Consider the following 144,179-nt stretch of genomic DNA (forward strand, 5'->3'; position numbering starts at 1 on the left):
GCTGCGGGCCGCTCGGCGGGGCGGCCGCCGCCTGAGGAGGCAAAAGGCGGCGCCCCCTCCCCTCAGCCGCCCCGGCCCTCCCGTCAGGCCCGGTCCGGCGCCCCGAGCGGGCCGGGTGACGCCGCGGCCTCGGCTGCCGGGGCCGCGCACCTGCCGGGGCCCGCCTCGCTCTACCGCCGGGCCCCCCCCTCCTCCCCCTCCCCGCCGTGGCGGAGGCAGCCGAGAGGGCACGGCTCGCCCCCCCCTCCCCGCCCCGCCCGCCCCGCGCTGCCTGCCCGTCGCTGCGCGGAGCCGGCGGCCGCCCGCCCCCGCCGCCGCCCGCGCACGTGTGCCGGAGAAGGCGTTCGGTGCCGCTCGCCGCCCGGGCGGCGCTTCTCCCCCCCCCCCCCCCCCCCGCCGCTCCCCGCCGCCTCCCCCATCCTCCGCAGCGGGAGCGGAGAGCAGCCTCCGCCCGACGCGCCCGGCAGCGCCGGGGCCGCTCGCCGACGTGCCTCCCGCGCGGGCGGCCGCCCAGCCAGGACGTCGCCGCCGCCGATGGCCGCCCCGCTGCCCGGTGTGCGGCGCGGCGCAGGGCCGGCGGCGGAGCCCGCGGGCGGCGGCCCCCGCGGCGCGGCGGGCTCCCCCTGCCCGCTTCCCCGGTCCCCCGGCGGGGACGCGCCGCCCTCGCCCCCCGACAGGTAAGGCCGGAGCCCGGGCGGGCGCCGCCAGCCCTGCGCGCTCCCTCCCCCGAGGGCCCGCCTGCTGCCGTCTAGGGGCTGGCAGGCGTCCTGCGGGCGGGAGCGCGGGGCCGGCGGGGCCGGAGGGTGCCCGCGCCCCGCGGCGTGGTGGCGGCGGTGGGCTGGGGAGGGGGCGAGGCGGAGGAGGGGGGGGGCGGCCTTGCCCGGGGCCGTCCCGTTTCTCCCCTGGAACTCAAAAGTTGTTGCCCGGCCCTGCAGACACTTCCCTCCGCTGCGGATGCGTCTCCCCCCACCCCTCCGCGCCGGCTTTTTTTTTTTTTTTTTTTTTTTTTTTTTCCTTGAGATTTCGCAGTTTGAGGTGAAAAGAGACGACGTTGCCGAGCCGGCCCCTTCAAACTGAACCGAGCCACTACTTTCTCCGTGTAGTGTCCTACAGCGTTCGTGAGAGAAACTGTTCCACCGTTAGCGATGCCGCTGTAATTGCCGTCAGTGATGTGCACCCTGTTCGTTACCTCTCGGGCTGTTCTTAAAGGCATTGGTCTCTATTCTCAGTAAAGGAAGCTCTGAGCTAGGTTTTTCGTGAAGCGTCTAATCCGTTTTGGTAGACCGAAGCTTACAAAATCTTAAAATGCTGCAGACAGGATTTTTCACTCCCTAATGCTAAATAGCGCTTCAGGTGAATGTTCGGTGAGGATTTCCAGAAAGTAAAGCATCTCCATTGTGCATCGTTACCTTACTCTGATGGTTTTCTCCGCTTTGTACCAATTAGTATGCGAAATCTGGAGTGATAATAATGAAGGTAATAAAGTTAAATATTACGCTTGGAGCCATCAACTCACACATGTAGAAGAATCCAATTATACGTTCGCAGACTCAAATATTTGAGGTGCTTTGGGTGCTGCTCTCCAGATCAAGTAGACAAAGTGCTGCTCGATATTTTGTGTGGGAAAACCATGCACTGTAATGTACGCAGCAGTCTAAACAACCACGTTATTAATGTGATACTTTAGACCGGTGCATAACTGAGCTCTTCAGCAAGCACAGTAGCGATTATCTTCACTACTCTTGCAAATGCCGCTTGGTGGTACTTCCGAGACAATCAAATTTAAGTAGCTAGCAACTACCGAGACATTTGTTTCGTGATCGAGCTGTGGAGGTTCAAATACAAGAGTAACTGAAAACAGAAATGAGCGTATTGCTTTGCGCTGTTTTGTCTTGTCAGTCACTTTGACTCCTGATTCAGTTGGAAAAAAGTTTCCATTTGTTTAAAATACAGTTGTGACGTACTCGGGAAGTATTGCGGAGAAGTTACATGCATCCACTGTTGTAATATGTGTACGTAGGGAATGGCATGAACACAGGGACAACAAAATATTTACTGATGTCCTTAGGAGCCAATATAAATATATCTGTGCTCTTACTCTGTAAAGACTTACGTATATTCAAACAACTTTATATTCAGAGCAGAATACTTGGATTGCTTTCAAGTAGTGTTAAGCACTGTATGTTAATAGATTCAGCCTACTGATTAAAAAAAAAAAAACCTGCACAAAAAAGCTAATTGCTGCAACCAGGAAGTATTGTGGTGTTAGTGCCTTAGTATTTCATGGATTGTGTTTGGATATTGCAATTCTAACAGTTGTTCTTACAATTATCGCTTGATATTATGTATTTTGTTGAAATAGGATAAAAAAGAAAGATGACAATGTTTTGGAGATCCCATCAATTCCAAATCCTTTTCCTGAGCTGTGTTGCTCTCCGTTTGCATCAGTTTTGTCAGCCAGTCTGTTGCCCAAGGCAACTTCAAGAAAAAAGCAGGTAAGATTTATAAATTATTATTTGACAAATTCTAAATTGCTTTCATAAAAGCTTGAGGAAAGGCTCAGTTACCTGTTAAGTTATTTTTCTAAGAAAGGTGTTCCATATTTCTGTAATTTGGTGAAATTTTCTCTGTGGGTCATTGATAATTGCAGAAAATGAGGTTTTGGAATCTGTGACTTAAGACGTGACGGTACTTTCACAGAGTCTACATGTGACTGTGCAGATTTTTTGGGTAAAGCGGAACCAGGGGCAGGCAGGCAGTACTTTATGTCCTTAAATGAGAAGTTAATTTCTTTCTTCCTTTCCTCCCCACCTCCAGTTACTGTCATCAGTGCTACAGCATGGAGGGTTTTAACAGTCACTGAGCAGCTTCTTTTGTCTGAAGGTCTACTTTTACTAGGATAATTGAATAAAACTGAAATTGATGGGGAAGGAGCAAATGTTGTGTACGTGGCTGTATTTTATATGCATGTGTGTTTATCTGTGTATGGCTGATGTTACTATATTTCCATAAATACCTTAGGCTGTAAACCAAGGGAATTCTGAGTGGGCAGACACACCTGGCAGTGCTCTGTCTTAGTACTGCTCACACACAGTGTATTTGTTATCCTGAGCAGGGGTAGAGGTTGAAGAGGAAGAGTTTCCAGTTAACGGAGATTACTGGTATCGAAGATCTGTTTCACTCCTTGAAAGTTTACCTGTCTCATTTCTGTTTTCTTAAGACTGGAAAGAGTGCTGATAAGGAACACCTGTGGGGTTAAGGGTCTTCTTCACATTCTCTTTTTTGGTGGTCTGCATGTCTTAACAGTTTTAGGGGTAATATTGGAGGTGTAAGAACTTACACTGCTGCTGCTTATTCAGTTTTTAGATTTACGTGAAGAAATTGTGTAGAAGTTGAAATTTCTTGTAGTTGTATTAACTTTTCTGAAGCTGACCAGCTATTGCTGACTCTGTGGCCGTGGCCAGAGAACTTTACTAGCAAAGTCTTGGCCAGCATCTTAAGGAGGAACCTTCTCCTCCCTTCTCCAGTGAAAAACACGTATGTGTCTGGGAAGCCGCACTGGTTCTATCTTGCCATATTTTGCATGTTCTCTAAAAATAACTATGGTGTCTTTCTGGACTACTTTTATTGCTTTTAGTTCTTTCCCACAACAGCAATACTAATCTGAAGCATTTCTGGTCAGTGTGTGTCTAAACATTGCTAATGCAGTGGGGTAAAATTGTACTAGTATCATGCTTGGGCAAGGTGGAAGCATTGACTATCTCTGCAGAGGCAGGAAAAACACTGAATTGGTAACATCTTTCAGAACATAAGGACTAGAAGTCACATTTAAAAAAATTAGTTTAAATTACTCATGTTGCTAGCTTAAATTGCACTCATTGTGGTAATCTTTGTGCTTGCAACTGCAAAGTAGATTTCCCAAGCATGATTTAACACACAAAGGTCAACTATCTGCTTTTGTGGCCTGTCATGTTTAAAATTACTGACTGGCTTGATCAGTTAAGCCAGCTAAATGCTAGCTTCAGTATCTCGGAAGCTGAAATTCATAGCTTCGCTGATTTCACTTCTGTTTCTTTGTAAAGGCTCTTGTCATACCTTTTGTGACAATTTCTGGTCACAGTCCTTTCATTTCTCCTGGTTTTCCATTTAAAAATGTAGTGCACTCTCTGGTAAAAACAGGATCAAGAACAACTGGTTTACTGGCAGAAGTGAGCTAAAAGAATAGTGTCTATGGAGGGCCTGATCCATTCTCAAGTTACCAGAAAAATTGCGAGTGGTCTCCCTGTTATTTTCTGGAGGCATTTTAACAAGATCATGGTTTCTGTCAAAAAGCCTTTCACCTAGGCATGTGTTTATGGCCATTGCAGGAGAGATGGTACTGGGCTCAGTAGACCTTTTGTCAGACTCGGCATGACTGTTCTTATGTTCTTCCTCTAAAGTTATTAAAGGTTAAGGCCAAATGGCAACTGTTGAGTTAAACTTTCATCTTTGAAATTCAGGTTGAAGTCTTCTAAGATGTTTACAAAATTACTTAGGTTTAAAAAGCAGGGAAAGGGAATGCTAAGCAGGTGTGCAAAGAGGAGAAGTGAACTGGCTGTGATTTTGACCTCCCACAGTTTGCTGTGCTTGGAAATGTGTTTCCATCCCATGTTGTTATTTTGCCAATTTGTAACAGCTCTGTCTGCAAATACCTAATCCATATACAAAAATTTCATTTAATATAGCCCCCAAGGTCATGAATATTACTGTTACAGTTTGATAGTTTCCCAACTCTTAAGAGAAACCAGCTACACTTAAGTACTTTTTTTTTTTTTAACAGTGTTGACAGCTGCCAGAATTTTTTCTGTAGCCTCTCTGATGATCTATATATGTTTTCAGTGATTCTTCTTTTAGCTTGCTTTCTTTCTGATTTAGTTTCTTTTTCTGCTGTGTTTTTAATTTCAGGCATCATAAAGAAAAATTACAGAGTGAATTTCTACTTATGTCTAGTAGGTAACTATTATCAAAATAGGTTTTCCTAAAAGAAAAAGTTATGCCTTTTCTGTCTCATTTTTCTCTCCAGAAAAGATTTTCTACTTCCAGGGAAAAAAGAAGTTGTCATAAATATCTACTCTCTTATTCATAACACCTGTGACATCTGAAATCTTTCCTCTTCTGAATAGATTATTAACGTTATTTTGAATTTTTTGTTTTTCTAAGCTGAAGTTCTTACTGTCTTCTGATGATCTTTTATCATAATCCTCTCAAAACATTGAACATGCTGCTTGAACAGCATGTCTGTTTGTGGGGTTGACTTACTGGAAATAAATTTATAAAAGCAAATTGGTAAAAGCCATGTAGCAGAATAGTGAGTTGCCTCTGTGCTTGGGAAGTAGGACATCTGTGTGTCTGAACGTTATTCGGTCTGCCTCATCAATACAGCTGTCCATCTCCTTTCCCCCCCTGCGGTTTGGAAGAGTTTTGTGTTACAACCTCACAGACTCATAATCATGACACGTTCACAGTAATTAGAACAAACTTTCTTTAAGAGGCAACCTTGACTATTTTTTTCTCTTTTAATTTAAAAAAAGGAAGGGAGGGGGAATGATGGAGATCCAAATAAGGAGTAGAAGTATAGAGTCAGTATAGTGACAAATTTTATTATCTTAGAGGGTGGACTAGGAGCTGGGAGAATGGAAAGAACAGGCCTGCATTGAGTTGCTGAGAACATGCAGACTTGTGCCTCAAACGACCTGTTCTCAGTGGAGCATTTCTTGGAGGTGACCCCTTGAAGCTGATGTTATGGTATCACACCTGTATTTGGGAAGGTGGAACTTTGAGTTGTTTCACAAGTGGAGGTGGGTTTATGTATTTAATGTCCCCATCCTCAAGGGAATAATATGGAGATGAAATCAACAGCTGAACAAACGGATGACAAGACCATTTTGGACTGCGTAATCCATTCTGTAAGAAATCATCAAGTTTGTTATCTTGGAAGAAACGTAGGAGGGACTTGGGCGCTTTTGGTGTGAATAATGTTATATTTATATATGTTCAGATAAACTGAATTTTGTGGTTCAGGGTGGAAGACTTTTATCTGAAAAGGCAAAAAAACCCCAGCTTTCCTCTCATGTCCAAACACAGTATGGTCAACTAGGTGCATGGTGGGAAATGTTGCCTTCCTCTGAGGCATTTGCTGTTATTAGGTGGTGGTTGTGAACTTGTGTGGAAAATCTTATTGTGTCTTGGATTCTGTGCTCTCTAAGAAGTGAGAAGATACTGAAAATCTAAACCACTTTGTACTTTGTCTCTAATTATGATCAAAATGGATATTACTAGGGAAAAATGTTAACTGTAAGGAAACATGTTCTGTTCTTTAATATACTTTTGGTTTTCTTTGGCCAAATGAACTAAGAAGAGGTTACTATAGTTTTATGAAAGCTTAGATTTTTAAGTTTTTCTGAAAACAAATCCGGAATCATTTGCAATGGATTGACAGTTCTTGCCCTGCTCAAGGATAAGGCAAAAAGTGTTTCATCACAAAAGTAGTTCAAGGTAATTAGTGCCTTGTTTCTTTAAATTAAATTAGAAGTGCAAAAATAAAACTCAAGTAAATCTCAAGGTGAAAAACACTCAAATCTTTGGAATTTTATCTCGCCTCTTTTGTCTTTCTTGATGTTCTAAACAAGTAGATATTTTTATCATTTAGAATCCAAATATACTCCCACAGTGTTCTTTCCAGGAAATCAGTTGTGTGGAGATCTCAAATACACATTTGATTGTAGTGGAATGGCACTTCTGTTTTTGCATTAACAAAGATTTTCATGTAAAGCTCTTTGGCAAAGAAGAACTGAGAGGAACTTTATGACAAAGAGCAGATGTTTCTTTAAATATGTGCTATTCTAAGTTTATGAATAATACTGAATATTGACTGTTGTAATTGGAGTACCATTTATTTTTTTTACAGCTATAGTTCAGGGTCCTCTAGTGTACCCATTTGAAACCTCATTCTTCAAAATTTTGCATATAATTCTATTAGAGGACATAAATGGCTAAGTATCTGGTACTTAAAGTTCTTCATGACATATCTTTTGGCTGAAATACCTGTTTTCTCTTGACTTTTAAACAATGCAAAAATGAAAGGATTTTTTATTGAAATGTAATAATTCATGAATTTCCAAGCAATTTTCAAGGGTTGAAATATCCTTTCCAACCAAAAGATGCATTAGTTAAATTTAGTCTGTAATTCCAGTCTATCTGTTTCTTGCCAGATTTCTTTCCAGGTCAGAGAGCATTGCACATAACTTACTTTATCAGTTCTCAGTCTTTTTTCCTTCCAGGTCCTAAACATCTATCTGTTTTTCCCATGTCTTCCCCTTAAATTACAGAAAAAAGACTTAGAGTTTGAAAGGTAGAAGGGAAAAAGTCTTTCCAACCAGTTTACAGATTAACAGAAAAAACACCCTGTGCAGAACCAACTTACAGAGCTCAAGGTTTTTACCTGAAGTCTCTAAGACTTGATTCAGTTGGACTTGTTTTTGTGGTGTCTCGTCTGGTGGTCTTCTGCTCATCTGGTTTCTGTGCTCTGGTCTTCATTTAAATGGCTGTACCCTCCCACCAAAGAAAGATTTATAGCTATTAACATAAATGAAAATTACTTAGAGCCCTATTAAAACTTTCTATTTTAGTGCAAGTACCTTTGTGCTTTGACCAGTCACCTTAACGCTGTGTCAGAAAGTCACAGGCCTACAAAGGTAAAAAAATCAGGAGGTGGAGTTGAACAGTTTCTCATTTGAGCAATAAGGAATATCAGCTGGTTTATACTGAGGTGGCCTAGCACAAGCTGTCTGATACATCGAGCTGGGGAAAACTTCAAAATAATCACCTCTTTGTGTCTTTTCTTTTTGTATTTTACTTTATCTTCTTTACATTGGTTCATTCATTAGTGTCTTTCTTGTAGAGACAATTGCTTTCTGTCAAACTTCACATCAGCCCTCAATGTTATTACATATTAACCTTGTACTTTGTTACTGTCCAAAACCAACCCAAACAAAGACTCTAAACATCCTGACTTCACAAAAATAGCATGTCTGAATGTGTTTTTTTTTCCTTTCTAATGAGCAAGAAAACAAGGTCACTCTAACTTTTCTGGTGACTAAGATATTGACTCTGCAAGCTTGTTGTTTAATTCACTTACATCAGTAAAGTGTTTGTTAGGCTTAAATTGTTACTATTTGTAGTAAAATAAAGAAATCGTCAGTACTGGCATTTTAGACATTTTGCCAGTGTTTGTCAAATTGGAATGATTTTAATCATCCTTTTGGTGTTGATTGTTTTGGACTTCATCAGCCTGGAAGTCAAAGCTGAAGTTTGCTGTCTTTTCTGTTAGGACTGTTTTCTCAGTTCAAGAAACTGCCTCTTCTGTCCCATTTGAGAAGTTGTATTTGGAACAAGAAACCTCTGGTACATTGCAGTAGATCTAATTCTTCACGTAGAAAACCTTCTCTGTGAATTTGGAAACATAGATTCTCCAAAAAGTGATTCTTTAATACTAATCTCTTGAATTCTGAGTTGACTACCCGGTATTTCGGTCCTGTGACACCTCTGTAATACTATGTAACTATGAGGTGGCTAGAGCAGACTGATAAAAACAGTCTCAATTTCTTTGAAAATACACGTGACTTGACAGTTAAAGCCAGCTGAAACTGCAGTGAACTTCTGCTTTAATGTTGCTGAGTCACTTTTGATAACTCAGTTTTACCGAGTTTGGCTTCAAAAGATTAAACTCTGATGAATGGAGCTTGAATCCTCATAATTTTCAGAAAAGAATGAGATATGATAGATACTAACACTGTTCTTACTCATAATTGTTCCCAGGCATAGGTGCATTTGTTTAGGGTTAGACTGGAGAACTGAGAAGTACAGGTCATTTTGTCACCTGCCATAGACAGATCCATGATTAAATAAATATTTTATTGACAGATCTTTTTCCAGGTGGCTTCTCATTGGTGGCATTGTCAGTAAGTGATACTGTGGTAAGTGGGGGATGCATCAGTATTGTAACAACAGAATGCTATTCACATCTTCCCTTTACAGACCACTGGCTGATCAAAATAGATAAACATTCCCATCTGACTTCCAAGGACACACAGTCTAGGTTAATTAGAATAGTGTTTAGTAACATTCATAATTTGATAATTTATTCTAGATTAACATTATGATTCATAGTGAAGAAATTATGTGGATTGCCATTTAAAGGCATTATTAAAGTAGAAGACCTGAATTCTGTTGCTTTTTTGAAGCAGTACTCCTCCCAAAACACACTCCTCTTGTGTTTTCTCTGCATTTTGTTTTTCCTCAACTTTCTCTTCTGGTCTTATAAACCTCTGCGGGCCTGTTCTAGTCTACTTTTGTGATCTCATTGACCAGTATTGTAAACACCAGCTTTATTTCATGTTCTGTTATTTTTATAACATAAACAATTTAATAGTTGTGAAGCAACGTAATAGTCGCGTAGTATTGAATGAGATGAGAGTAGTTAATGATGAATAGTTAAATTACCTGAATTGCTATGGGTTTGGTAAAGCTGGCAATTTAGAAGTTTTCTATTGTGGGTTGAAACTTTGACCCCCTTTGAATTAAAAGCTGTGCAACAGATGGAGAAAGTACCAAGCAGTTTACCATATGTTTTATAGTGCTTTAACATAAGATGATCGGGAATTTTATTATTTTATCATAGTAAAACTTTGTTATCCTAGTGTTAGGGCATTAACTGAAGAATGGAGCTCAAACTCAGATCGATTTCTGTTAGGAGTTTTCGTGCAATTTTTAGTATATCCTTGGACTGTTGCATTCTGATGTTCTGAGAGTTATTATCTATTCAAAGAAGAGCTTGAGAACTATAGAAACAAGCAGAGGAATATCCCTGTCCTACTTCTGTGCATAAGCTTTGCCACAGTAAGAATAATTAAGCTTTTGCATAAACAAAACATACCTCCATATGAACATCAATATCAAACCTGGTTAGTTTTCACCAGGTGGAATTAACTCGATCATACATATAGAGTAGTCTTAAATATTTATGATTGGTAAAACAATTTTATATTTGTTATACATGTGTATCCTCTTGTAAATTATTTAAAATAGATAGCTGAGGACTGACTTGTTCTTTCACATGGTAATTGCAGAGCCATTAATACAATATTTTTTTATTATTTTCCCAATTTTTGCTTCATGATCTTTTTAACTCTTTGCAGTGGTAATCTTTATGCTGTGCCAATGTATTTAAGAGATCTAGCTAGTGGAAATTGGACCAATTGGATGTGGGACTACTAATGACAGAAAAAGGACTCCTCATTTTTAAATTGCCTCCTTACATCTCTTCCATGCTTTACTTGCTTTTGCTTTCAGGACCAAGTTTCCATTGTGTAAGAAAAAGTATAGAAACTGGCAATAAACCTGAGATCTCTCAGCCTTCTCACCACCCTATTTCATACAATGTAGTAGTGGACAACTGATTTCCAAGTCTTGACATCTGTAGATTACTTAGATGAGTGTCTTTAGGATGAGAGTGGTCTGTTTGGTACTTGTATAGCAGGAACTATGATGGCCAGGCAGTGGAAGGGCATCAGAATCCTGTTACTGGCAATTGATGTAGATCTCTCTGCGTGTGTGTGTATGTGTGTGTGTGTGCATTGTTTGTCTTCAACATGTTTAGAGCTGTTACTTCTGAGGGAATTCACACTTTTATGACTGCCTTTAATTTGGAAATGAAGAGAAAGGCATACCTTCAAGACAGCGTACTTAAGCATGTCTGTCATGTTAAGAGTCCTGATGGGAGTCACCTCACAAGGGAATATTAAAAAAAAACCAAAAAGCTAATCAGGCCAAAGAAAATTTTTCAAGAAGGGCAGCTGTGGGAGGAGGAATTAAGAGGAAGAAGAAACTAGACCTCTCTGTTCTAGTAACAGCGTGAACTTTCTTTTCTCCTGTTTCAGCCACAGAACATTCATTTGCAGCTAATCAGCTCATATTTTAGCCCTATAGTATATATGATATTGAATACTTAAGTCTCAAGAGAGAAATGTATATCAGTTATCTTAGGGGTGTGCCTGTGCATGTAATTAGGGTACTGATGAATTGTTCCTGCCTATTTCTGGTATGTATGCATATGCTGCATACCAGTACATCTCTCTCTTTGCTTCTTAACTTGATATTATATCCACAGGAAAACAAGATACAGTAGATTGCCTTGTGATCAGAATTAGATTTTTCAGAGACTGCATTCTTAGGCTATAAATAACCTTTTTATATTAGTTATGTTATGATAACTCCTGTTACTGATTACATTAAGACTTGGAGTTTATGAACAGCTGCAGGCACTTGATAATGGCACAGAAATGGTATCAACTGTTGAGAAATAGGCTGGAAGTTTGCAAGAATTTATTCTCATAATCACTAGAATTTACTGCTATGTAGTGAGAGGGAAGCCCATGCAATATGAGGGTTTTCTTATAACTTAATTGACAGAACTTTGTTATCAGTGTGCTTTTCAATCAGGCTTGAACCTATTGATTGTGAAAATAGGCAGCTGAAAAGCTTTGCAAAGAGCATGCATTAACAAGGCTTTAAGATCCCACAAGAGCAAGGTCATTTAGACTGCTTGTGATGCTGAAGAAGAAGGTTTAAATCCTTCCCTCAATTTGAAGTGATGTGGATAGCAAGTCATTGCTCCAAATTGAGCAAAGCTGGCTCTTCCTAGTGTTTTTATAATCAGTAGTTCTGAAAAAAAAGAGATATTTCACAGCTAAAAGTTTTAATTGGCAGTATTCTGATAGGCTCTAGTCCATGATTAGTCACTTGTGTAATAGTAAATTACTTTGAGTTTATTGTATTCAGGTAACTTCAGAACACGGAGCTTTCAAAGGAAGTTTGCGTGTTGTCTCCTCTGGGCAACTCACTGGGCAATGAGATCCATTTTTACCCAAGTGTCCACATAACTACTCATTAATATGATCTTAGGATAATATCCTTCTCATTCATGGAAATAAGGAACAACCATGAAAAGGATATGCTGTGGGTTTTGTGCTTTTTTTGTTGTTGTTGTGGGGTTTGTTGGGTTTTTTTTTTTTCCCTTAATGTAAGATCAGAAGTCAGTTGAAAGGATTTTGGAAAAGGGTTCCTCTTAAGTTACTTCTGAGAAAGTTTTGTACTTTGTCCTTTGTACTTCTGCACATGAGACAATGACCTTATTAAATAACACTGAAGTTCAAGCATTAATACATTTTTGAAGTAAGTTAAGTATCCAGTAGGAGGTTTGTAACTGTTCTTTTTTAGCAGGCATTGGGCAAACAGATAGAAGAGTCATAGGTATGAAAGATAATGTCAGTCTTGTAATGTTAACACTTCGGCAGTAGCTGGCAAAAGCTTATGTAAGGAATAGACTTTGTGGAAAATTGGAATATGTAACTGCTGTGTCAACCAAGCCCTATAGAAGACATAAGATATTCTAAAGTAAGAGGTCTTTGGAACAGCTGAATGATGAACTCATCATGGTCGAGTGTTATTTTTCTTGTGGGATGGAGACTTCCCAAATCCTGAATAAGTTTATAAAACAGAAACTACTCAGCTTTTCAGGCCCAAAGGAGGGGCATTTGTAGGATAACTGCAAAGAAGCAGTGTTAGTGGAGAGGAAAGGACTGGGTAGGTCTAGGCTTTTACTATAGAGGTATTGTGGAGAAGTGATGAAAAAATAGTCCCAGTCTTTGTATTTGGGGCTTATACATTGATATATACCTTCTATGAATCTCCCTTAATCTCTTCCTAAACTATTCCAGCAGCATTACAGTTTTGAAGTAGGGATTGTACTTACCTAAGTACAAAAATCATGACCTGGGAAATTATTCGTATAGACTCCTCTAAATAAGATTGAAGAGAATATTTACTGTTGTGACTCTGAGATAAAACACATTACTGATTCAGTCCAAGTAGTCTTAATGTACAGTGAGGAAAATACATGGTTTGTGGAGCTCTCATACTTGCTTGAATGACTGCTATTGGTTGATTTCTATGTAACAGAAATACTAACATGAGAAAGGCTTCTTTTTCTCAAATGAAACTAGCTCTGTCAAAAGGCAAACATATAGAGACGGTAAAACTGAAGCCAGTGATTCAGCTGTGGCACCAAGAAGCTGCCTTATGTGTCTTTGTCCTCTTACTTTATTCCTGCAACCCGTGTTTCTCTTTGCTTCGGTTCTCTGTGTATTATTAAACACTTTTTCCTGTGGAAAACTGACGTGATAAAAAATTGTTTTCTAATACAACCAGCCTGTAATCTTGACTGTCAGAAAGTACAGTTGCTGAGAATTTTTATTGAAGAATCTTGTTATAAGTATGTTTAAGGGTCAGTTTGACCCAGTTATATTGTAGCTGTGACCAGGGGAAAGAAGGAAGCTGACACATGGGTTAGTAGTTGAAGGATAGCATTAAAAAGGAGGAGTTCAGAGTTCATGTGGTACATGTTTCTTGGCCAGCAAAAGGACAGTGATCTGCTGAGAACTATGAAATGACATATTTGGAGATGGCTTTTCAGTGCAAGGTTTGGGATCTAGGGTTATCTTGCTTTGTCCTTAAACTGCTCCAGCATGGTGTGTTGTTTGTAATACCTGGTTCATCCATGGAAAGGCTAGAGGAGGAAGAGCTAAAGTTGAATTGTGCTAGTTCTTTTTGTGGTGTATTAGTCTCTTAAAATAGAAGCATTTAATATGTGGGTAACTGTATGAAGAGAGATCACGATGGCTCAAACTTCATTGTGAAGTTCCTAGGTACGTTATAATATATATGTTGCTTTACAGGTAATATAGTCTGTTCTAGTGCAACTGTTTCTGCATCGGAATCAGTCATTATCACCCTCTAAGAGGGTGTACTGTATGTTCTGTTTGAGGAATAAGACCTTGTTACATTTATTTGTGTAAAGGACTATAAGAGTAGAAAGACAACAACTCACTCAATCACTTCTAAACCTTTCTTTTGTGGGGTGGTTTTAAAGAAAATAGTTATTTGCTAAACGCATGCAAAGGTACCAATGCAAAAAATACCCTGTGTGTGTTTCCACACACACATGTTGACAGTATTAACTGACTCTTCTTCTAGTAAAGAGACAAAGTGACTGTCTGTGCCAAGCAGACAGGAGCACACTCTCAAGGAAGTGCAGATAGTACCACAAATAACTCACCTGACTTTGTTGGCCTTGTGTGATCACTTTCTGCCTTAGCTTAAAGAAAAAACGAGTACCAAAAATAGCATCAAAGGTTTTTATAAACCTTAATGAATTTATGCTCTGTAGAATTTTTCTTCATCTACAGAAGCAAAAACTGAGTCTAATTTGCTCTTGTTCCCTATAAATGCCCACATTCCTGTGTTATGTCTGGCAGAGCCAGGAATAGATCAGCTGTTGTGAGTCCATATCCAGTGCCTTAAGTACATCACTGACCTTACTCTACTAGCATGATATCTCTATTCCATATGTTCTTATAAAACTCTTACTTGGAGCTACTAACTCTTAGTAAGAGCTTTTCGATTCTTGCCCACTCAATTTAGTCATGCTTTCTTTAGTGGCAAGAAGTAGAAGTGGTTTATATTTTGAATTATCTAAAAAGTGTCTGCACAGTGTTTTCAGAACTGTATCTGGTAGCTTAGTGACAAAAATAGGAGTGAAAAGCTGCATGAACATAGTCATTTTACAGAGCTCTCAGGCAAGTCAGCTGGATCTGATTTCCTTCCTGTCCACCAGCACGAGCAAAATTCTTTGCAAACCTGCCGTGGACAAGTCAAATCTTTTACTTGTATAAAACAAAAGTGGTTATATATGTTTCCCTGAAGGCATAATTGGCTTTCAGAGCCTTTTGGTACCTCACATTTATCAACAGAACTCTTGACTTTCACATCGTGAAGTGGTTCTGCAAGGCTTGTACTTAGAAGTTGAGATGTCCTTTGTTTTATTTTGTTTTGTTTTACTTTATTTTAATTTTATTGGTGTTTGTGAAGTTTAAGAGGTGAAAGTATTCCTCAATGTCATTTTTAGTACTCTTCGGTGCAACTGATGTGTACTTTCATTAGTATAAGTAAATTACTGTAGTATTTTTGTTTAAAATCAAGTCATATCTGAATATTAGAATTTTATTACAAAGTCTAACACAACACTTAAGTTTTTGCTTACTTCCTAAATAGGTCTGGTCTGTATATCTGACTGGAGAAGATAAAATACAGATAATCGCACTGAGGAAAATAATCCTCTGCTTCACCTTGCAGCCAAATAGGTCAATATTATTCATAGAATAAAAAGCTGCATGTGCTTTTCAAGAGCCAAGGACCTTCAGTACTCAGGGGTAAGGAAAAATGGCTTGGGTTATTTTTGTTTCTTTCCCAATAAAGCCACTAATGCGATGCACCAAGATTTATAGTTACTGTTTGCCAAACATTTTTCTGTAAGATCCAAGGAAAAAATACAGTAGAGTTTTTTGTTCTGGTGCTGCAAACATATGCATGTCTAATATTCCTGTGAGTAAAATGCTTACAGGATCAGGCTCTGGTACCACAAGTTGTTTTCTGAATCTTACAGCAAAATTTTGAAGCTACATTATAGAGTTTTGAGAACATGCTCCCATAGGAAATAAAAACTGTGTGCCTGAAAGGTAAAAACCTAATTGCAAACACTTGACATTTATCATAGCTATCTCTAGTAGAAAAGGATGTTCATTCCAAATGTTACAGAATTAACACTTTAAACTTGATCTCTAGAATAGTTTTTTATTCTTCTGATTTCTCAAAACAGTAATAAGGATTTTGGAGTGGAGCTTAAGAGAGGAAAAATAAAAGTAAATAAATACAGTACCTTAAACCTAGAAGATGAGTTTCTATGGACCTGTTGCTGCTATAGACTCGATGTAAAATGAGTGAAAGTTAAACCGGAAACTTTATTATTAATAGAGCTGAGGAAATGCATGATATCTGCTGTATCTTAACTGGGTTTATGGCTTTATTAAAAGCTCTTGTTTTAAAGCTAACTGAACAAGGATCAAATGTCTGTCTCCAAACAAATTCTCTTTGTGACTTGGCATCAGTTTCTTACCAGGTTTTTTCCATCTTGTATGTCTCAACCAAGGACCACAGGTTTTGAAAGTTTAGGAAAATATTTGTCTTCACTTCCTATTCCATGCCAGTATTTTATGACTATTTGAAAGCTGCAGGTAAAATGCCAGTGCATTGTAGGTTTTAGTTCCTGGGGGGGAGCCGTATTCTTTTTGTATTTATGGTGTTTGTTCTTGTTCATCAACAGAATTTACCTAAGCCCTACTGATTTTAGGATTTCGAGAAAGTGATTTAGCATGAAAATAGATGCTTTGAATCCATGGATTCTGAAGTATTTTTACTGGTGCCATTGGCCTGTTACATAGCTTTTGCCGCTTAAAAAACTGTCAAAACAGAAAATTCCATGAAATCATATTGTTTATCTTTAACTTGCCAGTATATGGTTTCACATGTCTTGGAGACAAGATTTTTTTTCTAGAGTTTTGGGATTACTGCTCATCTGCTCATCATTACTGCTTACTGCTCATCATGAGAGTTTGCTCATCTCCAGTTACTGAGGGAAAAGCACTATCAATATGATCTAGTGAATTTTAGCATGGATTATTGTAATATTTGCCAAGTCAGTTCTGAATGCTTCTAGGACATGTACATTAGATGTATGCTAAATAATATACTTGCAGTAACTTCCTATGAAACTACAGTAGTCTGCATAGCTGATACATTATTGTTTGAGAGTTATGATTGCCTAATACAAATAATTTTTGCAGAATGTCTGCAGTCTTCACCTATGGTGAGCAATGTTTCTGATGCAAACTGCTTGTTCAGGAGTTACGAATGAAATATCCCATACCACAGTTCTAGCATCTGTTCTAATAATTTGGTTTACAACAGGATTATTGCTTAGTCATGCTGCATAAAAACAGAAAACTGTTTTTCTGCTATTAAGCATGTTATGAGACCTTTAAAAAAAGATTATAGCTTGCCTTACCATATAAGCAATGCAAAATTTTACTCTTTTTGATGAAGGAAAGAAAAAACCCTGACTTCCTTAGTAGAACCACATTAATGAAACCAGACTTGTTATGCAGATATTTGATACATAAAGTAAATATGTGAGTGGGGTGATCAACAACTTGAGTTCATAAAACAGTCTTAAATTTCACTTGTAACATTTTATGTGACACATTTTCAGGACTTTGTTGCGTTGCAGAGGTAGAAATTGCATTATTTTAAGTAAGAGGGGAGTTTTGCTGCCACTTTGAATAAAGGTAGTTAAGAATCACAGAATTAAACTCTGTAGATTCAGTGCATCTATTCTTATGCTCAGTTACTTTCCTGAAACCCTAAGATCAGAAGCACTGAAGAATATTTTGTTTGCTGGAAAAAGCCAGGGAGAAAATGCAACACTGTAACCACTGGGTGTAAAGTGCTAGAATACAGTCTTTACCCCTTTGCTTTTTGGTTTTGTTTTGACAGTGAAGACAAGGTTCTGAGTGATAGAAATGCATGCTGTTCTGGTTATTTTTATAGGCAGAGGTATCAGTATGGGCCTTTCCAAGGACAGAAGATGAGTTTTCAAGCTCTTCAGTTGGTTGCTTTCTAGTTACTCCTACCCCAGTGTCTTCTGTAATTGGCTTTGAGTAGGGCTGGATTCACATAAACAGAGTGACATTTACTATGTCCTTAGTCTTTTCTTTGCACTGCCTCTCCAATATTTGGGTTATGAAAAGTTAGGCTTCAAGGAATATTGCTAACTACTTTGTTCTGCTTCATGTTATCACCTGGATGAAGGTTGGCGAGTTCTCTGAAAAGCAGACATGAGTTTGTCTTCAAGAAGAGTAACATTGCCTGCAGTTATGCCAATAACTCTGCAGAAGTGTGTATGGCATTTAAATCGGTCTTGTGATCCTGACTTTAGCATGGGTTGCTAATACATTTGCTTAGTGTAAATAAACAATGTTTAAAATAAACAGGGTTATATTTAATTTTTCACTTGATTTTTTTGATTTCTGTGGTGTAATAAGAATTTTTCTTTTCTGATAAATGTAGGGGTTTTTATTTCATCATATGAAGTATATGTTTGCATAATATGTATATATATGTGTATGTAATTGAATATTTGTTACTGTGCCCTTTTCTCTGTTACTATAATTCTGTACCTTGTGCAAGAAATTGATTTTGCTTACAGATTAATGTAGTTTTTAAATATAGTGTCATAAATGCGTTTCAAAATATTAAAATATGCCGCTTTAGAAGGCTATGGTGCTGTTCCTAATGGAGGATTGTTGGAGTCCACTTCCACAGGCTTTGGATCAACCTTAAACACAACATACTTTTTCCTCACCCTCTCTGGCTAACACCTTAATAGTGGATGGTCCATTATGTATTTTGGGAATCAGGGTAACACTATGTGGTGTTTCTCTGTAGCCACTGTAGCTTGCCTTTTTTTTATTATCTCCCTAAAAAGTGGAAGCAATGCAAAATCATTACGCCTACGTACACTAGGATCGCCTAGTGTAACTCTGTGCATTGGTGGTATCTATGAAGTTAAAAATACACACAGAACTGAAGTATGGAAATATGACTCTCTGCTAAGTCAGATATATTAACTTCTAAGAACTTAGTTCAAACAAACTGTAAGTAATTCAGTAGTTCGATTTATTTTGTAAATGTGTAGATATTTTTCAAAAATTCATTGCTGTATAATGTGCCTGAATCATTGTTAATAGACTCTTCTGTTACTCAGAGGCTTTTAATATACCAGCAGTGTGAAAAATGAAATGCCACTGAAATATTGCTGCAGTATTAAATGGTTCTCATGAGCAATTTACACAGGACACAGCATATACTTCTTATGGCATAAGTCCAGTGGGTCTAAAGTAGTATATGAACACATAGCTCTTACTGATTTGGGATGTATGGTATTCTTTTAGATTACTTCATTGTTTGAGTTGGAGAGAAAACCTGTGAACATACAATTTTAGTGTGATTGATTGGTACAGATTAGATTATACTACTGTCTTAACAACATGATCATATGCTACTTTTCTGGTATAGTAACTTCCTTTTCAGATTTAGATGCGTGCAAGATGTGCTCTTACAAAGTTGTATCCGAACAATTTGGTATATCTCTGTTTACACTCCTCAAAAATAATCTTTTAAAACCTGTGGTTTAACTTTAACTTCCCAGCTCTCAGCCTCTCAATCCTGTGGTTCCCTCCCCTTCCTCTCTTCCTCCCTTCAAGACCCCACCCAGTCTCAAATCTTCAGTTGTCATAGTTATTTTATTTTGGGCTGTTCTTTGGTGATTTGTATGTTAGGAGATGAGGGTGTTCTTGCAGCATGTACTTGTGTTGGACTCCTCTGGTATGCACACAGCAGTACTTGGTGCTGTGTGGGAGGGGAGAGATGTGTAACTTAGCTCAATCTAGCATTCAGAAGGCTAGGAAACTCAGTTTTAACTGTACTGTATATTTTAATGGATTGCTTTTCTTTTTTGGTGTTGAGAGGTGAGCATCGTTCTCTGAGGAAACTTAAGGTTTTTTCTCTTTTGACAGTGCATGGTGAGTAAGACTTTTCTGTGCATTCTCTCCTATTTTAAAAAAACAAATATTTTCACGCTACTATCAAATTAGCTGTCAACATTAACTGGCTTTACTTCTCTTTATCTGTGCACTTTGTAAGCTCAAAATAAAAATAATGGAAGTAGGAGGAGGAAGCAGCACAGGATGTTGCCTTAGGTACGTAGGTATTAGGTTACACACAGTTGCAAAAATTCTCAAAGGCATGTGTCCTCACTGAGGGCTCACTGTATGCCAAATTTAATAGTCCTGTTTATGCTTGTGATGTTTGTATATGTGCATGTAGAATTCCTCCTGAAAGAATCTCTTCTCTCTATTCAGAAGGTGCTTCTGTTATTTCTGTAGCAATACCCTAATTTCTGGAACTGGAGTACTGCAGGGAGGGAAGGCAGGAAGGCAGGCAAGAAAGAGCCTTGCTTGTAAGGGGTAATATGCATGTATAAATTTGTTTTTGTTTCTCGTGGACATTAGAACCTTAGACATCACCTTTGACTTAAGTGCAACTTTTATTTTTCGTAATACAAGAAGGACCTGGAAATGTAAAAATGTTACGTTAGCACTGCATAGTCAAGAGAAACTTAAAGATTAGCTCATGAAATATTATTTTAGGCTGTTGATCATCCCCAATCATTATTTCTTAAATTCATGGAATGGGTAATTATGTAAGTAGTCTAGTTTAGTTATGGTACTGCAAAAATTGCAAGTCTCTTTTCCTGTCTCTCTTTTCCTGTCTTTCACAAAAGGTAAAATTTTGCATTATCAATGTACTAATCTGGCTGTTCTGCCAATTTCTTAATTCGTGGGGTTTTCTCATTTTCATTCCAAATATCTAATATGCTTTGTCCAAAGTTAGTTCATACTTCTTTCTGTTTTAAAATCTGATGTGAAGTACTTATCACAGGTGCCATGCTTTATTCTTAAGTAATATATTTTTAACTAAAACTCAGGGCCTCGTTTAGATTCCAAGGGGTCTTTTAGCACAGGCAGAAAAATGACTTGCTTAATAAGCATGGGGAATTATGCATATTGAGTACTACTACAACCAGATTTATAGTGTGTATATAGACTAGACGTATAATTAATCCAACACAGTTAGACTAAATGTCTTCTTTATCTTTTGTATGAATAACTTAGTACTTCTCTAAAAATGTTTTTAAGAAATTAGATTTAAAAGGTCATAATGCATTCAAAACATTGTTTTACAGTCAAAGACTGATCAAACACCCGCAAGTCTACTAGACTTGTGATGTGATAAGCAGAAGAGTACTTACGCAGCTGATGTTGGATGCAAGATGTATAAACAGTGAAGGTTGTAGGTTTTTTCCACAGCAGCTGCGAACTTCATAGCGTGCTAGGTCACACAATGTTAAAAAGCCTTGGGTACATAGGCAGTATGTATTGCAGCGGAACAATTTCTAGTGATTCTTGAAGAAATTGCAGTGTCTTTTAAATGGAAGAAATATTGATTAGAAAATGAGGATGTGATTTAGATTGCTCAAATCTAGGACTGGTATAACCATGCAAATTTCAAGATTCTTTTGCATCTTTATTCCATCTATTTTTCTGGCCTGAAATCACACGCTGTTTTAATCAACACTTGCCCCTCCCCCAAGGAAAAATGGTCACTTAAGCCAAAGCGTACTGAGAATTAGTAATGTCTGTCTGCAAGGCTAAGAGCATGAAAGTAATTTTTCGGTTTTGCATTTGAAAGGCCAATGTGCTAATCCAGGAATTTTACATAAGGCACTTTAAGTGACATGATAATGGTGTCATTAAATGGATACCTTTTATAAAATAACTGGAGGCAGACAAAGCATTCATGTATGAAACATCTCTTCATAAGGACAGTTTGAAAAAGTCATTTAAAGATGCATAAACAACACCTATGCCCTTTTCGTCTTTTGTACAGTAATAAAAATAAAAGAAATACAATAATAAATAATATAATAAAATAATAAAATAAAAGAAAGGGTAACATCCTCCAAAGATTTGAAGACAGATGAGAGGTTTAAGTGGGAGATGGACCTGAGTGTGCTTTAAAGACTTTAGGAGCAGTGGTTGGAAAACCTGTGGTGGTTAAGTATTTGAATCACTGTAAGATCTTACTCTTAATGGAATATTTTGTTTCATGACTTATTGGGGGGTCTGACAGAAGATAATGGGGATAACCACAGGTAAACCAGTAAGATGGGCCTGACTGGAAATTCAGTATAGAATTAGATTTTAGAGATAAATTACCAGAATAAAGCATCAGGATGTGCTGCTACTGGATCTGCAGAGTTTGATACAAACAGTAAAGGTTGTGAGCCAGAACAAGAGTGGAGGAAGTCTGAGGAGAAGGAATATATATGGGAATGGGCAGAGACCCAAACTGGATTCAGGAGACTGGTATTGTGTTTTCTGAAAAAAGTTTATGTTTAAAATTGCTAGAAAGCCAAGCTAGTATGTAGGCTTAAGGAAATGTCTTGCCACCTTTGTGTATCTAACATGTGCCAAGATAGCTACATTTTGTTTGGGAAGATCTGGAATTCCTGCTTACTCTTGATACTGCATAAAAACTTTGCAAAACTAGTTTTACAAGTATCTACCTCAGATACTTGTTTGAAGGAGCATACAACTTTCCTGTTAGCTATGAAAGAATTCGTGAACTGCCTAGAATTCAATCACCGGTCGTATTGTACTTGCAGATACTAAGTTACCTACTCAGGGTGGAGGCTGACTTGATGCTAGAGATTTAGGTTGTGGATGATAGGGAAGAAGGAGGGCGGTAGACTAGCATTTTCTGTCATTGTGGAAGAGGTCTGGTTAGGTCCAGGGACTGTTGAGAAGAGAACTACTGACAGGCCCTCCTCAGGGGAAGGTATTGCAGGACTTTTGCACTCCCTGATGATGTTGGCCAAATAAATCTAGATCTGATACTATACTTGAGAATGGTTCTAGGACCAATTTTTGCTTTGAATGTGTACTCTTTATACTCAAGCAGGCACCCAAAAGCGGGTTCTGGTATATATATCAGTCATATACTGATTGGCCAATCATGTTTCCTGCTTTGAATAACATGAAACCAGTAAAGCTTCCTACCATTTCTATTGTGTATAAAAATGATCCCACATGTATACATGAAATAAAAATGGGTCTGACTTCAGCAGTCCCTATGGTTCAGCTACTGGGGTGGGGAGGGAGGTTTTATCTATCCTGTGACATTCCAGTCTCTACAAGGAAACAAATTTTACAGAGTATTTTGTACACAAATTTATCAACAATCTTGAAATTTAAAATGTACAGCACTGTGCTGCATAGTTACCATGAAAGGTAGATAGGGATGTATGTGTGCGTGTGTGTGTATGAGAGGGTGAGTAATAAGTGCACACAGCTTTTTAAAAAGTGTTTTAAAATCTCAGAGGTTTAATACACTTGGTCATTACTTGTCCTTTGTATAGTTTGACAAGGTTTAGTGGCACAATTAACGTTGCACTCTGTGTCCTCTCTGTCTTCAGTTCTTGAACAAATCTTTGATATGTTTTTCAGTTTTTTCTTGCCTTCTTTGAACATCTAACGTTCTTCATACAGTAACCAAGGAAATTGGCAGTGTTTAGTGCCCTACTCTGCTCATAACCCTTTTCTGTTGGCAGAAATCCTTTGGGAAAAAAACCAGCTTTTTCATCAATTGAAGAAAGTGCTTGGCCATTTTCTTGCTCTAGTACTTTAGTCTCCTCTTGAATAAATTAGGCTTCAAGAAGTCAGAACTTGACCTTCAGACTGTGTTATCTAGCCTTGAAGTGTATCAAGAGCTGTTGCTGAATAGTTATTTCTGCTGGTAGTAAACCCTGTACTGATTATGCTGCATTGCTGTATATGAAGGGAGAAACTCAACAAACTGCACACCAGGTGTTAGTGTCAGTCCTATGCGAAAAATCGGATTTCCCTTACTTGTATGTCTTCTGTGTGTTACTTTCAACATGCTACAATACATAAGCAAGTACTTGAAAAATTGGAAGATTTTATTTACTTTTAATAAATTGAAGATATGCCAGTGAATACAAGGAAATTGCATCACCTTGCACCAAGGAATTATTCATATTTAAGCTCACTTTCTTCCTCATTTTCATGCTGTTGCTATGGGTACTGGCCATGCCCCGTGCTGCCCCACTCATCATTTTTCTGCCTTTGGGTCAGGAACAGAGGCAGGACAGACCCAACAAAACACCAGCTGCCTTAAGGACCTAAAAAAGAAGTTATGACTGTATGATCATGTATTGGGTTTGCATGGCAAGGTTTTGCTAACAGGCGGGCTACAGGGGTGGCTTCTGTGAGATGCTTCTAGAAGCTTCCCCCGTGTCCAATAGAGCCAATGCTGGCTCCAAGATGGACCTGCCACTGGCCACGGCCACGCCAGTCAGTGATGGGAGTAGTGCCTCTGGGATAACAGATTTAAGAAGGGGAAAAAGTTGCTGTGCAACTGCAGCCAGAGAGAGGAGTGAGAACATGTAAGAGAAACAACCCTGCAGACCCCCAGGTCAGTGAAGAAGGAGGGGCAGGAGGTGCTCCAGGCGCCAGAGCAAAGATTCCCCTGCAGCCCGTGGGGAAGATCATGGTGAGGCAGGCTGTCCCCCTGCAGCCCATGGAGGTCCACGGTGGAGCAGATATCCACCTGCAGCCTGTGGAGGACCCCACGCCGGAGCAGGTGGATGCACCTGAAGGAGGCTGTGACCCCATGGAGGGTCTGTGCTGGAGCAGGCTCCTGGCAGGACCTGTGACCACATGGAGAAAGAAGCCCACGCTGGAGCAGGTTTTCTGGCAGGACTTGTGACCCTGGGGGGGACCCACGCTGGAGCAGTCTGTGCCTGAAGGACTGCAGCCCATGGAAGGGACCCATGCTGGAACAGTTCATGAAGAAATGTAGCCTGTGGGAAGGACTCACGTTGGAAAAGTTCATGGAGAACTGTCTCCCATGGGAGGGACCCCACGCTCTAGCAGGGGAAGAGCATGAGGAGTTCTCCTCCTCAGGAGGAAGGAGACAACATGTGATGAACTGACTGCAACCCCCATTCCCGTCCCCCCTGTGCTACTGTGAGGGGAGGAGGTAGAGAACTCAGGAGAAAAGTTAAGCTGGGAAGAAGGGTGGGGTGGGGGGAAGGTGTTTTAAGATTTGGTTTTATTTCTCATTATCCTACTCTCATTTTGATTGGTAATAAAATTAAACTAATTTCCCCAAGTTGAGTCTGTTTTGCCTGTGATGGTAATTGCTGAGTGATCTCCCTGTCCTTATGAGTCTTTTGTTATATTTTCTCTCCTCTGTCCAGCTGAGGTGGGAAGTGATAGAGTGGCTTTGGTGGGCACCTGGTGTCCAGCCAGGGTCAACCCACCACAGGTCAAAGCTTCCGAATGACTGTAATTCTGTGGTAACACTGGAAATTTTACCCTGCTTCCAGTCCATTTTAGGAAGTAACTACCAAGTGTAAGAGACTAAAGTTTCTGTTTTGAAGTTGTTCAGTTGCTTTCAACCCTTTATTTATGTTTACATTATTTCAAGGCAACCTGGTTTTCATAGTTTAAAGTAGTTATACGAGAACAGATTTATTCTGGCACAGTACAGTACGTAATGGGTTGCCTCGGGAACAGTACAAAGCAAGGCAGGTCAAACTTCCCAAGTCACACTTTCCAAGAATACATATCCAGCTTCTTGAGCCAGAGTTGATAGGCTCTCATCGTATTTCTCATATTTCATCATATTTCTCATGACATATTTCATCTCCTCTCTCTGGCAGATTCTAATGGCTGTCTGGACAGCCAACCTATATCTCTACCAATACACGTGCTTGGGCATCAAAAACGTTAACTTGGAGAGACATCTTTGGTTACCTTTCTTTCTCATGCCTTGCACATGCCTGCAGTTACAACTTCCTAATATTTGTGTCTTTGCTGATACCTTTTCTGCTTGGAACCACTAAAATTCTTATGAAGGACTGAGACCTGGGAGGAGGTGTTCAGTTGACACCCTTAATGCTTTTCCTTTATTTCTTACTAGAATCCTCTTTTTTTCACTGTTCCTTGGCATACTCTGATTTCTTCACAGTCTTTTTCATCACTCTTGTTGCATATTGTATCATTTCCATCTCAGACCTCTGCCCTAACATAAAATTGTGCTTTTTTTCTTAGACCACTTAGACTGCTTTTCTGAACCAGTTAATTCCCTTCTCCACGAGGTTAGCAATTGAATGGTATCTAGACTGAATAGCAATTGGAGGTCTCTGTCTTGTATTAGCGTGACAGCCAGACTTAACTAGTGCATCAAATTACCCACCAGCTACGTATGCAAGCCCTCAGTGTTGTCATTTTTCTTTTGGTCCTATTGATTGTAACTTGGTGGTGTCTGTCACGATCCTTTTGGGTATCCTGCTTGACGAGACTTTTAGGATGATCATAACACAAATAAAATACATACATTTATGATGATATCAACATGGCTTGTGTGGGGGGAAGAGCAGCAACAGCCAGACAACCCAAAGGACCTCTGAATGTAGGGTATTGCAGCATCTGTAGAGATGAGAAGTATGCTACTGACTTCTCAGTTTTCCTGTATGACTGAAGGCTGTTCAGTTTACATACCTCATTTTCATTTTAGAACAAATGATTAGAGGTAAATATTGTCAAAATACACTGAATTTCTGAAATGGTTAGTCTCTCCTTATTACTACATCATCCACTTAACTTTATCTTTCAGCTCCACTTTGCTCTCTTGTTTTAGTGAGCGTCTCCTGCATTAGATGACTACTACATTTTTGCCGACAATTACAGGGCCTGATTTCCACGTCCAGGTGTTCCTGGTATTTTTTTCTGTTCCTGTAGTGGTTTGGATTTGTTGGCAATGCTGACAAATCTGTAATAATGCCACAGTGTATAGCTGAAGGTTTTACATGGTTTGAGTAGGCTTACTAGCTTTATTGCAGGATTTACTCTTTATTTGGGTTTTATGCTTTGGCCGAAGGGAACAATGCTATGTGAATAAAATGAAAGACAAGTTGAAAAGTGCTGAGGGATAAAATGTTGTGTCAGAATAACTACTCTGCAGCGGTTAAACCTTGCTGTTATATACCACCAGAGATACCCAGAGACAGTGCAGGGCTTGAAGGATGTTGTCGTCTGACCCAGCAAGGCAGGTTTTTTGGTCTTATACCAAGTGGCAAAGTGCTTCTGCATTCTAAAACAACTATTTATTATAGTGGGTTAACCTACATAGCCTTTGTCATATTTGCTCTGGACATTCCTTGTACCACTCCAGAAATTCTGAGAAAATTTCCAAACTGTATCTTCTTTAGTTAAAAATCTAAACTTTGCTTAATCTTACAGAGTCTACATTTTTTTTCTCCTCTAGCAACCTCCACGGGAATACATAGGTGATAAAGGTGATGACAAAGGCGTTCTTTGCTTTGAAGCTGTGTTGTACTTCAAGTCAGAACTTCTGTATAAAATTGTAAAAGTGAAAGGACGTTTTAAGAATTTTTTATTTTTTTTAATTTAAAGAATCTATATTAGGACTGCTGCAAAGGAAATGGGAAACTAATTGGTCTCTTAATGGTGTTGTTCAGAGACTTGGTCTTTCTCAGCTTCAGCAAGAGATCTGCTCTACTGAGAAACCAGCAACATAGTGTGAAAAACCTGGTAGAAACAATAGGTACTTCTTTTTATAGCTGGTATCTCTTCAGAAACATAGAGTGCAGCCAGAAAGTAGCAGTAACAGATCTGCTTTCTCGTGTACTGAAACACAGCATTCTGTTTATTCCTGACAAATGAAGGATATGTTGGACAAACTGCACTATTAAATACAGAAAGCCTTGTTTAAAAAATGTTAGCGCTTTGACATAAATAGGGACAAGTTATCGAAACATGAGGCTGATAACATTCTGCCCTTAACTTTTCTGTACACAGAAAACAGATGTGTATTTTAGTGGCTTTATATTTAAATTTCTTTCTCCCCTGATTTTCATACGTGACATCTCTGGAAAGTAGAGCAGTATGTAGATAATTTCTACCATATTTCTAGTTCAGGGGATGAAGAATATTGATGCACTGGGAACTTTTTTCATTTTCTGTTAATTTTCTATTTCACAAACTTTTTGTTTTTAATTAAGTACTGAAGTTCCTCTTTCAAGTCAGATTCTTTGAATCCTCTAGTATGATTTTCTATCTCCTCCCTCTTTTTAAGTCCAGTTAGTCTAACTGGATATTTTTCCATCAGTATATGGTAAGCGCATTTTAAATGTTGCTGTTGTATATAGTAAAATGTAAAACTGTTTATTACCATTAAATCTGTAAAAGCTATGTAAAGTTAAGACTTAGCAGGCAGTGTGGAAGCAAAGGACTGAAGATACTGAATACCATGACGTTTACTAATAGGGCTGATAAGCTGTTCACCTCCACTAAATTAACTTTTCATGAAGAAAAGTTCACATGAAAGTATGCTCTTATTAACCTTAATGCAATAATCAAGTCCAGTCTGAATATTGGCCTCCTTAAATTGAACAATAAGTCTTTTGAACCTTTATCATAAAGGATGTGGTTTGAGGGCAAAATATGAAACTCTTAGCCACTACCAATGCGAGTCTTGTACCTTGCTAGTTATTTTAGCAATTTGCTGTGGATTTCATGAGAAACATTAAGGTAGCTCCGAGTGAAGATAATGGGTCATAAAGCATGTACATTTGGCCTAAATAATTTAAGCTTTGTATTGTGAGCTGTATTGTTTGGACATACCGAACTATATGGAAGAGCATGGTGACTCTGACACTAAGAGGTGGTGATGCATGGCTAGAAGGGAGAATAGCTTGTGCGCAGATGTGCTTGTTTGGAAGTTGGATTCTGTTATGTTCTCCTCTGAGTTTTACAATTACTTTCCGTTGGTTAAAGAATTTTACCCAAGTTTCACTGGATTGTCATCATCATTTATTTATTTATTTTTAATGGATAGGAAGATGTAAAACTCTCGTCTTCCTAATTGAGATCTACATGTCTATGTACTACATTTAGGTTAACTGGGGAGCCACATGTACTGTGCACTGAGGTTGAGGAGTGACCTACATTTGATTAGCTGTCTGTAAGTAGGTCGTACATAGAAGACAGGAATAGGGAACCTTTTACCTTTCCGAGGGCCAAGAGGTTTTTCAGATAGCTTTGTGTCAGATGTTAATGTGCACACTTAACATTACTCAATAACGTAATGAAAAATAACTGAGACTTATTTTTATCATGGCTTGTAAGACATGGGTTCTCCACTCTGATTTCAAAGTTAGTATGAGTAAGAGTCTGAAATTACTTGACTGTAGCCAGCTGTTCCAAAAATGAACCGTGCATTCCAAGTTTATCTTTATTTTGCAGTCTTTCACTCTATAACTGTTTAATCTTCATAATAGTTCTTCTTTTGATGGCCTTGGGAAAAGTTATTGATACCAATCAATGTGAACAAGTATGATGATTACTCTAAACTATTCTAGTAACTGTTATGAAGAAGATGGGGAGAAGCATTCATAAATTTAAGAGTAGATTTTCTTCTAGGTCTATCTGCCTGGCAACATTGGCTCACAAATTCACAATACAACACCCCAAAATTAATCTGCTACAATAGCCCTTGGGCTTTTCCTCTTTCTCAGGACTCAACAGAAGTTTATACCCTATGTACATCAGATGAAGTAACAGATGAAGCCTAAGGCTCCATTCCTGTTCGTGTTAGGATAGACTGAGGTTTGCCATTTAAGTTTCTTTAAATTTTAGACTCTAAACCTTCTGTTAACTATTTGATTTTTGCCTTTTTATTTCCAATGTCCCCTCTATTTAAACTGACAATTTTATTTCACCTGTAAAGAGTAAATCTGGGAACGTGTTCTTCCATATCTGCTCTGCAGTGTGTTTATCTTTTACAAATGATCCTTTGACTGCTTAATCATTTGACAGACCTGCTAATTTTCTTTAATTTCTCCTATTCCATGGAATTGTATTATTTGAAATTTTTGCTAATGATGTTTAAATTTCCTCACAGCTTTTGAGTTATTCATACACATCTTACCAGTTGTACTTGAAATGCCTCTTTAGCTGATTTTGTTTGGAATCTCCATAGTCTGACAAAAATCTCTGGTAAGGCAGAATGACTTGAGACTCTCTATTTAAATAAATTGTCCCATCCACCCACGCCTGTCCTTATAATATGTGCATTCCTTCTAAGGACTTTATTGTGGTTTTTACTTCTATAGATGCCTTTGCATTTCTTACTCCTGATTTGGTGCTTTGTAGTGGTAATGGCTGTTGATGTTGATAAATCTTTCACTTTCTATGTTTAATCTATGTGTTATTTATTACTGTAATTATAGTAACTTTTTGAGCAAAGTATCATATAATTATAGTTGTCAAACAGTTAACAGTAGTCCCACTTTCTGCTCTAAAAGTAGTTGTACTGTGAGCTAATTGTCCAAAGCATGGAAGTTGCTTTCTCTAGACCTTGCCTTTTGTTCAGTTTTATACAGAGAAATGAAATCTTCTATAACTATTTTATTACTATTTATAACTAGCTTCTGTTGACCAATATTGAAAAAATGAATGTGTCAAATTCAGGATTAAATAATGATATTTATATTTTAACTTCCCTGTTGTCTTTCAAACCTTGTTTCTCTTCAGTTTTACTGACGTTGTCTTTGAGATGATTGCATGTCAGCATTGTCCTCATTCTGCCATTTTTTCTAATATCATAATGTGATTGTCATAACCTTAGTTCGAAAGAACTTTGCTGATATATTTTTGCACATAGCTGCTTATAATTTGGAGATCTGCATAATTTAACCTCCCTTTTTATAATACAATGTTTTTACACATCTAAAGCAGTAGTCATATGAGGAAGTCCAAGTGTTTTACAAATCTTATATGAGTTCAATCTGTTACCCTGCTGTACAGAAACGGATTTCAGTTCCCCTGCCCCATTTTACAAAAAGGAAACCAAGGGACTACTACGGACTTGCCCAAAGTCAGATGACAAATACATATTTTGAAACTAAGAATTGGACCTTTTTTTCCTATAGTAATCTCAAATACTTTGTATCACTTCTTCACATTGCTATTCAATTCCTTTTTTTTTTTGTATGATTTTTTCAGTCATGGGATGGTCAATCTTGTGCTGGATTAGGTAGGGCACAGAGTCTGTACTAAGAGTCTGGGGAAGGGGAGTGACTGTATGGGCTATAGAATGTAGACAGTTGCCATAGTGCCATAGTAAACTATCAGAAGACTACTACAGAAGATAAATAGAAATTGTTTTAGTTGATAATGTGTGCATACTATTACCATGAAATAAAACATTTTTTTTTTTAATATGGTCTAACCGAATATTTAGGTCTAAAAAAATTCATTGTCTTTTGAGGCAACAAATCAATGAGTTGCTAGAGAAATTGAGCTTGTCAGTGGTCTTATATTTGAATAAAGGCTGGAAATTGACATTATTTTTGCTTTTTGAAATGTGATTTTAAAAATGGCTAGATTTTGGAAAAAATGTCAGATTTTTCTAGGTTGTGGTAGGAAAGATAGGCAATTTTCCTAGACTTTGCTCTTCCTTTCTTGGCACTTTGGTTTCATTGCAAGACAGACATAATTGATTATTAGTGGTTTTATATCTTTTAGTGCTTGTGGGACCATATTGCAGTCTATCAATAATAGGTAAGTGTATACAAAGTTCACTTTTGGTCACTTGGAAGAATAGCTCCTCCTCCTTCGGGCAGGTGCTTTGTTCTTTGATGTTTGCTGTCCTTGTAATCAGTGACTTGGCTTACCTTCAGTTTCTTTAGATTGATCTCCCAAGTCTTCAATATACGGCTTCACAAGTTGTATAAGGTGCTTAACTTTTCCTTAATAGTCTTGACAGTCCTACTGAAGAAGATGACAGTTTCATTTCATTTCATGTCACTTCTAAAGTGTCCAATCTGCCTATTTTGGCTTTTATAAATTTTCTGGTTTGTACCTTAAGAAGAAAGCAAGGTATTCTAGAAAGTTGGAGCTATAGAATAGAAAATGTTGCTGGCAACAGGATCTTAAAATTCCCTTTCCTGAAGTTGACAGGAATACAAGGAGTCTGTGGATGATGGAGATTTTAAGTCTAATGCTAGTGTCACCTAAGCTACTCTCTATATATCCTGTATAGTTTTCTGCATGGGAGCAGTGTTCCTTCTGCCTCTTGAAGGTATACTGTCTTCCAGATAAGAACTCAGGATTTACTGGGACATGTATTTTACATAAATTTGGTTTTTTGAATTACATGCTGGAACTCCGATTTGCCCTCCTTCCCTATGGACAGGCTTCCAGGTAATTGTCCCTAATCACTGGGTGACAGTTTCTGCCTGCGCAATTATACATGTTGACAAGTCTGCACAGAAATCATGCAGTACCTTGTGAGCCCTCTTCAGAAGAGAGGTTGACAGGCTTAACGACTACCATTTTGGATTTGGGTGCCTGAAATATTAACGAATCCTCTGTTGTTTTGTGTCTGTGCTTCAGTTCTCTCTGTTCATTCCTCACAGGGACAGGACAAATTTTGGAAATCTCCTGTTGTGGTGATTGAGAAAACAGTTGCTTTACAATGAGCAGTTACAGTTTATCATTGTGTGCACTTTTTTTTTTTAATGACAGGTGTAGATTTCTGAAAACCATGAGAATCCTTTTGGCCTGGAAATCTTCCCTTTGGAGGAAATACTGGAAATTGGCCTTTTAACTGTAGACTGGGATATTTAAAGGGAAAGTCTTGCATTCACACCTGATAACGAAGACAGCAGACTTTACTAACATGCTTTTCTTTTTTTTAACTAGTTGTGAGTTAACCTGCCCTTAAATATTTTTATGAATGCAGAATTTTTCTGATTCTCTCCAAAACCAAGACAGACTATTGCTAGAAGTCATAAAATAGTTCAAAATGCTAGAAATTTCCAAGTGCTTCCATTGTAGTTCAAATACACTCCAAATTCCCGTACCCTCTGCCAATATCAATAAGCAAAAAAACTTTGTCTAGCAGGGGGCAAGGTTGGAAGTTGGAGAACAAATGCTTCAGGCAAATAGCCTGTTAGTTAACACTAAAGACAGAGGTTAGCACAGTATCAGGCAGGATCTCAGGGGAAGGATGGCACCCTGGAGTGTAAGACTTTTTAAGGCCTGGTTTTGCATACAATAACTGTGCCTTTAACATAAATGTGACTGAAATTATAATGTAAGTACAAAATGTGCAATGTTTTATTCATGAGGGAAAAATAATTGTAGAAATGATAAGCTAATGTTAGGTGCTTGTATCTTTATAAATAAAAGTGGCCTTTTTTAAAGGTGCTGACCATCCACTGTCTTAATGGCTATGCAGGAGCATTAAGAGTCATGTAAATGTCAGGTCATTTTGATGTAGGCACCTAATATGGACTCCATGTGCTAAGAGGTTCTTTTTCTGTTGCACCTACCTGGCTTTTTTCACACGTTAGGACTTTGTTTGAAATTTGAAATTCCTCAGTACAGGGTATGGTCCTTCCATATGTTTGTGCTGTTTCTGCAGATTGGAACTTCCAAAACAGATGGCTTGAAGATTCTGAAGAATCAGACTTGGACACCCTTTCTTAAAAGTCTACAAAACACGTTATTTAATTATTGTAGTGATGACAATTGAGTGTGGAGGAAGACTTGGGGGAGTAGAGTCCAGCCTTCTTTTGCTCCTGTCTCCTCCCACACTGATTACCTTATGTACTCTTTTACTTTGGAACAGTTTCTGATTTTTTTGCTCCTTCTGATTATTTTTTGGTCTAAAAAACAGGTGTTAAATACTGGGTTATATTTGTCAACATTGATTTTACAGTCTAAGTTTAGATGATCAGTGGAATACAAACAATAATACATTTTATTTTGAAGCAACATTTCTTACAAAAATAATTTTTTGGAGGGATAAAGATACATTGCTGGGATCTTGGCTGATTTTTAATATATTGAAAAATGGAAAGAGGATGCGTAGGAAAGCTGTAGCTCCTTGTCTGCTCCCATAGGCGATGAAAATGATTGATACTTGTCATGCTCAGCTTGATGCTTTCCTCTTATAAGAAGATCTCGGAGCTGCTGATTTTTTACTTCCAGTGGCTTAAATGGAAGCTGGTGAGATGTTTCTTTTTGTGACCTTGGGAAGAACTAAAATCTCCTTGTAGTTATAAACTAGACAGGAAAGAAGAAGATTTGAGCACTGCTGAGGCAACTTTGTGTAACTGTCTACTAATAGGTGTAGTCAAGGGAAGTTAAATATCTTGCTTTAGAACATAGCTTGAGAGTGTATGGTAATGAAAGCTGTAGTGACAACTTGTTCTCAATTAGCAGCTATTTTCTTGCATGCTACTCCTCAGACAAATTTTCAGGGGAAAAAATGGAAGAGAGTGGGGATGATTGGCCAGCCTAATGCATGATGATAACTGCTAATAAAAATAAAGAAGTGGTCACTCAAGCGTCATCATCTCCATAAGAGGTCAGCATAACTGCATCCTTAGCATAATCCTGCTACCCTTTGTTAAAGCATCCTCTGCTTCTGGGAAGAGAAGTATTTATTGCAACATATTTCCAAGGAAAAACGGGATTTTGAATTTATGCTTTTTCATCTGATCGGCTCCCCTTGGAACAAATACATTCCCAGCAAATCCTACAAGAGACTTTGCTTCAAACACAGCAGAAAGCGCAGACTGAGCAACTTTTTCTAATTAAAAACCCCCTCAAAGGTCACTCTTAACTGATGAGATTTACACCATCACATTCAATTCATTAAACTAAAACTGTAACAGAAGTTCAGAAGGGTCTGTTAGCTGGCTGCCTGTCCGTTGTCTCCTGCTGTATTTGAATCCCTTGCAAGGAAGAGAAAAAGGGCACAGCATTTGTGTTTTGTAAGGTAGCACGTGTCATAGCTGTGAGCTGGGTGATCCCTTGTCCTAGACTTGCTCAGGATTTATTTCCCTATACTGAGAAAGCTGAGTGAGAATACTCACAGAGAATATAAACTCTGTGGTTTTTTTCTGTTGTTTTTTGTTGTTGTGTTGTTCTGTTTTGTTTTAGCTGTGCTCCTGTAGTCCAAGGCCACCTCCAAGGCTTCCCACTCTCCGAGTTGAATGGCCGCAGGCAGCTCATTATCATGACTTGTGTTGCTGTCTTCAGCATTTTAAAAAGTCTTTTTCTATTTCTTCAGCAATAAGAGTGTAGTCATCTGCACTGTGACTCTTAACCCTTTTAAAAAGAATTTCTGTAAAAATCGTCCGTCAAGGGCCTCAGCGTGGGCTGTACGTGCTCTTGCTGTAAAACAAGCACACCACCTAGCTTGATGAGTACCTGGAGAAAACTGTAGTCGCTAGTATGTGCTGGCAGGGTCCCTAGCCGGGGCACTGGCGTGGATTCTTACCCTGGCTGTATTGCAAGAATATTGAGAAATAGATCAGAGTATTTCAGTTGGAAGGGACTGACAGTGATCATCTAGTCCAATACTAGGAAAGTCACTTTAATTCTCTTCTTTCCTTTCCCCTTGTATACTCTCTCTCTCCTTTCTGGCACTTCAGCCTGTAAAATCTTTTAGATTCAGCCTGACACAGACTTACTGGAGAGGCTGATGAAGCTGTCCCTGACCTTCAGTGCTGCCCAGAGTAGGGCATGTTTTAAGGTGATGGGATGCTGTTTTGTCTACTCACCTGTACAGCCCTCCATCCCATTCACAGCGCACCCTGCTAGACATCTCTTTGAATTTCATCTTTGAATCCTTGTAAATACTGCAGAAATTTAATAATTCATGCCGGTTTATCCTGAACTGCAGAACATTGTTTCTGTGTGACTGGAGTAGGAGTTTAAGTTGTGTGTGTGGAACAAGACCCCTACTGCAAGCAGGTTGTATTGCTACCAGTCTCACTTGCTTAGCGGCGGGAATGCTGCCAAAAAGCATAGACATCATGTAAAACCAACTGTAGCCATCAGCCGCGGCTGCTTGGGCAGTATCAACCCATGAACTCAATATCAATGTGGTCTTTTTGCGTTTTGTATGAAATGTAAGTACTGAGCTGTAGCTTAGGCCTGTGGAAACTTTGGATGAAGTTTCTCCAAGGTCTGCCTGTTTTCCATGGAAGACACTGCTTTGAGATGGTTCATTCGTGAGAAGAGAGAGATTTTCACTAATTTAGAAGCGTGATTTTAACGTTTGCTATATCCTGGAGATCGGTGTTGTGACAAGGGTGGCTGAACCTCGTGTGGAACTCCTCTGAGTGTGGAACTCTTGAGCTGACATTATTTATTAGCTGAAATATTAAAGCAAATCATCACGGACTTCATGCTGATCTAATATGCAGGGCCAAAGTTTGTAACAGAACTGCTGTATTTGTAGTTCTATAGAGAAGAGCAGGTTTTTGGAGAGGAGTAGGGCCATCAGTGTGCTTTAATCTCTATGTGGTTTTCAGATGGAGTCCTTTTTCCTTGTTCTGATGTTTGGAAAGCATGGTTGAGCTGATGTGATTTTTTTTATTTTTTTTTTTTTTTTTTTCCTGTTAGTTGGAGAGAAGCAGGTGGCAGGAGATACAGTTGCAGCTCCTTGCTCACTTTCCTACCACCTTCTGTAGAAACCAGAGGAAGAGCTGCTGTAACAAGTTAGGGCAACAATACATTGCTGATAGTTCATTAGATGCTTGAAATAAACATATGTTGAAGTAAGGTAGCAATTAAGGACTGGCTGAAAATAACATGCTTGTTTGTCTTTAAAGTAAGAACTTGTGTCTTGTTTAATGAAGGGTTTACAATGGTATTTAGGTTTTGTGCATGAAGTTCAGGTTAGATGTGTATTCTGATGAATATGGATAAATTGAATAAACTGAGAGGAGGATCTTTGGGATAAATTAAAAACATCTTGGATGCCCTTTGCCTTAAGGATGTCTGTGCTTTGGGACAGACGGGGTAGGCAGGCTAGTTTAACCTGTGCCGAGTTCCTTGCTGTTGTGGTCAAGAGTGTCACTAGCAAGTGAGCTGCTTAGTGTTTCCATTGGCACAGTACACAGCAGGCACTGCACTGCGGAGGGACGTTCAGACTCTTACTGTTCAGATGGAAAGGGAATAATGTTGCTCAGTGTTACTTCACACTACTGAAAAATGTAAATGTTGGGGAGGAAATCCCATTCTTACAGATGAATTCATACATTCACTTACCAATCTCATGATATTGAGTGGCTTTTGGGTGAAAATGCTTGTTTGAAGATATAAAGAGTAAAAAAGATGCATTCTGGACTTGATCACTCACTGTGTTTCTGAGTACCTAGAAGGCTTTTATGGCATGTTTGATGTTGCATAAAATCTTCTCTACCTACTGCTCATGTTTACCTGCCTGTTTGTGTTTATAATAAAATCTCAAACATCTGTTTTATTTTAGGAACTATGTTACTATTCCAAGATACAGTACCACAGATAAGAGTTGATCTTTGTGTCAGGAGTCTCAATATTTTTCACTTTTTGTGTTTTGTCTACTTTTAAAAAATGAGAAATAGAGGAAGTCTAACAGAGTATTGAGTTTCTTGACTGCTGTGAGGAATATTAAATTATTTTCTACTCTTATACAAAAAAACCTTCTGTGTTGACTTTAATGGGATTAGTCACTGTGCAGAGCTTCTGAAGACAGAGCACTAGTGATTTGCATCAATTCCATCCAATTCACTGATTCTTCTGAATCATTTGATTCATCCAGAGAAAGAAAATGCAGGAAAAAATACCAAAATGATCATGCGTTCTTTCAAACAGTCAATATGCAATAAGGCTTCCTCAGCCTTTTCATTTGAAACTAAGTGTAAGCAGATTTAGCTTCAACTCTTCCAAGAACTTAATGGACACCCATTCTTCAGGACTCTAAAATGTGTACCAATGTTGAAAAGTAATTTTTTAAAATGAAATTTAAAAGTTGAAATGACAAGGGTAAGTCATGAGAGTTTGTATTGCCTCCTTCCCTCCCATACCCCCATGTACTTAATAGAATAAACTTGGAAAAACAACTGAGGTAAAACACAATAAAAAATGTCTACTTTGTGATAAGTTTTTTGGATGTATATCTTCTAGAACATTTTATTTACTTTCCTGGTCCTCATATGATGGTGATTCTTTTCCATGTATGATGTTTTTGATTCTGTATGTATGTATATGCCTTTTTTTTACTCATAGTTCCAGTTCTTGCTTGTCAAAATTTGAAGCAGCTCTCTAGCATCTCCTGTTTTTATTTTCTATAGAATTGTGAGCATCTCAAATCTGATTGCCATTCTCTGAACTAACTCTAACTTTATCAAATCTTTCCACAGTTCTGCAGTCATAGAGTTCTTGAGTTTCCCTGTTTATCCTCTGTGGTTTCTTCTTTAGCTTATATAAGAATGTACAGTTTCACTGGCTTTATTTACCTCTCCATTAATTTTTTTTTTTTTTTAAAGTGAATGCACCAATCTGTCCAGTGTCCCGTGGCAAGGGATGTCCATTAAGCTAGATTTAGAAGTGGGATGTGCTTTGCTCAGCTCTTTTGTTCTCAATTATGCCATTGCACTAAAGAGAAATGGCTGTCTTTAGTATTGCATCCTAAGTGTATAGGTTCTTGTTTCAGTCATGAAGCTGAGAGAGGAACATATTTGGACTAACTGAATCAAAGATTAAACTTACGGATATTTTAGCTTTTGTATTTATTGCAGGTAATTAAAGTGTATAGTGAAGATGATACTAGCAGAGCTTTGGAAGTACCAAGTGATATAACAGCCAGGGATGTATGTCAGCTGTTGATATTGAAGAACCACTATATCGATGACCACAGCTGGACTCTGTTTGAACAACTTACCCACACAGGTTTAGGTAAGGCTAATACTATACAATGGTATGGCAGTAAATAAGGTGTTTGGTTTTCATTTTCAGGTAGAAGTACAATTGTATTAGAAAAGCTTGGAAGCAAAATGATGGGAGGCCATATGTGAATTTGTTCTTCTGGGGGTTTGTTCCTTCTGTTTCTCTTTTTTTGAAAGCACGGCTATAAAGTACATTTTGTCATAGTGTATTTGCCTCACGCTGCTTGATCTGCCTCTGTAAGAGTGATTTGGAAGACACTGACCGTTAAGGTTCTTACTGCAAATTCTTCCTTGCTTTTCTTTGGCAGTTCTTCCTCTTTTACTAGTATTTCCTGCTTATTTCTAGCAAGACTTGGGTTATTTTCATTGCAAAAAAAATCTTTGTTGTTTCCAGCACACCTGAATGAAATCTCTGATGTCAAGGACAGAAAACAGTTACACAGTGCTATTCTATCTGGACAATAGGACTCAGTCTTCAGAAGCAATATCAGAGTAGGCTGTCAGTATTTTCCTTCAATACAGTCAGTTTGGATAGCACTACTTAAAAAGCAGAAGAAAACTGTTCTTCTAAACTTCCAGTTATGGACCAGTGAATTGTGTTGAAGTTGCTTTATGCTTAGTATTTTAAGTTGCTGGAAACGAAATGCTCTGAACTCCTTCCGCATCATCAGTGTTCCTCTAATGTAAAAACCCCCTTTTTCTATTACACAGTTTAAAAGGTATACTCTGTGGTTTCAGATTACAACTATGATTTTAACTTCTGGTCTCTATTCCTTTTTGTAGTGTATAGACCTAATTTTGCGGTATCAAAACACATTAAGGCAAATTAAATATAGGGAGAAAGGGGATGTTTGCAGAGATGTAAAAAATGCAGAACACAGGAAAGACTTCACTCAGCAAAAGATGAGTTTAGGAGCCCACTGCTAGAATGTAGTGCTGAATTGATACTCTAGTCAGACAATCTTACTTCCTTTTGCAGCACTATGTTTCAGTACTGTATTGTGTTTCATTTTGATAGGGAATTATATCAGAAAAATCTACTAGAAGACAAGTGCCGTAAAAATATGGTTTTAATTTCATGTCACTCAAAGTTTCCATATTATTCTTGAACTTTGCACTGTACTAGAGTTACCAAAGGCAGTACTACTTCTGCAATGCCAAGGGCAGTTCCAGCTGCTAGTGCAAAGTTTGGCTTGAGAAGGAGGATGGTTTGGGGGCCTTCCTGCATTCTAAAATACACTGAAAACTCCTTGGAGTCCTTAATTCTCAGAAGAGTCTGCACTGGTACCTGGTAATTCCAGTACTGTTGATTTAAAAAAACCCACACACCATCAACAACCCACCCCCCCCCCCCTCCCCCAACACACACCATGGGTATTTATATGTGACTGAAAGCTATTGTTAAACTACCTGTCTGTGTATGTATCTAGGGAATCTTGACTCGTGCAGTTGTGTAAAATAAACTTGACTGTGCATCTCTGACTGTATTATGTTTAACAGCCATATTTTAAAGATGAACTACAAAAGCTAAAACTGTTTTCTGCCCTTTTCTGCACCTTTATCCTATGAAGGCAGCCACAAACGTTTTTCAATTTTTTTTTCTTGCTTTGTAACATTTCAAAGATATTTATAACCTTTTGCACTGAACGTATCAGTTGTAAGATGCTTCCAGCCCAGAGTAAGGTCAGAGTTAAATCTGGGTTGAGGCTATAAATGACTGACTGCTACAGAAGAGGAGGTATAAAAATGGCTTTAGACAACACTACTATATAAATAGTAGAAGTGTTTTCTGTATTTTATAGTGTGGCTGGTGTTTAAATAGTGTAGCAACTATTGAAGAAGACACTTTTGACAATCCATGCCAGAACAATAGTGGCATTGTTTCTCTAGGTTTATTCATTTGCACAATACACTTTTTGTCAAGTAGTGTGTTTGCTTCAATCTGAAGGATTTCTTGGAAGATTTCAGTATCAAATCATTAGTGAAGTAGCTTTTCCTAAGATTCTGAAATTCTCAAAATTGCTGGCATGCAGGTCTGAAGACCTGCATTCACCGTATGGTCTTCTGATTGCTCCAGCTGCTTTGAGCATAATTTTAGAAAAGGTGAATTTTTCATTTTTAAAATAAAATTATTTCCTAGATGATAAGGATGGCAATTCAGCATTAGTAGCCAAGGAAAGGAATAACTTGAGATATAATCTATTTTTTTTTAATAATACTGAAAAATAATAATAATGGATTTATTTTTATGATACTGTTGGATCTGGTTTTGTTTGAAAGGTTTAACATACTGATCTCAACTTGATTTAAGTATATTCTTAAGCACTGGATGAGTAGCGTGGAAAAATATTTTTCAAATGATGATTTAGTTTTGGACTGTTTGCTATTTATTACTCTGTCGTATGTTTTACCCATGGAAATTTGGTCAGTCTTTTTCTGCTCCCAAGTTAAATGAATGGATATAGAAAGGAGAAGTACCGTGAGTGAGTGTGTGTGTCTGTGTAAATTCCAGTATGATGGGAATTAATAATTCATTCATCAATTAGTGAACATTTTCTTTAATATCTAACAGCTGTCTGAATACTCCTGAATTAGATATAATTGCATGAATCTTAGTGAGCTGAGCACAGCGTTCTGCTTTTAATCAAGACAGACATTAATTACATCACCGGAGTGTGACTTTATTGCTGTGTGGAGGTATCTGCATGTGAAGGTTAAAAAAAGGAAAAAAAAAAAAAAAAAGAAATCCCACCTAAAAGAAAACATGAAACCACGGTCTGTATACTCCTGTTTTCACAAATCTCTATGCCCTTTACCGTGAAGCTGTATTATTGAACATTAAGCATGGTTGCGTCCTCACTGCTTTGCATGACAAGTGCTGAACGTGCGGTGTTGACTCGGGGCGAGTGGGCAGCTGAGATGGTTCCTCCGCCTGCGCTGCTTCCCCGGGGTGCTGGCCGGTGCACCCCATCTGCCTGCCATGGGGCACCCACGCTGTGCGCAGCCCGCTGCCGCTGCCGCATCGCCCGGGATGCTCAGCCTTCCTACCCGCTCCGAAGTTTTGCAGGAGCCTGGGCTCCAAGCACAACGATTATTACAGCGCAATACATCGCAATATATTTCAGAAGTGTGTGCTTCTGGTATGTGTCCCGTTTGTCCGAAGCTATTGAATATAAAGAAATTCTTGGATGTTTTTCACCTTGTCTAAGATTATTGAAGGCAGCAGAGGTATGCCTAGATTTGGATGATGCCATGTCATCCCTGCTACTAGGTACCTTGGTGCTGGAGTCCCATACTTCCACTGCAATTCCCCTGTACAGGGCAGGCGGTGAAAACAGAACAGTTTTCCATAGCTGTTCTCCTTTTCAAGGAAAGTGCTGTCTTCATCCTGAAATTTTTCCGTTTCTAGTGAGAAATTTTTGTTTTGACAAAACAGGCAGATCGTTGTTGTGTTTCAGTCTCTCATTTTGATTTCACTGTCTGCATTCTTTTAGGTAGTCTAAAGGCTCACAAAGTTCTATCTCTGCAATAGTACTGGGCAATGGTTTTTCTGGTTTTTATGTAGTTTAATTTTTTTTCTCCTGCTGGGTGGCTAGAGAGGAAGCTATTTGAAATGTGTTCTGTCATGCACTTCAATATTAAATCTTCTTTCATGTGCTTTAGGTACTTTCCATAGTTAAGGAGACTGTTTTGGACTGTAGCAGGTGCTCCTCATGTTAGAGATAATAGTAACAAAGAGGTGGTAGAGAGGAAGGTGGACACTCTCCAGGCTAGCTGGAAGAGAAAAAATGATCTAACTAAACCAAAGTGCAGCTTTTTCATGGCAACATTTAGGGATTTGATTACAGGGCTGTGTTTTGGAGGGCACTAACTCAGTGTTTCAGTTCCTTCAAGAAAGTAAGTTGAATCAATTGTAAAATATTCTGTGATGTGACACCTTAAAAATAAAGAAATACCAGCATCCTTACCTATCCGTTGGGGTGATGCAGAATGTCTTATTTTTGTACAAGAAGTAAGTCTTGAGGAAATGGTATTTTCTTAAATGTCACAATGCCAAGCATTTAAGAGTTTTAAATGTCATCCCAGAGGAGCACTTTCTCTATATAAAACTGAAAGGAAAAAAAATGCTGGCTTTCAGTAAGAGCTACAGTTCTTTAGTATCTCTTTACCCCTGCATCTGAAGAATGTGCTTTGCAGTAGAGCAGCCTGTACAAGATTTTAAAATGCTCACTTTTCTTACAGTATTTTGGGAGTATTTTTTATTTTCTGAATTGGTTTATGTTTTTATTTGCTTCATTTGATCTGTTTACAAAATGTGAGTTCTGTGTAGCATCCTTAATCTCTGTCTTTATGGGCTCAAGAATGAGTTAAATTCAATGAAGAATGAGTTAAAAGCAGTGGAAGTTTAACTTCCCCCTACTTGATCTGTAGATCATGAGAGCGCTTTGTCTTCTGTTAGTCGTGAGCTTGATCTTTTCCTACTGAGACGAAATTTAGCTGTATGAATGTATTGTCTCTAAATTTGCTAGCTGGAAACTTCCTGAAGAAGCTTACAGATTTGCAGGCTACAATAAGGCTGTTACCCACCAGGTTGGACAGTGCAGAAGCATGAAGCAGTGGTTGGCGAAAGAGGTGGCAAGAGAAAATCAATAAAAAGATGCTCTAGTTCTTTGTTTAGCCAGGACCACTTGCAAAAATTTACCATTTACATTCATTTAATTAAGTTTTTTAAAAAATCTAAACTATTCTTTTATCTGTTACGATTTCTAAAAAATTTTCTGAACAGGCAGTTGTATGAGAGCATCAACATTCATTTAAAGTATATCATAAAATCCCTTATGGTAATGCAGTGAAGTGGAGAAAAAGTGATCAGAAAATTGTGACTTTCATGGTGTTTTATAATGTATTTTTAATTGCCTTTTCCCTTTGAAACCATGATCAGAATTGGATGTTAAAACCCCATAATTGGCAAGGAGACATAAATTTAGATCTCAAACCTATTCTTAACCTGTAACTCATTGTTAGAGTGTAATTTAAATTTGGAGGTGCCAGTGACCATTTAAATAAAATCTACAACTTTGTTCAACTTCATCTTGTTCTCATTAGTTTGAGTGTACAACAAAGTACAAGTGGCCACAAAAACTGTACACTCATTTGGAAGCATGTTCCTCCTTTTTTTGTAACATGATTTCATAAGCTGCTGAAATTTATTAAAAAAAAAAAGTATAAATAGTGGCATACAGGAATTACCCATAGTCTTTCAGGATTTATGCTTAACCTCCTGCACTATGAGTAGTCCCATTGCATTACTCAGAATATGCAACATGTCAACATACACAGCACATCTACAGGAAAGTTTTTAAATTCTGTATCTTTCCCATAAGTGCATTTCATATTGCTGTAAAATTGAAAAATTCACTCAACAGTCTGAGTGGCAGAAGCAGTCTATAGTAGTGAGAATACAGATTCTGAACGCCAGTGCTGTGGTACAAATAACTGAATTCTTTGGCTTTTCTTCCCCTCACCCCACTCCAAAGCCAAGCTACACATTAGGATTCACTTTGTAGGTTATTTTTCTGTTTTGTTTTCTTTTTTAGGTTTTTTTTCATGGCTTACTTTTACCATTCCTTTTGCATATGCTACTTCTATGGCTGCTAAAATTCTTTGTGCAAAAACATTAACGCACTGAAATGCTCTAAGTTCACTGGCAGTTTTGGAAATGCTTCGGAATATAGTAGGGGCCTGGAGAGAAGATGACAAACTAGTGCTTTTCTATATTGCAGATAACTTTCACTTTACGAATGATACATTAGAGAAAGGAGCGTTAGAAGGACATTCCTGACACCCCAGGCAGGCTGAGTGAGTGGTTGAAGTGTTCTGCTGCCACCTGCCCCATGCATCACACAGCAGGAACTGCCTGGCTTCTGCAGGGCGAACGTGGATCTGGCCATGAAATGGAGGAAGGCCCTCGGCTGCCCCTGTAGAAGAAAACAGCAACAACAAAACACATCCCCCCCGCCCACCTGTGACCTACCTCAGAAATGGGGCCCTACTGAGGTGGAACAGTAACGTGGTGTAACGTGGACCTGATTAATGGACTGTGTTCAGATTGCTTGTTTCATGTTTTGTACTCATTTAAATTAATTTAATTTAATAATATTTTTATTATCTGGCCCTTCTGTTTTCATGTTCTACTCTTAGGCTCTTTGGTGCAGGTTATGTGTTGGGTTTTTTTAATTTGTTTGGTTTTTTTTACAGGAAGAACTATAGAGGACCATGAATTAGTGATGGAAGTCCAGTCAAATTGGGTAATGGAAGAGGAAAACAAACTGTATTTTAGAAAAAATTACGCAAAGTATGAGTTTTTTAAAAATCCACTGGTAAGTCCTGACATTACATCTGTGAAGTGGTGCAGTTGCTGTTGCTGCAGAAGAGTCTTTTACGTTGCACACAGATAGGCAGAGTATAAAGCTGTTGGTGTAACATGAGTCAAAAGGAATAATTGGGAGGGAATATATGGGATATAGGAATATATTGTAGTGCATGTAACTGTTGGCCTGACCCTTTGTTGTGATTGTAAAACATCCATGTTCATACTTCTTTTTTTGGGGGGGTAAGAGAGGTGGACGTGGGTTTAACTTTATTGAAGTTTGCACACTACAACCTACGACAAAATAAATTTTTTGAAATTGAGTGAAGTTTCCATCAAGTGACAACAAAATATAAAATGAAGCAGTGTGAGGAGGGGCATCTGTAGCAAAGATGATTTTATTGTTAAAGCGAAAATTGAATGTTATGGCCCAGTGCTGCCCAATGGCAGCTTCTCGCTGCTGTAGCTAAATGACAACTGACACAAAAGGCCATGAGCAGCCATAACCTATTAGGAGTAAGTGAAAGTGAAGCCAAAGTTAGTGTATGTAAGGAGTGGAAAGAGAGGAGACACAACTCATAACTCAAGGATGTTGCCAAAGGTTAATGCTGCTGATTTGGACCTTGGCTGATGGCAAAGGCCATGGAAGCAGTCCTGGCTCAGCAGGAGAAACTCACCATCTGGTTGCTCAAATGCATGGTGTATTTCGATCACTCCTAATGCTGTGTCTTATAAAGCCAGCTTGTTTCAGATGTCAAAGGGAGAAATAGCAGATATGTATGAGGACGTGAAAGGTGAGAAGTGGGAAGGGAACTCAAATTACCTACCTGTGAAAAGGATGAAAAGGTAAATATTAAGATACCAAAAGATAGAAGAGATCTGAGGGTTTTTTTCTTGCTCCGCCTCTGTTTATCTGGGCAAATCATGTAATCCCCTGACATGGAGATACCACTGCACTAGTGAAAAATTCTAAGCTTGAGATGGTCCCCAGTTAGTAGAGAACCAGCTGTGGAACCAGCTATGGAGTGTGGCAGACATGCAGCTATGACTAGCGTCAGCAGCTGTATCTCATCAGTCCTTACTGTTCCTGTTGAGTCATTCTTCTGGGTACTGTGGTCCCAGGTGTAGCAAGAACGCTTTATCAGAAATGAGTTGATATGAATTAACCCTACCAGTAGTTCAGTTTTATTAAAAATGAAAGTCAGTGGACATTGAATGGTCAAGGGAATATTAGCTTCAAACTTGTCCAAGCCATGAGAAAATTCTATTAGTAATGCCCAAACTCTTGGCTGGTTCATATCTGCATGACTATATTGAACTGCCCAGCTGCAGGTCAGTCCCATAAATTACCCCTTGAGCTTTCCTTGGTAATGAAATTGGCACTTGAAATGTGGACTTTTTAACCACATGGTATTAATGTAGTCAGATTTTGAGAATTTGTATCATAAAAAATGGACAATTAAAAAAACCTGAGAGGACTTGTTCTCTATTAATGGAAGTTATTCCAGAATATTTTATTGGGTTTCTAGTATAATGAAAACAATAGAAAACAATATTTTTCAGCATGTTGGTGTATATCCTCTCTACTTTGTAGCATATTGAATCCCCAGGCAAGTCTTATATGACAGCAGCAATAGAAATTACTACTAGAAAAACAACACGAAGGGCCAAGTACTGCAATATGACTTGCACTGGTGTATGAAAGCCTCTTGCTTCCAGAGACCATTCATGTTTTCTCAAAATTCTAAGTTTTTCAGCAAATAATATATAGGATGTCGCAAACTTAGCAATGATATTAAGATAAGCTTAAATTATTGGATCAGAGAATCTGCAGAATTGCACTGCATTGAGAACTTTAATTTTACATCCAAAAGAGATAGGAAGTTTTATATTTATTTTTATGGAACTTTGATACAAATTGTTACTGTTACAGAGCTTTTTTCCAGATCATATGATATCTTTTCCAAGTGAGACCAATGCAGCAGTAAGCCACACTGGGATATTACAGGTATGTAATCTTTGAATGAAGATGAGCCAGTATAGCTTAGAATTTCCCACGGTCTGTGTTGTGTGAGCATAGTTCTTTGTCACTGTTGGTTCTGTTGCTAGGTTTGAATAACTCAAAACATGGTTAATAACTTTTTTTCCTTATGAGATATGAAGTGATGTGTCCTTTCCAGATAGTTATTATATGACCACACTTGGAAACTTGCACATTCTTTCAGAATCAAAGAGTGCCAAAGCAGACAAAATGCAGTAAAAATGGTTAATACCTTTATTGGGTGTTTTAGGTGAAAGACCCTGTTTCCTTAAAAAGATGGAGTGCTGCAGTACTCGGCACATACATAACAGCAGGCCTTGGTAGAATACTGAGGAACTGGTAATGTGATACAAATGGATATAAAAAAAGAGTTAAATGGTTAAATTTAATGAGTAGAAAATTTAGACTGACTAGTATGATTTGTTAGCTTGGAGGCTACTGTAGCCTTCGGAAAAAAAATATGTTAGGTCACTCAGTGTTAGTCATCTTTTAAGTGGACACAAGATTTTAATTTACAGTGGGAATAATTTCACAGAATGACCATATCAGGGATCATCATCTTACTTCTCAAAGAGGGGAAAAATGAGTAATAAAGGTGGAAACATCACTCTTGTTTGCTTGTCACTAGAAAAATTAATTAATCGAAGAACTTCCACTGGTCTTAAGACAACCCTATGTGTAAGTTTTGAGGATAAAGAATGATTGGAAAGGCAACAGAATAACACAAGATATTTAAGGAGCAACTAAAATACAGAAATTACAAACTTTTTTTTTTGCATCTATATAATAAATTCTATCTTAGCATCCACCAGTAAATGAAAAACATTAAAGAACTAACTCTCAAAGCATTCTTCTGTATTAAATAGTTTTATCCTTATAGAAGTGGGTGTTAGTCAGGAGATTAAGATTATCCCAAATATAGTAAAAAATGTTTCAAATTAAATTTGACATGTGCTAGATTCTCTAAATCATACAAACCTAAATAAAAACTTTGAAATTTCAGAAGGTGCTGCCTATCTATATGAAAATTGGTTCACTTTTGCTACCTAAATAGCAAATATATTTTGCAGTTTAACGTAAACATTTAATTTAGAAAATCTTGTTCCCTGTGTTAATAGAACTTGATATTTTTGCTTGCAAATGTAATTTGGTAGTTTGAAAAAAATAATAAGGACTTTTATAACGGAACTGTTTGCCATATACTCTTGCACAGAACTTACTTAAGCCTATATTGTGATATGTAGAACATATGCAGAGCTTGTGGGTAAGATTAAGAATAATTCTAAATATATATGTTTACAACCCATTTTGATAGCTTAACAAATTTGTTATGCGGTCTCCTTTGTTGCTGTTTTATGTTGTATTGTCTGATTAATTGTATTTCATCAAATAAAACTTACTAGGCACAAAGTAGAGAATACCTTTGTGGATTGTGCAGCCGTTATGCATGTTTCAGCAGAAGCTGTTGGGTAAATTGTTTACAGTGAGTTGCTATTTCCTTGGAAACTTTCATTAAGACAGGTTAATGGGCTTGCGTTATTATTTGTGATGTGCTTGGTCAAGTATCAAGAGAGACATTAGTTTTAACAACTCAGTGCTTACAAGTGATGAAAAAATCAGTTGTGATACTTCTATAGCTTTTTGTGGATTGAGCTGTAAGCAAGTAAAATGTTTTTCAAGTATGTTTTTCTTGACTTTCATTGAAAGTGAAAGAGTGAGTATTTTGGCTGATGACTTTAGATCAGGGCTTCTAAATAGCCTCACAACCAAAAAGTTTACCTGTCTTCTATCCATTTAGCGTGTGCTAAGTAAAACTACTAGGTCTGACAGGTACCAAATGTCTATGTATACCAAAGAGACAGGTTTAATCTCTGCTGTGGAAATCTTTAGCCTAAAATAAGAAGTGTATCATTGTGTGGATTAGAGTATGTCTGCTCTGAGACACAATGCTGTATGTACATGTCTAGTGGTAGGCAGTGTGGATCATTTGGAACTTGCTTTATTATTTTTGCCAGTTGGATGCTTTAAAACATGTCAAAAATGAACGTAGTATGAAGATTTTAATCGGAGGCCTCTCCTCATAGTAATGAAGTAATGAATTATAGTAATGAATTATTTTCAGAACTTGGGGTGGGTTGGTTGGTTGTTTTTTGAGAATTAGCAACTTTCAAAGGTGAGCAAAAAAATTAATTCACTTGGTCTAATTAGATGTGAAACTGTTGAATGCAATTTTAAATGGGGCTTGCGACTTGTTTAAAACATTGTCTGCTTATTGAAACAACTCTTATTTTAGACATATTCATGTACGTACTAGGTCCTTTTGTATTCATATTCATGACAGCATTTCCAATGAATAGACTGCACAGCATAGATAGTGTTGACATAATTGAGTCCTTCTGAGTTAGTTAGTAGGTGAAACCCTAACCTCACTGAAGTCAATACATTTTTTTAAATTACTTTGAAGGGTCAGAATTTTATCCTAGGTTTCTTTCATTTTGTTTTTGTCTGCAAATAACATTTCTCCAATTTTGTAATTCTGTTTTTTCAATCTTTGATTGTATTTATAGCAGAATTCTTTTCACTGTGCAGTATGTCAACCAGTGTTTTAAATTCAACAGTGACATCTTCAAAGTAGAAGGTTGAAATTACTTGGGTAATTACATATTTCTCTGGTTTTGCTTTAAGAATAGACCTATTCCCCCCCCCCGCCTTGTCATTGTTTAATAGATGCAATTGATACTCAGGTTCTGTAGGTAGACTTGAAGTTTAGAGTTCAATTCTTCTATTGACCAATTTAGCTGCTTCTTTCTAATAGCTTTTTTACACATAATGTGAATACAATTAAAAAAGCTATTGTAAATAGCACATGTCTAAGCCATCTTCCAGAGCAATGAAAAAAAACTTGCACCTGATGTTGAATATATTAAAGAAGGGAGCATATGTCTTTCCTAAATAAACATTAAAAAAAAAAAGTTAGATATGCAAAAATTAAGTTAAAGACAGAACAGGATTACCAAGACAAACCCTCATAATTTTGTGAAAGGTAGAATTACTGGTAGTGTCTTTTCCTTTTGCCCTTTCCCCATTGCCATCTCTCGCCCCAAGTTCTTAGTTCCCATTCTTTGCTTTCACAGATTTAAGATTCAAGCTTTCATTTCTTTAAATCTCTCTGCCACAGCAAGTCCCTCTTTCTCTGACCAATTTCTCATCTGACTCTGTTCCAGTCTTCAGGCTGAAATAGCTGCACTGAATTTCAGACTCTTATCAATCTCCTAGATGTGTTCTAGTCTGCCCGTTGCCTTTCCCTATCTTCCAGTCTAAGTTTTGCTGGCCTTTCTCCCAATCTAAACCCCTCAGATTGACTGAAGTTTATAGGAGGAGACCATACTGAGAATCAGTATCAGTTCTTCACTGGAATTACTTGGTGCCCCCAAAATTTATCAGCAGGTTCAGGGGAAAATCCTGCTCATTCCTAGTAGCATTGGGCTGGATCATGGCTGGCTGTCATCACATCTTTGAAGAAATCAGTCATCAAATTCAAACTTGATTCACAGATGGTTTATTTAACTCTCCAAAATAGCATGTAAGTGCTCAAGAAGCAGCCACCTTAGCAAATGTTGTTGTCTCCGCTACTGCAACCATTCTGTCATTGAAAATGTTGAATGTGCAGACAAATAAATTGTATAGTTGGGAGTGCAGCTCTCAATCTTTATTGCATTCAGTGACATCTAGTATTTCTGCATTTTTTGTTATTATATTCACCCAAGACAGTGCAATGTTTTTCCTCTTCTGTTGTTTTTTCACTTGTTGATTGATTTGATATTTTGGTTTGTTTCTTTCCAACAAAATACATTTATTTGCTTTGGGTTTTGTTCATATTGATTTTAAATTAATTGGGTTTACAACTAATCAAAACATAATTGAGTCCTTGATGCTGTCCTGTATTAGTATCTGAAAGACATGGTGACATTTAACACCACCCTACGTATCACGTTATATATTTCACTGGATGGGGGAGAGGGTGCAAGCTTATTTCTGCATATTGTGTGACCGGGAATCCCTGTCTGCAGCATACTATCATTTAACTCTCCTCACTTCTTCATACATTAAGGACTTTTCTTATTTTTCTTATTTTTGTCCTATTTTGATTACTTCTTATCTGCATAAACACTAAAAAACCCCCAACAAACCAAAACAACAAAAAACCAACCAATACCAACCTGCAACAAAAAAAAAACCAGGGAAGTTATCTTTTCTACTATCTTTAGTTTTAGATGTTTTTTACAGACACTCTGAAATATTTTTACTGCTCATTCCTTCTGACAGTTAATGGTGTTGTCTACAGCTTGTTCATGTTATATTTTCTCACACAGTCCTTGGCTGTCTTAGAAAGAAAAAGTTTAATCTAGGATTGCCTTTTCCCTAGCATTATTGCTACTTTATTTTAATTGATAGCATGGGTACAACAGTGACTGTTGAAGCTGAGCTTTGTATTGCTCTTCCACTTTGGTCTGCTGAGTAAGAAAAGCATTTTTCATGACAGCACTTCTGGTTTGAAGCTCTTATGGCAGAAATCCTGGGGAAGACACTTGTGCAGGCTGGGAGCCAACCACTCCTTTCATCTTCAACAGAGATACTAAAGCCTAAAAAAAATGCTTTTCTGTTTTTACCTAAATTGACTCTTTTAGACTTTCCTAAAGCTTCCATTTGATTTTGTTCATGGAGGCGTCATGGTTTAACCCCAGCAGGCAGCTAAGCACCACGCAGCCACTCACTCACTTCCCCTCCACCCAGTGGGATGGGGGAGAGAATCAGGAAAAGAAGTAAAACTCGTGGGTTGAGATAAGAACGGTTTAATAGAAGAGAAAAGAAGAAACTAACAGTAATAATGGTAGCACTAATAAAATGACAATAGTAATAATAAAAGGATTGGAATATACAAGTGATGCGCAGTGCAATTGCTCACCACCTGCCAACCGATGCCCAGTTAGTCCCCGAGCGGCGATCCATCCCCCCCACCCCCACTCCCCCCAGTTTCTATACTAGACGTGAGGTCCCATGGTATGGAATACCCTGTTGGCCAGTTTGGCTCAGCTGCCCTGGCTGTGTCCCCTCCCAACTTCTTGTGCCCCTCCAGCTTTCTCGCTGGCTGGGCATGAGAAGCTGAAAAATCCTTGACTTCAGTCTAAACGCTACTTAGCAACAGCTGAAAACATCTGTGTGTTATCAGCATTATTCTCATACTAGAGCCAAAACATAACACTATACCAGCTACTAGGAAGACAATTAATTCTCTCCCAGACAAAATCGGGACAGGACTTAAAATGCTTTTTCAATTCAGCATTTATATTCACCATCAGTGAACCTGTTAATACATGGCAAATGGGAAGATCAACAGGCTGGAACACCTACCAGGACCCATCTGCTTCAATGTGGCTGAAATAGCTTAAACTGCATTTGCCCACAGCTGTGTACCAGCAGCACACGTAGATAGATGTACGTAGTCTTATTTAGCTATTCAGGTGAAGAGTGTTGAAGCTATTTGTCCTGGTTTCAGCTGGGATAGAGTTAACTGTCTTCCTAGTAGCTGGTACGGTGCTGTGTTTTGAGTTCAGTGTGCGAAGAACATTGATAACACTGATGTTTTCTGTTGTTGCTCAGTAGTGTTTAGTCTAAAGTCAAGGATTTTTCAGCTTCTCATGCCCAGCCAGCGAGAAGGCTGGAGGGGCACAAGAAGTTGGCCCAGGACACAGCCAGGGCAGCTGACCCAAACTGGCCAACAGGCTATTCCATACCATGGGACGTCCCATCCAGTATAGGGACTGGGAAGTGGGGGTGGGGAATCGCCGCTTGGGGACTGGCTGGGTGTCAGTCGGCGGGTGGTGAGCAATTGCCCCGCGCATCATTTGTACATTCCAGTCCTTTCATTATTGCTGTTGTCATTTTATTAGTGTTATCATTATTAGTTTCTTTTCTGTTCTATTAAACCACTCTTATCTCAGCCCATGAGTTTTACTTCTTTTTTCCTGATTTTCTTCCCCATCCCACTGGATGGGTGGGAGTGAGTGAGCGGCTGCGTGGTGCTTAGTTGCTGGCTGGGGTTAAACCACGACACTATTCATAATGCATTTCTAGTTGTGGGCTAGGACACTTCCCTATCAAATGAAGCCTGCCCATGTTATTGCATTCACACCAGCTGAATTGAATTAGCTCAGGTTGGTCTACAGGTGGTACAGTCATGCATCTGACTGCAAGGTAGGAAAACAAGAAAAGGGAATGAAACTTTGTGTGTCTTGGTTGGGCTGCGTTATTTAGCGGCCAAAGAACTTGCTGTACTTCCAAAATCACATTCACTTCATCAGTTTGCTGCAGTCAGGTACTGGCCAGTCTGTCTTTTGCCTGGTAATCAATTGCTTCATGTCCTCAGAGCAGATTTTCTGGAAGTGCCAGTGGACAGGAGGAAAATGCAGCAATGAAAGCTGCAGATATCAACCAGAAAATCCTTTGTTCCCTCCTTCTGTATAAGCCTAGATAGTATTTATGATACTGCAGGCCAGCCTGGGGCAAGGTTCCTTGAAGAGCTTAGTGATAACATAGATTCCTTTGCACAATGGAAATTGAAGAATTCTAGGTTAGTATGCTTAGATGTGAGTCATATTGAGAAGTTTTATTGGAAGAAGAGTAATAAAAATGAATGCATTACATGGAATTAGAATAAAGTTAACACGGTTGCCAGCTTTTAGGGGGTATTTTTGCAGACTGAATGAAACTGTTATCCTGGTCTTAGCAGGATAACAGTTGTGTTGCACTCTGACAATGTCTGGTTGAAATGGCTAAAGAGAAGCCATTGAATGTCTTGAGTGGAGGCAGGAGCTGTTTTGGTTCAACTAAAGTTCCTTAAAGCTCTTAAGCAGCACTTCAGGTCCTGAGACCTTTGTTCCCTCCTTTTGAAAATGGTAATATCTGCCTGACCTGCATGGTTTTGTGATTCAGATTTTGTGATTTTTTTTCTGAATTACCTTTAACTCAGGTCAGTTCCCTTATCTGGATTGTAACACAGGTGGGAAGGAGAGATGGCTTTTTTTTCCTTCCATTGGTAGCATTGATTTGCAGTTTTATATAAATAGGGTCTGAGACATGGGATCAGAACTTCTTAAACTGGTTTTGTTGCTGAAGTCAACATATTGCATAACTAATGCTCTCATTTCAAACCATATGTTCCATATAAATACGTAACTTGCTTAGCATACCTTGGAGTTGTGTAACATTCTACACGCCTTAAATCAGAGGCACTCTTAATGGGATTAGATGCAATCATAACTGAATTACTGTGGTGATAGTGGATTTAGGGGCTTATTCCCCTTAGTCCTGTCTGAGTATGTTAATGAAACAGAAAGATCGTTCAAGATGAAAAGAAAAATACATGTCTGATATTCTCTTTCAGATGTTCCTAAGCTCCAGCACGTATCCTGAGATTCATGGTTATTTGCATGCAAAGGAGCAGGGAAAAAAATCGTGGAAAAAATTGTACTTTCTTTTGAGAAGATCTGGCCTTTATTTTTCCACTAAAGGTACATCTAAGGTAAGGGAAGGAAAAAAAAATTAAAAAAGAGAGAGAGAACTATGCGGTTAGAACAAGTGTGTATGTATTTATCATTTGTTGTAATAATAACCAAAATTTGAATTTCGACTTACAGTGATAAAAAGGAAGAAAAATATCCGTTTATTATGGATAAAATCTAGAGAGATACTGAGATGTAGTATTGGGAAAGTATTGTCTTAGAAACAGCAGTTTCTTTTTGCTTAATAACTTTGCCTCATTCTGGTTAATATATTTCCAATCACTTAACAGAGTACTCTTTTAAAATGAACTTTCAAATAGTAGTTAAAATTCTGAAGTATAAGTAGATACTCTGAAAAGTGGACATAATGCTTCATTATCTAAAATAAACAAAAAACTATGTATAGAAGGATTTTACAGGAAGATTTTGAAAGTTCTCACATTTTGTCACTGGACAGTTTTTTATTTTACTAGTTCAACTGCTTGATGACAGTACTTTAAATGTGATTACATTAAACAGGATACATTGGAGTTGAGACACCTTTTACATAAACCACTTGAAACAATGATTTTCTTTTTCTGAATTTTCTCTGTTAACTGCTAGAGTATTCATTGAGCTGGTTTTGTATCCTTCAGCAAATTTCTTTTGTTTGCTTCCTTGACTTAATTAACCTTAGAGGATGGAGATAATGGTTAGAAATAGTACTGGACAGTTATTATTACAGTATGTTGTTTTTCAGATTATGAAAGTATATTTTATTTTGATGTTCGAAATGCATACTGCTCTCAAAATGTGACTCCTGCTCATAATATTATTGTCATTTGAATGTAGTGGATGTTTTCCCAGAAATGATATCACTCATACTTTGGTTTTTATTCCTCTCTGGAAGAATGAACTCTTTGACTAGTTTGAGGTGGTTTTAATCTGCCTTGTAAAATTAATGTTGAGTTGCCTCTTTCTAGATTTGATGAAATCACAGTTAAAACTGCAGTATGGAAGACTGTATTTTGGAACAGGATAACTACTATACTCTGCTGAGTTTCTTATCTGGAGAGGCTGGCTAAAAATAGTCTAACTCTATTACATTGCTCTTCTTTTTAGGAGCCAAGGCATCTGCAGTTTTTCTGTGAATTCAGCAATAGTGATATGTACATGTCTTTGACAGGCAAAAAGATTTCTGGAGCACCAACAAACTATGGATTCTGCTTTAAGGTACAAGCTTATTATTCTGATACATATTAAAGCAAGCCACAGTTTTTAGGTAAGCTTAAGTTTCTTTAAGGTTTTTGAAAACAATATTCAGCTGTCTGTTATAAAATAGGAGAATTAGTGGCTTTTATTTCAACAGGTATTATCTTCAAGATATGCATTAATGCTAAAAAAATGTGCTGTGGCCTTCTAGCCTAACAAATCAGGAGGAACCAGAGACCTGAAACAGCTCTGTGCAGATGATGAACAAAGTAGGACCTGTTGGATGACAGCAATTAGGTTGCTTAAGGTAATTTTTCTGTGTGGAGTTAACTTCTTGCTTAAGTTTACTATCTGAAATTTTGATACTGTGTGGTAGAGAAGTAACATAATTCTAGGTTCCCATGTAATACCAATATTAATTTTGTACTCTGAAAGTTTATTTTTCTTCATCCCAACAAACAGAGACCAAATTACTGGAATTGTTGTAGCGTATGGGATGATGTCTTGAAACCTCGGTCCTGCAAATCCTTAATGTTAAGCATATGCTTATATGCAACCATGTTGAGTTCAGTGAGATTGTTTAGTGATGTTGAACAAAGCGACAGGAATACACAAGAAGGGAACTTCTAATATGTTTTTAAAATATGTCTGTGACAAAATAGGAATAGGTCAGTTGGTGTATTAAATGGGTAGTATTTAATGCAGAGTGTACATTTATAAAGGCAGCAGCAACAATGATGATGTGCATTTTCTTATCCTAACAGCATTTGTCCCTGGTTTTTAATGGTAAAGAGAAGCATATGTTATCTTTTACATCTGGAACAAAAATTTTCTTGGCTTAGGTTTATAATTTATAATGCTAACCATGTTATTTTCTGGTTTTAGTATGGGATGCAGCTGTATCAGAATTACATGCAACCATATCAAGGTAGAAGTGGCTGCAGCCCTTTGAATATAACATCTATGGTATGTCCCATCGTAGCTTCATGAATAAATACATTGTTTCTGCCATCATGCTATTTTTAAGTAACTTGTGTCAGTTATACTACTGACCTGATCCTGCAAATCTTTGCATGTGCGAATGCTTGCTGAAATCTTTAGATCTGTCAGGATTGACTAGAGCTAATTAATTAATTTACTTAATACAAATCGAGTCTTTCAGACCAGTTAACAGGCTTTTTCCCTTTGTCACATCTCCAGTATTTTGGGAGCTCGTTGGCTTATTATCAATGTCAAAAAGAATGGAAAGAGGATTTTGGAAACAGAGCAGCAGAACTATAAATGCATTAAAAAGCAAGCAAAGTATTTAAAGTTACAGATGCTGTAAATGTTGAATTTTAAAGCTATAACAAATCCTTTCTGGTATATAGTAATACTTCTATTTATTATTTTTTTTAATATAAAATATTAAGTACTTAAGATGAATTTCAGCTGATGTATTACTGACTGGATTTCAGAGGAACACCGTAATTCGGCAGAATGGGGTTTTGGAGGAACAACAACCTATATTAGATGCTGTGTCCATCTCCTCAGTCAGATAGTTGGGATTGGATCAGGTTATCCTTTAATATCTTATGTTATCCCAGTTCTTTCTGAGTCATTTGATTTCAGTCTTTTTCATGGACAATTCATATCACTTTTGTGGGTTTTGTTGGCTACATTGGGTAAAAATTACTTGTTGCAGGGACTTGTGATGGTGATTTTTATGGATTTTTTGAGCTTTTATTATAGTTCTTGCTGTTTAAATGCCTAAAATATGCGTTTGCTGTTACAGATATTCATAACAATAGTGTTCAGTGATATTGCTAATAAGCATGGCTTCAAAATTGTGCTTAATACACTGACAGTGTCTTTACTTTCTCTTATGTGAAGCTGTTACAATAGCTGGCTGCTGCTTTTATAATGGATCCGGGAGCCATTACTGATTCTCTGTCCTCTGACACTGTTGTGTGCCTTTTAGTTCATGTAGCTTCTGGCACAGGCAGAATCTATAACCAGTATTAAGCATGGCACTGTTTTTCTACTTGTGTATAATTCATGAATTAAACAGCAAATTGGATAAACTTGGGAATTAAGTGCACAGGCTAATGAACATACTTCATAGGGGAACCACTTCCATGTTTCACATTCCTCAATAACTCACAACCATGTCAGTTACAAAGATTTCTCTTCGCTTTCCTAGAGGCAAACATTTTCTCTTATTTTGCCATTGTTTTTTTTACTTTTGTAAAGTTCTTTACAGGTTACAGTTACTCAGGCAGAACTTAAGAGTCCAGTGTCAAGAATTGCAGTGAACTACAGAATTGCTGTCTTCCATTTCTAGTTATATTCATGCTTGTAACCAAACAGGTTCAAAACAGAGCTGCTTTAGTTTTGGGCTGGGTAGCTTTGCTAACCCTACAGAAATCAGGGCCTCTTGTGTTCCAGATGTTACTTTAACTTAGCGAATGCTAGAATGTTCTTTTAATTATTTGACATTCCAGTGCCTGCCAACATTTTGAGCCATTACAATCCCTGTTAAACTTGATTTTGTAAACCTTGGTTTCTGAGAAGTATTTTGGTGAGTTTTAAGACTGTTTTGTCACACTTCAGTGCTTTTTATTCTATTTTTACAAACTTGATCTTCACTGGGAGAAAAAAAAACAAGCAATTTTATAACAGATCCTACAGTTACTGAGTCTGTGATAAGAGTTAGAAGGGATGTATTAAAATAGAAGTTAAATTCCATAGAAATGGCTGTCTTCAGTGCTTAAATTCAGTAAACTTTGAGTGAAAGTTTATATAGAAAATACATAAATTTGACATATTTCTAACAAAATATTTAAAATCTTTGTTAATTTGGTGGTTATGTATAAGAATTTTGTATTTACCTTTTTTCTGTTACTTGGATAACTTAATAACAGTTTCCTGACTTGTTTTGACATGCAAAGTGCTAGTTATAGTTAAAAGTATAAATGGAATTTATGGTAAAGCGATGTATTTATCATTCATTGCAGTAATGCAAAAAGATGATGTGTCCTGCCAGACTGTAAAATTGAGCTTTGCAGCAGCATACTGGAATTACAAATGCTCTCTAGGGTAAAATGAGTTTGACTCTGATGGGAAACACTGCAGATACTTGAAACACCACTTAAAAACCGTAATGTTTTCTCAGAACCTCACTTTTAAATGATGGATCTTTTAAAAAACGAACAAACTAAATTTAATTTTATTTGTTGCAGAGAAGCATTTCAGAAAACTCTTTAGTAGCAATGGATTTCTCAGGAGACAGAAGCAGAATTATAGAAAATCCCACAGAAGCCCTCTCAGTTGCAGTTGAAGAAGGATTAGCATGGCGGGTATAAACACCTTTGCTTGATCAGAATAGTATTTTCTCATTTGTTGTTTTGTTTTGTTTTGTTTTTAAACAAAAAAGCTTTGAAATCATGTTTTTACTTTTCTCTCATACAGAGGAGAGGTTGTCTGCGACTCAACTCACATGGTAGTCCTATTGCCATATCTAACATGGGTATGTGTGAGTTAATTCATTGCCAGAGAAATGCAATAGCTGGTTCTTTCAATAAAGGCAAAATGTTTTTTAAAGATCTTTATTTCTACAGCTATACACAGATCTCAGTCATGGTTTCATCATAAAATCTCTAGAGAAGAGGCTCAGAGACTAATTTTGCAGCATGGACTTGTAGATGGGTAAGTTAATTCTTTACATAACTCTTCTGAGACACATTTCTAGTCAACAACTCCTATTTTCAGGTACTTCTTTCAGGGGGGAGATGGACGAAGGAAGATTTTGCACTCACCTAATAGAAATAAAAATTATTTTATATAAGGATATCTGGGGATCAGTTGGTTTCTATTTTATATCTTTTGGAAGCAATAAAGTGGTGATCTAACACTTCGATTCTGTCACTGACAGATTACTTATGTCCGCTTAGAGCCAGGCACTTGAGCTCTGTATTTGCACAATATTCTCTGGGAACTGTCAAATTTAGCACCCGTGTCTTTTGTATCTCTTACTAGTGCTGAAAGAATGAAAGAAAGCCTGAAAACATTATTCTAAGGTGAACTGTGCAGGGACAGCCATTGAAAAAAGTATGCTTTTCCTCATTAAATGACTAAAAATTGTATTATCCCTTAATGGTATACAATAAACTTTAGGATAAGACTTTTATTTTTCTCTCATTTAAATACTAATTTTAAAAAATGACAAAGCAAGTAGGTATTTTATGTTCAAATCCTCCTGTTTTTCATTTCTGTATTTTTATCCTTACTCCTGTATTAAATGTGAACTTGGGCCTCCTTTATTCATTGAGTAATTCCATAAAAGCTTGAGTTTCTCTGAATCTGCTTCCAGTTAGGTACCTGTAACATCAGATTACTGGTTAAATTCCTTCAGTTTTAGATTAAGTATGCTGCAATATTGTTTTCTACATCTGCAGAAAGGGCTCTAGGAAGAAAAAAACGATGGAAAGGGAGATAAAAATAGTCATAATGAACAAGGATGGCTATTCCCTTTTTGTATTTTTTTATTTTTTTTAATTTCAGGCTGTTTTTAAGCCTGGCCAATCATCCTGAAACTGCTTCTGTATTCTGCATTCATTTTTGCATTTGTTACATGGGAGGGATGGGACATAGATGTGAATCCAACATGTAGTTCTGAGTATTATGTCATTGTAGGGCTGATGAATCTTCTGGTGTGTTTCAGTGGGTACACACACAAACTGTTAAATGAAACCCAGTAGATTTGGCGAGTAAAGAGCAATGGTGTTTGAGATGAGACAGTGAATACCTTGCTAACATCAGTGTTGCTCATGTTACATTCTCGGATCTACTCATAGATATGCATTGTGGTTTTGGTGAGGATGATCCTCTTGCACTGACCATCTAGAATTGACTAGAACATGCTAGTATGAGCGCTCATATGCTGTCAGATACATATTCAGGAGTTTAAATGAAGTCATGAATACATTACAGCATGTGACAAATGCTGTGCTTTTTGATGGGCTGAAAGAATGAATTATCACCAGAAATACAGAAGTTTTTCATGGGAATAGTAAGATTTTAGTTTCTGGGGTCGGGGGCAGAGAAGATAATCCATGTTGAGCCTTTTAAGGTGATCCAAAGCAGGGAGATCTCCTGCATATATGACAGAGGTTGTAGGACCTCTGTAACACCAAATGTACCAACAAATACGCTGTTCATGATGGCTTATAGAAGATAAAGGGACTATTATATAAAGGCTCTACAGTAGTCTCAGTATTTGGATAACCCAATAACAGAATTAGGGACAGCAACAATCTTAAGGTGTGCTATGAAGGAATAAAGTTTTTGGATCTATTGTTCTGGTGTCAAACCAACTTCTTTAAAGAAGTTTATGTAGCAATAAGGTAGATTTCATACTTTACCCCCTAAAGGATATTTGAAGACTTTTCAGTGATAAATGGTTGACAGGATTGCAAACTGATGGGATCTGACTGATGAATGGGAATAGCATTACCGAAAGGCTCATGACAAAATGCAACTGGTAGTTCAGAGAATTCCTTGTAAGTTTATGAAGGAGCAGTTGTCTGGAGTCCTCCAGCATGTCTAAAAAGCTCCCTTCCAACAGACATTTCTATGATTCTGTGAACTACAACCCCTTTCTTCATAATAAAGTTTTTAAAGGTTCTTTGACAACTAAAGTGGGTATATCGTGATAAGGTTAGAAAAGAGTAAAGATCTTTTTGTGTGAAGGAGGCCAAATGTTACTTATCTTTGCCGTTAAAACAAGGAAAAAATTAAGAAAAGGGACTTTAAAAGAACTGATGAAAGGCAATGTAAATTCTAATCAACCTGTATTTTCTTTCCTATGCAATGTGATTACTTTGCATATTGTTTAATGTGGATCCCAGTATTTGGGTGTAGAGACCCCGTTTTGGATATCTGCAAAGTAGCACATTCTTGTAGTGTCATTTTTCTGAATAAAATAAAATGCCAGTCCTTAATGACAAACATATAAAAGATTTCAGTTCATACAAAGGATCTAACTGTGCTCTGAAAAATTTAATTCATGTCCTGGAGAGGGTGAAAGGCCACTAGGTGGTGAGAGAGAGCTTATTAGGAGAGCCTGAGTCTATTGAGAAGTCTTGTGTGGTCTTGTATTTGCTGTGTGCTCTTACAAGCCGTATGCGGAGTTGGCAATTATCCCTCTTTAAAAACTGAATTAGTATCAGAGCTCCAAATTAGACTTGGATGGGGATTTTGGTAGAAATGTTAATGATTATGGACTCCAATTTCTTAATTCCAGGTGTTTTCTTACTTTGTAAAAACAGAACTCTTTAAAAACTTTGAGGATGAAATTAATAGTTTGGATACATGCTGTTAGTCAGTGAAAATCCACTGGAAGCCTTTGTCTGCTTTCTTCTCCTGAAATCCTTTCTTTTCATGTAGTAGTTGTGCTGTCGTTCCTGGTAAGTGGTTGGGCAAAAGTAGGTGGCCACTAGTGCTTACTTGGTTGAGTCCTGCAAGTCCATCTTGCCCATTTCTTTTGTGTCCTGAAAGAGGAGCATGCCTGCCAATGGCTGTCCCTCCATTTCCCTTCTTTGGTACAGTGGTTAGCTCTATCTCTTCCAGGCCTGCACGGTACAAACAGTTCAGACTCTCTCCACTACAAAGCTGTGAATCAGGTACTTCCCTCTGTCTTCCAAACTGTTCTCTGCTGATATTCCAAACCCAGTGATTTAGTGAAAGCTGACTCTTGCTGGTAACCGTCCTTTGCCTGTACCAGATTATCCTACCAGAATTATGGTGAAATTATGTCTGTCCATAACCTGGCTGGAATAAGTTATCAGTGAACTAGTTGCAGTGACACTGTTGGCCGTTGAGAGTGTTGTGATTTGAATAATGATGCCATAAAGTGAGCAGAGTGGGAATTTTGCGGATGTGCAGAAGTGAGTGTGTGTTTATGAATATTGGCCGGATGTGAAAACCATTCTGGTATGTCTTGCATTACCCTTTCTGTAAACTTCCTGTTGAACTACCTTTTGAATTTTCCCTATAACACTTGTGATTTAGGTAACTGTCAGAGTCCAAAGAAAGCTCTTGTTCGGAGCGGAAACTTTGAGGGTGCTTTTCTGTCTGAAGAGATGCATTGTAATTCTATGCAGCATAAAAACTAACGCCTACAGTGTCATTGATTCTGAGAATGCATATTTTTCACATAATAGACAAGGTGAAGAAGAATTTAAGAAAAAGTATTTCCAGTGATACATTTGCAAAGAAATACTGATTAAAAGCATAACTTATGTAATTAATATTATTTTTGCTTTTCACTAATACTTGCTGTAATGAATTTACAACAGTTTTAACTGGAGGTTTACAAAAGGCTTTCCAGAGTGATCTTATTGTGAAAATTTTCAATCTCTTTTAGGGTATTCCTGGTACGTGATAGCCAAAGTAACCCCAAAACATTTGTGTTGTCATTGAGTCATGGATTAAAAATAAAGCATTTTCAAATTGTACCAGTAAGTAAATTTTTCAGTTTATATATACAATTGTAAAACAAAACAATTGAATAATTGTGATAGAATATTGATGGATTTTTTTTTTCTTATGCTGTTATATGGAAGGTGTAAACATAATACCTGTATCACTAAAAACAATTAGTATTCTTGACTAGAGTTGAACATTTTTAAGCTTTGCTGTTTGATTTGTTATAAAGGTTGACTCGTATTATGAAATCCTAAAAAGTGCTTTGAAAAAATAGACAAATCTATTTGAACTGGAATAGAAGCAACCCTGATGGCATGAAAATCATGTACTAATAAAGGTCATATTGCCTTTTCATTTTTCAATATGTGCACAATTTCTTTTTAGTAAGCTGTTTAGGTGGATTGCCTATGACGTGTGTGTTTATATCTCACTGATTTATCTGTTCAGGAGAGTTTCTCTCAGTATTTGGAGTCCAAACATTTGTGCTGACCTCTTTTCTTGATTCATGTTACTGTCGTATATTCATGTCCAAGTCTTCTTCAGGGGGACAATTTAGGAAAAAATTTGATATCCTTATTTAGTCCAGCTACTTATAGGTAAGCTGAAATTTCCTAAATTGAAATCATATTTGCATCAGTTTTCATTGAAGATACCATCCAATTCTCCTGCCCAAATGGCCAGCTTTTCTCATCGCTCCACTCTCTGCAGAGGTGGTTTATGCTGTTTTCTTTACAGGCTGCTTCTGTTGAGATGAGAAACACTTCAGCATTATGGGTTTTAGCCACAGATGCTTGACATAACTGAGCAAACCTATAGCTTTTTCTTCTCTCTTCAGAAGAACCTTTCTTCCAGAATTCATAATACTCTAGCCTCCATGTTTTTTCCTACTGAAATTTCTAGGAGTTTCTGCTGTTTCTCAGTAGAAATGAGTGTAGTGGCGTGGGTTTTTTTGTTTGTTTCTGATCTGGTGAATCCCCTATGATCATTCACCAAATTTCTGTATTCCTTACCTATGGCTTGTAGCTGATATCCTCCCCTAAAAAAGTTCCTGTAGAATAAAACTGAAGCATTATTTGGGAGGAGGAAAGAAGTGAAACAATGTTACTTAAAAGAATTGCCCAGGATTTTCGTTGTGTTTAGCTACAAACAGTGGAGGAGTCCTTCATCCAAAGGTGATAGTTATGCCCTGGATCCCATGCAAGTGTCAGCATATGCTCTGTGATCAGAATCCCAGGTGTAAGATCTCTGTAATTCTATTGACTATGGTCGCTTCTAGTATTTACTTTGGGATAACTGTTGTGTGTTTAGAAAACCTTTTGAACTCCGTACAAGTACTGTATGATTCTACTTCATTGGGATGTCATTTAACTCTCAAATTTAAGAGACCACTTTTTTCTTTTCCTATCAGGAAACAGACCCTCTCTTCTCTAAGAGCAGATGTAGCAGGAAGCTGCAGTTATCTTCAGTTTCCTCTGAGCTGGATGATTCTTCTCTTCCCTTCAAAAAAATTATCCAATCAATTCTAATGTTCTTCTGCAGATGTAAGCAGTGCATTTGAGGAGTTAATCATACACGCATGCTAAAACCTTGCTCTCCTGTGGTAGAGTCTTTGGTGGAACCAGTAATTCTTTGGTTTGACATGGATTGTCTACAGACTTGGGTCAATTTTTCCATGCTGATGATCTAGAAGACCTGTACCACTTCAATGCAAAACCTGTCTTACTTGAAGGAAATTTTTTTTTTTTTTTTTTTTTTTTTTTAAAGTAGGGCAATTTATCGTATGCTAGTTACCAGAAAAAATAAATGTGTAATGAGAACAACTTAATCCAGAGAGAGAATGTGAATATGGAAGCTGTTAGTTCCCCAAACATAGGCATATTTCAATCGCTTTCTGTCATTTAGTTTCCAGTCGCATTCAGGAGCCTCATGCCGTTCTTGGTACCCCAACTTACCGCATGCTCTGGTTTTGCTAGAACAATAGTCTTTTAAGGAGTTCAGAAAACTGTTTTTTGAGGAGGAAAAGTTTTTTCTTCCAGCTGCTGCTGATCTTCTAAATTAAGTTATCATTTTTTAAGAAAAAAGGCATTCTGTGTTACTGCAGTAAGTTGGTGGCTTATTAGTTGGAGATCAAGGTTAACTTTTTGAACTTCAAATCCTACTGTTCTTCTAAACTCTTGCCTTTTTCCAGTCTTTGGGAAGAGGAGATAAACTTTCCTACTAAATGTAAATAAATAAATGGCATTTAGAAGGTCTTTTTACAAGTTAAAAATCATTCAGTCTCTAAATGAATTATTTTTCTCTTACATTTTAGGTTGCTTCAGGTTCTACTGCATTTAAAAATGTCTCCTTTCAGATAGGGCGTGCAGTCTGCCAATTCAAGCTTCCCCCACATTAACAAGTGCATCATGTTAACATTGGTAACATGTGCAGCAGGTATTGCAGGTGGGTGGCAGGGAATTGATTGTAAAAATTTCAGAAGAAAACCTTTGGGACACATTTGGGATCCCACACTGTGAAAATTGGAAAACTTTATAGCTTAAATGTATTTTTCAGCCTTACTACTCTGAGCTGATACAAGTTAACTTCAGTGTAGTCTATCCTGAAATTAGCTGTTCTGTATTCCATGTGAAAGAAGAAGAATTGATATACATTTCTGGGACTGTCTTTTTCCAATAAATGTTCTCTCACAACAGCCGCCTTAGCTTTCAGAAAATGTTAAGTTCCTGGGCAACATAACTTCGATACAAGTTTTTACTTCATTTTTACTTTAGAATTGGCGATCTGTCTGGTGTTCACTTCAAGGTTTGGAATTAACTTGGAGGGGGAAAATAAGCTAAAACTGAAATCCCAGTCAACAGGCATCTGAATTGTCAACTCTTCCTTGTCTTCAGTGTGTTGGCAGGAAAATTGCGTGCATAAGGAAAGGCTGATGGATGATAATCCATTTTCAGGTTCTTGACTGGAGCACAGGAATTTACACATGCACACATTGGTAATTCCTTAACTAGCAGTGTTTGACCTGGGTTGACCAAAGTCTGAGAACAAAGAAATTACAAACTACTTCCAGATATGGTAGAAAGGGGTAGAATAACCAGGAATCATAAGCAGTTCAACAGCTGCTTCAGATGAGAATCTTAATTACAGGTAAGAGAGCTAATTATATCTTCTTCCTTCCCCTGTACTCGAGTAGCATAGTTGCATCTTTCTCTAGCACACCATCTGCTACTGGATGCTAGCCCTACTTCGGGATCTACTGTTCACTACTCTCAAAATTCTGAAGTATCTTTTTTCCCTTTTCTTTTTAAAAATAGTTTAAATAGGTTCTTTTCTATTTACATTAATACTAATTAGTCACTATTGCACTGAAGCTTCTTGATATTAGATATATCAGCAGTACGGGATATAAATCAAGGAAGTACATAGTCAGCAGTGCAATACAAATTGTGCAAGAGCTAATGTTCAGTAACTGAGAATAGGGAAATACTGACTGTAAATTTTTAAGCGTCTAAAACTCAAAAGTAATCTTCAAGGTATGTTTTGCAGTTTCTTCTTTCTCTCCTGTATCTGTGTTCATACATACATTTGGAGCTGCAGCAGTTCTTTATCCTACAAGAAAGACCATATTACTATCTCAAGCATGTTACTTTTGTGATGGGCAGTTTCTTGTGTAGCACATACCATCCAGTACACCAAGGCACTGGTATGTAGCCTCATTGCACTTTACAAAATCAGTGATACAAAATGTAGCAGTTACACAGAAAGTGAATGGAGCAAAGGTTGAAATCTATGAGTAAGTTGAAACTTGGTTGTTTGCTGTCACTCTGTAAAAACTCAGTGTTCATATTAACTCCAGCTATCATTCCAAAGCAAAGGCATAAAGTGATATTGTTAGTGCAGAAAGAATATTCCTATACTTATTTAACTGTTCTTTCCTTTTAGGCATATACCTAACTTAAAGGGGAAGTTAAAGAATGCTTTTTTTTTTTTTTTTTTTTTTCTGTTGTATATTTTTGATCTTGCTGTGAATGATGACTGTATTTTTCCTTCTCTCAGTAGTCATAAGATTATGAATATCTTGGTGTACAAGAAGATTTCTCAAACAAGTATTTCAATCAGGAAGAAATACCACAGCAGAAGAAGATTTTATTCTATCTTGTTTTTCCATTTTTACAGCTGGAAGATGATGGGAAGCTATTCTATACCCTTGATGATGGTCATACCAGATTTACTGATCTCATCCAGCTAGTGGAATTCTACCAGCTTAATAAAGGAGTACTGCCTTGCAAGTTAAAACACTATTGTGCGCGAATTGCTCTTTAACCAAAGCATCTGTTGTTTCATCAGAGGGAAAGGAAGATACTAGAATACTTTTTCCCCTAAAGGCAATTTGTATAGTAAGAAGGGAAAAAGCATTACATTGTAAAAATTCTATGTTTAAGCTGCAAAAAAAAAATTTATATTCTAGATAGATAAGAACTTTGCTTTGTGATTGTCACAGCAAAATTAACTTTATGGTTTTAAAAAAACATTCTTTCCTATGTAATTCTTTAGTGTTGTCTTGGACTTCTTTGGGGTTTTTTTTTCAACTGAAAAGAATTTTTTAAAAAATAATATTGTGTAACTTCTCGAAAAATATAACTGAAGGGAAGATCTTTGTTCTTAGGTTTAAAATTAACTTTTTGTCTCTTCAAATGTTTCTTAATTTCTATTCATCACATAGAAGAACTAGCATTTACTGTGGTGAGGATAAGAAGCTGAACTGCACATTTTATTTGTAAATAAAATGAATAAATATTTTGCACTATATTTTTGAATGCTACTTTGAGGATTATCATACAAAAAGTGAAAAATCATTAAAACTACTTAATAACTGATCAGTGGTATTGAGTTGTGCTATTACTGTTGTAGTATTTTAAAGGATTTTTTTTCTCTAATGACTAAATCTACTTCTTTATACAGAGCTGGAGTGTCATGTGGCTGTGATATGTATAAACATGCATAAAGTGTCATGTAGTGCATAACGGGGTTTAGTGTATACCTACAATCTCTAACACAGAGAGGGGGAGAGACTGACCTGTTAAGTGCTGTGGATTGTTGCAGAGTTGGGGAGGGAATCAACTTCAATTGCCCTTAAAAAATAAAGGTAATGTGATAATATTTACCGTATTTAAAATACTTACAAATAAAGGTGAATCCAGTGAACTTTACTCTTTGCTGAAAACCTGGTGAGAGTGTATTTGCAGTCAGTTCCTAGCTTATTTTATTATTTATCAGAGAATAAAAATTTCAGTATAGCTACCAGTCAACCAGTCTTCAGAGATTACCAAACATCTAACATTCCAGCTAATAAAAAGAACTGTTATGGTAGGCTGAATCAAATTTTGGACCTTAGCCTTAAAAATACTTTTGGTATCTGTGTTTTGAAAGAGAGGTGATACTGCTGGATCCTTGAACAAAGACTCTAGTGGAACGGGGCTTGGACTGAAAGAGGTATCTCTGTCCTGATGCTTTGCTATCCAGTAGGTTTGATACTGTTACGAGGGTTCAGGACCTGGCCCTGAGCATCTTTACTTGGGGTAAAGGCTGGAGTGCAAGGTAGTGCTTGGAAAGGGGCCGTCACACCGGATCTGCCTCCTCCTGCCTCTGCTTGCTTTGATTCTCTGACTGTCAGACATACCGGCTGTTCTGCTGTACAAGTTGGTGGGGAGAGAAGGTGGAGGAGGCCTGGGCAAGGGATGGAGTACGGTGGACCTGAGGCACAGCAGTGCCACTGTGTGTAAGCCGACAAGGTCATGTAGATGGAAGCATTAAAATAGTGTGGTAACTGTAGCTTATGGTTTTGTTATTGTGTGTCTGTGGAAGGCAATCATGATAACATAATTCTGTGATACTTAATTTACTGACTTGATCCACACATCACTGACCTTTTCCTCTGGTATGCAAATACAGTTTTTAAAGCTCATTAAAAAAGCAACTCTTCATAACGTGTACCAAAGATGCAACATATGTGGCGCCTAAGCTCATTACATTAGGAATGCCTTGTAAAACTCTTCACAGTCTAATAAGTTTAACTCTTAAAACTCAAATATAATTTCAAATTGTAATTACAAAAATGTAGTTTTAATTAAGACCTCTTCAGGTTTAGTTTGATAATGTGATTACTTCTCTAGGCCTAGTATTATTTCAGAGATTGGTATAGATAAGGAGAAACATTCTCCTCTGCATCCCTGGTTGTTTGATCATCTTCTGACAAACAAAATGAATTGTCTACTGTAGTCCATTTTAACTTGGACATGTGAAAGCTTTGCCATAATTTTTATTTGTATATATGTATTTGCTAGCACGCTTGGTAGAGAACCTAACTGCTTGGTGAGTGAGTACCTGTCACCTTTGGTCCTATCAGAAAAAAAAACAGAACGTGGGGATTATGTTATGTGGTGGAGAGACACCAACCATCAAGAATCTTCGCCTGCTTTTTCAGGTTTTTTTCACAAGTGAAAAGAAAAAAAAAAAAAAAAAAACCAAGAAAAAACCAACATCAAACAACCCTAAGTAAAATGAAGTATAGCTTAATGAGCCTGGTTTTTGGACATTTGGAAGTTTTTAACAGGCAAGTATTCAAAGCATTCTTACTCTGTAAAGTGTCGCCCCCTGCATTTTGACAGCTCTCAATTAAAATCTAAACTGAAATCTTGCTGAGAATACAAAATCTTTTTTTTTTACAAATGTGCATACCTTTCTTGAACTTTGTGGTTGTTCGTGGCTATGCCATAAAAACCAAACCAGTAAAACCAATAAAATCTAATTTGGTGTTTAAATGACATAACAGGCTACCTCCTTATTTAGATATTAATGAATGAAGAAGCATGAAGGAGGTAGTCTTAATATGTAAAACCAAACCAAAACAAAACCCAGACCAAACCAATCAAAAGTCTTTGATATCCCAGACTACTTTAAAACATGCTAAATGGTACAGGTGGTTGATACATGACTTGCAAGATCCTTGCTAGCAACCAGTATTTTCTTGTCAGAAAAATGACAAGGTTTTTTATGATACCTCCCAGGATATGTCTGACCATGAAGTTCTTTGAGGGTGTAGGCAATGCTGTTTAAACAGAATTTCAGTGTTAACGTTGGCTTCTAATTACGAATACTACAATTTGGTGCCCACCTTCACAAAGAAAATGGGCTAATCAGGAGTTGTTAACAGCTCAGGGACAAATCAGTACTATTTTGGGCAAGCCAGTCTATCTGTCTCCAACGGTTTGCTTCTCTACAAAATGTGAACAACTTTATATTTACCTCACAGAGCACTTAAGGACTGATTTTTTTAAAAAAAAAAAATGATAATTGAAATTGGCATTGTTTGCAGAAGGGTTGTTTAATCATAAGTAAGTGATACGTTTTTACCTCTACTTTGGGGAGGTCAGAATCTACAGTCTTAAACTTCTTGATGGAAAATCAGTGTCAAAGCACCTAGGTTTGAAGCATGATATTTGAAAAACACTTCATACTTTCTTCAGATTTAAAATTGTATGCTTCTGTGAGTGTATCTGTGTCGCGCAGCACAGTGCAGTGCCAGGAAGGGAGAACGAAGCTTGCCATGCGGAGATACCAGAAGCAGTATAACTGTACAAGCCCAGCTTTCTATCTGGGGTAATTAGCCCTGCAGGGGTATGCTCTGCAAGATGTGAGCTAGTTCAGAGATTGCTCTAAAGCTCAGCGTTGTATTTGTTGGCATGCCCTTTGTGCCTTAGTTTCCAATCTTAAAATCTTCTTGGCTCAAAGGAGATTAAAAGTTAATTCACTGGTGTTTCATAATGCATATACATACACGGCCAGAATTAAGGTTACATGGGCAGCATTAAATGACATTTTTTAACTTCTGAGTGTTTTTACTTAACAATCTTATTAAGTCACTTAATAAATTTTTTGAAATGTAGCAGGTCTTCAGTTCATCAAACTAAATGTTTTGAAAGAGAGCTTTAACCCATTAAATAAAAGAGGATTACATATGTAACTAACTACAAGTAGGATCTTTCAAGGGTAATTGAATTTCTGTCAAATGTTGTCTGTTACATCCTGGTTTAAGAATTGTAGCATTTTGTGCTTCCCTGGGGGTAGAATTATTCTGTAGTGTAAGCAGGTTTGGGGTGTCTCATTTTAAGACACAAATCAGCTTATTTCAAGAGAATAGCCCTTTTTTTTGTTGTTACATTGTTTAGAAGCTACTCCTCTTCATCTAAATAGAAGCCACTCAGCCACCAATTAGGTTTAACTGTTTAAACCTATTTAATAGATGTAGCTTGCAAATCAGGCTAGCATTTGTCAGTAAGAAATGTTACATATCATTTTTGTTACCTTTATTACTTTGGTTTAGAAAAATACAAAGCAACTTACAGCTTACATCAGCGTTTCTGTTTGGTTAGTAAAACAATTGTTTTTACTACTGTTCTGATATTTCAAACTACTATTCCGTAGCACTGTAATGCATTCCATTTCTAATTTCAACTTTGTAGCTGAAGCTTTCACTGAAATCATCGAAGATGGGACATACCCCATTACTTGAATATACTTGCAAGCTTTCAAAGGTTAAACACTTACGGTCTATGCATAATCAATGTGTATGGTAGTGCAATTAATGTTAACTTTAATGAAATGCATGAATATTTAAAACTTAATGAATCTGGCTTTACAGTGTGCTTTACAGCCTGGTTCACATATGTGAACAGTATTGACTGTTGGCCTCTGGATGTCAGCAGTGTATCACAAAATTCCTGTAATCAACCGCTGTTTTCCTGCTTCCTCCCAGAAATATCTGTGACTTGTGGTCTCTGCACACCTCCAGAACACCCAGTGCTTTTTCCTCTTATAAATTATTCACTTACTCTGTACCAATTAGTTCTACCAGTTGCTAGGTTTGTTATCAAGTTAAGCTTCAAGACAAGAACCTGAACTCAATGAGTGATTAAAAATTTATTAGCAGAGATGATTAAATATGCAGATAGTCTGTGAAGCTTGTTCTTGAAACCATTATATTACCTTTTTAATACTAATGATTTGTATAATTAATTTTAAAAAAGCCTGAAAGTCTTTTAAAAAAAAAAAAATCAGAGTAGGACATAAAAGGGAAAAGATTAAATGCAGAGGAGGCAGTGAACCTGAGTATTAAACCAGCTCATTCACATGTATAGGCAATAAAGTCATTTCCTTACAGGAATAGTTTGTGGTTTTTTTCCCCTCTGCTAAGTTGATTATTTTATTAATCTTTTAAGCAATTTGGGAAAACTCTATCCACTAGTGAGTCATATTTTCAAAATAGAACTTTATGCGATTAATGCTGATAATACAGATGATTCCCCTAAACTTTATGGTTAAAACTAAACCATACCACGATGCGGTTACAACAACCTTTAAGCATACGCTGGATTTTCGCCGTGCGAGTAACCCCAGGGTTTCCATGGGAACCGCTCAGGTACATCGATGCCACCAGGGAGCTGCTGGGCAGTGTGGCACAGGCCAGGCAAAGTTTCGGAAAGAGGGGCTGTCCGCCACACCAGTTTTTCGAGGGGTGTGTGTGTGTGTGTGTGTGAGGTGGATGGTGAGAAGAGCCCGTGTCCTCACAGCTGTGCCCAAGGCAAGAGTTGGGCAGATTTGGGGGCAGGTGGGACCGTCCGGAGCCTCAGGGTGAGCGGGAGCAGCCAGGTGCTGTTGAACCTGCAGGGCTGGCCCTGGAGGAGACGGGCTTGTCCTCCCCTCCCACGGGGGCAAGAAAATAGATGACTTTATTGCCCATTAAGGGGATAGCTAGAGCAGAGAGGCGGCCCTGGGGCCTGGCTTTTTGCTTTCCGCCTCCCTGGGAGAAGCGAACGCTCATGGCAGCCTAGGAGCAGCCTGGAGAGCAAAGGCAGCAGGCACCGGCTGTGGCACGGAAGGAGCCTACGCGGCTGGCGCTAGCCAACGCTGGCGGCGTGGCGCAGCTTTTGGCATTTGCGCGTGTGTGGGCAGACGTGACCCGTTAGGTGTTTCGTAACGCCTCTGTGAGAGGGCACGGGAGGCGACAAGACCTGGCTACGCAGGGGAGGGTTGGGGTGAGCTTTGTCCTGCCGCCCCTCCGTGCCGGTGCCCAGCGGGGCAGGTAGGCGGTAGGCAGCACCCCTCAGGTGCTGCACTCCGCAGCGGGGAGAGCTGAAGCTTACTTTTCTCTCCCTCTCCTTCCAGCTCTGCCTCTGGCCCGCCTGGCACAGCGCCACCGAAGACCACGGCCGATGGCCCCCGGCGCCCCATGGGAGCGAGTCGCTGTGGACAAGGCTTGAAGGAAGGTGAAGGCCTGCCCCAGGGTCTCCTGGGGGCCCTGTGCTAAGGGGACTGCAAACAGCCCGGAGGCTGCTCTGTGCCCTTTGCCTCCTGGAAAGGGAGGAGCCACCCCTCAGGTGAGGCTGATGAGCCCCACCAGCTGGAGGCTGTCAGAGTTAATGAGTTGCCAGTAGTAAATATGCGTGCTCTGGGTTTGACTAGTAGGTGTGTACTTGGGGGAGGTGTGTTATGCGTCAAATTGAGGTCAGCACGTGTAGTGAGTGAAATTGTTTAAGACTGGGGGCCTGAGGTGGGGAGGGGAAAGTATGAGGGGAGGTTGTCGTGTAACTGTTGTGTTGCCCTTTTTTTTTCTGTTCTCTTTATAAATTAGAGTGCCTTTGTTTCTGAATTTTATGCTCTATGTGGTATTCTTTAGGCTTCGGTTATGTGAAATGCAGCGTATGTTTCTAGCCCTGGCCGTAGTAGGCAGCAGAAGTGGAGCGCAGCCTTTTCTAGAGTAAGACCCAAGGAAAGTGTTTGTATTGCCATCACCACTGAACTTGCATGGCTAGGATCCTCCTGTGGAGGTTAAGTCTGAGTAAAAATGATTGTTCTTTATCCAAAATAGCAGGTGTTCCTCTTTGATGGTGTGAAATTAGACTGTGACCTAGGAACTTGCTTAGCAGAGCACAGTCCTGGAAGCATTTCTCTAGTTCTCTGGGAGATGCATTGACTCAGATGTACAACTTCCCTTTCTTGCTTTCTTTTTGCTCTGAGCTAAATTGGAACACTACTTTTCACAGATGTATTTTAGCTTCCCCTTCTATTATGCCAGCTAGTACTTGGGGAAAGAGAAGGAGCAGAGGAAAGAGCATTAACTAGGGTAAGCAAGTTGGCAGAAAAAATTGAGAGGCCATTGAATGAGGTGCTTCCTGCTTTCCTCCTGGTGGCTGAAGCTGAACAAAAGAATGAGTCCTTAGTCTTGCATTCCTGAATATGGGGTAGGCTGATAGGCTCCCAAGTGGGATCATAAGTTTAGATTGGTTTTCAATGTAAATCTAAAGCTTTCTAATGTGAAGAAAAATCCTTAAACTGAGGGAAATGAAATTTTTTTACAGTGCGAGAGGATGCAGGTGCGAGAAAAAAAATGCATGACATTTTCACAGGTTGGGGTTTTTGTTTGTTTATTTGTAGTGGGGGTTTTTAACCAAAAAACCCCTTATTCTGTTAAATTGTGCGGAACTTTCATAATTGCCAAATCTACAGCCTATGTGAAATGTTTAAGTTCTGGGAAATAACTCATGGAAAAATCTCTTCTGATGATGGATGTGAGGTCAGCTATTCAAACTAAAATACTTTCCCCCCAGTTACATGGTATAGGGCTGTGGTGCTCAGACCATATGCGTAGTTAGCTATTTTTAGGCATTTAAGGAGAATGTAAAGGAGGTGATGTGTGTAGGAGGATGGAAGGCTAAGGAAGGAATTTTAAAAGAGATACTAACACTTGGAACAACAATAGATACGCTATTGGAGTGATTTTTCCTAGCTTGTACACATCACATCTAAAGGGGTTTGCTTCTGTATTGAACAATTAATGAAGTCCTCATTTCTGAAATGATGCATGTGCTTGTTTGTGTGCTGTGCATAATGCTATGGATTTCAGTATGCTTAAGATAATGTGTGTAAGTGTTGGCAGGATCAGAGTCAAAGACATCAAAAATAACTTGGAGGGCTTGTGGAAATTCACAAGTGTAATAAGGTGATACTTCAATTGGTGCTGAAGTGGAAATTGTAGCTGATATTATATTTAATGATGGACTGTGGTCACTGGGTTCACTGTGACTGAACAATAACCATCTCTATTTTTGAGGTAAATGAGGAGAAGGATATGAAGTTGAACTAGAAATTAAGAATGTTTTTCCTCTTTAGTACCTGTACATTGATAATGCTATTTAGACTTATTATCCTGTATTGTCTGTTTAAGAAAAAAACGCACACAAAAAAACCCAACCAAAAAAACCCCAAAGCCTTCTTTACAAGAAAGGATTTGCAGTAGGAATCTATATTTGAAGTGGCCTTGGCCTTGTGAAAGTGTAAGATGTATGATACTTTTGAAGAAAAAGTTCCTCATTGCTCAGCACTGTAGAGTTAGGAACTAAAAAGCATTGTGGGAGTGATCTAATTGTTTCTATTTCTTTGCTAGAAATAAAACTAACACACTAATTCAAAGAGTATCAGCAGTACAGGTGGCCCTTAAAAGGGCCTTCCCATGGCAAAGTAGTACAGCTGAATTGTATTGCACCTTTGCTTAAGATAATGGGGGTTTGCAAGAAATGAACTCTACGTTGTTCTGTGATGAAATGAAATGCTCCTTTGTCTGCAGGAATGTGTGTTCCGCTTCTGCTCCTACTTCCACTTGAAATAAGGCCATATCACCCAGCATGAATTTAGAAACACAGGGGAGAATGAATATGCTTTCGCCATCATGTTCATCCAAGGAGCTGCAAGAACGTTAACTATTGACGTTCTTCCAGGCTTTCAACTTTTTTTTTCCCCCCTCTGTGTATAATTCTTCCTAAATTATATTTTTATTACTTGCAGAAATTCACCTCTTCCTCTTCAAAATATTTTTTTGGTCAGTTATTTATCTTCCTAGAATTTATTCTGTAGAAACGAGGAAAATACCCTCTGCTATGTGAAGAGCATTGCTGGTTTGCAGTTCTTTTAACAAGTTTTTGGTGTAATCTGGAAGCAGCATTAGTTCTGTATCTACAGTTGCTGAATCTAGTGCTGAAAGCATGATACTGAATGGATTAATGCACATGTACTGTTCGGGATGTTTTCAAAGACATAACAGTAGGAGAAATATGTATTTGATTTTATGCAGGCTCCTCACAAAGAAATGTGGTGGTGGAGAAATTCTGCTATACTAGGTTGTACAGATAAAAAAAGTCTGGCTTGAGGTAACTGAACATCTTTATAGTGGAGTGGTTTGCCTTATAGCATATCAGACTGGTTGTGGGTAGCTCAGGAGAAGAAAAATGAAACAAATGGAGAGCTCCTGAAGAGGAGGACCATAGTGATGAAGCGGTTGGAGGAAATGAGCTCCAAGTAAAAGCTGGAGAACTGTGGCAGTTTAGGCTGTGGCAGTTTCAACCCTGAAAAAACGCTAAAAAGTGGAAGGGTGAATAAGAAGATGAAATGGAAGGGAAGAAGTTAGAGAAAAACAACTACTTCATCTGTTTGGGGCAGGGGAGGAATCTAAATCTGTTTGACCCATGATTATGAGGCATTCTTTCAGGGATGTGTATAAATTTGAAAATTGTCACCAACTCTCAGTCACCTGTGGAGTCTCATGGAGCAATTCTGAGTTAGTGAAACACCAGTATTTTTACTGAATAACTCTGAACTTGTCACTCGGCAGCCTGATGTTGAAGGGGTAGTTTTATTCTGGGGGGATAGTTGGGGGTGGGTGTTTTCTGAATCTAATCTTATGCTCTGCCTAACAGGAACAACAGCATAAACTGGAGATGGGTGGAGAGATGGCAAGATGGAAGTGAGGTAGATGTGTGGTATGTGCCACAATTAGGAGGCTTGACCAAAGATGGAGAGAGCAGTAAGAAGTCGTTTTTTATTTAGCTATGTGGCACCATTTGCCGATGGCACATAGTTGTAACTAAAATGCAATTGTCTTGTGACTTCTTTCTGGCTTAGGTTTCTTATGTTGAAGAGATGGATCTACTTGTTAAGGGTTGGCAGTAACAATTGTTACCTGAAAGTTTCATTGGAAGCTGCCTGACTTTGAAATGTTGAAATAGTTGAATGCACTGTAAAGTTTCAAAGTAAACTTTGCTGTGACCTCTCTGCTAAAAAGTAGTATATATATTAAAAAAAAAAAAAGTAGAAAGGTGGAAACCACATATGTAAGCATGTTAACTTTTTATTAAAAGAAATGATTCTAGGAGACCTCATTAAGCCAGGACGATATTCTAGAAGTGAATATACATGTTGACAGCTACACCCATAAATTTGAAAACTGCAAACATGTTCAGCATAAAAGCCATTTTTGAAAAAAGCTGTTGCTCTGCCCTTGTACTAATTTAAGAATTGTTCTTTCATTCTGATTTTTATAGTTTCTTTTCACATGTATAACTGGCACAGTTTATAAAGTACTTTAAAGAATCTTTCATGATGTCACAAACTTCATAATGTAGATGATTATTTTAAAAATGCACACATTACGTAGTGACTTGAAGTGTCAATGATGCCATTCTTTTCCTTTTTAAAGAGACAAAATGACCTGTCCAAAGACTGTATCTATGTACAGTATTCTTGCAAAGAATCTCTGTTTCCTGGGAGTAGTGATGTGAGTTTAAATCTCTGGGCTCCAGCACTAGTCTTGGTGAAGAGGTTCTCTTGTTCTATTCATACTGTACCTGGACACATAATAAAGTCTGCACAGTGAGCACAGCAAGATCTCAGACAATCTCTTCTTTCAGTACCTTTCTGTCAGAGTACATTCAAGGTACATGCATATGTAAGTTGGCTTCAATAAAGTACAGACTTAATATTAACCCAGTTTGGAGAAGCGTAATTGGTACAGAGGCTCAAGTATTCTGCCTGTGGATGCAGACTCTAAGAAACAAGAAACAACCAGTTGTGACCTCAGGTTTGTTTTCTTTTTGGTGTGGGAGGGAGGAGGAGGAACTTGGTCTGCTTTGTGTGGGTGGAGATAAGATGGTATTCAGAATCTAGAATAATTTTAAATGAAGATCAGTAATGAGAAATCCCACCAGAAAGAGCATGGAAAGATGTCAAAAAGTCATCAGGTGGCTGAGAGGAGCTGAGCAAGGGACAAGACCTTGGGTTGGAATAGTTCTTGGGGATTAAGAAACAAAGAGTGATTTTTTTTTTTTTAATTATTATTTTTTTTCCCCTGTTTTTGGAGGGGTGGGGGGGGGCAGGGTTGTTCCCTTCTTTTTTGAGTAGGTAGGGATTTTTTTGGCTACTGTTCACATCCAAAATGTGTTTGTATAATCTGGTTACTTGTATTTTGTCATATTTAGCAAATAGCTTCTAGGTTTTACATAATGATACTTTAAGTTTGCTTGGGAGGGTCTTGCATTTCATGCCTAAATGTGTATGTTACCTTAGATCATCTGACAAATGGCCAGTGCTGTGTTGTTTTCCCTACTATTTGAATTAACAAAGAACTGTTACTGAAAATCATTTGGTGACACTTGAGATAAATCAGTACCTTGCCAATAGAAACAGCATTTATGATAAAGATTTTGATATGTTGACTGAACTCTGTCATAGTCAAGTGGTTCAAAACTTTTGATAGGTAGATAGTATGTTTAATTTGATAGTAAATGGAAGACTGAAGTAGAACTATGAAGTGAATCCTCAAGGATTCGCATTAATACATGCACATTCAAATATTAAGATTCCATTTAAGACTTTGTCTTAACAGCCAAAAAGTACAGTTTTGCTAGAGAAAGGTTATCAGGTATGTTGCACTGGAGAAATTAAATCTGCACAGAGTAAAGGAAATTGTAAAAGCTACAGAGTTCCTGGACAGAACTGACACAGAATTTTTCCAATGAAATTAATTGCTGTCATAGTTGTGCTGTTTCTGGCCTCTTCCGATCTAAATAAGCTCCTCAAACAGGCTTTCTATTAGTGAGTATTAGTGGAAGCCATCTGGTAAAGGAGAATCTGTTTGTGCAAAGTACTACTTTATTTCTAATTAGTGGTTTCAAACAGATTTTCATCTCCCTGATAATATATGCGTATGTTATTTGTGGGTAGTGGGAGGAGGAGTAAATGTCTTATCAAGTGTGTCAGCAGCAGTTCTTTGTCAGTCCCAGGGCGTTACTACTTTCCTGTGTATTGAATTAGACTCCTGCCTCAGTTTTATGTTTTGTAACACGTTCTGGTATCTTTGGCATAAGCAGGGACAGGGAAACAACCCCCATTTGAGTGTATATAAATAAAAATCTTTTTTAGGTGATGAATAATATTAAAAGAAACACCTTGTGCATCCAAACCAAAGGATTCATATATGAATGTGAGATGCTTTACATGGTAGAAACCCAAGAAAAAGTGAGGCTTCAAGGAACAGTGACTTTGGCACGTTCTCTACAGCTGACCCTTCCGAAATCATATAATGATTACACCACGGACTTCCAATAGGGAATCTTGCCTGTAACCTCTCAGGGTTTTTGAACTCAGGATAGAGTCAATAACAGACCCAGACAAGGGCAACTAACAGTTTAGGAAAAACAGTTGTGGCAGAGAAAGGACTAGAGTGATGCTATATGAAGATGAGCAACTCTGGCACTGAAGAAGAGAATGCAACATAGGCTACAGCCAGTAACACATTAGTCTGACATAAACACTTCTATATTGCCCAGTGTCTGTGCTGGAAAAAACATCTTTAGAAGGAAGAATGATAAAGGCTCATTATATCAAGCTGCTGAATGTGGAATAAATACAGTGACTAAAATTCTTACTTGTGGAAGAATTTCAGTTTTCCTCTGCAGATTGAACAAGATTAGAGCTTTCTGCAGAGGTAATAGAGAGCAAGAGTAGGTGAAACTGTGGAAGAAAGTACCAAAGCACTAGGTGCCCGATGTTGAAGGTGTCTTCCACTTTGTAATTGAGATATCTGCCAATTTACTCAGTGTTGATCCTGGTGATAGACGGAGAAGAATTGTGCTGGTGTGATACCCTGGGGTCAGATAACAAGGTGTGGTTTTGGTTGTTTGCTTTTTATTGAACATTAGCTAAGCTGTTTTTAAGATGGCAGACTCAAAATAATTCCATAGAACTTGTTCGAGTGTTATACTACTGGTACCCAGCAGGAAATATTCTCAAGTATAACCTATGTACTGTGTACATACTAACAGTGAAGAGCAGTGTGCCAAATATATCAATGTGCTATTAGTATGTTTAATGGCATTCAGCTGTATTATTGCATAGAGACTTTGTAAATTTTTTTTTTATAATGCAAAACTTATTATGTCTTTGGGTAAGCGTTCACATTCTGTTTCCATGCCAGGTAAAGGAATTATCAGTCAAATAAGTAAACAGGGATATTTATGTCTCAGCTAAGAGACTTTTAAATGATGCATTATACCTAGAAGAATACCTGTCATTTAATGGTTTGGGGTTTTTTTGCACAACACAAGCTGCTCTTGTATTGGAAAAGAAAATAGATGGAGCTGGCCAACTGAGCAAATATGACCATATGGCAGCATATCCTAGCGTATCCTTCCAGATTCTGCTGTGGCAGTAATAGCAGTAAGACTCCCATGTTATAAAACAGCTTCTATATCCAGGCCTTTTTCTTAAGGATAGTTTAACAAAACATAAACCTTGCAGTATTAATTTCATAGTCTAGTCAAAACTACCTATGTGTGTACGGTTCCCTGTTAAACCTCCTTTTCTAGTCAGCTTACTTTCATTCTTCAATTCCTGAATACTTTGGCTTGTAACTGGAGCTATAGGCGCATGCAGATTAGTTGAAGGCCATAATTTCCTTTGGGTCAAGGAATAATTTTGATGTATCCTCTGTCCTGTGAAACCTTCTGCCCCAGATTCCTGCACCTGGAAAACTGCTAATGATTGCCAGAGGTGGAAATGCAGGCTAACTGGTTCTGTATGAGAGATTGAGAAAGCACAATGGAACACTGAAGAAATGAGATTAGGCAATTTGAAACGAGTACCCTTTGCCTCTAGAAACAGCTACTTTGAGAGTAAGGATTTCTCTTCCCCTCATCCCCAGAATGCTGGGTGGGGAAATGCTCATTATGATTTTTGGTAATGTCTCCAAATTAATTTAAATCAAATGGACTCAATATTCTCTTCCCACCAGTGGTCAATTGTAAATGCTAGTAGAGGGAATAGGAAACAGAAGCTATATGGAGGGACCCTCCCTGTTGCACATCTTTCTGCAACCGGTCTGTTATTGGAGAACTTCCTTACAGTAGGCTGCACCTTCTCTGTTCTTAATTAGTCATTACTGGACCGTGAACTATTTTCAGCTCTGTTTGGTGCCATTTATACTCTTGACTTCCACCACCTCTCAGGCAAAGAGTTGCACTTCTCGTTATGTGGACGAAGTTTTTTGTGGGTTTTTAAACATGCTGCTTGGTATGTTTACCAAATGTTTGTAAGTGACAAGTAGTGAGCAGGTGACATGTCATCACCTTTACCTCACTGTTTGTTACTTTATAGACATGGGCATAAGTCGTCTTTGCTGGGAAAGAGACTAGTTGAAGAGTTGAACTCTCCCTTTTGGACATTTTCTATATTCCTGATGATTCTTGTGCTTTTCTGGACACTCTGCTTTCCTTTAATGAGGTAAACAGTGCTGCACTTAGAGTGAAAGATTTGTGTGTATTTGGATTTACAATGTCACATAATGTTTTGATTTTTTTTTTTTTGGTGTGTGTTTTGTTTTTGTTCTTGTTTTTCCTTCTTTATGGTTATCAATACTCTGTTTATTTTTCTGACCTTTGCTGAACATTGAACTGATGTTTTTGGAGTGGTAGTATCTAACTTGTGGCCAATCATTGCATGTTCACGCTTCAGGTAATTCTTTTCCATTACTTTGAAATTAATGACACTTTATTATTTTTCTATTTTTTAAAAAAATTTAGTTACTGTGAAAGTAGCATGTGGGTATGAGAGAGATGATGTTTTCCTGCCTGGTGTGTTGTCTGATGTCCTTGGTGTTTGATATAAGTTGAATATTTTAGAAGACATAAAATTTGGGATTTCAGTGTTCTGAAAAAGTACAGTGAGGTAGCAAAGATAAGAGTGCTGGGCAACAGAGAAAGGGAAATTTAAAGGGGGTTTATTGGAGACAGCTGGCTGGGATGGCTTTATAAGTGAAGAAAGGTACTGATCCTGAAAATAAAGGCTGACAAATCTAGGACTCTAATGAAGAAGCAAGAGTGGCAAGAATGGACCAGTAGGATATTTGCCTGGAAGGAAAGTAGAGCAAGAGATTGCTTGGTTATGGAGAAGTTTGAAAGTAGAAACTTTTTTTCTAATTTGGTTCGTAGAATCATTTGTGTACACTTTTACAAATGAGCAGTAAATTAAACTTCTGAAAATTGCCATTTGTAACTATTCCAAACTGCCAGTTTGAATGGACTGTGAAGATATCTTTCCATCCACTCCGCTTCCCCTGCCACTTTCAGTTAAGCTTGGATCCTGATGGATAGCATCATTTTGTCACATTGTGGCACTTTATAAATAACATAATGCAGTGATGTACAGTGCACTGACAATTGCAGTTTTAGTAGCTATTGGGAAAGCTAAAAATGAACATTTTCCATAATCTAGATCATTTACTTTGGCTGTTGGGCTTTCTGCACATCTCCAGTATGTATTCCCATAAGATATTAAAAAAGATGTATATGTTTTTATTATATTGTGTATACACTTTGGTAGGTGTAAAATAAGTTTATGTTTTAAATGCATTTGTGCTGCTATCAGAGAAAAGCAAAACAAAATAAATTGATGCCAGGGGAAATGTCAAGCATGCAACACAGATTTGTTAAATAAACATTACTGTGTGGCATTAGCTAATGTTATTACTTTGTTTCCCTAGTGGCTCTTTTTTTGATTATCTGCATTTCTAAAGACTGTGCACATTTCGTACACACTAAGAACAGAGCACAAGGATTCTGCTTGCACGAAGAGCCTTGCAAAAAATACAAAGTATGATGGCATTTTTTATTTGCAACTCTGCTAAAAACATGCTTATATTTTTGTTGTGGAAGAGATAATGTGAAGAAATTTAGCTATTGAACTTTTTTGAAACTGTATGGGTACTATACATAGAAAAACTTAAAAAAAGCAAAATAGAATCTCAGGGATTTAAATAAGAGTCAAAAGTATATCATGCTTTTCCTGAATATCTTTGAGAATGGAAACCAAAATAAAAGTCTAAATTAGAATTTATTTAAAGCACTGGATGAAGGATGGCATAGATATGCTCGTAACTGTGGAAGTTGACTTTATAACTTCCACTCAGCCTTTCACAGAACAGGGCTGTTGAAGCCAATATGCAGTGTAGATAAAGTTCATGCATACTGTAAACTTGGGAAATCTTATGAAGAATTCTGTCGGTGGGAAATCCCTCATTCTGTAGCCAATTCATATCCAAGCGTAGAGACTGGAGTACCTGCAGTGCCACTGCATGACTTATTTGAACAAACTAGATTTATTAGCAAGGATTCATAGTAATACCAGCTAGGGGTCGGTCTGTTTATATATTTGCTGTTACAATATTAGATTAGATAATGTATGTGTATTTGAAGACTATAAAGCTCATTTTCAGAGTTTGCATAATCGACATATTTCAAGCAAGTCTGATGCAGAAAAATGACTGGGGTAAAAAAAAATATCAAAGCTGAATGGTCTTACCATCTGTTCAATTTATTTCATATACCATGTTGCTGGTGTTAGTCCAAGTCCAAACAGACTTCTATCCCTACTACATACAGCTGACATCAGCTGGCCTACCTTTTGGCTGTTGGTAGAGGAGAGGGAAGGCCAAGGCAAGAGAACTGATCTCGAGCATGGTTTAGACACATTGACTAGAGTATTTAGAGGGGAAAGCTTGCACTGACATTACCGTTCTCAGGAACACAACTTCCTTTGAACTCAGAAGACTAGGTTGGATGTGTGTAATTGTCAGTGCTTGTTTCACGTAGTGTTTCCTCCGTTGAATGTTGACTTTCCAACCTCAATGCTATTTCAGTATAATTAGTTGTTTTTGACGATAAAGTAGGGAACAAGAGAAAACTTGCATGTAAGAAACAATATTGACTTCTCTCTTGGCCAGTCCTTCTAGTATATCCTATGGTATGAATCTTTACTTCACCTGACTTAATGGAGCAACTTATAGAAGTGGCAAAAAGAAGTTACTTAACCTCTGTTGGTGAATAAGAACCTGGGTTTGGGGGATTTTTTTTTGATTCATACTTACGATGTGTGTGATGTATTCATGGTCTGACTTTCTGTCGCTTCAACTTTCATCTATCAGACTCAGACTTCTGGCTGCTGTTGCTTTCTCTTTATGGAAAGAGGGCTGACAAGGCATTAGTCTCTCCTCTTACTGACTCTTGGGTTTGACTTTCTGATCATTGCACTGTTCCCTTCCCTAATATAATGATATCTTGTATGGGTAATACCAAAGAGGAGTCTTCCTGGTTTCCTTTCTAGTGCCTGCCCCACCTTAGGGATTTCCTGCTGCCAAGAAAACTGTGTGTCCTGGGTCTGACTTCTCCAGATCCTGGTATGTTCAGAGCAAACACACTTTCTGAGGACTTTGCCAAAATATGGCAATGATCATTTTGGTAAGTGCAAATTAAATATAATCAAAAGCCTTGTAGCTTTGCTAGAACAGGTGGAATTTCTGTGTAGGTTAGGGCAACTCACTTTCCCAAATTTCATATTTCTCATGAGAAAACATATTCTCCAAGATTGAAGTTGGTTGTTTCTTTTTTTTCCTCCCATGAGTTAAAAGATATTCAAGCAAGAAATGATCACTCTGGGAAAAATGTAATTTCAGGAAAATTATGATCTGGTGAGGATATGATTTTATGATGGAGAATGAGACTGTTAAACTGAGAATGTTTAACTACAAATATTCTCTGTCTTTATTAACTATGTTATAGAGTGCATATATGCTGGAGACCTGCTGAAGAGAAACCTTCTTTTCTGGGGGAATGTGGCATGCCTGGATGGACAGCTGTCAGAGGTTCATTGTACATCATTCTTGAATCTGTATTAGGTTATTTTAAAATGAAAACTTGAAAATGCTCATGAGCCTGATCCAGCTGAAGATGATAGTTGGTATACCATTCATTAATTTAGGAGCTGGATCAGCTCCAAATTATTATTCCTTTGTTGCATAAAACTGAGAAGAAATTCAACAAGTTTTGCTGTAGGTATAAAACTAATTGCCACAACTCTAAATTCTAGGCTGGTTTTCAACTCTCTTCTAAAAAATGAACTATAACAATAACCCTTCTTTTTGGTTATTGTTAACCCTATTAATGGATTCTATCACCTAGTGGTAGGACTTTAATCCCAGCACCCACCCTTTCCCATAATTTTCCTGAAATCTATCATTTGCAGCATGTGGCAATGGAGGCTCTTAAATAGTGACATATATTTATCCTTAAGAAGCAGGTTTTGCTGGGGCTCATGCTTGAGTCTGTTTTTCTTATCTTTCTCAAATGGCCAAAGTTAACTGATTTGAAAGGGCCTCATTTTAAATTACATTCATTCAGTGAAAACAGAAATTAACACTTAGAGACATCTATATGCTAATGATTGTAGCTCAGGGAATACCCTTCTAACCTTTTCAAAAGGAGTTGGTAGAAAGCCATTTCACTTGAAAGCAACTTAGTAAAAATGGTAGATTAATTAAATACAATAAAATTTCCCTAAAATCTTTATCCCATTTATCACTTATCATTATTTTTCCTTTTCACATATGGTACCTTAGTTCCAAACTGAATGTTCCAGGATGCATTTATTAAAACTGTTTTTCTGGTGACATCTATTAGATGCTGAAAAACAGAGGTTAATAACGTCATGAGTTTTAGGGATTGCATGCAAACAGAGGTGAAAAAGCAGCTTCATCTATCACAGTACATAAGATACTAAGTGTATGAATTTTGGCAAAAGGGTCAAAAACTTGTAGGGGAAAGATTTCCTGTAGCCCTTCCAGATGCTAAGCAATGAACTGAACAAGAAGATCCCAAGCTTTCAGACCTTTTAAGTGCTGTGTATCTGCATACATTAGAGAGTTTACTGTAAATGCAAAATATGACTATTGTTGCTTATAGGCATATTTATTATAGGTGCAGTCTGTGTTTGTTCTTGACTCTGTAGGAGGTCAGAATTCCTGAAGAGGATAAATTGAGTATTGCACGTATTAAGCTGCTAGTGCACATTGGTATTCTACGTTGTAGTACCTCTGTTACTGCCTTATATGTAACATTTCTTAGATAAGGTCACTGCTGTATATAGAGGACTTGTGGGTCCTTGAATCTTGCATTCCTATTTGGAAGAAAAGGAAAAGCTTGTGGAAACAGTTGCCCTGTTGTTCTTATACTGACTACTATTTGTGTTATGGTTGTTCTTACAGGAACAATTTCTAAGGAAAAGGCCTAAAAAGATAATGCCTGAAGCTTCTTTGAAGCTACTCATCTGATTAGTCTTGTAGATCCTGATATGAAGTCAAACTAGGGTCAAATAAAGTATTAAGCCCTGGAGTAAAATGTGTCTGCCCTAGGCTAGAAGTAATTTGCAACTCATACTTGGTGTAAATTTAATAGCGGTAAAAATCCTATTGAAACAAAATGGCAATTACTGCACTTGAAATTCCAGTGCAGGAGAGACTGGAGGAAGGTCATGGATCTGTACTTGGTTTACTGATAAAAACCTGTAAGAGTGATGTGAAGATCCAAAAGGATCATAAGCTTTAGTAATACTTACTTAAGCCGGTGTTAAGGAACAACTTCCTTTCCACCAAGCAGAAGAGAAGCCTAGAAACCTTCCTGGTTGGCCGAGCAGTGTGTCTGCAAGCCCTAAGGAGGCAGGCGTAAAAGGCTGTGTTCAACTCTCTCTCAAGAGAGAGAGAATCAAATATGCTGGGCAACCAGACAAGAGAAGATAGGTGGTGACAGTTCCTGAGCAGAGAGGGACACTTGTGACTTGAGGATTGGAGGGTGAGATTTTCCTGCAGGAATTGAGGCAGAAAGCTGAAAGACTGGGTGATAGCTACCTCTTACACAGCAAAGGAAAAGAGGCTGGGAATCTTTTGACAAAGAGCTGCTGACACGTAATATATGATTAAAAAGGAATAACTGTGCCTTGAAGACACACCAGAAGAGTATGTGGGGTGTGAGAAAATGGCTTTTGCAGGCTTTATTAGCAGCTCAACTGTACCCTAGGTTTTTTAGAGTTATCAGAAAAGTAATGATCTACACTGCTGTGTTTTTGTCCCCTGGACTGCAGAAAGACAGGTTTTTGTGGCATTAGGCAACGGCTGCTTAAAAGCTAACATGACCTGGGATCAGAGCAGTTATGAACAACAGGATCTTTGTTTTTCACTGTTCTGAGCAGGAGCTGTTCCCTCTGGTCTTATGACTTCAACTTTCCCCTGGGTTTTAATCAAAATGGTGTCTCTTTCAAAATCCTTCAGAGAAGGGAAAACATCCCATTTGAGCTGGCAGCTTTTTGTGTGTGTGTGTATAATAAGACACATATTTACAATGCTAAAATGTCTCCGTCTTGTTTCTCCCCTCAACCCAAGAGACAAGACAATGGTTAAAACTGCAATTCTTTACCTAATCAATTTTGGAAGCAGCACTTATTTCTTTCTGGCAGCCACTAAATTGCTTTTCTGCACTGCTTTGGCTCCAGATAAAACATGATAGTTCAATTCATTTTCTTAGTTAATGCAAGATGGTGCCCTTTTTTTGGACAGTTGGTACTCTAGGTTCTAGGTTGGTCTAGCTAAATAAAAGCCCTGCTGTCTTGGCTGTTACATGTGGCACTCCAGAACTGTTAGAGCTGGAGAGGCAAAGCTTTGTCCTTGTTCTGTTACACTTCTCATATCAGTGTGTTGAGCACAGCAGGGAACTGTAACGTACTCTGCTGCTGGTCTGCAGTCTGAGACTGGCTACAGGCTTTCAGCACTCTTCTTGCAAAGGCAGGACTGAGAAACCAAACATCTGTAACCTAAACTATTTGGTATGTTATAAAGCAACAACAAAATGCTTGTAGTAGATTTCATGGCTAAACAATAGCCAGAAGTTCAGAGGTCATACTTTTATAATAGTTGCACTGATTATTTTTTTTTTGTAGTGATGGCTAACATTCTCAGTATTCTGTGTCTATTTATGATACGTCATGCTCCTTAAATTATAAGCTTTGAGGGCTAAACCGTAAACAACAGTTTGGACATTGCAATCACAGTAGTTGTGCAAATGTATGGAATGGAAAAAATATAAATTGTATAAGCAACAGAAAATGAATTATTTTCAGTGCACTATGTTTTTTAGTTAACATAAGCGTAGTTTAACTACTCTTTCCTGTGGCTTTAAATGAGGGCTGCCATGCAGTTTTCCTGTTGGTCCAAGAACATTTTGTAATGAAGGGTATGTGGCTCCCAAGGTGGTGAGTCAGTGTGTATGCATGACCACTCTGAATTAACAAAACCAAAACACGCAAACAGCCAAAAACCCCTTCACCAAACCCCACAAATAAGCCAAACCACAAACAAAACTCATGTATTAATTCTGTGCAGAAAGGAATAGTGACAAGGTTCATAAAATACTGCAGAGAGGAAAATCAGCAGAGAGCAAATAAAACCTGTTGCTTTCCCTATGCTTCCCATGAAATGATAGGATACCTACACCATGTTGGTCAGATTCTGCACAGCTGTACACCCATCATCTTGCTTCCCACGGAGGGAAATGCTATGCTTTGGGCATGCTATCAGACTAGAACTTGGTCCTCAGTTTGCAGACGTTCTGATAGTATGTTGTACGATTTCTATAAAGAGCTAAAAATATTTTCTTTGCATGTGCATGTACGTCAGGTTTTCTGTTTATTTTAAGGGGAGAAAACCTGTTTAAATCTTACGGGCTAGATGCTACAGTTAGTTACTGCCCAGTTGGTGGATTTATTGCTTAATTAGCAAAGCATTGATATGAGTGTACTTGGTATTCTTTGTTTATGGACTTAACTGTGTGCATTTAATTTGTTGTTTATTTACTTATTTATTTCTGCCTCTTTCTTCTGCTAAACCAACCAAACTAAAATTGGCTATTTGGAGACACCTTACTGCAGTGATGCTTGGTACCTTCACAAAATCCAAGCGTTGCTAGTAGCTTATGTTCCTTGCTTATGAACAATTTAGTTAAACAGGAGCTGACTGTCATCTGAGGACCATTGACTCTTTTCTGCTGGGAAAAGAGAACAAAAGCAGAGGAATGGGAGCTTGTAGGATAGAGGACTTCATGGTACTTTGATCTAAGACCCAAGAGACTCATTTCTGCAGCTCAGTAATGATTTGGAGAGAGACCTGATATCCTGATAGATGTCCTTGGTGGGTGTCGTGGTTTAACCCCAGCCAGCAACTGAGCACCACGCAGCCGCTCACTCACTCCACCCCCCCCCCCCCCCAGTGGGACGCGGGAGAAAATCGGGGAAAGAAGCAAAACTCATGGGTTGAGATAAGAATGGTTTAATCGAACAGAAAAGAAACTAATAATGATAACACTAATAAAATGACAACAGCAATAATGAAAGGACTGGAATGTACAAATGATGCGCAGGGCAATTTCTCACCACCCGCCGACCGACACCCAGCCAGTCCCCAAGCGGCGATTCCCCACCCCCACTTCCCAGTCCCTATACTGGATGGGACGTCCCATGGTATGGAATAGCCTGTTGGCCAGTTTGGGTCAGCTGCCCTGGCTGTGTCCTGGGCCAACTTCTTGTGCCCCTCCAGCCTTCTCGCTGGCTGGGCATGAGAAGCTGAAAAATCCTTGACTTTAGACTAAATACTACTTGGCAACAACTGAAAACATCAGTGTTATCAACGTTCTTCGCATACTGAACTCAAAACACAGCACCGTACCAGCTACTAGGAAGACAGTTAACTCTATCCCAGCTGAAACCAGGACAGTGGGGTTGAGCAGAGCTCCTTGCACAGAGGTAGTGGGAAGTCAGGGAGCTCGTGGAAGTCAGGAGTTTCCAGAGCCGCTGTTTGGGTTCAGAGGCTTGACTTGTCCCCTGCCTCAGGGCACGTGAGTGCTATAGGACTGGTGGTGTGGAGCTTTGAGTTCCCTGAAGGTGGTGGGGGCGGGTGGCTGACTGTAGCTCCTCGTACCCTGAGAAGGCTCCCCGTGTCTGTCAGTAAATCTACCCACTTCTGATTCACAGTCATCGGTGTGCCAGACTGGGTCACTTTCTCAGAGGTGTCAAACATTGCTTGTCTTCAGCCTGTGGTTTATAAAAGCAAAACCACATATAAATCCCACTGGCACTGTAATAGAACTGGATTTGCAGGAGTTTAGCAAGCTAAAGCAGATCCTGCAAGTTGAGCAGGTATAGATTTAAAGCAATGGAAAAACCTGACTGGGGGAATTTCATAAATCCTGTTTGCTGAATGCATCAGTAAACCAATTGTTTGGTTTGCTATGGCATGAAAATTTAGCTAGCTGAGATAGTTATCAATCTTTTGAAGGTTGTACTCCCTGCAGCAAGATCAAAACTGACTGAAGTTGATACTGTTTATGTTAATGAAGATATTTTTAAATGGATGGCTATATTATAGTTAGCAATTGTCATGGTTACAACAACAGAAAGAAAAAGCCTATCAGAAAGTTTCTGGATGAAGATAACAGTGTAAAATTTCAATCACTTAATAGTTTATTATAAAAATAAAGCAAGCCTCTCTTAATGAAGTCTTATTTTCAGTTAGTAATACTCCGCTTTACTGTACTTGCACAGGTTGTGGCATAGGCTTCTAAATCTAGAGCACGTACAGACTATAGCATGATGGGGAGAAAAAGGTTGTGTGGTGGCTTGTTATAATTCTCAGCTGAAGTTGTTAGTTTTTAACAAAAATATCAGCTTAATTGGAATGCTATTTTTCAGGCTTATTTGAAAAGTATCCATAGAATAGGATTGTATCACATCTGTCCGTGTCACTACCGCTGTATGGAAAAAAGTCTTCAAGGCACTCCAACTTCCCCCTTTATCTTTTTAGGACAATATTCCAACTGGTACTTCAGTTGTGATGTTGTGAATTTGATATGTCCTGGTAGTTAAGAAATTGAAAAACATACTAATGTCTTAAATTGTCCCTTCCAAATGCAGTACCTAAACGCTTGTGCATCCGCTTGTAAATGAAGCATTAATCACCATGTGATAGATTCTGAATTAATGTAGATACAAATGAAAAATTATAATGGTAATGTTTAACAGTATGTAATAATAGTACAAACATCACTAGCATCAGATTTCATCTGCATCTGCAAAAAAGATGATGCATGGGGTTTTTGGTGTGGTGGGGTTTTTCTCTGTATTCTCTCAGATTTGTGCGATTCTAGTTAGAGTTGAAAGTAAATTCCCTGCTTTTATACATTTTTTTTTTCCTCTATGAAACCTAATGTAGAATTTTCCACTGTAAAAGCTTCAGGTTTTTTAAATGTTTCTTTAAAATATAAAACCAGCTTTTTGTAGTCAGTAGAAGTAGAATTCTGATAACTGCTTCTAAGCAAATTCTTTCTCTGGATCTTGGTTAAAGAAACATCCGTGTTAAATTACATGTAATTTCAGCTGATTCACTTGAAAAGGAAACCAATTAGTTCTCTTTGCTGTCTCATTGTATGTAAAACTACAAAATCCAAGAAGTTGCTTACTATAAGCTAGTCACTTAGAATATTAGCAGAATGGAAATAGTTTGGGCGTGGTGATGTGTGTTGGACCCAAGACTTGAGTATACAATTACCAAAACAAAGAGAGGAAAAAGGGATTCCTGTATGCATAAGCGATGCATGTACATTACATAATGTAAGTGCAGGAAGATGTGAGTTTAACATTAATGGACTTTTGGAAAAAATATGTTGCCCGATTTAGTTCATTTCTACTCCGTCCTTGCTGGTAGAGATTTATTTGTCTTTGCACTAGGTTTTAGGTATTCTGTTGCTATAATAAGAGCATAGCAGAGCCATGTAAGGACAAGGAGAAACCCTCTCAGGAGGGAAGAAGGACACAAGGCCAGCTTTGAAGGTTTGGGTCTCCCATGCTGTAACTAGGCACAGAGCCAAACATCCAACTGATATCCAGTGTATCACGTGTAGGGGTGACAATGAGTTTGTAATCCAGCCACAACAACATTAGTTAATGACATACTGAATTAGAGCAATCTGTAATTTTAATAAGTGTCTTATGGAAATAGATCCTTTGGTGAAGTTCAAGGGATTTAGTGTTTTCATACAGGAGAGTGTGATGAGTTACTTAAGAAAAGCACAAGCATGCACAGAGTTTTGATTTTTTACATGTGCTGCATATAGTCATGTGATTGTATGGATATTTGCACTAGCTTTGCGTGACTGCATATCATGGATAGTTGGGTCTTGAGGTTCTTTTGCCAAGCTGTATCTGTACCTCTTTGGAGCAATCACCCCCTGCCCCCCTCCCTGACTACCCCTATCTTCTCCCAAAAACAAACGTTAGAGTTATGCTCTTTCCATCTAGACGTCTGAAAAGATGCTTTATGCTGGCACTGCTTATGATACAGCTTGCTTACATTCGATGCCCTTAAAGGAAAGGGCGGATTACAGCAAATGTAAATTGCCTTTTTTTTCCCCCTATCTTTGACATGGCTTTTAGGGTCTGTGGACTGTATTGGCATTACTATTTATATAAAAACTTTTGAGACTTGCTTCCATCTGGCCCTTTCCTGCTTCCCTCCACCCCCCTACCCCCCGAAGTACTTGTAGTTGTGAGACTATTTGGAGATTACCAAATGTAGTTCATTCAACACCCATCTCTCCAAGTCTTCATAACTGAACAGTACAGGACCAAAAGGAAGCATATCCATTGGATATCTACAAAATACTCCCTGCTATCTATAATAGCCAGCTCAAATGAATCAACAAATCTAATTTTTCACATCCTTCTTTTTAACCTTAATCTCAGCTGTAATCTCAGCCTAACAGATAATTTCCTGATGTTTTGAGGGTGTAAAAGCAGCTGTATCTCTTAAGACCTTGCTGATGTCTGCCAGTGTTCTGCTTGCTCTGTGCCTCACAGGATGAAGCTGAAAACAAAGCTATTCAGGATTATTTTTTTTTTTAATGTTCCCAACCCCATCCATGTCTTCAGCATTCAGATGCCTCTGTGACATGGATTTGCCTATGACCCATGAGGGTGAAAGCTGGTCCTCACCCTTGCACTGCTAAGGCGTTAAATATCTGGTGTGAAGTGCAGGCACAATGAAGTAAAATGGACAGTGGGGTTGTTAATATTGCAGAATATCACAGGTATGTGCAAAAAACTTCCACGTAATTTTTGAAACCACAGGGAGAACTTGAATTTTATAATTAAAGATACAGTTCTTCTGGTTCTATCCCTGTAAATAATCCTATCAGCATCTCAATTTGTAATTCCCTGGTCCTAACCCTACAGTGCTCACAGAAATAATTTAACTTCAGAATTTTGTTATCTGACAGTGAGTCTCAAGGTGTCTAGTGTTCAAATGAGGGATGCATAAAAATGCAAAATGATTCATGCAGGAAAGTTAGAAATAGTGAACTCTTCCTTCATTGGAATCTATTCTAATTTGATCTGTGATTCTGTCATTTCTGACGGAAATACTTTTGCAGTTTGGAGGATGAAGAGAATCCGAGATCTGCGTAAAATGTAGGTAATTTTTAGAGCTATATCTGTATCAGGAGCCACATGAAATCATAACCCATCACACTTTAAGCTCCAGATTGTCTATGTTTATTAAAAAAATAGGTTTTTTGAATGGCTACATACATCTTTCATCCTGTTAGATAGGAAACCACACTAATTTTTCCTTTCAAAAGGTAAATTCTTTAAAGTCCTTTGTCTCTTTGGGATGATGTAAATAGAAGAATGGATCCTTAAAAAGCACACTTCTCTTGTCCTACAGGCATGGGATCAGAAAGGGGCTCTCTGTTACCAGATATTGACAGCTCTGTATTTTGTATTTTACTAATAAGCTCTAGCTAACAGAGATTTGTAGGTGCACTGAACTTAGAAAGTTTTATTTAATTGGTCCTACTCTGTGATTTAAACTATAGTGTAATGCCTTATTGCATAATTCTTGAAGTATTAGACTAGGGATGTGGTATAATACACCTTTTAGCACTAATGCAAAGGCAGCAATAGTGCTTGGAAAGACTGCTTCTGGGTAAGCCACTCAGGACACAGTAACAAATGTGAACTTATTTTTAACACTGGAAAGTAATACAGTATATATTTTATAGTTAATATACTTACTGTTCTTCATTTGCTAGTAGCTATATGGAGGAAAACTGGTACTACTTTTTATACATTATCTCTTGGAGAATACTCTGCTAAGGATCTGAGATTTCCTTCTATGGCATATTTTGAAAGTATTATTGACATTACCGTCCTGGGGTGTTACTGGTGAACAACGTGTCAATGCCTGCTGTTAATTATTCTTAATCTGCTGTTGCATTGTGCTGAGGCAGTGCAACCTATGCTGACGTATACATACAGTAAGCAGCATTCCTACGCTTTGGGAGGAGGTGAAAAGAACTGTCTTGGGCAGGAACTGAGTGGAAGAAAACAGAACCTGGAATAGCCAGGAGAATGTGTTTATAAATGCTGTGGGGCTTGTGGACTGTACTCCTGATAGTTCACAGAGATTCGGCACTGATATTACCGTTTGGTTAGAAAGATCACACAATATGGTGGTAAAAAGAGCATATTTCCTACTCTAATTACAATGGGAAAATTGTTCTTCAACATTTTTGCAATATATTTTGGAAACTTTGTGCTTTTCAGGATAAGCAATGTAGGTGGTAATTTTCTCATCTCACTGAAGAAACTGGAGAAAATACACCAATAGATTCGTGCAAGCAATGTCTTTGGCAAAGAAATTATTATTAAATATGTAGGATGAAAATATGCTTTTCAGGCTGATTGAGGCCCTGCTACTGTGTAACAGTTTTGAACTTTTGACGGTCCTGTATCATTTTGCAAAGTGTGGGAACTGACAACATAAAATACAGACAGTTCCAGAAAGGCAGTACACTTTTTAACTTTAAAATTTTGTATTAAATATATTTATTTTTTTCAAAATTCCTTCTGTTCTGCCTGTGGTATTAAATGTTGTTGGTATTCTCAACAGAAAAGCCAAAGAATTACTTTTCTTGTGTAAACCCTCAGCCCTTTGGATTGTACTTAAGAGGTTATCTTAAAATTGGGTCTCTTTCCTTACAATCTAGGATGATGGAAGGTACTAGGTCCGTCTACTTCCCTTCACTCAGCTGTAAGGCTTTCTTAAGGGGGAAGATGGTAGTCTTCACACTCATCCCAGACATGTTTCTGTATTTCTGCAGGTAGGAAGCCCAGCACTGAATTCCAAAGGGGGAAAATAGGCCTGCATCTAAGAAAAAAATTTCCAGTGTATCACATAACATATATATTTGTAACACAAAAAATACGCATATATTTTTCTTTTCTTTTTTTTCCTAAACTCAAGTGACATTCATTGGAAAATACTCTATGCATTCTTCCTATGATAGTTTGGACTGAAAACTTTAATTAGTTTGTAGAGCTTTTTATTACTATTTTATCTTTGTTCATTATTTTTTGCTCGGTCTTTGTGGATGTTCTGTATTTTCATCATCAAATAACTTGCTGGCTATTTTTGTCAAACAAGAACCCTGAAACCATCACACTGGAGTGCTGAGCCTATCTGCCCATTCTGTCAACAGGATGAAAGTGAATCTCAAGCTTTTTTAATTACAAGGATAACATGTTCGCTCATCTAATAATGAAGATGGTTAGCAATTTTAAATTTTAATAATCAATTACTGAAAGTAATTCTCCATTAAACCACAAGAGAGCCATTAAATCTCAAAAGATGGAACATGCTGTATGTAACAGTAGCAAAATTTCTATTTTTAAATATCATTAGGGAATATCTGATTTTCATTTCTCTGCTTTTCTTTTACCTTTTTCCTCATGCAGACCATCTCATTTTCAGCAGGAAGACAGCACATGATCTTATAAATAATAAAAGAAAACCCTTGCAAGACTTGATCCAATGTGTGAAATATGTGCTAAAAATCTAATTTGTTTCAATCCAGCATATTTTGACTGAATAATAAGGAAAGTGACTAATTAATATCTTAATACGCTGAGGGCTAGGTGGCATGGTGGGCTTGATACACTCTCCTTTCACCTCAGGAGACCTGAATTCAGATCTTATTGACATTGCAGGTGCTGAACAATTTGGTGGTTTCTCCCTTGCTGCTGGTATAGCTGCCATCTAAAACCATAAAATTCAGTGCAATTGGCAGCTTCAATTATAAGCACGTTGAGAGCTGGAAAGCAGGGACACTACAGCCCTCGGATAGCTTGGTGTGCTTACGTGAGGATGCCTATTCAGTGATAAGCAAGTTGGCAAACGTAAATAGATGGTTGCTTCCAGCAGAAATAAAATAACCCTGAAGTATTGTGGGGGGAGGAAAGCAATAGATCAGTCTTGCCTCAGCTGACAAATAGCTATTTTCCTTTCCAAGGCACTTAAAATTGAAAGCTGCAGAAGCGATTTGGAGTGGTTTGTTGATAATGTTGAACTATTAAAAAGTATATTGTTTCGGTAAAGTATGACAAACATGTAACTTGAGTCCTTTTGTATGGGGGGGGAAAGGACCTGAAACAACAGTGCCAGTTTGAAGGAAAAAATAAAGCTCTGAAATGAAAAACTGATACAGTGATTAACTTCACTGAAGACTTTAAGTATCATTTTGGCTTTTATTACCAAGGAGCCACTGACACTACAGAGTGCATGCGTCTTTCCAGCAGACAGTAGGTGTATTAGGACTTGCAAAGTTCAGCTTGATTCTTTAGACCCCTGTTCCAGCATGCCTGATGGCCCAATGTTGGAACAATAGGCAGTTGAGGGACTGTTAACATTAGTTGGCATCTGTTCCCTGTGCTCAGAAAGGAAGGTCTGTGTCTCTAATGGCTTGGCTTAAAGCAGAGCCTGATGACATCAACAGAAATTTTATCAATCTTTTCAAAGGAGCTGAGATACCTTAGGGAGCCCAAGTTTTGTTGAAAATAAGGTGAAAGAAGGTTTGAGTCTCACTTTTTTTTCTTTTTCTTTTTTTTTTTTTTTTTTTAGCCATAGCTCTGTACCACTGGTACTTGGAAATTTCTGTGTTTTGCTTGGCATAAATCCTGCTGCTGCAGCTGTGATAATTTTGGTTTAGAGATTGAGAGGGAGGGAATTGTCTTAACGTGGGACTCTGCATCAGGCTTAGGGCTATTATCATTGCATTAGATACATCTTGTTCTTAGCTTCTGTTTTTATTGATCTAGAAAAAATAACTGCAGATAAGTATGTGGTGCTCTCCTATCTCTTCTTCCAGAACTTTGCGTTACAGATATAAATTGACTCTTTAGGTAAAGTTTCCACATATCTGAAAGCTTAAGTAAGGTAATAACATTATGGTTTTCAGCTTTTTGGTTAGTTTGAACAAATTTTATTCCCCATCTCAAGCTCTTTGATAAGACTGATAAGAAAACAACTGATATAACTGCAGGGTTGGAGGGGAGGAGCAAACAATCCTTTGAGCACAAAGCCATTCTTAGTGTCTGAAATAGAAGCAAAAAAACCTTCAAAATTAAATATAGGTTGAGAACAATTGCTCTGAGCTTAACTTGATTATGTTCATCAATTAGGCAATTTGAAAGAAAAGGTGATTGGACCCGTGGAGCAAAGGGGAAGTATTAACAAGGAGAGGGGTGACAAGGTCACTAACCTCTGTGGCACAGAGGAAGAGACAGATAATTATCATTTGTGGAATATTAAGGCAATATTTGGGGGTAGAAGCCGGTGAATAAACCGTAATATTAAAAAAAAAAAACATTGTCACTTTGTTTTGTCACTACAGTTGTCACTGTAGAGCTATGAATGTTAGTTCTGGTTTTGTCTCTTACTTGTTTCTTCATCTCCCTCACTTCAGGGCTGAGAAGTTAGATACAGAATGGTTCTTTTGTGAAAAATATTCTGCAGTAATTATTAGCATTTCTGTCCCTTTTATCAGTTCTCTATTCTCATTTGAGTCCAGAGTGGTTGTTAGGAATTAGTTAGATGAAGCTGTGGATAGCTTTGTAAGGGGTGTAAATACTTTTAGCACAGTGTAGTTATGGCAATTAATGGCCATCTTCTGTCTTGACTACTCTGTGATTGCCTGCTTCCATTAGGTAAAGGATGGCTTGTGGCGTACATGATTCGAGTGATGGGTTTTGCTTTAGGCTTATGGGGTTTGAAGACTAAAAGCAGAATCTTCCACTGTGAGTGAATTTCTTATCAGGTGTGATCTTCTAGTATAAACTGTAATGGCTTAATGAGGTTTCAAGGAAGGCTGGTAGATGACGATCTAGAACACAGATGTATTGGACGCTTCTTTATCTTGAGTATGTACATAGTACATCTTTGAAGAGTAGTCTCCTAAAGGAGTTAGGAAAGTCCCCAGGGTCTGGGTTAAAGGAGTATCTGCAAGGTGTCCTTGGGTTGTTCAAGGTCTTATGAGAGCAAGTCAAGGAGTGTTTGAGAGCCTTTGTCCTCTGGCAATTTTTGATGTATTTGGAGGCCTGGGTCTTTTGCTGAGTAGGTCTGCAGGTTTCTTATGGTTTTTTTGCAGCTTGGGTACACTGTGCTTTTGGTGCTGTTGTTTCAGAAACTGTTATTGAAGAGAAACTGTTAGAGGGATTTGATCATCTTCTCTTCCAAAGTAATCAAGTGAAACTTAAAGTGATAGCTCTCAATTTAGAAACAAGCCAAAACACCTGAAGAAGAGCTTCTGTGCTTGGAAACCTGTCTGTCTTGTCACGTTGTTAAAAATCCAGTTTTATCTAGTTTGATTAAACCTAAGTTTCTAAGGAGGGATCATCTCTTCTACTTAATGACTGTAGAACACAATGAATACAACAACACCACTGTTAGTGAACAGAGGTGCATAAGTATATTTGGAGACTCAGATCTTCTCCTGAGTATTTAGTCTTGTGCATAAGCTCAGGAAAATTTTGCTTCTGGACATCCTGACTGTAACTGGTAATGCTGCGATCCTATTAGTGTGCCTGGAGAAATGCTGTTCTTTGTTTCTTTGTTCACCACAACCTTTGTTATTTAACTCTTCCTATTTTCTTCTTCTGAAATACTTGTCCCTCCTCTCTGTGGTATATTTGGGTTTTTTTTAGTTTTGCTCAAACTGGACTATTTCTGTCTGATTTTGAATTTTTATGGCACTTCTCAAAATTTGAAATTCATTACATCTAATATCCTCTATCCTCTGTGCAGCTTCCCTGCTGACTCTGCTAACCTGGCTGGTGACACAACTGTTGCTCCTTTGAAGTCCCCAACCCTGTCCTGCTGTGCTTTCAGTGCTTTCGGCTGTTCCTGCTCGTTGTAGAACGAACATAATTTTTCAGAGGACAGAGAGAGGCTTTTAAGTGTAGGCTTACATGTTGCAATGGCAAGAACCCTAGAAATACTTGGATATCACACAGATAAGCAGAAACACCACAAAGTTTAGCGCAGCTTCACATCTGTAAGTGTTGCCCAACCCTTGGCAGTATAATCATAACATCTCCCCAGAGTTACTAGTTGTGCAAGCTGCCTTCTGACAGGCTGTAGGAAGGAATGATTAAATGATTGTTTAATGATGTCTGAATGGAGATGTAACTATCGGCCAAGCAAATCAGCTGCCATCCAGTACTGCACGTGAACTGTGGTGTGGACAGTTTTTCTCATGCCACAGGTAAGCAGTGCAAATTCAGTTTAATAGCAGCTATATGTGTTAGTGTGTAAATATAGGAGGGAAAAAACCCCAAACCTACAGATACAACAGCATGGCCTGTTTCTATCAGCTAAACAGGGCCAATTTGTTTTTGTTTAGGTGTGACTGGAAAGTCTTCCACTACGAAGAAATAAACTTTCCTTGTCTGATTTCCTCCTACTGTGTTCAAAGAGGGGATTATGTTCTGTGTAATAAGCCTGACAGCTGCTAAGAAAAAAATATGACCAGAAATCCTCAGAAAGAGAAGTAAAGAAGTTATCTTCAAGAACCTAGGAATTATCTAATTACTCAGGCCAAAGTAGTGATAAAATCTAGCCATTCTGGCCATCCAATCCTAGTCACTTACAGTAACAAACCATGAGGAGTTTGGATAAAGAAAAAAATCTTGTTGGGGATATGTGTGTGGGAGGAACTGACTTTTGAAGATTAATTAAAAAATAATCTTTTGTAGTCACATATAGTTTGGCTATGCAAATGAATATTAGACATGGCAAGGTCTTAAGAGCAAGCAGTAAGAGGGAAAGGGAGTCTTCAATATTAGCAAAAGGCTGAAATTAGGCAAATGGAGAATTGCAGCAAATGTTTCTTGAAAGCGTTCCAGATAAAGATGAAGTTGCATATATATTTAGTTGTACACAGTTTTTAAGTCCTGCTGAAGACTGATGCTACTAGATGTTCAGCTGACGTAAGATTTCTTTGTAGTATAAGCAGAATTTAAATAATTTTGGTGATTGTAGGGACAGTTTTTGAGGAAGAGTGAGGGAGGAGGGCTGGTGTTGAGGTCTTGAGATGGATAGTTAGGGGGAGAGGTTGGTTTCTTCTTTACTTTCATCCTTCCAGGATATCTGAATCCATCCCTCACCATCTCCTCAGAATGTGTATTTATTTTTCCACCAGGCACCTGCTTACCTCCACTGCTACATGCTCTTTGTAAGCATGAGCTCTGGCACCTTTCTGTACTGCTGAAGGGGACAGCACTGGCTCTTATTACAGGGTGAGGAAGGGCTGATCCCAAGGGAGCGGTGAGGTAGAAAACTTTCTTGTCCCTATTGCTGCCAGAGTTTGGGGGTGGGAATTGTTCTGGTGTGTGACAGCTGCCTCCTGAGGTGAAGAGTCCAGTGTATGTTCTCTTGGTGAGAACAAGAGGTGATGACTGTCATGGAGTGTCCTGGAACTGCTGACTGTTGTCTTCTCCAGTGCAAACAGAATGAGAGTGGCTTGTGGTGACAAACTACTTTGTACCTCCAATGCTTTCAGACAGTTCTGGTGTGACAGATCCCTTGCTAACGTCTGAATGCTAGTTACTGATCTAATAGCCTTTTTGGGTTCAGGACTGGTGTACTAGAAAATAGTGAATATCAGTGACTACATCTTCCAGGTGAGGCAGGAAAAAAAGGCTAAGGATTGCTCTTGCTCTTGTTTCAAAATCTGTTTTCAAGAGTTTGAGTCCTTTCTCCTAACCTTGAGACGAGTGCCCATTGGTCAGCAGGATTGTTTGGTTTATCATTTAGAAGTTGACTGGGCATTGCAATGATATGTCATGCTCAGTTATACCTTGTGATTTGTTGAATAAAGCAACTGAAAAATCCTATAGCTTCTCCCTTCTCCTGTCTCCAAGTGAATGGCTCTGAATATAAAAATAAATTATGATCGGTATGATCAACTGCCTTCCTCTTTGACCCTCATAGCATACGCTCAGACGTTGCAGTGTTTTCTTTCCCTCCCCTCTCTCTAGCTCCCTCTGTTTCTGCCCCCTGCAAGATTCTTGATTTAATAAATTGCTGGTGTTCTTCCTTTATTCAGAAGAAGGTCCAATATGCACTGAAGGCATGTAAGAGTTCTGGGACATAAAATTAAAACTTCCAAAATTTGTTTTTGTTTATTTCTTTTAGTGACTTCATGAAACGTGCTCACTAAGTTTAGGGGTTCAGGGATCAGATTGTGTTAGAGTTTTTTTTAAAAGTCTTTCTTGACATGTAAATTTAACTAGAAGAATTACCCTTTTTACAGCTCCAGACTTTCTTTTTCCGTGCATACTTGCATAACACAGTTCAGGTCTTTCAGCCAAGATGCAAATTCAAGTTCCTGACCACCTGTGGTCATTAAAAACTTCATGGCACATTTATTTATTTATTTATTTATTTATTTGTAAGAGGAGAAAAGTTAGTGCCAATGACCTGGCCAAATTCCAGCTTCAGTAATTACATTCTGCCTTCCTAAAAATATCTTTGCTGTTTTCAAATGGAAAATCTACTCTTAGTTTTCTTCCCCACAATACTGCCTGGTGATGCTGAGTGCTATGAAAACCTTCAGTGTGGACCAGACATGTTTAAGCATAGACTCAGGCAGTCACCGTTTGCTTAGCTCTTTCTAGAGCTGTCGACCTTGTGCTAAACACTTGCATGCACACAAATAGCTAAAAGGAGTTCTGCGTAATTCATAGTTGAAGTTTGAATCTCAGCATGTAATAGCTTCTTTCATGATGAAAGCATTTCATACCTCAGAGGATTTTTACTATTTGTCTCATGTTTCTTTATGAAGAGTTCAAAGTACTTCTAAGAATGTTTGCTACTCTTCTCTGTAAAGTTTCTTTTTTTTTCTTTTTTCTTATGGCCAGAAAATGAAGAATATTTAGGAAATATTTAGAAATTTAATACTGCTGCTTGGTTTGTTTTCTCTGGTTCTTGGTCATATGAACAACCATCAAAATATAATCACGAAGCACCAAATGCCATTCTTGTATGGTCCTTGTATTCACCAATGCTAAAATAAAAATTGTTGCTCTTCAGTGTTTTTCACCACCGTACTGCCTTCCACGAGCCTGTTGCTATTTAATATACATGTATTTTGATAAGGCATTTTCTGGAGGCTTTCTTTTGTGGGTAGGGAAAGGATAAGAGTGTAAGGGAGGTGATAAAATTGCTTCATTCAGTTCAGCTTTGCATTTAAAGGCAGGCCTAAGTAAACAGCCGATTATATTCATTTAAAATTAATTCATACATTGAATATCTTTTGAGTTATGTAGCTAATGATTAGGCACTGAAACATTTGCACAAGAGAGAGCTGTGTAGCTCTCACGAGCAGAGGGTTGGGGAGAAGTCCACATGGTGTGCTGGGATGTGCTAAGGGGAGTACAGTTCATCTGAAGAATTTGATAAATGTTTTAGAACTTCTCTAACCCAGTTAGTCTAGGTTTTTTTTTCCATTTTGCTAATGAATTCCCTGTACAGTGTAGCCTTATAAATAAAACCAGCTTCACCATAAGCTGAAACTAGCTTTCTCAAAACCACATACTACAGTAAAAATTGAAAGCAATACACCAGGAATAATCTCAAAGTTTGTACCCCATGTGTGTAATCAGTGGAACCTACTAAAATGTTTGAAGACTGCATCTGTTTCACCACATTAAAAAGAAAAAAAAAAATCCAATCTAAAAATAAGAAAAAATAAATTGTCAAATTCTGCAATGCTGGTATAATTATTACTGGACATACATATTCAAAAAATACACATGTGATTTCTCAGTATGATCATGGGAAGATGTAATTTCTTACTGCCATGACTGCAGTTTTGTTAAGTAAAACTTGCAAAACACAACACCACAAACTTTGGAAATGCAGCTTTAGCATTGTTCTGTGTTCAATAATTAAATACAAAATGCAAGAAGTTGCCTTCTTGACTTTCAAATCATACTTTTGCCACATCCAAAATGAAACACAACTGCAGGGTACTAATAAAAGTAGGCATGACTAGGCAAGGTAATTTCCTCCTGCATTAATCTTAAATTCTTTAAGAGTCATCAGAGTTTTATTTCACTGGTTCTGGTTTAAGTGGCTGAGTTTAACAACACATTAAAACTTGCACTGGGGAGATCAATTTCAAACAAATGCTCCCTTTGCAGTTGTGCCTGTATGAAGAAAAGCAATCTTCTGTTGATCAGAAATTCAGTGTACTTTAAACTGCATTTGAAGGAGTCAAGTGACTCTTGTGTATGTTTTAACAGGGCTGGATGCTTGATGTCCACTCGTTTTGTTAAGAGCAGTTTAATTTTAACAGCAGGACAGTTTCCTTCTGCTCTGAGACTCACCGAGCACAGAACGGATGAGTAACTGTCAGGGAGCACGTTGCAAGAAAACACAACCAAAGTCCTGCTGCACAGTAGATCACTCATAAGCAATTTTTTTTTCTTCTTCTTCTAAGTGACAGTCTCTAGCTCAGATCCCTAAGAAATCAAACCCACTTTTAATCTGATTTGCAAATTTACCATTCTTCCCCTCTGGGCTCCCTTTTGCTGGAGACTGGTAGGATAGAAAGGGCCCCAATTTAATTTCCTGAATTAAGGAACACTCTTAAATGGGCTCTTCTCCACGCCTAGTCTCTGCATTGCAGAGGAGATGACCTTATTTATGCTACAGTTGAAAAAAATAAGGCAAGGTAATATTGCGTCATGCAACCTTTGTTCATTTCTGTAATCCTAAAGTGGATAAACACATATCCTAGACAATGGAAAGGTGGGTAAGACAACCCTGTTGTATGACTGTGGGTGTTGGTTTATGCTTTGGCATTTGGAGATTATTTAGGCAGTGAAAGCAAGAGGTAAGAATGAATTATTGTAACAGCATTCATGCTTCCATTTAAATAGTCCTAGTGAAATCTTTGCAACTATTTATATGGGGTAAATATAATCACAGTCTAAACTTCCTGATTTCTGAATTGTGTTATCTGATGTCTGGAAGCAATATTTGAACCAAGCAGCCAAACATAATTAAACTTGACTTCTGTTGCTTAGTAGCATGTACATAATTTCATGTTTATGTTTTATTTTCAGTGATTTTTAGCTGACATCAGTGCAGAAGCACTCAAGTATTTTTGCAGGAGACTAAAAGAGCTCTTGCTGAGTTGCGTTGCCTTTTGGCCTTGACTAAGCTAGCTTGGTGGCTGGTGGTGCTTATGGGGCAGGTGCCTCTGGAACAACAATGTAGATATGTCATCATCAGAGCTGTTTCTCATCAAAAGGCATGCGATAAAATTTATACAGCTCTCATCCTTGGGAGGAGCTTGCAGGAGCTTGCAATCTGGTCTGGTTGGCTTTTTTTTTTTTTTTTTTACTTCTTCAGTTTTTTATTTCATGGATTAGTCTCTCTGCTCCAGGGCTTCCAAGTGTTATATGTTTTATCAATCACAGCCATCCCTGCTCACCTCGTGCATTCAGCTGGCTATGGGCAAAGTCTGTTTGACTAGTTTCTCATAGGTTAGTAAAGGGTCAATTTTGTAAGCAGCAATCAAGTGGTCTTGTATTCCTTTTCTTGATTCCCTACCATGTTAGACATACTTGGTTTTTTCTTTTTAACTTGGAAGTAGCAGAATTAGTAGATGAAGAAGAGAAAGTTCTTCAGCCTACCGGATACTATTCCTAGCTGTTATCCCCCATCAGAACTGACTATTTACCCACCATCTGCACCAGATACCCTAGCAATAGTCCTACCTTAATTAACCAAAACGTGCCAATGTTCTCACCAACTTCTAGGTTCATTCTGACAGCAGCAAGCATTGCCTCTGCCAGCCTCTAGTGTCCTTAGCAGTTAGAGCTGCTAATTTTTCAGTTACTACAATAAGTTGTCAGTGACAATTTTCAGACAACTTTCAAATATGCATATTAGGTAATTAAATTTGCAATAAGTGTCACTCTGTTATGCTAATGTTAAACATGCAACCCTTTCCTTGTCCTTCTGTATTAAGCCTTTTCTAAACTGATGTGTCAATAACTAATTTTTTCCAGCTGTTCTAGATCAACAGTTATTTTCTGAGCTGTGATGTAAAAAACCAAAATGCACTCGCCTCATTTATACTCTATACAAATGAAATGTAGCACCTTCAAAAGTCACTTTATTGCATTCAGGTGTCATAGTCTAGCTTCTAAAATTACTTTTCTGCTTTAGTACCACATAACACTTGAAGATATGAGATACATGCTTGTATTGCTTCTATTTTGGGCCTTTTGAATCTGTCAAGGTGCAAGACCAACAAACCTTTAACGTAGAAAAGTCTTGGATTACTAAGAGACTATCTTGTACCCAGAAAATCTACTAATTGCAAGTAATAAAGTTTCAAAAATATAGAAATCTTTTCTTTAAACTGTCACTCTTTTTCTCTTCAAATAGTTTCCTAAGAAGGAAATTGTTCTTATTGGGGTTGGGGTGGATCAGAGCTCAATCCTTTCAAAAAGCTCTTTCTGACGCGTTTTGCTCTTTAGATTTCCTGGTATAGGACTCTGAGGTTATCCTTACTTTTACTTAATTCTCAAGTTTTATCTCCCAAATGTGAGACTTTAACAGCTGTCCAGGCAGAGAATCAGGCTATTTGTATATCACCATTTTTAGTGGTGGACTTGGATGTATTAGGTTAACAGTTGGACTCGATGATCTTAAGGTTCTGTTCCAACCTAAATGAGTCTGATTCACCAGGATTCTTGCAAGTTGCCCTGCCTGCTTCTGCCGTTCCCCCTTCATAGTGGAAGCAGTAACACAACTTTATTAAAAAACTTGTTCCTTCATCCTTTTTTACTACAGAATGGATAAAATTCTGAGTTGCAATAATCAGAACAGAAGAAGCTGTCCTTGATGAGAAAGAGAAGGTGAGGCGTAACTTCCAGGTACTAGGGAGTCAGGCTGGACCCCTGCCTAAATAATCTGTAGAGAATTTTCTATGATCATGTATTCCTCTTGTCCTAAAAAAAAAAAAAAAAAAGGCAAAATAATAATTGTTCTCCCTGTTGACTATGACTATTTGTGGAAAGCAAACTAAATCAGTTTTTCCTTTACCCCATGGTTCCTAAAACAGTGCCTACTTGCATATGCTCGGTAAAACCTAGAATGATCCTGGTAACATATTTTCAGCAGTGGCAGTGGTATGCCCTAAAGATGTAAGACTTTCTCCCCTGTGGCAAGCTTATGGACTTAACTAGCAACCATGGTACAAATTTATTTTCAGCCATGAGTGAGGACTCCCTTAGGTACAATAAAAAAGGTGGGAGCATGTAACTAGGCATTTGGAAGAAAGAAAGCATGAAACATTGTTTGCGCTTGGTTTGCTATATTCTAGAATGATATTCCTTATTGTACATGTACGTTGTAGATGTTCTAGAAGACTTTATCTGCATGGAATATGTAATATAAGATGCTGCATGCATTTACCTATAGAAAGCACGTATTATGACTGAAAAAGGAAGTGACCATATATTTCAAGACTGTATTGTAATACATACGAATCAGGGAGCAGAGCTAATGCGGTGTGTGTAATCTCAAGCCTTGTCACTTCCTGATTGTGAGCTCTTCCCGGAGCAGCCTTAATGTCAAGAACTGCATCCTTGCCAGATTTCAACTTGCTCATCCAAATGGGCTCAGACTTCTTTTGTGCGGCCCTTTTAATGTAATCACGTATAAGGTGATCTCTATGTTTAAACCAAAACAACTTTGAAATTAATATTGCAGCAGAGCCATTTTTTTTCAACAAATCAACAAGGTTGACTTGGAGAGTGAAATGTCTGCTGTCAAAAGACTAAGCCCCACTTTTGGGAGTTTACAACACAAGTTCTGACCATACTTAAATTGAAACAGTGACAAGGTGATTACATGCAGTCTTGATGTCTTCCTCAGGATAGGAAATAGAACATAATAGATTGTTGTGCAGAAGGGTGCTGAATGCCCTAGTTTTTCCATGCTAATATAATTTAAAGATAGGTATGTGTAGAGAACTGTCCCAAAGGAAAAATTCTTTATGAAGATAGTTTGCTTTGTTGTACGTGTTTAGTATGCAGAGGAAGAAATTCCTTTTTTTCTTCTTCATCCACCAGCTGAAATACAAGAACACAAAACTCTGGAGTGACTTTTCTTTTAAATACTGCTGTTATTAGGTTTACCCAACCTTACAAGATGAGCTTACAAAGAGAGCATAGTTACCAGTGCCATAGAACTTTATTGATTATAAAAACACCCCAACCAAACAAAACCCCGCAACTTCTATTTTTCTTGTTGCTATATCTGGTTTTGTGATTGCCTTGCTTTGAAGTATTATGAAAAGTCCCATGATGACATAAGCTCTCATTTCCAAAGGTTCCCAGAGAAAGCCCTATGACATAACAAAATTAACATGAAGTTAGTCAGCCACAAGAGATTCAAGGTGAGGTTTAAAGTGCTTCCAAGTCCTCTGTGTAGCCTACACAGTTAGTTGTGTGTTTGGACCTGCAGGTATACGTGCCCTTAAAGGGTCACAGTACAGCTGTTATGACACCAGATGTAGCAATACCTGACACTGATGTTTAGGGGCCTCATTAGCGACATAAAACCTCTACTTTGGCTTTTCTGACTGATAGAGATTTACCGATAGTATAAATGATCAGATTTACTGATCTCTTTTATGCAAAGACACTTATAAGGCAACCATCTAAATTGGTCAATAAGAAATCATGATTACAAGCAGTATTGAAGTACTGCATTAAATTTTCAGAGCTTGAACATCTATCTCTATGTGATATTTATCACTTTAAGTTATCTCTTGGTATTTGATCCTTGGAGCTGTTTCTTTACAAAAAGCAAAATAGGATATTCTTCTCCTGAAAGCAATTTCTGTCCGCTGCTATGAGGTGTTCAGCAGAAGGAGCATCAGCCAGACCGGTGGAGGCTGGAACCTATATCATGTTCAAACCCAATCTCCTTTTTCAGTGAGAGGCCTCACTATCTTGTAGTATATCTAGGTTGTTCTTGCCCTCCTTCTTTGCAGAAAAGATGTGCTGGCCTGAAGGGAACAAGCAGGACTTCTGGCTGGAGCACTCCTCTAGAAACAGGAAATCTGTGCTCTGCTTCTTGTTCCAGTGACTGTGTTTTACCCACTAACTGTTTCATACAGAGTGCATGAAATCTTGTTCATAAAAGCAGCTTCCCAGTGGGCTATCGGAATACATGGTTGTTCAGTGCTCAAAAATAAGAGGCTTCTGGGCGTATTTAGAAGCAGAAGAGAGTAAGTCCCCATAGTCCAGTGAGTGTTGTGAAGAGATACCTGAACTACAGGCTCAAAATTGAAACCATGTTACCAGTGGCTACCCTAGCTGTGCTGATCATCACATCTCAAGAAAGCTAATATGGTTAGACTGCTTCTGTTATCTGAGATGCCCCACGAATCTTATGGGCTATTGGCTTAAGTGTAGGCTGCGTCAGAATGTAGATACTTTGTGCCATTTCAGACAGTCTTGGACCATTCAACATATCTGCACGTGGCCAGAAGATGTACTATGGGAAATCTGTGTGTTTCTGAAGTGGCAGCTGGAGACCAGACAAAATACTCCAGGATCCCTACAAAAGCACTTGTAATGGGTTGCAACTGAATCCCATTCCTGGCCACAGCTTTGGACATCTATGGAATTAAGCAAGCATCTAGAGGCTGGTACTGTTGGATTTCTGAACATGAATCTGCCCGGTCCCACACTAGCCCATCAAGTATGTGTGCATGACTCCACTAAAGTGAAGGGAAGGCATAGGCTGAGGTTACTGGCCAGATGGCTAAGCTGCCCCCTGGGGAGGTAGGACGTATGGATTTGAACGTTGTCAGACAGCAGAGGAAACTGATACCTCACCACAATTTAATAACACACTTGAGTGTCTGCTCAAAAGTGCCTATTGGGAGTCTCTGAGTTGCAGAACAGATGCTCTCCATGGTGCAACTTGCAGTCTTACTCCCTGATTGTCTAAACTGAATCCTTCTGGATTGACTATGAACTTAAAGTTCTCTCTGAGGGGACCTCTCCAAGGGGACGCTGCTGAAGACCTCACTCTAACCTGCAGTCTGAACACAGCCACACGTGTCTGGGTGCCAGCAGGCACAGGGGAGCGTTGTCTTGCAGTGCATGTGCAGCTACAGTGCTTGAATTATGATACCTGTGGAGTCCTGCTGTGCTGCACCCTAAGATTTTCTTGTCTGTGAATATGCATATCTAGGTGGCATATAGACAGATCAGACGCTATTTTTTTTTAACCTAGTCTATGCTCGACTTACATTGCAATGTCTTCGTCCACAGAGGTTCTCCTCCTTCTTCAATAATTTAATGTAACAGAGTCATAACGTAGTTTGAAGTTCAGTTCATAGAGCAAAAAAGTTATTTTCAACATGTCGTTGTGTGTTTTGCTCCAAACTGCTTAGCTTTGAGCTCTTTGGAGCACAGTCAAATCTTTGCTACATGTATGGAAAGGACTTCACATGACACAGACTCCTGTATCCCTGATGTTTGGGTGCCATTTTGAAATGCAAAGTAATGATATTGTAGTTACAGTTTTTCAGTGAGAATGGGAGGGAATAATAAAGCTGCATTGTAGGTTTCTGGTAAAATTAACCTTAAAGATTTTATTCTAAGAAATGTAATCTTTCTGTTATGATTTTGTACTGCAGTGACACCTACAAATACAGTTTTCTCAAGCTGAAATGATATCATTTGTATATACTCTCAGGATGACCCCTCTTCTTTTTTGTTAACTCAAAGGTGGAAATTATGATGAAGTAAGCTTCCAATGTCTTATTTGTTTTTTTTAGTTCCCTAGTACTCCACGAACCACTCATTCAGGCAATAGCTATAAATACAAAGTGGCAGACAAACTGTACAAATGAACTCAGATATATATATATATATATATATGAGAAAGAAAGAGGTTTTTGCACTGGTTAAAGTGGAAAAAGGAACATTTCCCTGTGATATCAAAATACAGCTTGATGGAAGATATGCACAGGCGTATAAGCACACACAATTACTGCTTGAGCTTATGAAAATGTAGCTCTTAATATCTGTTCTAACCTCCATTAGGAATATTATAGAGCTGCAGTCTGCATCTATATTGGTTATTTAACAGTGATAGTGCGTATTGTAATTGATCTAGATAAAGATGTTAGCATAAAATATGGCAGATGTGCTTAAACCTTATGTCCTGATGTAGTCATGCTAGCCAATGATGGCTTAATTTTTCTTTGAGATAAAATGTGCAGCTCCACGTTGTAGCTTGGTATATCTTTTAAAAGCAAAATTCCTGTGCATCTTTAAATAAAGTGACAGGCTTTTTATCAAAGAATACAGATAATTAAGTGCTGAAACTGAAAACCATCTTGGAGTGAAGAATTCTGCTGATTTTGTGTGCGTGATTGTTTACAGATTTCATTCTCCATTTGCTCCCAAAGAATACACTTAAACACTCAATCAATGAATAACCTACAGCAGTTTGTTGTAGATTCAATAATGGGGAATGGTGCATTGTACCAGGATAGTCAGATATACCCATAGGGAGTGTCAGTGGTCAAAATGCTTCCATTGCCAGAAGGTAGTCTGAAAATGGTCTAGAAATTCAATACAGCATTGACCCTACATTGTATACATGATCTGCAGTCAGTTTCTCAAGCTTACTTGAAGTTTAAAAAAGAGCCATTTTAATTCTAGGATCCAAAATATGTATATAAATATATATTCTGGATTAAAACTATTTTTCTTTCTCTAAAGTTGTAAGTTAAAGAGGTGGGGTTTTGTGACTTGTTCTGCCCCTCCATTCCCCCATACATGTACCTTCTTATCGTTTTGTTTTAGCACAAACAGATTCTATGACAGCGAGGTTTCTGAAAATACAGTCTTAGGAAATGTACACACAGCCCCGTCCCCCCCATTGTCAGATATTTCTACCTGGTCTGTCTCTGACACCGAATGTTTTTGAAATGCATAGCAGTACCAAATTTCAGACAATGTGTATGTTGCTAGACTTACTGAAAAGCTTTAGCTCTTGTTGATATGAGAAGCTGTCTTGAGTTGTGAAGTTCATGATTCTGTACTTTAATGTAGGAGTTTATTTAAATATTTGAAATTGAAACAAAAAATATAAATAACATTTTTTAATATAAACTGAAGATCGTATTTCTTATTTGGTTCACCACAGTATGCAGAATTATAAATATTTTTATTGTATAAAAGAAAATGAAATCCATTTCCATCTGTGCATATTTTTATTCTCTGTTTTTGTTTTTAATTTTTTTTTTAGAGTGGGAGTAATAAGTTTCTGAATAATCTTACCTGCTACCCTGCTTACTCCCAATGCCCAAATGGATCCTGTGCTGTGAATTCTTGGACGGAACAGAAACTTCCTGCTAATTAACACGTCCCTGCCTTGCTCCAGTCTACCAACCATTCTAGGTGAGTCAGTTTTATTCTGCAGTGTTTTTCTTATTTTCTAAATTGCCAGTGAAGGTCTTGCTAAAGTAAAGCAAAAGTGTGCGTTGCGTGGCCCTGTGCTTCAGACTGATGTGTATTAAAGTGAGCATTACTACTAAATACTTAGAAAAGCAGTCATTAGACTTAGTGCCTTGAGTTATGCATAGGACCATAAAGTGAGATTACACCACTTGCAGTTCTCAATGTCAGGATTTGTACGGTGTCACAGGCTAGTTTCAGAAAAGAGCACAGAACTTTAGTGTTTGCTTCCCAAATGGAAGTCTGAGTGTTCTATTAAAATAGCAGCCATCAACTTTTTGGTCGAATTCAAATTTTTAAGAAGATCTTTCTCCCTTGAGATTGTTTGCCATGATGAAATATTTTAACTGCATCTTATTTAACAGATGCAAATGTTTCATAAAAGCAAGAGAGCAAAATAACCTTTGAGCTTTTTCTGAAGCCTAGAAGTGTTTTGTTTTGCCAGTTGTCTATGAAAGTTCAGTGCATAAAAGGTTAGGAGCCTGACTTTTTTCTGTCTTGTACATCTTTGAAAAATTGGTTTATGGCGAGTCATACATCACGTAGCTAAGACATATGGGAATAGTTAAAGATTAAGGTAAATAGACAAATTGAACTGCTTTAAATCATTTTTCCGTGTTTCACTTTTATGAAAGAGCTTATGAACAAAAGTTGACATTAAGCAATCACAATAGGCTATTCTATATATTTTAGACAGTGGTAAAGACTTTAGTGTCAGAAAGTGTTGCATCACTGATGCTTATATCAATTTGATTGGTGTCCAAGTTTTAAAAATGTTACTTTGTCAAGTCATAACCTTTTCTGAGTCTTTCATTTGTCATTGTTTTGATGATTATATCTTTAAAAAAAAGGGGTGGGGGGAAAGGGGGGGGGGAGAATAATGTTCTGTGCATCAGAAATCATATCATAGTTCATAAGACTTATCAATTGTTTGGATAAAATTAGCACTTTTGTCATTCTTATGTAGTATGATTGCTTAGATGTTTTGGTGTAAATGTTTAATTTTAAACAAAAACATTAGCAATTTCACTGAAGAATAGTATGCTAGAAATGCATTTTCATGAAATGTCAGAACACAATTTGGCTTGCAAAGTCATAAGTGAGAAGATTTTAGTCACACATAGTCACCATACTCTGGCTGTTATTGGTAATAGTATTGCCATGAGCGGGGGGCCTTCCAGGCCAAAAGACAGTGTCAGCTGACAAAGCAAGGTAATTCAGAGTATCAACTTGATATAAGCAGACAAGCATTTTTTGTTCTTAACTGGTCCAACAAAATATGCTATTCTGTAGTCATAGAATAACTAAGAGGGAATGGATCTGTTTTGTCTATATGTGTTCTTTTGAGTCTTTGGCTGGAACTTAAGAAATGAGAAACAATAGGCATTCGCACTAAAAATGCCATCCGTGATTTAAAGTGTTCTTTCTTTTACTTTGTGATTTCAGAACAATTATTTGTGTTGTCATTCTGAAGGGCTGGGAGCTGGGGTGGGTGTTCAAGATGTCGTCAAGATGAATTGACCATGTCTAAATATTTGTGTACTATAGGAAGCTTTAGGGGGAAAACAACCAAGCTACCAGTAGGAATTTTATTCAGATCCTTGGGGACAGCTTAGCCAAGCAATCTTAAATTAAAACACCAGTTTCCTCCAAAATGGAGGCTAAATATAATGATTCTTGTCATGCTTTTGCAACTGTTGTGGATAATGTGACTACATAGCTACATGAAGTTTTACTCCTTTATGATACTTGCTTCTTATTTGACTGTAGAGAGATCATTGCTACACATAATTTGTAGGCCTTATATTTTTATTTGTCTAGTACTAGTCTTGTAACTAATTGCTAATTGGTTTTATTTTTGCTGTACTCAGTAATACTAAATCAGTTTCTCTAATCATGGAAAAAATTGGTGGCTCAAATCAATCTGTATATAAACCCCAAAAGTTCTGAATATTTATTCTTTTGCAAAAAGTAATTTTATATCCAATACAGAAGAGGGACTAAAACATAGAAACAAAATGAGATTTAATGCTGGGAATGCTCTTCTCTATGGCAAGGCAATAATATTGCTTTGTAGCTATTTTTAATGGGTCACTTATTGTTTTGAATTGGAGGATGTACTTGGACTCTTTCTGTGCACTATGTAAAAACCAGGCACTGATTATTTTCAGTGCCATGGATATCAGTGTAGGTTTTAGCCTCTGTGGTAGGAAAGTGTTTGTTTCCTGAAACCTTTTGCTATCTTCCCTGTCTATCATATTAGCTAAAAATAAGGCAACTGAACAAAATTCTACAATATTAAAATAATTCTTAGGTGAGATACATTCCTTTAAATTAATGGAGAAATTACTCTCTTTACTTTTCTAGACTAAATTTGAATATTAACCTTGATCATTGAATTACATTGCAATGTTTTAAGTTAAAAAGATATATTAGCATGATTTTCTAGAGGTAAGGCAACTTCTCTCCCTCTTTTTCTTAATATCGGCTATGGAACGAATGCCGGTAAGCTTAGCATGACGTCCAGATGTAGCTGTTTAGGCAAGGGAGCTTTGACATTTCAATCACAAGAGGGAGCTGTTGGAGCTAAAACTACTAGAAATGCGCACTTACGCGTTGCCGTTTTAATCAATACTGCTCAGTTCTAAATATTTAATGAAATACATTAACAATTATTAGTTTCCACCATCACACCCTATGACTACCACTGACATGCGTTTTCTAAGAGAAGTATGAAAACAATAATTAAAGTGAATAAACCTATACATTGGTAGTAATATATTTGGCGTGTGTGTGGGAACAACAGCCAATCTTTTCTCCTTATGTTGGTGACAAGCTTAAATCTGCTTCAAAGCAAACAGTCTTGTCAAGCAGTGAAACATTACTTTCGTTATAGAAACCTTTGTTATTCATTTATGTTGTTGTGTATCAAAAGTGTGTGGGTCCAACTTTTCTAGTGGCTCTGGTAGGAAATTGAGCACACACATGAATGTCATATGGTGAAGAAAGTCAGTTTATATGAAAATTGAAGAATTATATGTTTTCCCCCTGCAGTTATGCACAAAGGCATCATTGTCAGTTGTCTTTCTTAGACCTTCCCTGCAGGCATGATCAGACTCAAGCAGACAGCTATTTTCCTTTAATTTTCCACAGCAAGCCAGTAATGCTTATGATTATTGTGAAGTCAGGAAAAGTTTAGTTTCATCAAGTGACATGTAGTGTTACAATTAGTTACTTAAGGACTTCTTATAAAATTTTCTACTATGGTATCTAGCTTGTCAGATGCAGCTAAATATTAGCATCTCATATTAAACAGGATGGTTAAAAACTCCTAGCAGAAAGCACAGCTGACAGCTCTCAACATGAGCTGAATGATCACTCGCAATTGTAATCGATTCTGTAAGTACTGAACACAAACCCCCAGGCAATTGAGGAAAATAGGATGATGAAGGACTGCAAACTAATACGTTACACATCTTCATTGATTAGTCATTGATTAACCATTATTTTTCTGAATGACAAACAGCTAGTGGTAAAGTAACTGAAGCTGATGATTTATTTAGATGTTAGACAGAAGATGACTTCTTTATTCAGCTGATCATGAGCTAATGCGAAATTAGAAGACAGCAGCAGTTTAAGAATAAAGGCAGGTTTATAATCTTTTTTGACAGCATTCCTAGATTCAAAATGTTTTTACTGGAAAGAAATTTAACTAGGCTTTCAAGCAACACATGAAATTCAAATGCGGATCATCTACATCGTACCTGTAGTATAACTACATTTAAAGAGAAGATCATTTTATAGACTTGGTATTTACAAGAATATTGATCAGTGTTTATTGAACTTTTAATTTAATTCTCTGTTTTGTTCAGTGCCTTATTGGCAATTAAACACAGCTGCAGAAATGGCAGAATAATGGTTTGCGATATACCTACTATCTTTATTATTCTGAAAACAACTCCAAACCCTAGCTTTGAACACCCCATGGAATTAGGAAACACATAATTAGGAAGCAGTCCATGCATTTGGAGATCAGTTTTTTTCTTTAATACATATCAAACATCTAATTATAATCAGCTCCTACCAATACAGTATGAAGTAGAACTGATTGCAGTGGAACAGTGGAAGGTGGTGAGGGGGTTGGAGTGATTTCTGCCAGTCCAGTGGACTTGTGTTGAGTGTCCAGTTGACATTTTCCCCTTCTGTTTTCTTTTGCACCCTCTTTTTTTTTTTTTCCCTTCCTCTGAAGAGGGAACAAATCTATTCCTAGTGAATGTAGTGCTTAAATCAGTTTAAGGCAAGAGGCCTATGATACTGTCTGTTTGAGAGATTCCCTGGTACAGTCTACTTCAGCTATGAAAGTATTGTGGACAATGCCTGTTATTTATTAGTGATGAATCATTAGAATTCTTCACTTTTCTTTTTCATAGTATTAATTGTGATGAGCTTTTTGTAAGCACGTGGATATGTTTCTTCATAGGAATTATGTTCTGAATTAACAGTCATTAATGTGTGCTTAATATAGACTGCTAGTGATCTGTGATGTGTATTAACTAGTTATCAGAGAGAGTTTCAGTGAAAGATGTGTGCTTTCAGGAAATATGAATGTAGAATAACTATCTAAGGGAAATTCATCACCATTGCTGGATTTAAAGGTTAATTATCGTATCACATAAATTAAGAAAAAGAAAGATGGCAGTATACCATAGAACTGCAGTTGAAGTGCAAATGTGCTTGATACAACCTCTAATAACTGTTCCATTACTAGATATACAGTTGTGTAATTCTGTCATCTTCTGCTCTTAATAGTTTTCTAATTCTGTAAATTAATACATTAAAATATCACTACACACTTTGCCAACTCTTTATACATCAAATTTCCTCCCCCCATTTCCTGGTGAACACTTAGCATATACCTTTTATTTTTTGCATGTATTTTCATAAAAGGCTTACTTACAAGTGGATAGCAGCTAATATCCAGTTGGATACTGATATCCATTTAGTATGAACCTCTGCCAAACTTTTAGCTTTACCATTGAAATGTTTTGTCAACTGGCACTACAGCATGATCTTATTTCTGGGTTTGAGCATTTTTTTTACATTAAAAACAATAAAAGCCTATGCTCTTTGCTTTTAGATTTGTAAATTGCTTGCAGAAGAGCTCTGGGACAGTGGTGAATTTATACCATTATTATTTTTGCCTTTCTGCCAACACACTAAAGTTGAACCCTTGGGACATCCAGTTGTCCCCTAGTTTCAGGACTGGGTTGGACTGGGCAGCAGAAGCATTTTACCAGGCATGAAGTTGCTGCTTGCTAGGCAGTTCCATGTTATCAGCCCTGAAATGATGGTACATATCTGTTTGACACATCTTAATTATAAACCTCTACGTCCTCATGGCTAATCAGCTCTGTGCGTTTCTGAGGAACCTGCAGCACTCCTGCCCTCCCAAGTGCTGCCTTGTGCTGCATGCTGAGCATTCGCAACTGGACAGTGCTGATTGCTTTAACAAGTCTGAAAAATAACAAAAGAAAAATTGCTCTTGCAGTAAAACCGTAAGGAAAAGCCTCTAGGACAAGGCACGAAAATACACAGTTCCGTTTGTGTTACAGCTGTAATTTCAATACCTATTTCTGGTTCCCTCTGTAAAAGCAAATAAAAAATCCAATGAATCCTTATATAATTTTGTGTGTCATACTCTGTTTGTGTTACCCATTTAAATTGCCAATTAAGGGGACTATTCGCATGAGCAACAGTGTGATGTGGCCTACTATGTAATGCTGGTACATACTTTGTAATTGAAGAAAAGAAAGTATTTTGGATTTTCCTTCTCGTTCTTTTGAGTAAAGATACGTTATCACAACTACACATGGGGTCGAATATGCCTCAGTGTCTTCAAGCATATTTAATATCTTTAAATTTTTGAATGAAAATGTAGCTGTCATTTTTAAACTAATTTGGACGGACAGCAATAAAATGCAAACCTCACTTCAAATTAGAATTTTCAGTGAGGATTTCTAATGGAAAGTAATTGCTGACAATAGGAAATGACAAATTACTAATTACTTAGTTCAATTAGACTTTTGTGCCTTTGGTCCTAAGTGGCAGGCATACAGCAAATCTTGCACTTTTATAACAATTAATGACACTAAAACTATTTAAACTGCCAACAGATGTGAGTAAGAAGACATGAATTGAAACTTACTTAATTTACATACTATTCCAATTTTATATCAAGTAAATGGTGTTTAATTTTTATGTTACAATTAAATATCACTGGCATAGTGTAATTTCTGCAGAACTTTTCAGAACAAGATAGTTTTACTGAAATGCTAGTACTAATGCTTTGCTTTTTCCTCTTATCACAGCACTATTTATCTTAAAGTGACTCTAAAATATATAGGAGCAGTGAATGGGATATATTTTTTTTTAGAGCTTGTGCTAACACTTTTCCTAAAGTGGGATGTAGAACTGCATCAACCAGACTACTGCGATGTAAGATTTCAAATTCTGCTTCTAATTCATGGGTGAATGCAAAACATCATCCACTGTATAGCATTCAGCAGCAGTCAAACATCCTATGTGTCTGCTTCTCAGTCTTTAATAAAGTCCTTCTGGAACTTCTATGTTAGGGTTAATAAAGAAACAATATCTATGCTGGTTTATGCCATTTTTTAGTAAAGGCTGGATTCTTTGTTCTTTCTCACATTTTACAGTTTAGCTCTTCTGAATTGCTTTCAAGCATGGTTCTACTGAACATGAAGAGTGGCAGACCATAAATGGCCTGTAATGGTTTCTGTGCAGTCATTAATAAATTTATCCACAGGTATGTTTTCCCTGTAAAGTTTACCATCATTTCTACACCTCAAACTTCTAATATTGGATGCCTAAAATTAGATGTCCAGGTAAACCTTTTATGCCTTAGGAACTGCTAGCCTCTTTTCAATGTATTCCATGTGATTGTTAAGATTTCTTTAGATGTTTAATAGTTCTGAGAACTGTCCACTTTTGTTTGGATATATGAATACCTAGTTTTGGAAATATAGTTCAGTAATATATTTTTAGTCAAGAAAAGAGGAAAAATACTAAATTGTGAAGCTATTAATCCAACAAAACTCTGTTTGACTTTACAGATTATTTTGCAAAGGCCTATTTCTGACTTCTTCCCTTTAGGCAAAAAAAAAAAAAAAAAAAGGCACTAAAGGCAACATTTAAAAGAATCCATTAATCTAATAGTAATTTATGATTACTTAATGTTCCAGAAGAATCTCCCTGTCCTTTTGTTTTGTAGCAAGATATAAGGAAGTAGAGGGTTTTGTAGCAATGGGTGGTCCTGCTGAAAAGATGTATAGATATGAGATAATATTCTCAATATGGGAGTAGAAATAGGATTATCTTTATAAAATATAAATGAGAAGGCTACAAGAAAATTAAAATTTAGGACCCAAATCAGGAAAGATTTATAGAAGTGCCTACATTTAGTTTCAAGAGTTGTCCTGAAAAAAGAGGATGCTTTGTAAGGAGCATTGTGCAGGTGTGTAATTTTGCTTTACAAAAGAATATAAGAACTGATAATGTTACAACAGCCTCAATGCAGCATACTTCAAGACAGACTTAGTATGAGACTGAATATACTATTATGGCATTTCTTCCTCGGTGTACTTTTATCTAAGGTCTTTGCAAATGACTGCCAATTGATCATTGCTTTCTTTAGTCATCTTATACTTTATGTAGTACTGCAAACAAAATAATATAATAAAATTCTCCTTGATTTGAAATATTAGGTGTCAGAAAAACTGAACTGAATAAAAGTAGAACGTGTATATTTCACATGGGGGTTATAACCATACAGCTATATACTTTAAGAACTAGCTCTTCACCTGGATTATGTTAGTGCAGTTTTGTTGTTAGTAGAGATGCTTCAATCTACATCACTTAAGTCTAGCAATTTCTGTTGAGCTTTACCGTGTTATAATCCTCTAAAAAGCAACCACAGAGCGTAGGCAGTCTGTGAAACTCCTGGCAAAAGGATTTCTGCACATGTATTTTCCCCAAGAGATTTGCCTTGGTGGTGTGGTGGGTTTCGGGTTTTTTGAGTTTTTTTTTAGTGTTTTTATTGTATTTAATTTCAAGATTTCCAGTAATTAGGGCGATTATACTATTACTTGAGAACAAACAAAGCTGATAACTGAATTGAATGGCCACCAGTAGTTTTGGACAAACCTGTGTTGTTTCCCCACAGCTGTAGTTTTCTCTTCCCAAAAGCTCAGTGAATTTTAGAGCTAGAAATACAAGAGCGACTATACCTCATAATAGAGGAGAAAGGAAAAGCTTAGGCAGGGGGTAGGAAGCCTGGGCAGGGACAGAGGAAAGAAAGACTTTCACAAATCAGAAGGGGAAAAAAACGTGGCATTGGTATTGTGCTGAGAAAGAGATAATGTGGAAAAGAGGTAAGAGCAGGGACAGAAGTATACCTGGAGCAAGAAGGACAGGAAAAAAAAAGAAGTAGCCTAATTAGAAGAAAAAAGAGAGAGACAGTTGATGGGGGGAAGCAAAAGAAGGGTCAAAGATACCAAGCAAAAAAAATAATGAAGCTAAGAAAAAATTAGCAGGACAGATATAAGGCTAAGAATATGGTGTCTTCATTCATGCCACAATGAATCATGAGAGTAGAATGTTTAGGCTGATTTAATCATCTGCTGAGTGTATCATTTCCTTTATAGCTCCATTGTAATTATTGAGGCACTGGCAACAGATGAAATGCGCAATTCTCAATTGTTTGGACTACTGAGGAAAATGAAGATGAAAAGGACAAAAGGCAAGAATACAAATGTATTTATGTTTAGTTGCAGTTTGAATGAAATGTATATGTATAAGCGTACATACAACTTACATGAAGAAATACCTGTATCTCTAGTGATACATCAACGTGGAAGCTAGATTTCTAATGACAGTGTTGTGTCACTGAAAAGAGCTGAGAGAATAATAATTTCCTTCAGTGGCAATATATTGTTTTAGTAATAAAACATACTGGGTAAAGTTAAGTTTCAAAATGGACTAATACCATTATTGTTGGAAGCAATCCCTTCAGCAAAATGCTAATTTTTTTCATGATAAAAAGATATTTTTATAGGAATTGGGAAACAAAACCATCAACAGTCCTTTAGGATTTAATAAGAAAATAGAGACCATGCAAAATTGCCATACTTTCTCAGCTTCTGTCGCCCAGGATATTTCAAAATGGCGTTTGTCATTATAGAAACTCAATTGTCTGATGTGATTATTCTGATGTACTTTTCTCCAAAGTGAAAAAAAAATATGAATGAATTTGTACCATGCTCCTTGCTGATAATTTTCTGTTATCATAGCAGTGAAAACGAACACTACAGGATGATGATGTAAATATTTTCTAGCATATGGAACTAACTATGCTGCTAATCTAATAGTTGGCTTATTATTCTTCATCATGGAAATTATGTGTTTCCATTTTTTTTTTTTTTTAAGACTAATGGCTTTTAACCAGAGTAACTCTACTGGAAATTTCTGATAAAAGTAGACCTCATCCTCATACCCTTTTTTTTTGTGTGTGTGTGTGTGTGTGTTCACTGACAGAGGTTCTACTATTCCAGTGTTTCTAAATAGGTAAACAAACTGCTACCCTCTCCCCCTCATCTTTTTTTTCTCTTTTTTTTTTTGTCTGTGTGGTTTTCATTTTTTTTTAAGAGAGGAAATCTGAAGTGTGAAATGAAAAATTGGTATCGTTTAGAACTAAGACTCTGATTCAGCAAAAATCAGCTTGACTTGTGCACTGGGCAAGGCCGCTGAAGTCCTGAACAATTGTTTTTCATACCTACATGTGCAATGGAAGACAGATGGCTGTTTCACTAAGAGGTCCAGCCATCTAAAATATGCTTAAATCAAATGTCTGTTTAGAATTTTTCAGCTATGTAATAGTATTAAATAATGGTTCATTATTAGCAACAGATTTTTTTGCAGATTGACAGTTGTCTTATACCTATATTATATGTGATATATCTGTCAACTGCATTTGTTAATGAGTTAAAATTTTGTTAGATTTCATGCATTTGTTTAAAAATTTGATATGAAAGATGACACCTTTCAGAAAAAAAGAGCAGCTACAAAATGAAAATGTGAAAATAGGGCAAAGTGTGGTATATTCTACAACTATATTAAGGATAAAGCACTGCTGTAAGTAAAAGACAAAAATCCATATAAAACTTAGAAGAAAGCAACTGCTCCTTTAAAGTATAACTGTACAGGAAAAGAATAGTGGAATAAAGAGAACAGTTTATTGGAACAAACATGGTAAGGAGGAGATGCTTTTAGAATCAAGAGACAGGTTTTAGAGAAAAAAATCCAACTTTTTTCTTTTCTAACTAAGAGGAAGAGAAAGAAACTAGTAAACTTATTGCTAATGGCTGGAAGCTGGTGTACCAATACAATCAGAGAAAATGCAGATTATAGGTATGGATTTTATTGTTGCTTCATAGTGGATCTGCTGCTGTTGTGGACAAAGTGTATAAGGCCAAATGCCTCTTTAAGAAAACAGAGCACAGAGTATACTAGTGCATGCAAAAGATTATGGATATTTTAATGTCTTCATATGTGTGTCTTGAATGACTAGACTGTAGGCAGGAGCTATAAAAGAGGGGTACCTAATTTTTGGCCTACCGCACAGCATTGACACTTGGAAATAAAATACCTACGTGCCATTTATATTGGCAGATGTCTAGAGTGGTTGTGACTAAAAATTTTACCTCATTACCATATTACTGGAGAAATAAACAAATGACTATTGTAAAGCAGACTAGGCAAATGTAAGTCAGCCATCCACAAAGGTCAGGGTCTAGTTCCTGCTTGACAATGCCTGTTTTGGTAAAGTAAAAGCAAACCAGAAACTCATATAGACTCTTCTTCCTAAACTTTTTCTGTTACTTATGGGGGAACATACAGATATAAACAGAAAATGACCTACCTTACCTAGGTTCTTGTATAGCCGTTATTGCCACATTAAAGCAGTCAAAAAGCAGGGTTTTTTTCCAAAAATCATGAACTAGTCTAATCTCACACATTTGTGATGATCGCTTTGTGGCAGTGTGTTTTTATTTAACTTTAATTTGCTAAGCTTATATTAACCAGTCCTTTTCCATTTTTTGTAAGCTAAAATGGAGTTTAGGAGCAGGATTTTCAGAAAAAAACCCAGTCTGTTTCAAGAGCTTAATGCTAGGAGCACTGGACATGGCAATGCTGAAAGTCTTTGCCCCTTGATGTGGCACATACTGCAATTCATCATGAGGAAGTAAGAGTGAGTAAAGCTTCTTAAGTCTGGGCTGTGCTTTTCTAAAGAGCATTGCCTACTGACATCCTGGAGAGGTGGAATCAGCTGTCAGGCTGTCTCAGAGCCTTATGGCCCTACCAGAAAAATGGATTTGTGTGGCATTAAGTTGTTCTTGCCCCCATTAGGTTGCATCACTACTGCAGCCAAAACCTACTTTTAAACTTCTCTTGTGTTTGATCCCCTGACTTACGTCCTCTCACTGTTGTAAATTGCTTCTTTGGGGAAAGGAGAGGGGCTGGTCACGTCTGTATCATAGCTCTTAGTAACAGGTATGTTCCACTTCCTTCAGTGATGTTTTGGGTTTGTGTTTTTTTCCTTGAAAAGTCTTGTACAGTATTTTTTTTTCTTTGTTTTGTTGCAGAGAAATACCAATTAGTAGACTTAGAAATGGCTGATGACTTAAATTGCAGCGAATGGTTGAGCTTCTATTTTTAACTTGCAAAAAACTAATCTAACATCATCAGCAGACAGACGTGTTGGAAATTAGTTCATCTGACTGTATTTGCTACAACTCGATGCCAGGTTCTGCTCCTCGTTACGTTAGAGTAAGCCTGATACAAGTCTTTTGACATCCATCATCCCTGGGGATTTACCACGGGAACAACAAGGCAGAGCTGAGGAAGAATTAAGTCCTTACGCTGAGATAGTCCGTGCATAGTGTCAGGCTCCATGTCCTGTTACTTGCCAAAGTCTGATGGGCCTTCGTAGAAAGAAGCAGCTTCTGGTTCCTCAGTTTCCTCCTCTTCGTTTTCTTTCCTCCTTCATACCCCCTTCCAAAAATCCCTACAGTCTTTCAGTACAAATACTCGTAATTTAAAGATAATCCTTTTTTGCTTTTCATCACCTATTATGTTCCCTGGATGTATCCAACTGTTTTGTTTTGCTGGGAAGAGTTGGCTCACGAAGTGTCTTTTCCAACCTAAATGATTCTATGAAAAGATTAGGAAGTGGAGGGACAACGAGGCCTTATATTGGACTGCAAAGAGAAAGATCTGTTACGTTCCCACACTGAGAAGTGTAAGTTTGTGAAATATTTTTTCCTCTCAAAGGTGAGATAGCTTTAGGACCCACAGCCTGTCACTGAAATCTACCTTTTGTACCGGAGGAATGCGAGTGCTGGTACACTCTGAGCCTGGGGGAGAGCAGCTCTGTAACTCAGTGTGGTACAAGTAGTATCTTCAGTTTTTCTAGATTCTTGTTTAGTCATGCAAGGTAATTTAACTCTGATTTTTTTTTTTAGTATGATCCACAGGGTTTTGGCAGTAGTGTATTGATTTTTGTGTTTTATTTTTTATTTACTTCTCTAAATTCCACATGGCTTTTGATTTTGTTGTACTGGAAAAGGACAAAGAAAAATCCCGTTCTGGTATGTCAAAAACTACACTTTGACTCAATAGGGAATGATAAGGGGTGAAAGACATTTTTCTACGGGCTGACAGAACACTGTAGCTGTTTCAATAATTCACAAAGGCACTGGTGTTTATAAACCATTGTCTTGTACCAGGACACGGAGTGCATACAACTGCAAGGAAAGGATAGAACCTGCCCCCATGAACTGCTTGTCTCCCCATTTACCTCCTGTAGTTAGAGAGTTTCTTAACTTTCATCTGTTGATTGGTTTGTTCTAGCGACACGACATTATATTAATGTTAGCACCAAAGAAGGTGTGTGGTGGTGGTGGTTGGGTTTTTTGTTTGGTTTTTTTTCTTCTTTTTTTCCTTTTCCTTCCCGAGCAAACTCATTTTCTTTCAGGACTTGTTGTCCTTCGTCTGTTACTGAAACAGCTTTCAGTTTCCAGGCTAGCTAGCTGAAAGACTGTTTGTGGCTATAAAAGAGCCAAACTGGGGCTCAGTACATGGATCTGAGGAGGATTACTAAGGATTCTAGGGCATTTTGCTTCTGTCCAAAATTACTTTAAGGCATAGGTGTCAGATAGCTTGGCTGTGTCTGATGGATCAAGGGGACGGAGTGAGAGTGAGAAAGAGAGGTGAAAAGGATAAGCAACGGATTGAGGACAAAAGGAAGATCAGAAAGCAGTCTGGGTAGTGAAGGGAAAGACAGGAACAATATCTTACTTGTGAACTTCTATTTCTAACTCTTTGAATACCAAAGGCGATCAGGAGCATTTCTTGAGACGTATTGACACGAGCTGGAGACAGGTGGCTGGCTTTAAAATTAATTGCTGATTGTGAATCACCTATGTAATTTTAAAATAATTATTTTATTTGACAGACTGTAAAAGCAGGAAGGTGTATATTCTTATTTAGAGTCATAAATAAAAATGAATCGAGTGTTTTTCACTGAGGGTCTATTTTCTCTGAATTTCATTCATTTTGACAATTCTGGCAGTAGCTGTTCAAGAAAGATTCAAAACCACAATAAGCAGTGTTGGAGGTCAGGAATGCAGCGTGTTTGCAGAGCTGTGTGTGAAGAGAAGTGTTGTGACTGTGCTGTGCGTGGCCGTGGGCGCTGAACAGGCTGGCTGCCATGAGCCCCAGTACCTGGCATGCTCTCTGCCTGGCACCGGGCACTTGGGTTAAAGTCATCTGGGAAGTTGCTACCAGGGTATTTGCTCTGTAATGCTGGTGTTTCTGGATCTCGCTTCCTAACTTTGATTACCAGTATCCAGTACCGTGGCCTTCAGGAAGCGGCACATAATTCTCCAGGTTTTCTGTAGAAGTAGGACTCGAATAATTTTGCAAACGCACAAGCAGGAGCCACAGGATTGTGAAGTCTCCCCCAGCCCTCCTTTTTTGAATAAAACCAAGATGTTCTTGTTGTAGTATAAGTGTGCGTGCACTGATTCATAGCCAAGTGACTGAACATGTGAAGTATGACCGGTTTCACTATCTCACTGCCTATCTATGGATATACAGCTGAAGAGAAGCTAAATTTTTGTCTGGGCACAAGAATGACCTCCTGTGCATCTACAGGTGCTACTTAATCTCTGGTTCACCTGGGACAGAGAATGATGGTGATAGTTGTGGGGGTGGCAATGGAAAAGTCATAGTTATATATCTAACTGTTTTCAGTGCTTAGATACCAGGGTGGCTTAGAAATACCTAAAAGGTGTAGATAGAGTGAGTCAACAAGAACCACTATCCTAGATGTGAGTGTTTACAGCATACTGGAGAGAGGAATGTGAACTCTGATATGGTGGGCCAAACTTTGTCCTCGTTGTGTCTTTTAAATTTGGTCTGTATATTTACTATTCTTTTTGTGTTTTGCTAATTGAACTTGAACATGTATATTTTTTCCCCTCACCGTCAGCCAATAATCATATCCCTTTCCCAATCTTCTTCTAAACTAAAAAGCATGGCAGAGAAATTGGTATGGTAGGAGTTTTACTGCATCCTGCAACTTCCAGCGTTTTCTCTGAAATGTATGAAGTTGTTGTGCGATCCCAAGTTTTTGCTTGTAGAAGGTGGTGATAAAATATATCAGAGATTTTGAAGAGCAGCTTTTATTTTTAGCAGGGAAAATAACACTGGGGGAACCAGCAACCCATACAAAATAGCAGGCTGGAATTATGTAATCTGCATTTAATAAGAATGTATAGATTAAAGTGATAAGGAAGTCCTGGTGGAAAAATTGTGAAGATACCAGTAAACCATGCTTTCAGAAATAAATTATCTTTTCCAGTGAAGGCCTGTACAATCCAAATTTGTTCACATTTGGCTCATAGCTACAGAAAATGCATATGAATTTATATCAGAATGAGATTTTGGGGGATGGGGAAAAACCCACATCAGTCTCTGAAACCTGGGAAAACACTCTACTGAGATAGAGATATGTATAAATTACACATATAATTATGTCTTCTTGCATTTGGTTGATTTACTAGCAAAGAATTGGGACCAAAGTGGTATAATGAAGAAAGCTGTGCATTGTTTCTGGTTTGTTTTTTTTGTTTTTGTTTTTGGGTTTTTTTTTCTTCAATCCCTTATATTTGGTCAAACTGCAGTTTCATTGCTGGATAATATGGTAAAAAGATTCATTGTGAGGGTTACCTAACAGCATTGGTGGTGTTGATGAATAGTTGCAATTAATACATTCCCTTAATTAGTCTGATACCCAGAAGATGCACCTGGCAGGTCATTTTAATACTACAATTGATTTATTGCTGCTAGAAATGATTTTACCAGCTATCTTCAGAGAGCACAATTAGAGAGGATTTCATTTTTTTTTATGCATTTTCACTGAGGAATAAACATAAAAGGTCTATGTAATTCAGAACAAAGCAGCTATAATGTACTAATGGTTTATGGATTTTATTAATATTCAGCTAACATTAGAGGCAATTTTAGACAATAGCAACCTATTTTCTATATGAAGTATTCAATTTTTAGTATCTGAGTGCTTTATTTAAAAAAACAAAATCAAACCCTGAAATTTTAGATCAGTTGCTATTATAATGTGTGGGAAATCTTATAAATGGTGTAACAATAAGAATATATTGATAGATGTGTGTTTGTCTGTGCTTTGTGCTGTGTGTGATATGTGTCAGATGCACTGAGATTTGGGAAAAAATATAAATTATGTACTATTTTTGAATCACGAATGGTGTCTCCATACAAAGAAATGTTTTTCTGAGGTTACTATAACAATGTAACTAGATCAGTGTCATCTTAGGCCATCATAAAAGTATCAACTTCTATTTTCATATTTTTAAATCTGTTTTGAAATCAATCTTGAAATTAGCTTGTTCTGCTTTTTTTCCCCTCACCTTACTGTATTTTGCTCCATTTCTAGTGCTGCAGCAGACAGCATGGCTGCCTTTTGTTAGCGTCTCTGTGCACTAATACCAGTGACACTGTTGTGGAAACATCCAGCAGACTCCCTTTCTACATCTTATAACAAAAGGTTGTTTCTTCAGTAGCAACCTATTAATTCCTAGGTGCTTAAAAATTACTTTTTTCCTCTATTTTCCAAGTGACAAAATGTTTTCCCTTGATAGGGGGGAAAAAACTGTTCGGGGTTTGGACAAGAAACCTAGCTGCATACTACTTGCATGCTCAAAGTTTTGAATAAAATAATGGGGAATTTGTTCATGCAGCAAATGCAAGTTCGCCCTTTGTGTTTTAGGCTAATCTGGATTCACCTAAGCTTTGCCTGTCCTCTGGACACCTTCGGCTCTCCCTGGGAACCGAAGAGCCAAACGTGATTTGCAGAGTGCATCTCCATGATCCGTAATGCAGGGGTATGATGTGCGGACACAAGCAGTTCTTTCAGCCTTGGCATCTTGAATTGAAGGATCTGGATTTGGGAGTGAAGTTCTGGGGTTTTTTTCAAATTGGTGCACTTGCAGAATAACTTTTGACCTTGTAATAAACGTGTGAGAAAATAATTATAGTTCAGTATTTATGGGTGGCATTTAGCCTCATGTGCTATTTTACATCACTCCAGAGTGGATACAAGGCACCACATATAATAAATAAGAAAACATTCCCCTTCACTGTTGGCTCTTCTGATCTATTTTCAATGTGAACCAAAAAATGGTGTAGAGCTCCAAAATAAAGTAGGAAATTGCTGCTAAACAAGGTCATGATTTATAGCACAGTTAAGACCTGGCTTAAGTCTCCCTGAAATTAAGGTCCAAGTCTGGGATCTCTTCGCTGAGAGGATGTAGCCCAGCATGCTGGAATTTCTCTCTTATTATAACTAAAATGTTCTGGGCACATACATGTGTTGTTTCTTACTAGAGTTACTAGTGAAGAGTGCTTGACTGAGAATCTGTTAGCAGCTTTGCAGACAACCTGTCTGAGGGCCAGGTGAATACAGTGGGTGAAATGGGGAGACTTCTCGGTAGCAACATGGGTTTGAACAGCTCACAGGTGAAGTAAGAGGGCAGTTTGGGGATGGCAATAAAAATGCGATAGCAAGAGATTGTCTACCAGGCATGATGTCAAGACTTTCAAGCGTTATGTCTTGGGATGGAGGATGTGGTGTAAGCATTCAAAGTTGCGCCTGTGTCACAGCTGGATGACCAGGACCATCCACAGCCTGTGTTTTTCTTGAGACTCAGGAGGAGGGAAATGCTCTGTGTTCATCAGTGAGTCCACAGTTGATGAAGATGCAGTGATCAGTGATTACGAGTGACTTCAAGGAGTTTTTGCTAAACAGAAATCACCTCCTTTCTGTTTAGATGACAAGGAAGCTGATGGATGTTAGAAATACTCTGGAATAATAAGGTCAGGATATGGATGCTGCACACAGGAGGCATAGGTTAAAGTTGAAAGAGAATTAAAAAATGAGTTAGGTTATAAGCTAAAGTAGCAAGGAGATAATACCTCTGGATGATTTTTTTTCCAGCAAAAAATTTGATTGGTGTCTTTGTTTTTATTTTCTTTTCCCAGCTCAAATTCTCATTAGATTTGATACCTAAGGTATAACACAAAGCCCTTGGATGCCATATAGTCTGGAGGCTGTTGAAAACTGTCTCAACAAATATTTTTATTGTTAAAATACTGTCCAATCTTTTAACCTTCATGGAGAACCCAGAGGTTTTTCTATAATTAGGACTTAAACCAATTGATTAGAAATATTGTATAAAGGAGCATAAATATAATTTAGCTTTAGTTTTTCAAGGCCTAAAATTACTTAATTAAAGAATGCAATGAGTATTAAAGAGTATAAAATGATAACAACTGGTTCAAAATAAAATCATTCAGAATATTTAATATAGAACAAAAAGAACACAAACATTTCTGCTTGCAAAGTGAATGTCAACATATGTGTGTGTTTTTTTTGTTTTGTTTTGGGTTTTTTTTGTTTTTTTTCCTAGGGATTTTAGTGAAGATTTACAATTATCATAGGACTCGGTGCAGTTTGTTTGCTCCCCACAAAAGCAGAGATGATTTTTATTGACCAATCTTTGATCCAAGAGATTAAAGAAAGTACTGTAAGAGCAGTGAAAAGGATAACACCATGGGGGTCAATAGGCTTACTGCTACTTGGAAATGAAAGTGAAGCATTCCATTGGGAGAGGGGGTAATTTAGCATTCTTACTGGGAACTTGAGAGGTTTCCCTTTCTCTCTTTTTTTTTTTTTTTTTTTTTTTTTTTTTTTTTTTAAGGAAAAAAAAATTATTCATCTTACTTACAGGTTTCTCCATGACTTAATACCATGGCCATCATATGAGGTCATTTAGAGGGCACTTGATTTGCCCAACATAATTCTGCACAGTGCTTTTTAGCCCAAATGGCCTGGCTGTCACATACTCGCACTCTTGATTGAAATGTTTCTGGTAGACTTTTGGAATGCAGTCTGAGGGCTTAGTGACTCAATATTTTCAACATGAATACTTTTCCTATCTCATAGAAAGTTTCTATGAACTACTGCAGAGTTAATGTGTCTTTCTGTTGTTTCTTGAAGCGCTGTGAACTTTACACAAATCTGGTAAAATTGCATGAGTCGAAATGAAAGTCCTAGCTTGATACAGTTTTATTTTTTATGGCACCATCATCATCATCATGGCCTTTCTTTATGAGGGTATCAAAATGCCGGCTAAAAAGCAAATTTTTCTTTCTTGAAATAGCCATTAATATCTCTTTTCCCTGATGTGTTGTGCATTTTTTTTTTTTTTTTTTTTGCCTTGTCCTGTCGGTATGATTTTTGTCTTCCCTTTCACTGCAGAGAATAAGTGCAGGAAGAACAACAGCTGGTATGACTTTGATTGGGGATGCGCTGAAGTGCTTTGGTTTACAGAATTTTTAGAGACACATGAGGCCTGGCAGTGTACTCATGTCACGCTTCTTCCTATCTTTGAAAAATTGCCAGAGAAATCTGATTGAAATTGGGCAGTTGTATTTATTTTGCTGTTGCCAGAGACAGGTTTGGAGGCTTAGAGCTTTTTAACATTTTATTTAGTTTTCTGCAGGTAAATAGCAAATGATTATTAACTGATTTTAAGAGGGAATGGGGCTCAAAAAGTTCTCAGAAAGCTTCTATTTGTCCTATGAATCTATGCAAGATATTACTTAAAGAGCACATCCAATCATTTCACCCAGGAGACTGACTTGCTTTGTCACAAAGAATATTTGTAGTTGATTTACCTGGTCACAGCTTGTGAAACTTCTGCTGGCGCAATGTGAGGTAAACGTTCCTTTACTCCAAAGTCAGAAAATGCCTGTCTCTGCTTCTAAGAGTCTCCCAAAACACTAATGAAAAGTTTATTCTACCAAGAACAATGGCAGCAGAATGCCCATGGACTTAACATGAACCGTGATGCTTATTTTTTTCTTAAGAATTTCCTAAAGACTAGTGACTTTGGGTACTTTGGTAGTCATGTGAGAATTAAAGACTTAAACTGATTATTAAAATTAATGAAGTATCTATATAAAATGACAATTCTGTTTAGAATCAGGTGATGTGAGTTTTTTGCAGTTCATTTACTGTTTGCAAGTGGTTGTTGGCAGCAACAGCTAGGTTCTTGAAACTCTGTGCTATATTTTTATGTACCTGGATCATGTTAGATTTTCTATAAAATCATCACCAGCCCTGTTAATATTCACTACTTTGGTTGTGGCTGGGTGTGGGTTTTCTGGGGTTTTGTGTGTCCCTGGCCTTGACAGAAAATTGTAGTCCACAGCTTTGTTAATAAGCACTGATATAGCAAAGAGCTTTTTCAATTAGAGCATGATGAGAAAATCAAGCTTTTGGAAAGTTTACAAGACACATTGACTCCCTTTTCCTTTATTAATTTTTAGATTCGGTGCTCTAAACTTACATCTTTGTCCTGATTCTTCTCCTTTAAGGTAACGTGTGTTTTCCATCTGTCATGGTTTAGCCCCAGCCAGCAACTGAGCACCACGCAGCTACTCACTCCCTGCCATCCAGTGGGATGGGGGAGAAAATTGGGAAAAGAAGCAAAACCTGGGGGTTGAGATAAGAATGGTTTAATAGAACAGAAAAGAAGAAACTAATAATGATAACACTAATAAAATGACAACAGCAATAATGAAAGGATTGGAATGTACAAACGATGCGCAGTTCAATTGCTCACCACCCGCCGACTGAAACCCAGCCAGTCCCCGAGCAGCGATTCCCTGCCCCCACTCCCCAGTCCCTATACTAGATGGGACGTCCCATGGTATGGAATACACCGTTGGCCAGTTTGGGTCAGCTGCCCTGGCTGTGTTCTGGGCCAACTTCTTGTGCCCCTCCAGCCTTCTCGCTGGCTGGGCATGAGAAGCTGAAAAATCCTTAGCGTTAGTCTAAACACTACTGAGCAACAACTGAAAACATCAGTGTTATCAACATTCTTCGCATACTGGACTCAAAACACAGCACCGTACCAGCTACTAGGAAGACAGTTAACTCTATCCCAGCTGAAACCAGGACAGTATCCACCCCTTATTCTATACCATGGATGTCATGCTCAGTTCCCATGCCTTTAGTTAGATCCTGGTCAATCATCATCACCTTTTCCATCCCTTTGAGACATATGAACAATGATATATATATATTGAGAGATATATATATGTATACACACACAGAGATATCATTCTTTTAGTTTACGGGTTATGTTCATTAAATGTTCATTGAGTTCATTTAGTTCTCGACTCTGGGTTCCATCTGTCATACCAGTCTTTCTGGGCAGGAGGGATGGTGCACAGTCCTCTTAGTCAGTAGACCAGAACTGGGCTTCAGTGCAGTGTAATGAGCAAGTGAAATCTGACACAGCAGGAGGATGGTGTGCACCATTGGATTGTTGCATGCTGGAGTCAGTTCTGGTTCCATCACTACTGTGCTTTGCTCAGTTTTATCACAGTTCTTTCTTGCTTGATCTAAGTGATTCTTATTAGACTACTGTGGGTATAGCATATAACAATTATAGTAAAGATAGCATACAGTAGCAGGGTTATATAGCAACTAATATCATACAGTTTACTTCTGGCTATTCTCACCCAAAATCAAATCCCCTTGAGGCACACATCGGACTTCCCCATCTTTTCACATCACCCACCAAGTGCACCCAGGCCCTTGAGCAAAAGCAATGGGTAAACCCACGGATGGGTTTACCTTTGTCCGAGGCAGGAGTAATCCAGACTGTCTTCCCTAACATATTTTTTAGGTGCACTGCAGGGACTTTATCCCCTTCTACAGTATGTAAAAATTCTGACTGGGCAGGGCCACCCCGATTGGCAGATCCTCTGGTACTGACTAACCAGGTGGCTTTTGCTAAATGTGTATCCCAATGTTTGAAAGTTTCACCCCCCATTGCTTTCAATGTAGTCTTTAACAGTCCATTGTATCACTCGATTTTCCCAGAGGCTGGTGCATGATAGGGAATATGATACACCCACTCAATGCCATGCTTTTTGGCTCAGGTGTCTATGAAGTTGTTTTGGAAATGAGTCCCGTTGTCTGACTCAGTTCTTTCTGGGGTGCCACGTCACCACAAGACCTGCTTCTCAAGGCCCAGGATAGTGTTCCGGGCAGTGGCATGGGGTACAGAATATGTTTCCAGCCATGCGGTGGTTGCTTCCACCACTGTAAGGACATAGCGCTTGCCTTGATGAGTTTGTGGGAGTGTGATACAGTCAATCTGCCAGGCTTCCCCATATTTATATTTCAGCCATCGCCCTCCATACCACAGGGGCTTTAACCGCTTGGCTTGCTTAATTGCAGCACATGTTTCACGTTCATGGATAACCTCTGCAATAGTGTCCATGGTCAGGTCCACCCCTCGATCATGAGCCCATCTATATGTTGCATCTCTTCCCTTATGGCCTGAAGTATCATGGGCCCACCGAGCCATAAATAGCTCACCCTTATGTTGCCAGTCCAGGTCCACCTGAGCCACTTCAATCTTGGCAGCCTGATCCACCTGCTTGTTGTTTTGGTGCTCTTCAGTGACCTGACTTGGGTACATGAGCATCTACGTGATATACTTTTACAACCAGATTCTCTAGCCAGGACACAATATCTTGCCACAGTGTGGCAGCCCAGATGGGTTTACCTCTGCGCTGCCAGTTGCTCTGCTTCCATTGCTGTAACCACCCCCACAGGGCATTTGCCATCATCCATGAGTGAGTATTGAGAAAAAGCACTGGCCACTTTTCTCTTCCGGCAATATCTAATGCTAGCTGCATGGCTTTCACCTCTACAAACTGACTCGATTCACCTTCTCCTTCAGCAGTTTCTGCGACTTGTCATGTAGGGCTCCATACAGCAGCCTTCCACCTCTGATGCTTTCCCACAATGCGACAGGATCCGTCAGTGAACAGGGCGTATTGCCTCTCATTTTCTGGCAGTTTATTATACAGTGGGGCTTCTCCAGCACGTGTCACCTCCTCCTCTGGTGACATTCCAAAATCTTTGCCTTCTGGCCAGTCTGTGATCACTTCTAAAATTCCTGGGTGACTGGGGTTTCCTATGCAAGCCCGTTGTGTGATCAGTGCGATCCACTTACTCCATGTGGGATCAGTCGCGTGATGTGTAGAGCAGACCCTCCCTTTGAACGTCCAGCCCAGCACTGGCAGTCGGGGTGCTAAGAGGAGCTGTGTTTCAGTACCAACCGCTTCTGAGGCAGCTCAAACTCCTTCATAGGCTGCCAGTATCTCTTTTTCAGTTGGAGTATAGCGAGCCTTGGATCCCCGATATCCTCGACTCCAAAACCCCAGGGGTCAGCCTCGGGTCTCCCCAGGTGCTTTCTGCCAGAGGCTCCAGGTAGGGCCATTCTCCCCAGCTGCAGTATAGAGCATGTTTTTAACATCTTGTCCTGCCCGGACTGGTCCAAGGGCTACTGCATGAACAATCTCCTGTTTAATTTGTTCAAAGGCTTGTTGTTGCTCAGGGCCCCATTTAAAATCATTCTTCTTCTGGGTCATTTGATAGAGAGGGCTTATAATCAGACTGTAATTTGGAATATGCATTCTCCAAAACCGCATGACACCTAAGAAGGCCTGTGTTTCCTTTTTATTAGTCGGTGGAGACATAGCTGCTATTTTGTTAATCATGTCCATTGGGATCTGACGACGTCCATCTTGCCATTTTATTCTTAAAAACTGGATCTTCTGTGCAGGTCCTTTGACCTCACTTTTTTTTGTGGCAAAACAGACTTTCAGAAGGATTTGGATTATTTTCTTCCCTTTCTCAAAGACTTCTTCTGCCGTGTTGCCCCATACAATGATGTCATCAATGTATTGCAGATGTTCCGGAGCTTCACCTTTTTCCAGTGCAGTCTGGATTAGTCCATGGCAAATGGTGGGGCTGTGTTTTAACCCCTGGGGCAATTGATTCCAAGTGTACTGGACACCCCTCCAAGTAAAGGCAAATTGTGGACGACACTCCGCTGCCAGAGGGATTGAGAAAAATGCATTAGCAATGTCAATTGTAGCATACCACTTGGCTGCCTTTGACTCTAGTTCGTATTGAAGTTCTAGCATATCTGGAATGGCAGCACTCAGCGGTGGGGTAACTTCATTCAGGCCGCGATAGTCAACTGTTAGTCTCCACTCCCCATTAGGCTTTTGCACTGGCCGTATGGGACTATTAAAGGGTGAGCAAGTTTTGCTGATCACTCCTTGGCTCTCCAGTTGGCAAATCAACTTATGGATGGGAATCAGAGAGTCTCAGTTGGTGCTATATTGCTGCCGGTGCACCTTTGTGGTAGCAATTGGCACTTGTTGTTCTTCAACCCTCAGCAACCCCACAATCAAAGGGTCTTGAGAGAGACCAGGCAGGGTAGACAGCTGTTCAGTGCCCTCCGTCTCCAAGGCAGCTATACCAAAAGCCCATCGATACCCCTTTGGGTCCTTAAAATACCCTCTCCTGAGATAGTCTATGCCAAGGATACATGGAGCCTCTGGACCAGGCACAATGGGGTGTTTCTGCCATTCATTCCCAGTTAGGCTTACTTCAGCTTCCAATACAGTTAACTCTTGGGATCCCCCTGTCACACCAGAAATACCAATGGGTTCTGCCCCTTTATATCTTGATGGCATTAGAGTACGTTGTGTGCCGGTGTCTACTAGAGCCTTATATTCCTGTGGGTCTAACGTGCCAGGCCATTGAATCCACACAGTCCAATAGACCTGGTTATCCCTTTCCTCCACCTGGCTGGAGGCAGGGTCCCTCTAATTCTGGTCGCAGTATCCAGTATTGACTTCTTGTAAAATTGGCTCAGAAGTCCCTTCAAGAGGATCAGAAATAAGATCAGCCCTTCTACTCTGTTTGGAAACTGGAGCGGCGTTTTTCCTGGTAGAATCCCCTTTTGTGGTGGTTTTTCCTCGGAGCTTGTGTACCCATGCATTTAGGACTGAGGTAGGTTTTCCATCTCATGTCCTTTCCATGATCACATAGGTAAAACCACAGGGCACCTCGCGGTGTGTACCTTCTATATTCTCTCTCTTGGGCAGAGGAGCGCTCACTCATAATAGCTGAGAACATTGGTCCTTACAGGTGGGGAATAGGACATATTGTCTTTGAATTGCTGGAAATCCTTGGACAGCTTCTCCACAGCCGAAATGCAGACTTGTAGGGAGGAGGAGAGATTTTCTTCGTGTTGACGGAGTTGCTGAACCACTTCATCCACTGTCGGTGCCACTTCGTCTTTCCAGGTCATTATTGCCAGTGAGTTGGCATAGGACAGGGGTGCACTCCGTACAAAGTTCCATCACATGGGGCGTGTGCGTTGGACTTCGTCTGGATCTTTGGGTAATTGTGGGTTGTCTGGGTCATGATGAATCCTCTCTAGCACAGCTAATTCCCTCGGATATCGGATACCTCTTTCCATGGTTGTCCACTTGCTTCATTGACATATAACATCTTCCTTAAAGGGGTACCTTTCCTTCACACTTGACAGGAGTCACCTCCAGAGGCTGATGGCTTGTGTCCCTTTTCCAACTGCCTTGTCAATGCCACCTTCCCTGGCAAGCGATCCCAGCTGCTTGGCTTCCCTACCTTCTAATTCCAAGCTATTAGCCCCATTGTCCCAGCATCGGAGGAGCCAGGTGATAATATGCTCACGTATATGGTGGCCAAAATCTTTTCGCATATTCCGCAGCTCACTCAAGGATAGGGACCAGGTTATTACCTCTGGTTCTGCCTCTTCCCCCTGTTCCCTTGATGACCCTGGTTCGCCATCATCCTTCGCTAAGTGAACTGATTTTTTTGTATATTTCTTTTTCTGTACAAGGGCAACTGGTACAGGTTGGTCCGCTGGTTCAGTTGCAGTATCGCTCGCTGGGTTTTGGATAACTGCAGTGTCTGTCACCAAGGTTTGGGTAGCCACAGTTCTCGTCGCTGGGGCTGGAGGGGTCATGGTGCCTGTTGCCAAGGTCTGGGTGGCTGCAATGCCCGTTGCCGGGGCTGGAGAGGCCTCAGCGCCTGTTGCCGAGGTTTGGGTGACCGCAGTGCTCATCATTTTGTTTTTAGGTCCAGAGACCTTCTCCTCCCCTTGAGGGTACTGAGTGGTGTCAAACAGGGCTCGATAGGCATGGGCCAGGCCCCAGCATGTTGCGGTGATTTGTACCTCTCTGGAGCTGCCGGGGTGACAGCATACCTTTTCCAAATATTTTACTAGTTCTTCTGGATCCTGCACTTGTTCAGGGGTGAATTTCCAAAACATTGGAGGTGCCCACTTTTCTAGGTACTTGCCCATACTACCACACACACCCTGCCACTCATAATTATCTAGCCTTGGGGCACATCTCTGGGTGATCTTCTTAAATAGTTGTTTAACCTTAAACAAGAGCTGAACCACATTCAGGAGCATACTAATTCCTAGCAGTAGGGCTAGGACCGTGCTGGTTCCAACATCCCAAGAGTATTCAAATTTTTCAAAATTCTCAAACAGCATTGTAACTGGACTGAAGGAGAAAGGAGAGGGGAAGAGAGGTACCCCACCCATAGACTGCTTTTCCAAGGAGGAAAGGTAAATGGTATAATTATTAATAGTTTCCCACAGATGGCTCCCACAGTGTAAAGGTGGCAATGCTGAGTACAAATACCGGATTAATCCCACAACCGATGACTTTATCATACCATAAACCAGTGTTATACCATACATCAAAGCAAAAACCTTAATCCACCTCCCATGGATGATAAGCAGCAGAAGAGGGACTACATACAGCAAGCAAGGTGATACATAACAGAACTTTAAAAACCAGAGCAACAACTCTAAGAACACATAAATCAACATAATGACCAGCGACTATTAGGCCAATATAATGAATGTTTATAACAAATTTGTTTTAACAAGCTCTGGTCAGGTTTGTCATTGTCTCAACCCTTTGTGCCCCACGTTGGGCACCAAAAACGACTGTCGTGTTTTAATTCCAGCCAGCAACTAAGCACCACGCAGCCACTCACTCACTCCCCCCCCATCCAGTTGAATGGGGAGAAAATCAGGAAAAGAAGCAAAACCCGTGGGTTGATATAAGAATGTTTTAATAGAACAGAAAAGAAAAAACTAATAATGATAATGATAACACTAATAAAATGACAACAGCAATAATGAAAGGATTGGAATGTACAAATGATGTGCAGTTCAATTGCTCACCACCAGCTGACCAACACCCAGCTAGTCCCCAAGTGGCGATTCCCCACCCCCACTCCCCAGTTCCTATACTAGATGGGACGTCCATGGTATGGAATAGCCTGTTGGCCAATTTGGGTCAGGTGCCCTGGCTGTGTCCTGGGCCAGCTTCTCGTGCCCCTCCAGCTTTCTCGCTGGTTGGGCATGAGAAGCTGAAAAATCCTTGACTTCAGTCTAAACACTACTGAGCAACAACTGAAAACATCAGTGTTATCAGTGTTCTTCGCATACTGGACTCAAAACACAGCACTGTACCAGCTACTAGGAAGACAGTTAACTCTATCCCAGCTGAAACCAGGACACCATCTCTTAGCTGTGGAAATGGGCTGTTATACTGCTGTTTGTAGAAGACATGGCTGACTTCCATCCTTTTTTCTGATCTTCTGTTTCACAGATCTCACAATGTTTGGATTTTTTTTTTTTTTTTTTGGGGGGGGGGGGATAGGGAGGGGAGGATTATTTCCTTTCTTTATGAAATCCTTAACTCCTATAGGAATGGGATTATATGTGAACAATCAGCTTGCCTTTTTTTTTTTTTTTTTTTTTTTTTTTAATGGTAGGAGGGTAAAACCTAGACATGTAGACTTGACTGAAGTCTAAAGCTTCAGAAACTAGAAGACCAATAGAATGAATCCCAAATGTGCTATGGAAAAACAAAGCCTTTTTGATATGGAAGGACCTACCTTTTTAATGTTGCTCTCTTGGGGTAATGTTCAGTGAATCTAGCACCATTGCACAATGGTATATTCAGGAGCAGGATATAAGGAAAGGTCCCTAGTGTAGCAACAAAGATTAAGGGTTTTACTGGTAATGACTTAAAAATGAAATAACTTCTGTACTCAATGCTGCTTTTGGGTATAGTGGGCAAGAAGAGGTATTAACTTTTGTATGCCCTGAAATCATAGTATTTTCTCTAAAAGCTAACGGGTTTTTTAGAAAGTTTTTGTTTTGTTTGTTGTTTTTTTTTTTTTTTAAAATTGAGACAATCTGTGATGAAAGTTGTAAAACATCCATGCAAAATTTCTGCTGTCTTCACAATTAAGCGGCATGTTTTCACAATCATTTGTTACTTGCGTAATCTTGACAACATTCACTGCATGTTCCTGAAATTCTAGTGATCTACATTTAAAAAAATTTAAAAAAAGAAAATAAGTAGCACAGATTTTTCTGAGTAATTTTATGGATTTTTAATTTTGCAGCTCAGTTTTGTCATAGAGTAACTTTATTACTAATTTCAGACTTGTGCAAAAATAAACAAGCTTCTTTTTGCTGCATTTTGGAATTAAGACACACAGATCTTTCTTGCCAGCAATGTCTAGGGTTTTGGCTACAACAAACTGAAGGATACACCCAGTGTTATCAAAAACTTCCCTTATTTTCCAATTCAGAACAGAAGGACTTATTTTAGCAGTAGAGAAGAGCAAGAAAAATGTTAAATTGAGCTAACTGAACAGTGTCAGAAATTGTGAAAGACATAGAAAATAGGTTAAGGGCATCACTGAAAACAAATAAAAAGATGGCAAATATTGCATACTGGATTCCTTCTTTTGTGGTGTTATTCCAGTGAAACGTTTGGGTACAGGGAATTTGTAGTTTAGTCAGTTTTGGTCCTCATCTTTAGACTTGCATCTTTCCACTCAGGGATAAGAGTTTAGTTGCCATAATTAATTTTAGTTCAGTTGTTTTATATTCAATCATTAGATTGTTGCCAAAAGTAAATCCTCAAGGAAATGAGGGATACTATAAAAAGGCCAAACCAAAGTGATTAGAACTTATCTTAGAAGTGTATACTGATTATTTCAGTTGACATGAAACTTCACAGGCTAACGTGGGCTTTTGGGGCGGGGGTTTTTTCCCCCAGCAAAAGAGGAAAAAAGATTTGGGTCTCTTATTTTTAGAGGTATTTCTGTTAAAAGCAGGCCTTACCGTTAAGTTTTCCTAAGCTATTTGACAGGTATGGAGCCATGTGTGTTTGGCAATTTGGTATTCACTTTACTTCAGTATCCCAGGTTCTGTACAAGGTGTTAAGGAATAAAAGAAATATCCTTGAATGACCTGCAGGGTTACAATCCATTAAATTCTGTCAAATTAAATATATAATATAGAAAACATTATTATAGCAAATATATATTAGAGTTACCTCAGTGGAGTAGGCATGGGGTGGGGGGGAGAGGAGCATTGCTGCTCAGAAATGGAGTCCCTTAGGGTGTCAACTTCAACCAAATTAAAAAATGTGTGCCAGCCTCAAGTTGGCATGCTTGAGTTCACTTCACTCCAGTCAATGAGGCACCTTAGCGCAGTAAGCACAATAGAGACAAAGAGATGCCTTGCGACTGACAGAGAGAGAAAAGAGTCCTTTGAGATGAAATGTTAACATAAGAAGTGAAAATGGTTTGTGGTAGTCTCAAGCTGGCTCTTTTGGGTTCACTTTCCTATAGTTACTGAACTATAGTGCTGTACCTTAACAGAGGAGTCTCAATAAAATTAGAAAGATATCCTAAAAAGGACAGAAGAGGAGAAAGAGTAAAAGAGAGAGAGAGAGGGGGAGAGTTCTTTTGATAAGAAGCTTAACAAAAGTGGAAAAAATGGTTTATGTGAATGTTAGTTTTCATGGCAGTCTCAAGCTGACACTTGGGGTCCCTTTATTACAGTCAGTAAGCTACTTTAGCAAACAAAGGAGAACGGAGAGAAGGATGGCTGGAAACAACAGAGAAAGGGAGAGAAAAAGAGTCCTCTTTGACAGCATCTAACACAACGTGAAATCTCTGCCTCTGTGTTCCATTTTAGAAACATTTTCTGTAAGGCAGAGAAACACAAATGGTTGAATCTTTGTCATGATACTTCATAGATAATTAAATTAAATGCTGAGTTTTTAAATTTGCTTAAGCAACATAGCTTAATTGTGCTTAATTAAAAGATGGGGTGATGGCTGTGAATTGCCTTCTTACCTCTGTAAAAAGATTTTTTTTCAGCATGCTGTTTTCAGATATTAATAAATAGCATCTGAAACAGGAAATTCTACTGTAGCGTTGAATTCATTTTAGATGCTCTTCGTGTATGACAATAAGTGGGGAAAAAAAGTCACCAGAATTAGAGAACTGTGGGGTTTTTAATACAGTACTCACTAGTGCCAAAAACTGAATGGGTGAGGCTTATACTTACACCATGTGACTGATGAGGACTGATGAGTGAGTCTGCCTTTCTAAACAGGTGAAAGAAAAATTGCTAAACCATCTTTTTCTGCATTTAATCCAGTCCTTTGGGTTTTAGGTATTCAATTCAGTCTAATATTTCAAGTTTTAAGTACTGAAGTTCTGCCTCTGACCTCTAGTTCTCAGACTCATTGGAAAGGAAATACGTTTGATTAGCTTCCACAAATTTAAGCTTTGCAAGGTGAACATGAGAGCAAAAAAGACTTCAGGCCTTTTGTACCTGTTAGATAAATATATGAGGTAAACTAAACCATACCCATCAAAGCTGTAATTAAAAGACCCATGAAAATTGGCAGATTTTGAACATCATCTATTCACTGCAAAATGGGCCATTAGATATCTGGCTGACAAATGTTTTCATTCTGAACCTAATGTGCACTGATCATACATCATCTGTAAATTCTGTAGAGGCACATTTTGGAAAGGAAGGGAAGCAACAGTCACAAATTATTCTTGCTCTCCATTAGGCAAATTGACAACTTTATAGAATCAATAGAAGATTCTTTATAATATACAAATTGGTATCCATCCATGGGCAAAAGCAATCGGACAACCAAGGATGAAGCTTAATTAGAGCAGAACTTGCTCTTAACAATATCAGATATAATGAAAATGCACTTCTAAGCAAACATCAAAGCGTCCAACTTCTTCATCATTTTGTAATGTAAAATCCATTTCATTCCAACTCTACTTGTCTTTTAATAAAATTTCTGTATGGAGGGGAAAATTGCTTTACATAGTTAAATGTTAATCTATTAACCAAGATGATTAAGTTTATACAAGCATAATAGAAGTATTCTAAAAGTATACAATAAATAAATTAGCAAACACTGTATTTGCAGATGGACTGGAAAGCAGAAAAAAGGTGACTGAACAAATTTCAGTCTGTGCTTTTTTTTTAAATTGTTCACATCAGCCTTATGCTCTTTTTCATATTCCATGGTTGTTGGCTGAAGTCATGTGATTACATGTTCAGCTCTGTAATGGGCTATTTTGAAATGTATGAACATCAGTATAACAAATAAGTAGCAAATTACATTATTTAATAGAATAAAATTTAATTCATGATGAGTCATAAAACTTCTGCAATTCAAAGTTTTTCATTAATATCCTTTAGTTGCTCAAGAACAACCTGTAAGATACTAGAAAACCTACTGATATTGACAATTCTTATGGGAAGAGTGTTTACTATTTTCATTAATGTTCAGTGAAACCCTGTTTGCATTTGTCCCCCACAGCTAAGTTTCAGTTATTTTATTCTGATGGCTCTTTGAAAGCCTTTGTTAAAGGCTGGAGACAGCTGAGAATTGAGTTCTACGTATTGGGTCATAGCCGAAGAGTTATGAACCAATTATCATATATTTGGATTCTGCAGAAGATGGTGTTTTCTGTACCTGCCGCTTGGCCAATATTAGTCAGAAGAAGAGGGAAAGCAGCTGGACAAAAATAGGTGAAGACAGCATTTCTTTCAACAGTGAAGATGTGTTCTTGTGATTCAGATTAATAATGGCTCTTTGGGTTTTAAAGCTGATGGTGATGTTCACAAGGGGTTACCACATATCCACGGGGCTAGGCAACAGCACTCGTAACCAGTCTTCTCTTGTTTGCTTTGTTACTAATCCCTTAAAATTGTGACAACACCCTGAACTGACTTTGCATCCACTCATTTAGTGCTGAAAAATGGAACTATTTAACTTGTGCTGCATGAA

At 38.2% G+C, this 144,179-nt stretch overlaps 1 protein-coding gene across 1 annotated transcript; it reads left to right on the forward strand.

The window, feature by feature from the left end:
* Positions 1–534: 534 nt before the first annotated feature.
* Positions 535–67,962, forward strand: GRB14 (growth factor receptor bound protein 14). Its single transcript, XM_049813557.1, has 14 exons — positions 535–677; positions 2,363–2,495; positions 38,348–38,522; positions 44,771–44,892; positions 46,816–46,890; positions 54,368–54,505; positions 55,587–55,697; positions 55,888–55,983; positions 56,562–56,642; positions 58,898–59,014; positions 59,127–59,184; positions 59,276–59,363; positions 63,082–63,175; positions 67,317–67,962. The coding sequence occupies exons 1-14, from the start codon at positions 535–537 to the stop codon at positions 67,461–67,463; spliced, it is 1,578 nt and encodes a 525-aa protein (XP_049669514.1). The 3' UTR covers positions 67,464–67,962.
* Positions 67,963–144,179: the final 76,217 nt, after the last annotated feature.

Source organism: Accipiter gentilis, chromosome 1, assembly GCF_929443795.1.
Source record: "Accipiter gentilis chromosome 1, bAccGen1.1, whole genome shotgun sequence".
Classification (NCBI taxonomy): Eukaryota; Metazoa; Chordata; class Aves; order Accipitriformes; family Accipitridae; genus Astur; species Astur gentilis.

Coding starts and splice junctions, on each gene's coding strand:
- GRB14 (XM_049813557.1), top strand. CDS start 535: ATGGCCGCCCCGCTGCCCGGTGTGCGGCGCGGCGCAGGGCCGGCGGCG. Junction 46,891..54,367: donor GCCACACTGGGATATTACAG/GTATGTAATCTT, acceptor ATTCTCTTTCAG/ATGTTCCTAAGCTCCAGCAC. Junction 56,643..58,897: donor CTTTGAATATAACATCTATG/GTATGTCCCATC, acceptor TATTTGTTGCAG/AGAAGCATTTCAGAAAACTC.